Raw genomic sequence first — 144179 nt, forward strand, 5'->3', positions numbered from 1 at the left:
TATTCTGCAGCAGATCTGTAAGAATGTAATGGAGATTCCTGTAAATCAAATCCTTGACCAAGATGACTCAAGAAATCCCACGAAGGCTGGAAGACCTCATATTCATGAAAATGATTGTTTTACTCTAGCATTGATTTCGGTAAAATTTAATTTCCATTGGGAAGTTCAGCATATAATTATCACAGATCAAAGATAGGCTGTTTTAGTTTTTTTCAAGGCATTGCAAGCTGCTCTTCTTCAATAAAGTAGCAGATGATGGATCACACATTACCTTTGATTTTACTTGCTATCCAACAGAAGCAACTTTACTTTCAAGATTGCAATAATCTCTTGTAATCTTCTCCATGTGGTTCATGATAATCTAATCATATCATATTTCCTTCTAGTAGTTATTACATGCTCTTTGATAGTGTGACCTAGTGTTCCAAAGATTGCATCATAACCCTGAAACCTATCTTCAAGTTGTCAAAGCCTTTCACTTATCAGAATCAAAATTACCTAACACATTTGAAAACAGATTCCAACCATCTTCCAATCAAATTAGTTTCAGGTTGGATATAGATAATGTTGAAACAAGACCCAGCCGAATAAATTTGCATTCTTATTCCCAATGCCAAACAGGAGTCTAGCTTAACCTAGATCAATAAGAAGAACAAGAATTGATTGTCATGCCTTCTCCAAAAAAGAGGGAAAAAATATCATCTTCCTTACTATAGCAGGCAGCAACCGTAGACATAATCCCAGACTAAGAACAATAGCAATTATCTTTCTGCCTGTCCAATTTGCCCTAGGATAAACCACTACAGTTGTCTACTTCTTTCCATGCTCACAATGTAGTTTGCAACGTGAGAAGATGGCTCTCTTTCTAAGGACCAAGACCTATAATTCCTCTGTGGCTCCAGCATACCAATAGATCCTGAGCTCATTTACCCAACGATCTCCAACTATCACAAAACCCCTCAAAACGCCAACAAATTATCGTTACAATAAAAAAGGTCTATCTAAGAATAAAATTAATGAACACAAGTAGAGTTATAAAAATTGGTTGCATTAATTATTCAGCTCCTTATTTTAAATTATGTTCTCCATACATTACTTTTGCAGATAATTGAAGAGAAATATCAAGAACACCACTAGAAACCAACATGTTATAACCGATCTACAGTAGAAAATATTTTAAACACTTTCATCCACAAATCCTAAGTCTTCATATTTCTGAATAGGTTCAACTTATCTTAGAATTTTCATCTTACAACTTTATATATAGCATATTTTTATTTTCAGATAAGTTGTTAAGTGTTCATCTCTACATGGACCTAAGTGGAAATGAGAGTGATACCTATCCATTGGATGATCACTGACTTTATCATGGCAGAATCTGCATGTGAATAACTTATTACAACACGCAGCAAGGAGCTTGCAATTTCTTTTGTAGTGCTCACAGCCAAACATTTGCTTTTCTGAATCTCGAAATGACGGAGAGCATCCAGGTACATCTTCCCCCTCTGTTGTTTCCTCTGTTTTTGCTTGCAGTAACTTCTGCTGTGCAGCTATCCAGCGACTGCAAAAACCATTTTCAGCTTATTACAGAACTTGTGAACAAAAACTTATGACGCATATAAACAGTAGTTAGTACAACAAACCTTGTCATGAGGTTTTGAATAAGATATGCCTTTCTTCGTGGATCAAGCGTTGGATCTCGAGAAACCTTCCGTATCTCTGACTCAAGTTCATTCTGGTTCATCCGAAATATATCTTTCCAGCCAGGTTTGAACATCTGGTCACTTTGGTCGACACTTTCTTGGTATCCAGTTCCTAAGACAACAAAAGAAGAGTAAACATAATAATTTGCATACAAAATAGAATGTCAACATGCTGCCTCTATATTTGGATAGACAAACTTCACAAATTTCAGAATAACAAAAGCAAAGAAAAAACCTTTTGAAATAACAAAAAACTCCGTTGCATCCTGTGATGATACAGGAGCACCCTTCCACCATTCATTTAGCCACTCATTAAACATTGTGTTTTTGGTTGCCTGCCTCCATGTATCCATCATCCTGTTCTGCTCTTCTTGAGTAAGTGCAGAAGTAACCCACGGTAACATTGATTGGAGAACCTCTGCTCCTGTTGTTCCAATTATGCGACCAACAATCTTATCCTGCTCCTCCACAGAAAAATGTTGGTCAAACAATGGCCACAACTCAAGTTCTTCCCTAAAAACGTGATGATCCAGAGTCACCCGAATAGATTTGCACATGCCTTGAAGCTTCGTAGCAAGCTCATTTTGTTTCCTTCTCCAATCAATACCCTCGCCAGAAGAATTGAAGTCACTTCCAGCTGCATCAGCTTTAGCATTTGTCTTTCCCAAGCTATCATGCAATTGTGAAAGCTCTGAAAGAACTTCAGATATATCTTTAAATAACTTTTCCTCCTGCTTATGGTCTAGAGTGTATGAATGGCTCACATTATGAAGAGTCTCCCTTGATTCCAAAGCTGGAAATACAACATCATCCTCAGCATTACTATGAGCTCTATATAGACCCCACAAAAGACGAAATCTCCCACTGAACTGCCGAAGAAAAGCCTCATCACAATCTATAAGCTTTCCTGATTCAACATCCAGATATTCCAAATCTTTGCGGATTGCTTTATGAAATTTGAAGATGTTGTCAATTGGCCTCACAGTTTTTTCTGTATTAGATGACATAAAGTCTGTCTCCCAATTAAAGAGACTAGAATTTAGAGAAGGAGCAGCAGAATTGTAAGACAATGAACGCAGACACTTTGCAGCACCCAGTGAACTTATCCCTAAGTTGCTGTTATCAACTCCTAACCCAGGTACGCAGCAAGGCTTTTGGCTACATGATGATTTTTCATTTTCAACTGTCTCTGAATGACCATTTTCATTAGCATGTCCACATGTCTCTGAGAAGTTGCATCGTTTAACTGGCCTAGCATCTTTCTCACATTGCAGAAGTGATGATTTGTCCTTATTGCTAAGCGGACAAGCACATGCACAGACCATTTGATTGCAACCTTCTTCTAACTCATTTTGCTCATTTAAAAGACAGCAACCAATTGCCTTGGAAGTCAAACATATGAACTTGCCAGGACTGGAAATATCCTGGGATCGACCCTTGCATGCCCATCCAGAGAAAAGAGTAACAAGTGAAGTTTCAGATAATGGAGCTGCACCACACATACAGCAATGTCTCATATGACTTTAATAGCTGAATGAAAAAAGCCTTTTAAAAAAATCATGCAGAATACATAAAGACATGAAAATATGATGCATGAATTGACAACCTGCCAGATGCATATTCTGGAGAAAGGACCTTGCCTCCTCGTCGCTTAGCTTTGAGATGAACCATGGTAAAACACGCTCTAACAGTTTCAGTGGCATCACACATATACTCTTGTACAGAAGTTGCCGCTGCTTCTCAGGAGAAAAATGTATCCTGGCAAGAGGAAGAACCTAGAGGAAGAAGGGGGGAAGCAGAAATGTCAGCCCAAATTTCACAAGTATCATGAAGTCTATGTTGTCAATAATAAGTTTACCTCTGCTTCCTCACTACAGAAGTGCCTCTGAATGGTGTCCATTATTCCATCAGCATGTGCACATAAGTCAGAGCAGAATTCTGCAGAAGTTACATTTGCTCCTGCACTTTGAATCTGTTCAATTAAACACCTGAACTTGTTAAATTGACTTTGTTCTTCTGCATGCTCCTGCACAAAAGAGACTTCCCCATCTACCGCCGGAAATATGACTTGATCCTCAGCAATACTGTCCAAGTGTAAAAGAAACCTGGTTATTGAAAAGAAAAAAAGAAAAAGAGAACATGCTTCGAGGGCTGTCATTCAAGTTCAACTTCCGATATTTTATTCTATTTTATATCATGCATTGGAAGTAGCAGCATGTGTGGGTGGTGACCAAGACTAGCACATCCCACGATAAAACGCATGTCTTATTCCAACATTTTTTTTTAAATTCACATATTGCTCTGTTTATACATGGTTTGGGAGTCTAACATGGACCATATTCCACATGCAACAAGGGTCATTGAAGGAGTCCTAAACTTCAGGAACAACAAATGATAGAAGCTTTGTTTGGCTAGAATTTCTTTTTCTAAGAAAAAAATTGACATGATAGCCCTTTTCTTTTATGATGCAAAAGCCCAAATCTGAAACCCACATCCATATTCATGCAATAGTAGTGGCCAAGGCAATCAGAATGGCAAAAGCAAAATACTTGGCAAATAAACGAATTTGAAAAAAAAAAATACAAATATGAAAGCAGCAGTTACATAAGCAGTACTAGCATCCTGCCTTTTAACCAGCCAATACTGGGTGCTCATTATCTAAGATAAATTACTGCCTGTTAAAATTTCCAATGAAATTTTCTTGCTAAAAAAAGTGATCAAGAAGCCTTATACCTATGGAAGATGCATATGTCAGCGACAAATTGTAGTCTTGCATTGAAGGCAGACAAATCAGAAAAATCACTGGAAAGTTGAATCTTTCTTGCTTCTTCTGCTATATCACTTAATTCTTTTCTGATAGCATTGTGCCAATGCAATATCTCGTCTATTGGGTGCAACCCCCGAACATCAACAGCACTGCATTCTGATGCTGTATGTTTCCTCTTTCCAATATTGGAATGTCCACTTGCACATGTGTAGTTCTCAGTGTAATCAACCAACTTGCCAGGCCCACATCTGAGATTGCTCTGTAGTTGAGAATCATCACAGTAACTCTGCCCCATGTTTGTAGTGCCTTTTCCTTCCATCCAGCTGAATATAACCTTCATTATTTTGCAATTAATGTCAAATGCAGCCTGTTTGAAGGATTACAAGTAGATTTTTTTTTCTTTAAAAAAAAGCCATTCTTACCTTTTGAAGAAGCTTTTCTCCTGGTACTATCTTGCACATGCATTTTAACATATCTTGATGTTCATCAGGTGAAATACAAGCTGAAAGCCAGGGAAGAAATTCTGCCATCATATTCACAGGGATACTACATAAAAACTGCCAGACCAAATCAGCCTGCTCTTCAAATGAAAACTTCTCAATAAGCAAGGGGTATACCTGTAACACTAGCAAACATTTAGTAAACACTCGTAATTGGCTACAAATGTTTCATCGGCAGAGAATAACATATGATATTATGAATGGAATTTATAGGTAAGTCCAACATATTGAACTGTGAGGCAGAAGAAACAAAAGTAATAACCTAGAAGTGAATAAGGAATTCATAGCTAACAAAATCACTTGTTCACTAACTCTTACTCATTGCTCTCTTGCAGTACAGAGAGAACATAGGACCGGTTTTCCATAGATTTGTGGAAACAACTAATCTATCAATGCTCGTCGAACCTGATAACCAAAACACTTAAATTTAACATTCACATGTCAATCTCCTGAACCTGATGTATGAACTTTGAAACTGATTATTGATGTTCAATATCAGACACTTGGTCTATGTCATTGACTGATGAAGGACTTCTCGTCCACAAGAACTAAGCAAAAATTTTCCAACGTGGAATCAAGGATAGGTAATGGTGCAAAATATTGGAACATATAACCAGAATGCAGATGTGGATTGTCAATGACCAAGTATAGGATTCAAATGCTGACCATGTTGTGCTATGCCGGCAAAGTGCTGGGCACTGTGTACACATGTATGAAGCAATACCTTGCAGGGTGTCAACCTCCGTCAAGCCAGCACAGATCAAAATGGCTCAATATCGTTTGGTGCTCAGCCAATTTTTAAGCTTTTATTTGTTTTGGCGCTGCAACACTAGCCCACATGCCCATCAGCACTGACACTTGAATCTTGCTACAAATCAACTTTGCATGTACCACTCTTTTGTGCAGTTGGTGTTGTACTTACCACCTTGATTTTGTATATTTAGTCTGTTTGCCCTTGGTTTTCCCATATTACCATGAAAGGAGTGTCAAATCTAGTTATCTCTTGTCCTTGTTTATCACAAGCAATAATTGGAGCTCCAGTTCATCAATCTGGCCGTTTAGTCATCAATTAGCTACCATCAAACTTATCCATTGATGTCACCTTTGAAGCAGCAAATTGAGCCAACAGTAGAAGTTTGCCAGAAGTTGAAATGGTAGGGATTCTATGATTGGAAGCAAGAAGATTCATAGCAGAAAATTTATATCACCCAACAAAGCATTGCAGGAAACTTTTGGAATCCATCTTCTTGCTGCTCATTTCTATTGCTCCAATAACTGCAGAGCTTATTCAAGCTATATTTCCTTCATCTGGATTTTTAACATTATCCAACTTGGATTTAAGATTATCAGCAAACCCCTAACATCATCTAAAGTTTTACTACTCTTATACTCTTCTTTTAGAGATCTATCAAGGCATCTATGCATGGTGAAAAATTAGAATCCAGTGGGTTGATGATGCAGCGGAAAAAAAGGAAGAAGAGGTGATTTGATCGACGAGGTTATGCTTTGAAGATCAACACGTGAATAGAAGAAAACTGGATTGAAGAATCCTTCACTTGGTGAAAGAAATTCTCTCAAAAAGAATTTCATTAATATCTCAAATGCTACCCCTTACAATGTATCATGCACATATTTATTGGACAAAATACCTTGACCCTAATTCAAGCATTAAACCCAATATAGAATCACGCTCAAAATAGGATTCAACTATAAGAAAACATACTAGAATTATTCTATTATAAATATGGAAACTGGCTGAAATTTGATACTGTCCCTAATAGAAAATTTATAAGAAAATCTGCCAAAAGCATTTTCTTGCTAAAATCTTCGCCCGTGAATCTGTTGGTTCCTTCGATGCTTGGTATAACCTAATTGGTCATAGTACTTATTGATTGCATATTGTGCTGCATTAGTTGTTCTCTTACAAATTGTTCAGACCACCATGAAATAAAACAATAGGGTCATCATAAACCCTTTTACGCATTTACCAAGCTATTTTGAGGTATTGTTCTTTTATGCCATTTTTGTTGTCTTGGTGCCAGCTTTACTGCAAATGCCTTGCTTTGGCACCATTTTTGACTTGTACAAGTGCAAAACTCTTTAATGATTTTTCATGTCCTCGAAGCAATATTTTGTTGTTATTTCATTTCTTCGGTGTGATCTGTTTGACACACGTTGGAACCCAGCAAGAAAGCCACATATTCCAATCAACTAAAAAAGCATAAATTAGCACCTTTAACTGCCCATCAAATTAACGATCTGGCACGCCTTTCAAATTACATAGTCAACAAGAGACTTCGATTTGTACAGTGAAATTGGATATAACGGGACTTAGCAACACATAGGCGAACAACAATCAATCCTTGCAACATATTGTCTTTAATTCTTTATCCTTTGATACAACCATTTCAGTAAGTTCATAAGGTATGAGCCATAAAATACTAATTTCTTTTTCTTGAATTGTGATCCTTGATTAAATCACCCTTGCAAGAATAATACTCAACTTAATTACCATTACAAAACCTCTCACCAACTAGATGAGGAAAGTGGAGGATATCTTGACAATTGAACAGTCCATTAACCCACTTGAATTTATCAGAGGATTGACTTCAGATGGGAAGGATGACATACAAGGCCCTTTTTAGTGATCTTCATTTCAAATTTAATACTCTGACTTGATCAGCATTGCAAGATCTTATATAGATTGGATTAGGAAAGTGGATGTTATCTTAAAAATTCAACATTCTACTAATCCACTTGAGTTTATGCGAGAATTATTTTTAGATGAGAAAGATTTCATATAGGGTCATCTTTAGTGACTGGCATATTAATTTGAGGATGCTGGTTTCAGTCTTGCCGGCAATATGCCAGTGCTCTATGCCAGCACAAATCCTAGCAAGACAAAGTTCCTATCACAGCAGGATGTAAACACGTGAGGCTATAAAAGTAAAATGATCTTATAGTCTTTAAAGTGAATGACATAAGTCATAGCAATCAGGTCAGTTAGAAACTTTACATCTAAGAAGCAAGGATACTTCAAACCCTTATCAGATAATGATAGTCATTGGATACTCCTCAGATACCCTTCCGATATTTGCATCAAGTATCCTGTTTTACAAAAAATTTTTTAGAAAAATGAGGGAGGAAGTCCATTTTGTAGCCTATTGATATTAGTATGAAAATATAAAGTATGAATTGTGGTCTACGAAATAATGATGGTAATGAGCTTGTAAAAGTTATGCTACAATACCAAGCATGAATTATGTTATTTTGATATCCTACCAACTTTTCTTATATACATACATATGCATGTGTGTCTATGTGAGTAGATGTGTATTTTATACACATGCATACACATATATTTATACATGTACATGTATAAATATTACTTGACATATCCTAGTCGTATCATATCCTACTCTTTCAAAATTTGTCATATTAGCATATCCATCTCATGTTGTATCCTTATTCTACATCCATGTCCATGCTTCATAGATTTACATTGATTATTGCAAGTGTCATAATGACCCCGTGTAAGTAAGCTATAAATTCTCTAGCACCTTTTCTCATTTTGTACAGCAGGAAGTAAATTCAGTAAAATGATTTATATCCTAACATTCAATATGAGAATTAGAAAGATAGTACCTGCTCCTCTTCCTTAGACATGTGCTGACTAAGAGATGTTTGAATGGCTCCAGTGCAGGAAGCAAGTTCTCTTCGAAAACTGTCAGTTTGCACATCCGAGCTTAACAAATCAAACAACTGATCAAAAAGATCACTCTCCCCTTTATGCTCGAGAGAGTATGTCCGTGCTACATTCTTGACACGGATGTCAAGAGCTGGAAAGATAACCTGTCATAGAAGGGAAAAATTGATCATTAAAACCAAATTATTTTTTTTGGATGCAATTGTAGCAAGCATTCTAACTACCATAGGTTGTTTCAAGATTCGCCATTTCGGTACCAGACCACGTACCAGTGCTATCTTATTGTAGTGTTGGTACACAATTCAATATGGTATGAGACGGTGTACCGAGTGTCGGTATAGTACAAGATCAGTACGGTATGGTATACCCCGTATCAGATAGTACGGATCGGTACAGCAAACCATAGGTTGTTTATTTTAACCCCAAAGTAGCGGTATTAGAAAGATTTAAGTATACATTGTAGGATCTACAATTATGCACAGATTCTCCCTTCCTCCCCCCCCCCCCCAAAAAAAAAAAAAAGCAACTTGGTGTTCAGTATAAACCTTAGCAATTTATTTTACTTTATTTCATATTCACATAAAAAGATTTCAACTGTAAATAAATTAAAAGGAAGAACCTATATATTTGTCCTTCAAGAGAAACTTTTCAAAGAAAAAAAAAAAAAAAAGAAGATAAGAATTGATTAAGTATTTAGAACAATTTAGCCAGTAAGGTTTTGGTATGCCATTATACGGAGTGCACAAGAGCCAACTAGGGTCAACTTCATCCAACCATATTATCATGTTGTAGATGAAGGCAAAGAAGGTTGTCCAACTAGGTTACCACAAGATCAAATATGCTTGGCTCATCCAGAAGGAAAAATAAACATAATTATCTAATTTTGAGTCCACCCCACATACCTACTTTATAGGCATCCTTTATCAATGGCCTGAATCCATAGTATGAATTAACTTAAAAACCTTTTTCTTATTATACATATCCAAAACTCATTAGTCTCTTCTTTTATATTCCAAATCCAAACAAATAATCTCTTCTTGAGATGCTCCCTCACAATAATTAACCCCCATGTCCACAAAAATAAACAAATTAAAACACTCATAAGAACCATTGCGGCCTACCAAATAAGTCCAAAATATCACAGGTTTTTTCCTCACTTTATCCTCTACCACTGACATATGTATTAATTCTCTATACCTTTTAATTACTTTTCCCCACTTTACCATGCATGCACCCAAGCATCACCATCTTAGCATAACTAATCTTATGCTTATGATTGACCAATTGTCCATTACACCATTTTTGATCTATATAACACAGTTAGGCTTTTCATTGGCATTTGTCAACAACAGATGCTTGGATATCTGCTGCAACCTCATGAAGAACAAAAAAAGAAACACTAAATGTCATTTCTTTTATTGAGATGACAAGAACTGTGCCCGCTAAGTATAATATTGCATGTGATATTTGATTCTGAGGATTTTGACTCCAAATAATCAAAACTGACATTTCAAAGTTACATTAGAAAAAGAATTAAAACAAAGAACAATGTCTTGCCAATCCTCCTAGGGAGATCCACTTGTAAACTATGCAGGATCATTATTTTGCCAGAGATTTTTTTTCTTACATTTTTTTTTATTGTAATTTCTGGGTTTTTATGGATGTTGGATAGTGATAGATATGGAACAATATAAGAGGCTCCGGCAACATGAAGAAGCAATCATGCAAGAAGAAGCCAATGTCGAATTATTAGATCATAGTATATCAACAACATACAAGTATACAATAAATGCAAGATCAACAAAAGAAACCCAATACTCATCTTAATCACCTCAAGAATCAGATGCAAGAAATCCTTGCATTTTTAGAGGCAGATAAGCCATACTGGAAAGAGTAACCCTTAAAGTAAATCCTGTTGAACTTCAACTTATTTGTGAAGGAAGAAGTTTGGAGGAATTCAAAAAATTACAAACTAGAAAACATTGTAAGCCAAGAGAAAACAACTGTTAAAAACTGAGTGTGGAAGCAAATGTGCAGCAATCTGCTATATTTAGCCATGGACTTCAAGGGCAAAGTAAGGGGCAGAGCAGAAAGTAAGAGAATTTGGAAGAAGAGGACAACTAGCTTGTATAACTATAAAAAAGATAACAAGGCATTATCTTATGATATCACAATTATGGAGAGCAGTTTTAGGACCAAAGAAGCTGTTTGGTGGTTCCTCAAGATACTTATAGCATGCCAGTGATGGAAAAGCACTTTTAAGCTTAAGGTGTTGGATTTCTATATGAAGGATTTCAAGGAATCAAGTCCTTTTTTGCTTAGCACCAGCTGTCCAAAGGGAGAAAAGGCTGCTACGAGACTGAAGGGTGCAGTGAACATGTGATCGGATGATGCGGAATGTCTGCAACACTGCATCATCGGACCACAGATGAAATCCATTAGGTGGACATGAAGAAAAAGGTGGCTATCTGGAAAAAGATGGAAAACTTTTCCCCATAATTTCCGGCAGTTCTTGTTTATCAAATTCTATAGACGTAGGCAAGAACCATGTATTTGTGTGTAAGCTGTTCCCACATGCTAGAGTATATGAGTCAGAAAGTGAAAGGTCGCAGCGGCAGCAAGGTTTTATGCCAGACTCCATTTTCACATTCTGCTCGGTTTTGCTCCACATCTTTTTTGGGGATATTTTTTCCTTTTAGGGCGTACTAGAGGTTAACAAAGACGTTCAATTTGCCACATCTACAAACTTTCAAGGTACAATTCCACAAAAATAAGTTTTAGAACGGCGGCCAGCTGGCTGAAACCGCACAATCACTAGCAGCACAAAATGATGATATTTCGATTCCAAGAAAGGGAGGTTTCAGCATATTCTACGGTTGGTGGATTAAATCTTGGAACCCAGAACATAAATAAACAGCAGCAAAATCAAGATGCGAACCGAACCTTCATTTGAGCCCAAAACTGATAAAAGAACGAAAAAGGGGGAAAAAAACGCTACGTAGGCTCAGAAATTTCATAAAAGAACCTTTCTAGTACCTCTTAATCCAAATGATTTCGTACTTTGCACTAATTTACACCATTTTTTTTGCAAGCTGACCCCACTCATCCTGGTCAAAATTTTCAGATCCAAATTTCGAGCAATCAAAGGCTTCAAGATCCACTAAAAACAATTATTTATAGTAATGAAAACCTAACCGATTCACCAAGACTCCTACCACAACTTTTTTCACCTATCAAGCCCTAAAAATTTGCCACTTATCCCAAAGAAGAGAAAGATAAGGAACCCGTACCTCGTCCTCCGCATTGCAGTGGTGCTTGTAGATGGCGAAGAGGAAGCGGCAGCGCTCCGCGAGCGACTGCACGTCCCCGCTGCGGTCGGTGGCGAATTTGACCGCCGCCCTGTTGAGCCGTTCGAGCTCCGAACGCATTGCCTTCTGGAAATACAAGAATACCAGGATCGGATATTTCTGGGCCGAGTTCTTGATGCATCCGTTCGAGGAAGAGGGCGCCGAGGACGAGGACGAGGCCGAGGCCGAGGCCGGATCGATGGAATTCATCGGCTTCTGGGGCATCAAAGCCAGAACTCCATCCCCTGCCAATGGCGTCGCCATCCCCACCCACCCACCAAATCTCTCTCCCCCAGCTAGGGTTTAAAAATCCCGAACCCTAATCGACCGACTTCCAATAGCTCCAGGGCTCAGATGTCTAATTCTCTCTCCACTCTGTCTCTTTTTTTCTGAAATTTATGGAACCATATCCCTTTTCTTCTCGACGAGGAGAAAGAGGGAGCAGGCGGCGAAGGCAGGAGAGAGACTTACCGCAATTCGTTGATAAGGGGGGGACTAAATTGGTTTTTGGCTTCTTAACGTATTTTTATAGTCGGTGACACGTGGAGGCGAGTAGACGGCCCTGCCGCGTCAGCGGACGAGACTGCGGGCACGTGTGGGTCGAACGTGCGAGAGGGGCGGAATGGGTGGTGGGGGATGCCGTCCCGTTCTGCTCCCCGGCCCCCACTGACCGGTCTCTACCCCGACCATCCCCGTAAGCGACCACTTCGCCCGATCGTGGCCGTGGGCGGTACCGGAAGGGGTATAATGGTCATTTGAATCATCCTTCGGCGGTCTCGGACGCTTGGCTTCTCCTGATTCCCGGAAAGTAAATGAAACAACGATTGTTAAATTACATATATAACCCTATTCCGTTTTGCATATCCGTTGGCGCCTTGGGTATAAGTCATATCCTAGCCGTTGAAACGATGCGCTTGGTGGACGACAAGGGGACAGCTATTAGAAATCCACTTTTCTAAGAACGCTAATCAGATATCCACTTTTCTAAGGGCCGCAAAATTTCTTAACATGGAAAATCGAGGTGGACCACACACCGGTTGTCTGACCATAGCGGTTTGATTTATCCATGCACTCGTGAGACCAAGTTAGATCTTTCTTTTATATTCGTTGGTATCAAGCACATCATCCTATACCATGCCCGTGGCCAATAATTCTAAAATGCACAAATATTTCTATGCTAGATTCAAATTGCTGTGTAACAAATATTTGCTCCGTAGATTTTTTTAATTTGGAACGGACATGTATTTGATGAACCGACCAGTTATTATATTATCTTATTTATTTACAACTGAATGACAACAGGATCACTTTTTTTTTTTTTTTTTTGGTAACACAACATGATCGCATTTTGGTAAAATAAGGTGGTGGTGGTTACAGCGCGGGGCGCGGCGCGGGCACGCGCGGCGGGGGAGGAGTGCGTGCTGCGGGCGGGCCGAAACGTGGCCCTCCCATGCCGCCACTCGCCCCGCGCGGACGGGGCCGCGTCGAGATCGCGCCGCACGTCACTCTGCTTCTGGAACCGCCAGGTTGAGGCGCCGTCGCTATTCACTACTCCAAATGGCACCGTCCGACGGCGACCGCAGAGTTTTATTTTCCACCCGGACGGTTTTACCCCTGGAATAAACTTTGGGCTCCTCCTTGTTGGGTTCTCCTTAATACCGTCTGCTAGACTTTTTTGGTTTTCGGGATGTTTGGGCCTTTGGGGGGCATTCTTACCCTTACGGGGAAGATTGAGGAGGGGGTAGATTTGGAAAGAAAATAATCATCTGAAGCGTCCCTTGCCACGTTTCAGGAGAAAAAAAACTCAAAAAAAAGCGATAACGGGGGTGGTTTTGGTACAGGGCTGGGCTCCGTAGCATTTCTTGTTGGTGAAGATCTGGATAAGGGAGAGGGGTAGGTACTTAGGAACGGTACACGGTGGTCCAGGGGATGCGGTGGTCCCTAACGGTGGTGGCCGGAGAACTCCTAATAATGAGACGACCGCGACGGATCTCGTGATGCATCAATGCGGTTAGGATGGTAATCGTGGTAAGAAAATGACAAATTGTGGTGAGTAATGTCAGGTCCCTTTACTCTCCGATGCCTCCGTATTGCATGCATCAGGTGCAATTGCACCGCGTCAAATCCCATGATAGATAACACGCCACTTGCTCCTCTTGTTTCACCTATTCTTAATTGCCCACTATCCATCATGCGTATCCTTCGAGATTTGCCCTCATTCACTTGCATCCGATGAATGCAATAATTCCTCCTACTCGATTGACGTTTAAGTTGGGCATATACATTTTGAAAAGAAAAATATTAAAGGTGACAGCCGGTTCACACCCGAGATAGGGATCAAATTGGGTAAAACGTGTATCAAAAATTTATCAATTTGAATTTTTTTATTTATTAAGTAGATTAAAAATTTAGATCCACATCCAACCATTTTATGGAATAGATGATTTGGAACCTATAATATTTGAACAAAGTTAAATAGGTTATATGCTTAAGGGTTGCCATCCCAAAAAAAAAAAAAAATCAAACATAATTTAACAAAAAAGCAAGTGAATGAATCCAACTTTATCAAAAGAAAATGAATTGTCACTCCATCAATCGAAATTATGATACTTATCTCCAAATACATATAATAGCATCTATTAAAGTATTTGGCATAACCATCGAGGGAGTGACCTGATAGAACGGATCTTCGATTAAATGGCATGACACGAATGATCGGAAGGGAGCTAGATCCTGGATATTGGAAGTGGTAGCCACGCTGGGACACCCCCTCCAACTCTTTTTATTTACCTAAAAAAAAAAGCATTTGACATAAAAACAGAATTAATAAGATAAAATTATTTTTTCACTATTTTAGGCCTTTTTAGTATTGCTTTTGTCTTTTATATTCATTTTTTAAAATATGGAAACATATCAAAACTAGATTGAATAAATACATGTCATGAAAGCTTTTGTTTTTAAAAATTATTTGCAATACCTAAAATACTTTTGACAGCAAAGATTTTTTTTCTTTTAAAAAAAGTGAAAATAAAAAACAGGGAATAGAAGAAATCCCAAGCAACTATGCTATCTCCAACACTAATCTTAGTGTTATGGTTCGCTAACCTGCAGGGGAACAAAAATTCTAAAACAACAACAGCATCAAAGAGATCCTAAATGTCTTCTAAAATAGGAAATCACTTACTTTGTATGCCTTGACTTTAAATTTATTTGCTAGTGACTTATGATTCCACTTGCATGCAACATGCAATGACTACCACTAGAAACTTTGTGGTGGTAGATGCAATTGTAAAAGCTACTTTTACTTGAATGTTCGTGATGCAATTACACATACATTTGCCATTGATTGGTTGTTTGATATCAAAAGAAATTTACTCATGCAAATGATGTAGAATTGTTACCCCTAGAGTCAATGAAATGCTTGTTTACACTTCTTTTATACATTCTACCGAGCAAGTGGCTAACCATCAAACCTTTCTAATATAATGCAATACATAATAATACTATATGTTATTTAAAAATCAGATTGACATTTATAATTATTATGTATCATATTATAACTATTATTTAGTATATTAATTATCAAAATATTATATAATAATTCTAATTATCATAATGTAACTACAATAATTTATATTGTATAATGATTATATTGTTATATATTATAATGTAATTTCATATAAGAAGTCGACGAATGGCTTAAGGGGACCAGTTAACTAGTGCATATAAATAAGACCAACTTCTGCTCCCATAAGGTGGCATACCTACGCCAGTTAAGAATACTCTGAATCATATCGTCGTAACCAAAGCTAATTTAAATTTTGGTTTTATCTAACTAGAGGAATTTATGTGGAAGGTTGTGTAAGATTGCGAGGCAGTAGAACCATCTAGCAGTTCACCAAGAAGACTTGAACTTATTCCTGATGAAAGTTTAATTCACCAACGAACAGACACGTAGCCATACCTTAATTTTAACCATTTCAAGGGTTGACAACGATGGCCAACTAACCGACCATGTCAAGAGGCAAGTTTTCACTTGTTTTCATTATAGCGAGGTGGAATGCGCCACAAAAGGGCTGCATGTCTGATATGGTGGAGTAATGGGACGCCTACATTTATCTACGTCCATTTGTCTGCCTCCAAAGCCACAGAGACACTGACCAAACATAGGCACCCATATCTTGTCTGAGGTTGCCATCTATGGAAAATGTTGCTGGAATGCACCTAAGCTTTTAGAGGTTTGGGACTGCAATCTATTATATGCTGACCCAAGGAATCACCTAAATAGAATTTCCCGTGAGGATGTCCAAAGTTTGATTCCATGGCTTGCTCATTCCGACGAATATATAGTGATAGGCTCAAAGTAGTTTTTTTTTTTTTTATTGAACCGTGCGCCAATATAGAAGACGTCGAAGAGAACAAAAGGATGGGGGTACTATATATTACTATTAAATTCGTAGTCTTGGGATGTAGATTTGAGCTGGTGGATTAGGTAGTCCTTTACTCCGTGTGCTTTCTATATATTGCAGTGTGCTTTGGAAAGGACACTCAAGCCGTCCGAGACAATTTTTAAGGGCACTTGTTTTGCAGGCAAAATGCTTGGTCAACTACTAGTGATAGAGTTCCACGTCATCTCTTGGTTTTATTTAAGTACATAATAACTCCTCTGTTTGCTTGATTTTACAAAAGGATACCACGTTGTCTAAAAACTGTATCAAAATCCTGGGACGGTAAAAAAAATTCAGTATTTTGAGGTGTGTGATTGATTCCTAGGACACCATGCATCCAAGGAATTCATCAACTTTAAGGTCAGATGAATTGATTTGAGAAAATAAGGATGGCTTCATATATAAAATTTCTTCCATGTAAAGTGCATCAAAGGGCATCCGCCAGACGACAAAATAAGATTTACAATGGTTTCTTTAACTTCAGTTACAAGGAAGGTTTTCGATGTTCCATAAGTACTATATTGTTGCATAGTCTTCTTGTTTTGCGACATTGTTATATCTAAGAATTCTGCTGAATAACCGTCGAGCACAGATGTTCTAAAGGTTGCCGTATTTGTCGATTATAGTTGGAGCTATCATGTTCTCATATTCTCCTCAACTTCTAATGCAGCCCCCATTTGATATTTAAAAAACTCAAACTGGTTATCTCCAATGAAAAAATTTTTATGCACCGCACGTGGTGATTGACTCATGCATGAGATCAGATAATAATAAAAAAAAAATTATCTGACTCTATGTGTGAGTCAATCACTACGCGCAATGCGTGTATTCGTACACCGTGCGCGATGCACAAAAAATTTTGCATCTCCAATTTACCTTCTGACGTAACCATTAAAATTTCATTTCCGATAAGCATAACGAAATAAAATTTCAGTTATCTCCCTCTTTGACCTTAAGACTGGCAAAATATAATCTTATTCGTCAAGTCAAATCATATCCGATCTGCAATAAGCAGATTTCGATTTGGACTAAATAGATTTGAGTCGTAAACAGATTAGTCCATTTATGCTATTTAATAATCAAATTAGGTTTAGATTCTCCTGATTTGTTTAATCAATTTAATAATTAGATCAGATTAGATTAATCAAATTACTTATTTATTAAACAAATTAACAGAATATATAGGTTATATATGTTAATAAGGTTAATATGTTAATAAGGTTAATATATTAAACAGATTATCTAATTGATAAAAAAATTAAATAGGTTGGATCAAACTAATTGTTTATTAAATATGATAAATTTAATTTTAAATCCTCACTCATTTAATAAATAGATCAAATTTATATTTAAGATTTTTTTGATGCAACCCATTTATGATCCAATACAACTCAATTGCCACCCTACTTGATCTTCAGTACATTACGAACAATTTATATACAGATGGCAGAATTTGTCAGGCCAAACATACTCAGGGAACATTCTCTTTTCATTTAAATCAATCACCCTGGGTACATTAGATGAGGCCAGTGGACCGATACTATTTGGATTCTGTAGGCCAAGATTTTCACATACCTAGGTCGTCGTCCCAAGATTATCCAATGAGCAAAGCTTTTCACCCAGCTTGTAATAGATCATGTTGTTTGTCTGAGTTCCATTGGACACATTGTAAAAATATTTGGTTCTTTATGCCGGATCTCAATAAAAATTGAAGAATCCAACTAATATCCGTATCTATATCTATCGTAAAAAAATAAAAATTAATATATATATATATATATATAATCAACTATCTGACCTATATCTGAAAATCCAAATCTATCTATAATCCTATATAATTTTATATAGTACTTATTAATTTTTAAAAAAAATATACAACCATATAAATATATGATTAACTCGATTTATCATTTATTTAATAATATTTTTGATTCTATAATTATAAAATTTAATTATCTAACTCATACCTATAATTATATCCATACTTTCAGTATCTAAATTATATTTATATCTGTTTAAAATAAATATGAATATAAATTTTTACATTCAAATAATATTTATATTCATATTTGCATTAGTCAGATAAAATAAATATCAATATGAATATATTATTATCCAATCAGATTTCAACCCTACCCATTATATTCCTTCTCTACAAACTAAAGCTCTTGTGATATAATTCTCTGTAAAACATCAAAAAATAATAAATATTATAACAAGATAAAGGATTGGACGAATATCTTTTCATCATGAATTATTGTTACATGAGGCACTTGGTTCAGTCTGATATCCTGACATCCGTTACCTCATCCTAGTCATATAAAGATAGCATGGCTTTTTTTGTTTTTTTAAATGCTGTGTCAATGATTCCCTCAAACATTTCACGCACTAATTGCACAGTTTTGTGAATATAATAATTTTAAATAATTTTATTTTCTAAATTCCTTTGTAACCTCTTGTCAGTGGCCTTTTAAGAGTGTTAGGTTGAGACATAGCAGCACTAACACCTCTGATCTCATAAAAAATTTGACATAAAACATATCACTTTATATGATTAGTCCATTTAATTATCCTTTTCAATACATATTTAATACCTACAGTTTCACTTTTTCGTTTAAAATTTTTATATGACAAAAATATCTCTACTTTTTAAAAAAAATTATGACATTTTATGGTAAATTAAAATTTTCTATACGTAAGATGTCATAATATAACATAAAAAATTATGACATTTTACATCAAATTATGATTTTCTACATGCAAAATATTATAATATTATCTAAAATATCATAATATGATCTAAGATGTCATAATATAAAAGAAATATTTTTGTCCTATGACTTTTCAAAATACATTTAATGCTTACAGCTTTACTTTTTCATTTAAAAATTTTGAATGACGAAAATATTCTGTTCTTTGAAAAAAATTATGATATCATATGTATATTATGACATTCTGTGAATAAAAATTATGATTTTCTGAATGCAGGATGTCATAATTTTTTCAAAGAACGGAGACATTTCATCATTCAAAATTTTAAATAAAAAAGTAAAACTACAGACATTAAATATATATTAAAAAGTGGTGACTACGTAGACCCATCGATAAAACGGTACACTCCACATCGAATTTTCTACACTGCCCATAGTGCACAAAGAATTTCCCCCAATCATCTTAAAACTCCGCCATAGAGCGTGCTTGGACAAGAATAGTACTAGGCCCGGGATCTTCAACCAGCAGATATCAAAGATTAATGGTATATTAAATAGCCCGGATTAATATTTGTTGGTAAAGGTGCGGCTTGAAAGCAGCAGATACCATACAACATTATAAATTTCTATAATGATCTTTTGCAAATGCTACAAAACCTCTTGAAGTTAGATGAAATTTAGTCTGCATTAATCCACGTAGTGCCTATGTTAGAAAACTGGTTATCATGTTTAAGGGAAAAAGGTGTGACACCTAAGGTCCATCGAGCAATCACCTGACTGAAATGACCATGGATCTCACTCAGAAATCCATAAGGATCTCTCATGTGGGTTTTCTGAGTTGGCTATGAACCCAAACACCGCCCATTGACTCCACGTACAGACCATGGTGAACCCCATCCTTCCAAGTGGTCAAGAGTAGCATCATGTTATCATGGGATCGCATAATGCCAACTCATTGTTTATGTTGTTGTCATAAACAGCAAAGAGACACACAAACCAGAAAGATAACTAGATCTGCCTCTTTCTACATTCAAACATATTAATTTCAGAATCGCATTTTCGCTTCAGAGTTATGGAGCATCTGACCCAAACAAACAGCAGCAGGAAACTGAGCTGAATCTAGCATCATCTAAAGGGTACAACAAATATCCAACTTAACAGGTGTCAAATTTTTTGATCAAATAGTAAGAAAACTTGATTGTCAACTTTGTTGAATGGAACTACAAACATCTGACTGTTAATAAACTTTGAGTAGCCGAACAAATTACCATGCTCTTGGATGAATGTGATGTAGCTAATTACCAACCTTATTACTCGTTCAAGTATTGCTCAACTTCAAGTGACTGAGAATCAGTAACGTAATATACACAGATGGCATGATGTGGGACTTATTGTCCATCACATAGTTTGTCTAGGAGACTACGACCGAGTTGTGAGCCAGAAATGTAATTTTTCTTAAGAAAAACAGAGAGATCCAGATAGAAATAAAAAGCACTGATATGATTTTGTACCAGGGCTAGTAAGGTTTCTCATGCTTAGAAGATTTAACAAAAATGCAATATATTTTGTCAAAAAAATAAAATTACCATGATGTCTCGCAACAAATATAAACCTACATGGTGGAGTTGTTTCTGGTTTCATCACTTGCATTTGATGGCATTGACAAGCCTGTCAACAAGCAAAATCAGTTCCAACTTTCAAAAATTCTCCTGAAATGAATATATAATGCACATGACAAAATCACCAACTGATAAGAGCAAAATCATCATACTTAATTGAGACATAGCTTCAAGATCAATTATTTCTCTTAAAAATAATTCCAATTTGGATCCATTACAAAGGTTTAAAGTACAAACTTTTGGCTGATTTTTTTATAAAAAAAAGTTATTTACAGTATCAATTATGCTACTTGAGTTGGCATGTTAATTCTCAACAATCTACATGTTTGCTTTCCTTTCCCATCTTTCCTTTGTGTCAAGCCTGCAAATGACAAAGAAATGTGTGAGCATTTACCATCAAAATACAGATCCTGATTATATAAAACATGAGCCACAAAATTTTGGCACTCAAAGATGGAGCAGCCTAACTAATTTAAACACTAATACCAGCATTTCTGATAACAGCCTGAACCAGGCAGTAAGGTGTGTAATCTACTGACCAGGCGAGGAACTGGTACCCACACTGCGGCCGTTTACTTGGTTCCTGGTCAAAGTGTGCAGAACCAGTTAAATACCACTATTGTCAACTACCAATATTCTCTGCTCATTTTCCGATGCGTTCTTTGTTGGAAGGGTGATGGGCATAATCATAAACTCAAATACTACTGCTTTGATAAAATATGATGCCCATATAAAATACTTGGAGTGGAAGAAGGATTGGATAATACTCTTGTATTATAGAATCATAGATTACTCCACACTACTAGACTCATTACATAAGATCCTATATATAGATACATGAAGGTGACTCCTAGGCTACCCTCTTGAATACAAAGTAATCATTGATTTTTTAAATGATCCTTAGTTTTCCTAAGTTGACTCTTTGATTTAAGAGTTACATGACTCTTTGATTTTCATAACATACTAATGATTAGACTCTTGAACTTTCACTAACATTAATTACAAATTAACTTCCAATACTCCCTCTTAATTTGTAATTTTCATAACATCTCTAATCACGAATTTGGACCGCAATCAGGAAGAAAATCACATACAGCATAAGCTCTTCTTTTTATTCCACGAGAATGTGTCTCAGTATCTTCTTTAATTACTCTTTCTTCCATCTTCAGTTTTAACTCATTCAGCTCTTTCGTTGCATCTTCATAATCTTTTTTTAAATCTTCATAACTTTCATACAAATCTTTCATAATAGTCTTGACTTCATCCATCTCTAGAAAATGAACATTTTTTATGATAATATTATAAATACCTTTCAAATATTTGATTGCTTGTAACGCAACATCATTCTTAGCTTCTTTCTTTGTAGTACTTTCATGACCATCGATCACTAATCTTTCACTCGAATCTTCAAACTCAACTGTTACTATAAAATTTGGTAAATGATCTAGTCCAAATTTTTCACATGTATACATTACTGGTGATAAATTCAATTTTTCAAGTACCTCCTTGAGCATCAGTTTGAATGGTGCAACCACAGATATAGACATTTTACCCTCCATTGCACACTTGTTGTTGTTGATAAAGAGGTCTCTTTGCTTCAACCTCTTAATTTTACTGAAAAAACTGCACTTGTTTTTCTTTTTTTTTTTTTTACTTTCTCAAAAAACTCTCGAGCTCTTTGGCTCTGAAGCTTTGAGGCTTTCTGGCTCTGAAGCTTTGAGGCTCTCTTGCTCTGTGGCTCTATGGCTCTCAGGCTGTCTGAGTTGCTGTAGAATCAATCCTATACTTTGATAGTTGCTTTAGGATCAATCTTGCTCTGATACTACTTTGTTGAAAGGGTGATGGGCATAATCACAAACTCAAATACTACTGTTTTGATAGAATATGATGCTCATAGAAAATACTTGGAGTGGGAGGAGGATGCTCATAGAAAATACTTGGAGTAGGAAGAGAATTGGATAATACTCTTATATTATAAAATCATAGATTACTCCACACTACTTGACTCATTACATAAGGTCCTATATAGATACATGAAGGTAACTCTTAGGCTACCCTCATGAATACAAAGTAATCCTTGATTTTCTACATGATCCTTAGTTTTCCTAAATTGACTCTTTGATTTAAGAGTTACATGACTCTTTGATTTAAGGGTTACATGACATATTAATGACTAGATCCTGGAACTTTCACTAATATTAATTACAAATTAACTTCCAACACTCCTTAATTTGTAATTTTCATAACATCTCTAATCACGAATTTGGGCCGCAACCAGGAGGAAAATCACGTACAGCATAAGCTAAAAAAATCAATCAAGGAATTATTTTCTTCTTTGAGATACCTAATTCCTTGCTTCTTTGTGCCTTGTAAATACTTTAAAATTCTTTTTATTGCAACTAGATGTAACTTGCTTGGATTGCTCATGAATCTTGATACATAGCTCACCGAGTACATGATATCCTTGTATTGGTAAGATAGATCAAGGATCCAACTAAGCTTCGAAATTCTGTAGCATCGGCTTTCTTTGCTCCATCATCTTGTTGTAGCTTTTCATTTACAGTCATAGGTGTTGAAGCTGTTTTGCACTTATCCATTTGGAACTTCAAAATATCTTCTAGGTACTTTTCTTGAGACAAGAAAATTTTTCTTTTGGATTGCTTCACTTGAATTCCAAAAAAATACTTCATGAGTCCTAAATCAGTCATCTCAAATTCTTTCATCATATTATACTTGAATTCCTTCACCATCTTCAAGTTAGTGCCCATGTAGATAAGATCATCAACATATAAACAAACGATAAGAAAATTTTGAGTACCTTGCTTCTTCACATAGAGTGAGGGCTCACTTGAGCTTCTTTGAAAATCATTCTTTTAAAAGTAACCATCAATTTTGCTATTCCAAGCTCTCGGTGCTTGTTTCAGTCCATACAAAGCTTTTCTCAAGTGATACACTTTGCTTTCCATGCCTGACTTCATATCCTTTAGGTTGCTCTATATATATTTCTTCTTCAAGCTCTCCATTAAGAAATGCTAATTTTACATCAAGTTGATACACATTCAACACCATTAAGGCTGAGAGTGCAAGAACTGTGCAAATGTCTCATTGAAGTCGACTCCCGATAGTTGAGAATAACCCTTGGCCACTAATCTTGCTTTATGCTTTTATAAACCCATTTTAAGCTAATGACTTCTTTGTCTTTTGGTAACTCTACAAGCTCCCATATCATATTCTTCTCAATGGTTGCTATTTCGTCATCCATGGCTTTTCTCCAAGCATCAATTTTGGCGGCTTCTTCGTAAGCCTGAGGTTCACATCCAAAGAAGGCAACATCACATGAATCATAAATATCTCTTAAAGAACGCACCTTCCTTGGTGGAGAATTTGAGTCCATGGCTGCATCAACTTGAGAGCTTGCGCTTGTTCTTGGTGGATTTGAGCTTGAACAAGGTGATTGATTTTGAGAAGGGTGATGGATACAATCACAAACTCAAATACTACTGCTTTGATAGAATATGATGCTCATAGAAAATACTTGAAGTGAAAAGAGGATTGGATAATACTCTTGTATTATAGAATCATAGATTACTCCACACTACTAGACTCATTACATAAGGTCCTATATATAGATATATGAAGGTGACTCTCAAGCTACCCTCATGAATACAAAGTAACCCTCGATTTTATAAATGATCTTTAGTTTTCCTAAGTTGACTCTTTGATTTAAGAATTACATGACTCTTTGATTTCCAATAACATATTAATGATCAGACTCTTGAACTTTCACTAATATTAATTACAAATTAACTTCCAATACTCTCCCTTAATTTGTAATTTTCATAACATCTCTAATCACGAATTTGGACCGCAACCAGGAGGAAAATCACGTACAGCATAATCTCTTTTTTTGTTCCACAAAAATGTGTCCGAGTATCTTCTTCAATCACTCTTTCTTCCATCTTCAGCTTTAACTCATTCAGCTCTTTCATTACGTCTTCATAATTTTTTTCAAATCTTCATAACTTTCATACAAATCTTTCATAATAGTTTTGACTTTATCCATCTCTAAAAAATGAACATCTTTAAAGATAATATTATAAATACCTTTCAAATATTTGATTGCTTGTAGCGCGGCATCATTCTTAACTTCTTTCTTTGTAGTACTTTCATGACCATCAATCAGTAATCTTTCATTCGAATCTTCAAAACTCAACTGTTGCTACAAAAATTGGTAAATGATCTGATCCAGATTTTTCACATGTATACCTTGCTGGTGACAAATTCAATTTTTCAAATACCTCCTTGAGCATCAGTTTGAATTGTGCAACCACAGATATTTGTTGGAAGTTAATTTGTAATTAATATTAGTAAAAGTTCAAGAGTCTAGTCATTAATATGTTATGAAAATCAAAGAGTCATGTAACTCTTAAATCAAAGAGTCAACTTAAGAAAACTAAGGGTCATTTAGAAAATCAAGGGTTACTTTGTATTCATGAGGGTAACCTAAGAGTCATCTTCATGTATCTATATATAGGACCTTATGTAATGAATTAAGTAGTGTAGAGTAATCTATGATTCTATAATACAAGAGTATTATTCAATCCCTCCCACTCCAAGTATTTTCTATGAGCATTATATTCTACCAAAGCAATAGTATTTGAGTTTGTGATTATGCCCATCGCCCTTTCAACAAAGTGGTATCAGAGCAAGATCGATCCTAAAGCAACTATCAAAGCATAGGATTGATTCTACAGCAACTCAGAAAGCCTGAGAGCCATGAGCCACAGAGTCAGAGAGCCATGAGCCACAGAGTCAGAGAGCCTTCGAGCTTTAAAGCTTGAGAGTTTTTTGAGAAAATAAAAACAAAAAAAAAAAGAAAAACAAGTGTAGTTTTTCAGTAAAATTAAGAGATTGAAGCAAAGAGACCTCTTTATCAACAACAACAAGTGTGTGCAATAGAGGATAAAATATCTATATCCGTGGTTGCACGATTCAAACTGATGCTCAAAAAGATATTTGAAAAATTAAATTTGTCACCAGCAAGATATACATGTGAAAAATCTAGATTAGATCATTACCAATTTTTGTAGCAACAGTTGAGTTTGAAGATTCGAGTGAAAGATTAGTGATTGATGGTCATGAAAGTACTACAAAGAAAGAAACTGAGAATGATGTGCGCAACAAAAATCAAATATTTAAAAGATATTTATAATATTATCATAAAAGATGTTCATTTTCTATAGATGGATAAAGTCAAGACTATTATGAAAGATTTGTACGAAAGTTATGAAGATTTGAAGAAAGGTTATGAAGACACAATGAAAGAGCTGAATGAGTTAAAGCTAAAGATGGAAGAAAGAGTAATTGAAGAAGATACTGGGATACATTCTCGTGGAACAGAAAGAAGAACTTATGCTGTACGTGATTTTCCTCCTGGTTGCGGTCCAAATTCATGATTAGAGATGTTATGAAAATACTATTGCTTTATTGGAAGGATGATGGGCACAATCACAAACTCAAATACTACTACTTTGATATTCTCTGCTCATATTTGTAGTTGACAATAGTGGTATTTAACTGATATTCTTTGTTTTCTTGATCAACTGACATCAAAAAATGAGCAGAAAACCAAAAGGTCGCACAATTGAACCAAAATAAGACAACCTCCCACCCAAATAATCCACCAAATAGGCAAAAGAGCAAGCTTGGCCTCAATGGAATCCACCAAAAAGTTAAAGCTAAGATGCTTATCCTCAAAGAAATTCCATCAATAAGCTGAAGCTAGAAGAAAAAATCCACTTCTTAAGAACAAAACAGATTAATTTTTGGTATTCAATATTCTGCTTTCAAGTTCTGTAATTATATGAATTTATAGAAACTAAAACATCCCTCTAGCCTTAGATTCCCAAGAAAGAAATTAATAGGACATTAATCACACTTAAAAAATATAAGAAAATGATTAAAGACATTTAATTCCCAAGAAATACTCATAATAGCAGTCAAACTCGGATAGAAAGACTATGCTTTAGTAAAACACTCGTAACTCCTAGAAAGCCCCAAATTACGAGACTTGATGTGTTGGAAACTAGACTCATAAAGCTTTCCAACCATATATGGCCCACACTACACGGACTTCTAGAATGATTCAATTTTGAGATCAAAGTTGATCCAAAATAGAGGATGTTACTGTCTTTTGGACTGTAGACAGTAAACTTTGTTTTCCATTATCTTTTACCGAGGATACTCCGATGTCATTCGCTTCCGCTGCACCCAATTTTAATTCCAGATCTTCATCTTCATGCTCACTATGATAGGGAGAAAGATCAGCTACATTAAAAGTTGCAGAAACATCATAGTCGCCCGGTAGTTCAATTTTATAAGCATTCTCTCCAATTCGTTGAAGAACCTTAAAAGGTCCATCAGCTCGTGGCTTGAGCTTTCCATGACGTCCCCTAGGAAACCTCTCTTTTCATAGATGGATCCAAACTAAATCTCCTTCCTTAAAAGCTGCAAGCTTTCAAAACTTATTAGCTTGATTTTGGTACTTCTCATTTTGCTTAGCAATACGATCCCGAACAAATTCATGCAACTTCTTGATATTCTGGGCTTGAGTTTTAGCATCTCCACTGAAATTATGGAAAGTAGGAAGGAGAGCCAAGTCTAATGGATTAATGGGGTTACGTCCATAGAATATTTGAAAAGGACTCGTTCCCGTTGTTTGGCTGACTGAACGATTGTAGGCAAACTCAGATTGTGGTAACACCAAATCCCATTGGCGAATGTTTTTCCCAAGTAAGCTCCGTAGAAGGTTGCCCAAGCTTCTATTAACAGCTTCTGTTTGCCCATCAGTATGTAGGTGATGAGAAGCATTAAATTGCAAATTAGTTCCCAACTTTCTCCAAAGAGTACGTCAAAAGTGACTCATGAACTTGAGATCACGATCTGAAGTTATAGTCTTGAGAATTCCATGGAGCCTAACAATATCTCTAAAGTATAAATCAGCAACTTGAGAAGCATCCAGAGTGTTGTGACATGGAACAAAATGAGCCATTTTAGAGAACCGATCAACGACCACCATAATTGAATCCTTACCCCTTTGAGTTCTAGGCAATCCCATCACAAAATCTAAGCTCAATCCCATCACAAAATCTAAGCTCACATCTTCCTATGGTGCTGTTGGAACTGGCAGTGGGGTGTATAAACCTGTGCTTTGATTGTGAACTTTGGCAACATGACAAGTTCGACATCGCTCTATGTAAGATGTCACATCCCGTTCCATTCGAGACCAATAGAAGTTTTTTTGAGCAAAAGCAAGTGCCTTGTCTCTTCCAAAGTGTCCACCCAATCCTTCTCCATGAGCTTCTTTGATAATGGATATTCTCAAAGAACCTTGAGAAATGCATAACTGATTTTGCTTGAAAAGATAACCATCTTGAAGTAGGAAGTGCTTGAATAGTCCCTTAGAACACTCTTTCCATATCAGCCCAAAGTATGGATCATCTTCATATAATTCCTTCACCATTTCGAAGCCTAAGACTCTTACTTGCATAGTGGACAACAAGGAATGTCTATGGCTCAAAGCATCAGCCACTTGATTTTGTTTTTCCGATTTATGCTTGATGTGAAAAGTATAAGCTTGAAGAAACTCCACCCAATGTGCATGTCTCTTGTTGAGTTTATGTTGTCCATTGATAAATATTAATGCTTCATCATCTAAGAAGAGAATAAACACTTTTGGCAATAGATAATGACTCCAATGATCCAAGGCTCTAACAATAGCATAGAACTCCTTGTCATGAGTAGTTACGCCGGCTGTTGCTTAATTTCTCACTGAAATAAGCAGTTGGCCTTCCTTCTTAACTAAGGACAGCACCAATGCCTACACTAGAAGTATCAGAGTCCACTTCAAACACCTTGCTGAAATCTAGAAGTACTAGTGTAGGTGCCTCGGTCATTTTCTTTTTAATAAGCTCGAAGCTTTTTTAAGCATCTTCACTCCACTTGAATATGCTACTTTGGATGCATTCGGTGATTGGAAAGATGATAGTGCTGAATCCCTTGATGAAGCGATGATAAAATGAAGCAAGATCATGGAAACTTCGAACTTCATGGATAGATTTCGGTGTTGGCCAGCTGATGATGGCTTCCACCTTGCTGGGATCCACTTTCATTCCTTCACTTGATACAACATAGCCTAAGAAAATTAGGCTATCGGTGAAAAACTCACACTTCTTCAAATTAGCATACAACTTTTGCTCCCTTAGCATATTGAAGACTTGTTGCTAGGCTTGCAAATGGATCAGATTGGATCGGGTCCTGAATGATTTAGACCCGACTCGATTTTTTGATCGGATCTTGATATTGGACCTATACCCATCTCGATAAAAAATCGGATCGGATCCATGGCCAAATTTATTGACCCATTGGATCATTTAGATCGGATCGGATCCATATATAACCCGGCCCCAATCCATGAAATGTGAGTCCAGTTCGGATCTGGTTCAGGTCAGATTGGGTCACGGGTTTAATTTATTTGAAACCTACCATCAGTGAATACTAATGGTGGATGACAATTCAGAAAGGCCTCTTTTTTTTTTTCCTCCAATCCTCCAACTGTAGCTTCTAATAATTAATTGTATTGGATAACAGAGGGAAACAAACGATTTTTGAGAACAGTCAAGATTTCAAAAGCCCACATAAAAAAAGAAAAGTAAAAAAAAATATGAATTTTATAAAATGATATAATTGTCCCAATCTAAAACATCATATAGGGGGAATACTTGTACATGGTTAAAAATAAGACTGCATATATTGTGAATGACACAACGTCTGTGCACATTAAAGCATGCTCTGAAATTTCTTAAAGTCAACAAAACAAAATTAGAATTCAAAAATCCTCTTGCTTTTATACCTCATGGCATGGTAAACATAAACTAGAAAGTTTAGAAAACTAAGCCCAGCAAAAAGCTAGAAGAAGTAATCGAGATGTCCTTCATTTAAGTTATCAGGAATTCATCTAGTCTTTCCTCCTCGGATTGTTATAGATGTTACAACAATCAGAATAAAAAAATTGAAGAGTTTGAAAAATTTTTAGTTTTGGACATTTTTAGTTTGAAAATCGAATGGAGAAAATCGAAGGGTTTGAAAAATTTTGACCCAAGCCCAAATCCCTATTTGGGTGAGTCATGCTAACTAGGTTCGGATCCTATATTTGGATCCGGATCGGGTCGGGTCGGATCGGATCATGTATCTTAAGATCCAAATTAACCCAAAAGTCTCCACGGATTGGGTCGGGTCGGATCCAAATTCAAAAAATCCAGACCCGACCCGAAAAAGAAAACCGATCCAATTTTTGAACCCAACTCGGCTCCATGGGTCTTTTAAATGGGTTTGGGTCAGGTCTAACCGGATTGGATCGGATCAGGTCACGGATCAACTCGACCCATTTGCAGCCTTGCTGCAAGTGATCAAGATGCTGCCCAGTATTTTTACTATATACAAGAATATCATTAAAGTACACAACAAATTTTTCAATGAAAGGTTTAAAGACATGATTCATAAGACGCATGAAAGTACTAGGAGCATTAGAAAGACCAAAAGGCATTACCATCCACTCATAAAGTCCATCTCTTGTCTTGAAGGCGGTCTTCCATTCATCACCTGCCCTCATCCGGATTTGATGATACCCGCTGCGAAGATCAATCTTGGAGAATATGCAAGCACCATGTAGTTGATCAAGAAAACCATCAAGATGTAGTACAGGGAAGCGGTACCTGACAGTAATTTTGTTTACCGCCCTACTATCAATGCACATACACCACAATCCATCTTTCTTTAGGACAAGAAGGGCTGGAACAGCACATGGACTCATACTTTTCTTCACAAATTCCTTCACTATCAGTTCATCTACTTGCTTTTGAAGCTCCTCATGCTCCTTTGGGTTCATTCTATAGGCTGTCTCATTAGGAAGGGCAGCACCAGGAATGAAATCAATGCAATGTTGGATCTCTCTCATGGGTGGCAGTCCCATTGGCAATTCTTCCGGTACAACATCCTGAAATTCTCCAATGGCTGCATATCAGCAGGAATTTTCTTCTTTTCTTCATTCTCTTCTAAGACAATAATAGCATAGGTCTCTTCTTCATCATTATAAACTTTATAAAATTCAGATTTGGAGAGTAAATTACCTCCTTTCTCTTGTGGAGGCTTAGAAGAATCATTCAACTTTATAGGTCCTAATATGACCTTCACTCCATCTTTTACAAAAGAGTATGTATTTTTGAAGCCATCATGAATGACTTTTCTGTCATATTGCCAAGGACGTTCAAGGAGCAGATGGCAAGCATCTATAGGCACCACATCACACCATATCTCGTCCTTATACCTCTTTCCAATAGACAATTGAACAAGACATTTTTTATCAACCCTTACCTCATTTCCTTTGTATAGCCATGATAGCTTGTATGGTTAAGAATGAGCCACAGTTTTATGGTTCAGCTTGTCCACCATTTTTGTAGCCACCACATTCTCACAACTTCCACCATCAATAATAACATCACACACCTTGTCATGAGAGATGCAACAAGTATGAAAAATATTGTTGGGAAGCCAATTATCCTTTTCCATATGAACAGAATTCAAATTTCGTTGAATGACTAGCAACTCTTCTTGATCACCATATGGGACGTCTTCTTCCTCATCTTCAGCTTCATCAAAGATAGGAGGGTCTAGAGTTTTTCCTTCATCATCTCCTTCTCCAATAAGAGTTACTACCCTTCGGTTTGGAAAATCGAAAGCAATATGACCAATTCCTTGGCACTTGTAACATTTACGAACATTGGACTGAGAAGTACCTTGACGAGTTGGGGCTGCTGATTCATTCCTTGCAGGTAGCTGAGATGTATTGGACTTATTTGCTGAAATTGGTTTGGCGATTGAAGTGCTCCCTTGGTTTGGTGCTCCAACTTTCAACCATGGTCGAGATTGACTTCCTTTTGCTTCCTTGAGCTGCTTCTCCACCTTGAAGGCAAGCTTGGACATATCATTGTATGTCCAATAGGACTGTAACTGAACCATATTGCAGATTTCAGATCGAAATCCTCCAAGATAACAAGCAATCTTTTGCTCTTCTGGTTCATAAAGGTCATAAAGTATTGAAAGATTATCAAACTCAGCTGTGTAATCTTCTACAGAGAGCTCTTTTTGTTTGAGATTGTATAATTTGAGAAAGATATCTTGACAGTAATATTCAGGTAAGAACTTCTTCAACTCCTTCGTCTTCTCTCAAGTAACAATTCTGCTCTTACCATCACGAGCTCGCTGTTTCTTCAAATGTTCCCACCAAATGGATGCATGTTTTCTTAATTTAATAGCTACTAACTTCACCTTCTGATGTTCAGCAACATCCTTGTAATCAAAAACACATTCAACAGAATGAATCCAATCGATGAATTCTTCCGAATGAACTTTCCCTTCAAATTCTGGAATATCAATTCGGATGTTGAGTTCTTGCTGGGAATTTCGGTTCCTTACAGCTGGATGGCATCGGGAATCATCTCCACTTGAGGCTTGAACGTGGGCATCATGAAAAAGATTTTCATCCTCTTCATCGGGACCACCTACATCTAGAACATGATCAGCATGGTTTGTATTTTTAATGTGCTACAGGCAATTCTGAAGTTGCTGCACTTGTCTCCTTAATTCGTCCATCTCGATATCACGAAGATCTCTTTCAGCTGGTTCTCTGGCGTTCTGGTTGCGACGACGTGGAGCCATCAATCTAAAGCTCTGATACCAAACTGACATCGAAAAATGAGCAAAGAACCAGGAGATAGCACAAGTGAACCAAGATAGGACACCCCCCCGCCCAAGAAATCCACCAAATGGGCAATAAAGCAAGCTTGACCTCAATGGAATCCACCAAAGAGTTGAAGCTAAGATGCTTATCCTCAAAAGAATTCCACCAATGAGTTGAAGCTAGAAGAAATCCACTTCTTGAAAATAAAACAGATTAATTTTTGGTATTCAATATTCTACTTTCAAGTTCTGCAATTACATGGATTTATAGAAACCAGAACATCCCTCAGCCTTAGGTTCCCAAGAAAGAAATTAATAAGACATTAAACACACTTAGGAAATATAAGAAAATGATTAAAGACACTTAATTCCCAAGAAATACTCGTAATAGCAGTCAAAGTGGGATAGAAAGATTGTGCTTTAGTAAAACACTCGTAACTCCTAGAAAGCCCCAAATTACGAACGGTTTGATGCATTGAAAACTAGACTCATAAAGCTTTCCAACCATATATGGCCCACACTATACGGACTTCTAGAATGATTCAATTTTGAGGTCAAAGTTGACCCAAAACAGAGGATGTTACTATCTTTTGCTGAGGACACTCCGGTGTCAAGCAGTACTTACTGGCACTTGCTGGTTCAGCCTGGTACCTATTAAGCATGGGTCAGTAGCATTTTTCTTTAATTTTTTTTTTCTAAGTTTCCAATGGGAGAGAAGGATCGGCAAAAGGGAATCTTGTTGTCCTCCTACTCCACATTTGGCCATCATTAGCCCAAATCTGTGCAACAGAAGCTTGTAGGAAGGTAACTCGTTCCTCCTTCCCTTCTTTTTTCTTCTTTATCAAACAATGGGACTTTGATGCATTTAAATGGGACACCAAGTGGGTCAAAAGAATCAGTCATCTCCCAAATTCAACCACCACCATGTGGAGCAGTCCTTCACTAGAGAAAAAATCATTGCTGTCCAACTTGCAAGCTTAGAGATCATAGCCTTTAAAGTTTTGGATCCCATAAAATACAGGCTAGAAAATCAATTTGCATGAGTGCATAGCAGAAAGAAAACAAATCAGTAAAACACAAGTTAGTAAACAGCCTTACAAAAGTACACAACTAATCAAAGGCCTCATAAAAGTACACAAGTTCTGAACAAAATTTCATAGTTATGCCATCTTGAAAGCCTTTCTGAACATCTGGTAGTTGATCTGCATGAGAACCTAAGGTCCTAAATAAAGAATTCATCTTTGTAGGAGCAACTCTAACCACAAAAGTTTACAAACAGTATGTGCCATGGCAGATTACTTAATTTTGACACTGAATATAGTAAATCCAATTTCCAAGTGCCAATTTGTTTGAATACAAGCTTCATCCGATGTCAATAGGTGAGCAAACCCAATATACATTTGAGATAGGGAAGGATATGTATCATGACATTATGTCTTGATACGAAGGGATATGAATCATGACATATTTATGAGTTGTTTCGGGACATTGAGAGCTGATTAATAACATTCTACCATATGGAACACCTGTTTCTTAGTGAAACTGTTGCAGATGCTTTGAGTGGTAACCTGACCACCAATTCCATGCATCTCTCCTCTCCTCAACTCACATCTCTAAAGATACTCCCCACCTTAAATACATACTTATCATGGTTATTTTCTCGCAGTCAAAAGGTGATAAACAAGATAGGTGCCACCAGCCGAAAGCAGGAATGTATCTATCAAGTTACACAAATGATAGAAAATACCTTTAAAAGATAGATCACATCAATCCATGCTTTCTCTCACATACATCACATGAGCACAAGAGTGGTAGTAATTATTAAGTTAAAACATGAATGAGAAATCACCAAGTTATTCCCCTTTGTGGTTCTATTGATATTCTTTTAACTTTCACAACTTTCACCACAATCATGTTTAGGTTGATAGGAGTTTCCATGCATTGAATTCCAACAAATTAAATCTCTTGTGGAAGATCAGTAATCGATTCCTTCAATAGACCAGGCCATCGCAACCCTAAGAACGTACCTATTTTACCAAGATATATGGTGTAAAATTTTTCTTGTAATGTTGTTCAAACTGTTGATGCCTTCAACATCACCAAAATTTATTATGATGCTACCCGTTAATGTCGACACTACGAAACTAAGACTAGTTAATTAGAAGAATTTTGCAGTTAGGATGGCTAACAAGAACCAATGAAGACATATAAATACTAATTCCAACTACACTAACAAGGCCTAACTCTTGGCAGTAATTCAAGTCCACATTGAACTTTAATCTACAACTTTGATCATGCTTGCTTCAGCAACAATTCTTGTATGCTGTTTTCTCCTCTTAAACATTCATCAAGTAATGCTTTTCCATGTCCAACTAGTGCAGCAGCCAATGTAGATGCACAGCAATCATTCATATAGACATGAATTTTGATGCCTGCAAGAAAGTCTCGAAGTTACTCAATGCCACTGACCAAGCCCTTAGCAGCTAAACATACTACGTTTTGGACCATATGACAATGGTGTTCAACCACAAGGCGTAAAATACATGATATCTAATGAACAACTTCATACTAGATTAATCAGATATCTTTATAGTGGGAGCAGGAAAAATTAAATAAAGCCCCCACTTTCCCTTAGGGAACAAGAATGCATCTGACGTATTCACTTTCTCAGAATAGATCACTGTGGTCTAAGCCATAAACACATTTTTCATATAACTTAAGTAAATTAGAACCATCTACAGCATGCTTCATGAAGAACATGTAACTTCAACTTAAACATGAAAATATAATGATATTCTGACATGTTGATGCATAGTATTATTTTAAAAGTCAAAAATGTAAATGACAGTATGAAGCATGTGAAGTATTTAGTTTTTCTATGCTTGTCAAAGGATGCAACCATGGATTCATGACAAACATAAATGTAACAAAAAATGTTGAAAACAAGGTCACAAATATAAGGACAAGGTATGGGAAAGCAACAATACCCCCAATGTAACTTCCGTCTCTTCTTTGAGTCTGGATTAGCTTTTTCTACCTGATGAAATGAGAAAACACAGTTAGTTCCAATAAGTCAACTGGGATTTTTTTTTTTTTGAGGAACAAAAATAGACTTGAAGCCACCTGCCATTCAAATATAAAGATCTGAAGTATCAGTAAAACTAATTACCCAAAATCCTACAGCCTCGTCTCATTAATAAATAGCGGAAGAAACAATAATATTAATTTTTTTGGTAAGCTAACCCTGATTAATTTATATATCTGAATATACAGAAGAATGCCTTTTATCTTTTTTTTCTTTGTTTTCTTTTTTGCAATCTGAAAAAAAAAAAAGTTTGATTCATTCATGCACAGCCAAAAATTTATTCCAGAGCCAGCAGATGTGTCATAATTATCATGATTAAGCATAGACTGATCCTCTAAATTGCTACAAAGAAATTACACAAAGATGATCCCAAGAATTAAGAAGTGCCATGGATTTTAAATGTTTGTTATTAAGAAAAGGAAAGAGTAGTTTGTTGCACTTACCAAGCACGTATTTTCCTTTAAATTGGAAATATTTGAATCTTCAGTGACACCAGACGCAGATACATCTTTACCATCCTTAATGTCAACCTCCTCCAAGCACATCTTCACATTCCTACCAGCATTCCCTGAAGAAATCACAAAAAATATGAATGAACTGATTATGATAACAAAAGGTTAGAGATCAGAAGGTACCTTTAGATTTTGCTTTATCCTTTGTTTTTTCTTTTAACAACAATCGTTTATTGTGCAGTTCCTGAAGGATGCAAAAATAACAGCAAACAAGAATGAGAGCTGTAATAATATAATGAGAATGTGATAAACTACATGTATGGCAGATTCAAGAGCCCTGCCAGATAATTCGAATCCGACTATATAGGGAAACATATAGAGCACAGAAAGGAAACATTGGACAGAACATGGTTTCAAGTCTGTCCATAATGCTAAAAATAAAACTAAACTATGTTCACATCAACCAAAGGCAAATTGGAATTCGTGTTGGTTCTGTAATTTCAACCACAACTGACTTATAGGGCCAAATTTATTGTATACATGGTCCAAAATGTCTAAATTGAGGCAAGAATCTTAATTTGAGGCTAGTTATTTTTCATTCATTTTGAAATTGTTTGTGTTATATATTAAGCCTCTCAAACGCCCTTTTTGCAAGACTGAACTCAAAATTTACAATTTTTAAGTAGAATTCCATGCAATAGGTGTTGGTTTGCACTTTTTTTTCTAAGATATGCTATTATTCTGTAAATCTAGTCAAACTGTGCAATATCTTGTAAACCTTGCTCGCAACTTGTAAAGTATCACAAAAAACAGTAAAATTCACAAAGTATCACAAACTATGATATCTTGTTGGCGTAGAAGATTCTCACCCAAGTGCATATTATCACTTTAATATTTTGTCTGAGCTATTGGTGTAATTTGTGATATTTTTTTCTTATTTTCTTTCTAATTCCTAGGTTTTATTTTTATTCTTACAGTTTGTAAAAGGTGTCAAACAATTCAAACTACATACAAAAACAACTGAAGGTTCAAAATCATACAATATATTCTGAAATGATATCTGAATATTGTTCTCTCCTTGTTATGTTTTTCTATTTCTTTATTGCTTCTGGACCAAAACACTGAAATTTGAACCTGAACTCCCAAAACTGCCATAATTGCTGAAACAACTGACTTTGCCCAAACCAAATAGTTGAAATTTTAAGAACCTTTGCAAGGAAGACCAGATTAAGATAAAAATCAAGGATTAATAAGAGGGTTACAAGCAAGAGAAAAAATAGTTGAATGCATCACAAAAAGTTTATTTCTCATAATTTCCAACTTTGTAATCATGGCCTATTCTTGAAAGCTTACATGGATTCTCCACAAAACTAAGTTTAGAAGACTTTTAATAACGATTTTGATTCTAAAGTATAAAACTTTTATCATGATTAGAATACTATTTTTACCCAATGAATAGTTGGCTGATGGCTATAGAGCTTGATCCTAAATAAAATTTAAAAAAAAAAAAAAAAAAAAAAACTTAGAAACCTAAATTTGCCAAATTCCAAAGATCAAGTGAGAACGTTTGCTTTCTAGAACCTTTCCACTCTCTTACATATTCATGTTTTGTCCACACAATCTAATAAATTTCTAACTAAGCCACATCAAACTCCCCCTTTTGAGAACTTGTCCCTAGTTATAAAGGGATGCCCCATACGAGGCTCTTGCAATTGCGAGGTTTGGGGGAGGGTCAAATATAGGCAACATTACCCACACGTGCAGAGACGCTATTTCCATAGAACTTATCCACAATTCAAACGCTATTTCCATAGAACTTATCCACAATTCAAAAATAAAAATTACAACCTTTATGATAAAGAAGAGCTAAAGACAAGGTTAAATAAGAGAGCACAAGAGGAGGGTTAAAAGAGAAGACAAGAAGAGTCATGAAATCCACCACAAAGGAATACTCATCATCTCCAAAAATCAAATATTTTGATGACGGTGCTTCTCTTAAAAGTGTAAATAGATCTATAATAATACAAATCTGGGAACTTTTTTTGACAAGTCTGAACTAGAGAATTCCTATTATAACTAAAATACTGTTAACCCAAGGTTGCGAAAACAAATTCAGCAATTAGGGAAAAAATTCATGATTAAATTACAGTTTACTTTTGACCAAACCCTGACTTCTAAATCATTAGATTTTGGAGAGGAACTTTGAGATATCAGTCCTAAATCTCCCAAAGACCCTTGCAAGAAATAAAATATCACTAAAATCCAACATTGAATAAAAAAGTCCAGCCTTCATGAAGCTCAATAGCTACACTGCAGTAAATTTCAGCCATTCAATCTAATAAATCACCAAAATTATGCTACATGAGAACACAATGAGTAGAATATTCTTTACTATTATTTAGCTTTACTCTTAGCCAGCACACTCACATGCTATTTAGAGCTCGAGAAGACTTAAAAGAGCTATTCCTAAGTTAACCTAGTCTACCTACAGACTCCTAACAAAAATTTCCTGTATCTTCAAAGAGTGCAGCTATAATGGTGGCTAGGATGACAAATTTCAAGAAGAACATGCATAGGGAAGAAAGTTATCGAGCGATTCAGTTGAAATTGTTGATGATGATGCAGCTAATCATGCTCCTAACAAGGAATCTAACTCATATTCTGACTAGCTGAATGAATATCAATTTCAGCAATACAATATCGATGACTTCAAACAAAAAATAATTAAAAGTATCAGAAAACATAAAGAAAAAAATATCCAGAAAAGTTCAAAATAGGGAGGAAAAGACAATTTCACATATACTATTAGACATCGTTTAGAGAACCATTGCAATACATGGATCTTTGAGTGCACAATTTTGGCAGTAGTAAAATTATCAGCAGCATATAAAAAATACTAAAGAGTTGTTAAAAAAAAAAAAAAAAATCCTTCTTCACATCATTTTGCAGTGCTGGATATAATCTTACACTTGACAATCTAATTGTCTACAAAAGCATGACCTAATTTCATTACAAAATAGAAAGTTTTGTTCTAAAAAAAAAATCATGATATATCTAGAAGTTTTGCAAAGTTTCTACTGAAACACGACAAATCAACAGGACATCATGAAAGATTAAGAACATATCCCAGGAACTTCTGCGGTTCAAAGCCAGGACCACAAAGAAATATATATGATATCAGACTTTATAACTCCGACCTTAATGCTCTCTAGAAGGTTTTCTTTGCTTTAATTTTCACCTTGACCTTTATACAAAGAGAGGATCTAGGCCAAGAATCTTTATAATGAGGTATTGGATATACACTGCCCATTATAGATCACCTTATGAAAGTTATACCCAAACTGTTCCTTATGAGCATTCGAGGATGCCACAAGTAATCTAGGAAAAGTAGACAAATAACATCTTGATAGCAACCGAAAACGAAAAGAAACGAAAAGAAATAGAAACAAACAAACAAAGAAATAACGAAAGAAAAAAAGAAAGGAAGAGACTTCTTGGATGAATTTCCACTTTTCTCCAACAAAGCTGAAGCAGAAAAAGATATTGCCATGTTTCCCAATCAAGCTTCAATTATCAGGTATATCCTTTTCTTGGATACTTCTTAATATTAGTTTCCGCGCATCCAGAACCATGTAGCACATATCTTTGATGATATTGAATCAAATCTAAGCGGAAAATTTTCTCATGGAATCGGTATGAAAATAGGAATTGCCATCATTCAAATTAACAGCATCGAAAAGGAAAAAAATAAAGAGTAAAAAAAAAAAAATCGGAACTTATCCAGAGCAAGAAAGGGGAAATCTACCCGGAACTTGTCGAGGCGAGACTGGGTAACCTTCGAAGATCTGAAATTGGGTTGGAGGAGTGGCGTTGCAGCCAACGCGGCCTCCCTCCTCGCGGCCTCCTCCTCTCCCATGGCGCCCTTGAGAACATAAGCGGGGGGCAAGGGAGAAATATAAAGCGGTCTTAAATCCGGTGACCAATATCCCCGACAAAAAAACTGGAGGATCTCGGCCCGGCCTCCATGGGCTGAGCGATTCAGACATGGACCGAAACCTTGGTACATCTCGGCCCAGAAGTGTTAGGATTTGACGCCTCGAGATTCAGCCCACATTGAGCCCACAGCGAGGTTCGCGGCGAAAAATGGAGTCCAACGAGACCAAGATCACCTGAATCGGAGCTCGGATGGAGAAGATACGAGCTTTCGAAGATGGCACGAAAATCGAGGCGACGGAGGACCGCCGGCGACCGGCGGCGGACGGCAGCAGCGCGGCCGCAGGCGGCGGCGCGCGGGACGCGCGTCCCAGGCCCGCGTGGGACGCGGGACCCAGGCCCGCGCGGGACGCGCGACCCAGGCCTGCGCGGGACGCGCGTCCCAGGCCCAGGCCCGCGCGGGACGCGCGTCCCAGGCCCAGGCCCGCGCGGGACGCGCGACCCAGCGGCCTGCTGGCCCATCCCCGGTCCACCGTGGACCGGGTGGTCCACGGAGCGGTCTGTGGACCGCGTGGGCGTTTCTCACGCGTTTCTCGCGGTCCACGGCCCTATTTCGTGGACCAGAGCGCGATCTAAGGGTCGAGGACGCTCCCGGTCTTGATCCAACGGTCCGGAGAGATTTTTGGCTTTGTTTAGGATTCCTAATCCTTCTCTAATCAAGGTTTAAAGCCTGTTTAAACCTATAAAAAGCGTGTGAGGTAACAGAGAGGGTGGTTTTTCGGTTTCTCGCCGCCGTACGAACCGAGAGGAGAGAGAGAGGCGTGAGGCGCTGTGAGAGAAGGAGCAGGAGGCTCCTGGACAGCGGTCGCCAGGCTCTTCAGGGGTTCAGGGGGGTCTCCAAGAGAGAGAGAGCTTTTGTGAGGGGAACTTCATGTGAGAGAGAATTGGGTGTACAAGGGTTGAGGGTGAGGTCTCCTCTTGTAAAATTTTCTTTTCATAGTGAAGTTTGCATGCCCCGTGGAGGCGAGCCCTTTTGTGGCTGATCCACGTATTTTGATTGTTTTTCCTTTTGTTTTGTTTCTTCTTTCTTCCTGCTGCATCGCGTGGTACTGAAAGGATCTTGGGAGGTGGTGTCCTGGCCAGACATCCACTCAACAAGTGGTATCAGAGCAAGGCGGTACAAGGACGCAGATTGCAGTGGTGGTGAGCAAGACTGAAGATGGAGAAAACAGGAACAATCAGGATGGAGATCAACAAGTTTGATGGTAAGAGCAATTTCTCCTTGTGGCAGGCAAGGGTGAAGGACGTGCTCATCCAACAGGGGTTGATCGAAGCTCTCTTGTGCGATGAGAAACCGACCACCATGGAGGTGCGGGATTGGAAACGGCTACAGATGCAGGCGGTGAGTACCATCCGTATGTACCTGGCGGATGAGGTGGTGATCCATGTGCTGAGCGAGACTTCCCCGACGGTGCTGTGGTCGAAGCTCGAGGAGTTGTACATGGCGAAGTCTCTCACCAATACTCTTTTCCTCTGGAGGCAGTTTTACCAACTGCGGATGACTGAGGGACAGAGCGTGCAGGAGCATTTGAGCCACTTCCAGAAGATCCTCACCGACCTTCTCAGCGTTGGCGAGAACGTTGTGGAGAAGACCAGGGCGCTGGTTTTGCTGGCATCGCTTCCTTCTTCGTACGAGTCCTTGGTGACTGCTCTTCTAGTGGGGAAGAGCACTATCAAGATGGACGAGGTCACCGCGGCGATACTCCAGAACGAGGTTCTCAGGAGGGAGAACCCAGCTTCGAGCTCAGGTGGCGATAGCTCAGCTTTGGTGGCTTCTGGAGGAGCAGGAGGCGGTAGACGAAGCGACAGGAGATCGCAACTAGGGCGGTCTAAGTCCAGGAGGGACTTGAGCAAAACCAGGTGTTACCGGTGTGAGAAGTTGGGGCATCTAGCCAGAGATTGCCCTCAACTGAAAAATCGGACGGTGGCTGCTGTAGCGACGGCCGGCAGCGATTCAGATGAAGATGTCCTGGAGATATCTGACGAGGTATCTACTTCTTCCCAGCAGTGGATATTAGATTCTGCATGCCCCTATCATGTGTGTTGCAGAGAGGAGCAGTTTGACTCCCTGGAGAACAGTGAGAGCACTGTATATCTGCCGGATGGATCGAGCTGTGCGATCAGAGGCATTGGGACGGTCAGCTGGAGGACACATGACGGTGCAGTGAGGAGATTGGGGGAGGTCCGATACATACCCGATTTCAGGCGGAATCTTATCTCACTTAGTAGACTGGATTCGAGAGGCTACAGGACGGTAGCTGGTGGAGGAATCCTGAGGGTGCTACGCGGCGATAGGATTGTGCTGGAGGGGAAGAAGGGGAGCAGAGGACATTATTACCTGGCAGGGAGCCCAATGCGAGGTGGAGCATCGGGAGCCAGGTGGAGCCCAGAGCGAGGTGGAGCTCCAGGAGGCGGATTGGGCACGAGACAGAAGACTCGGGAGGACGAGAGGCGACGTCGCAAGGTAAGATTCCTATTGCCGCAGGATGATGCCCCGAGCAGGTCTCAGGTCAGGAGGAGCACAGCATACGACGGAGATGGGATCGAGCAGCCTGGCTCGACTCCCATGTTTGCCCATCCATGATCAGCAGGCGATTGCCCCAGGGCATGGGGGCGAGGAGATCCAGAAGCTCTCGGAGTTTGGAGGAGGCCGAATATCGAGTCGAGGTGGAGATTGTTAGGATTTGACGCCTCGAGATTCAGCCCACATTGAGCCCACAGCGAGGTTCGCGGCGAAAAATGGAGTCCAACGAGACCAAGATCACCTGAATCGGAGCTCGGATGGAGAAGATACGAGCTTTCGAAGATGGCACGAAAATCGAGGCGACGGAGGACCGGCGGCGGACGGCAGCAGCGCGGCCGCAGGCGGCGGCGCGCGGGACGCGCGTCCCAGGCCCGCGTGGGACGCGGGACCCAGGCCCGCGCGGGACGCGCGTCCCAGGCCCAGGCCCGCGCGGGACGCGCGACCCAGCGGCCTGCTGGCCCATCCCCGGTCCACCATGGACCGGGTGGTCCACGGAGCGGTCTGTGGACCGCGTGGGCGTTTCCCACGCGTTTCTCGCGGTCCACGGCCCTATTTCGTGGACCAGAGCGCGATCTAAGGGTCGAGGACGCTCCCGGTCTTGATCCAACGGTCCGGAGAGATTTTTGGCTTTGTTTAGGATTCCTAATCCTTCTCTAATCAAGGTTTAAAGCCTGTTTAAACCTATAAAAGGCCTGTGAGGTAACAGAGAGGGTGGTTTTTCGGTTTCTCGCCGCCGTACGAACCGAGAGGAGAGAGAGAGGCGTGAGGCGCTGTGAGAGAAGGAGCAGGAGGCTCCTGGACAGCGGTCGCCAGGCTCTTCAGGGGTTCAGGGGGGTCTCCAAGAGAGAGAGAGCTTTTGTGAGGGGAACTTCATGTGAGAGAGAATTGGGTGTACAAGGGTTGAGGGTGAGGTCTCCTCTTGTAAAATTTTCTTTTCATAGTGAAGTTTGCATGCCCCGTGGAGGCGAGCCCTTTTGTGGCTGATCCACGTATTTTGATTGTTTTTCCTTTTGTTTTGTTTCTTCTTTCTTCCTGCTGCATCGCGTGGTACTGAAAGGATCTTGGGAGGTGGTGTCCTGGCCAGACATCCACTCAACAAGAAGGAATATATATATATATATATATATATATAATATTTTTTAAATATTTTTAATTTTAACATAATTTTTTTTTAATTTTTGCAATCAAGTGTATGTACTATCTAATTTGTTGCAATGTTGGTCTACCATCAGTCAGTGACGAAGTTTGCTGTTAAGATGCAGACGTGAAAATGAGATGCCAACCTCCTAGGATGACGTATAATCTTATTAGGACGATATATCATCCACATTCTTAAACACCGGTTGATAATAGGAGATAGATTCAACATAAAAGGAGATAGAGAGATGGAGACAGAGAGAGATGGTTTGAGGATTAGGATTGAAGAGGGCGAGGGTAGATGCAAGCATTCCACTGATTCCTTTTTCCATCAGTGATTCCTTTCCCTTCTCCCAGCTGGATTATGGTGTGAAACTAAAAATTTGTAGGTTTGAGGGCTGTAGAAGCTTCAATATGATGGCATGATCAATCACCTCAGCAATAGAGCATTGATTCCCTTCTCCCCCAGTAGTCCCTCATCGAGCCCTCCATCTGTGGTCCCTTATTGAACCCCTCCATCGGTGGTCCTGAGAAGCTTTTTGTAACAAAAGATAAAGGTGAGTTTGCTCCAAATTTAGTTGACTATTCATGTCATTAATTAATTATAGTTTTATACCAAATTTAGGTGATAAACAACTAGAAATTATTAGGTTATCTTATTGAGCCTCTCCATCGTTGGTCCCTCATTGAACTCCTCCGTCAGTGGTCTCTTATCAACTTGTTTGAAAAAAAGCCTAAGAAACTTTTTGTAACAAAAAATAAAGGTGAGTTTATTATATTTAGTTGACTATTTATTTTATTAATTAATTATAATTTTGTATCAGATTTAGATAACAAACAACTAGAAATTATTAGATTATTATCCAATATTACATGCATTACACATCATATTAAAGAATCGAGTTAGCATATTAGATCAGTTCAGATCAGACACAGCAGAATTCAAAAATTTTTTTACTGACTCAATATGCCTTGCATAGATCTAAATCAAATTTATTAAGTATATTTTAAATCAGCATATTAAATAAAAATCAGCATGCAAAAAGAGAGGGGTGATCTCATCACCTTATGCGGATAGATAATATCGCAATTCGAAAAACATGGATCTGAAAAAGGTTTGCTAGTTGAGCCATGTAAGTGTCTGATCTCTACAGATATCCGTCGGGATCAACCTCGGATTATCCTTCTCGAGAGCCTTTCTGTATCAATTCTTGATCTCCTTTCCTCGATTTTAACCCTTGAGACTTTCTTGGCACAAGAGGGATTTGCCTAACAACTTTAGATATGTGGGAATGTAGTCACCCAACTCTTGAGCATTGGATAGAATGGAGAGAGAGAGAGTAGGCATGAAGACAAAAGGAGGGTGCATGAAAATCAGATTTTCATATAACTCTTGAATCTAAGAAGAAAGCTCTTAATAGAACCCATTCATAAGTTCAAATTCAAATCCAATCGACGTTTAAAAGGATGGATATTATCATATAATAATTCATTCTTTTATTCTGATTTTTTTTTCAAGGTAAATCAGCCCAAATAGAATGTAATCACCCAAAAAAAAAAAAGTGGGCACCAATACTTAGCAGCCACTTGTCCTTTTCTTAGCAAGAGAGAGAGGGGGCATGTGCTCTCTCTACCTCTTCCTCATGCTGAAATTAGAGAGGGGCGTGTGCCCCTCTCATTCCTCCATATAATTTCATGTGGCAAGCACATAAGGACATTCCAAAGGGGAAAGGAGGCGTGTGCTCCACTAATCCCTTTCCAAAAATTCTGCGCCAAGTATGGATAGATTTATGAAGAAAAAATAAGAAATGAGCCAACTAATTTGGCTTAACCCAATCTCATTGAGGTGCCCAATGTGGTACCCCCTAAACCCAAATGGATTAGGCTATTGACTTAACTTAAACCTTATCAAATAAGGAACAAAATCTAGAAAAGAATTTAGGTTTAACCATATACTAATATGGTGTACCTAAATCCAATAGGATTTCATCAAATCCTAATCCAATTGTGACTTCATAAGTCCAATTGGATCGATCCAATATTAAATTTCTTATTATGTGATCCCGTAGATTCAATTCTGTCGGGTAGTGAAATATACCATGATATCCATTATAATATTATTAAAACTTCTTTCAGTGAATTGGAACAATTCTAACTCACACCTATCAAAAATCATCGATCCATCGTGCTCTTAGTGAGCTCTCACAATCCACCAATGATATCTAACAATATGTGGTGGCAATCCAAAAAAATTAAAGAGATGGAACCTCTAAATACAGTTACCATGTGATCCGATTCTTCTATCATGAGTCCCAACAGAATCGAGGTCAAGATTAACTCGTCAAACCTCATCACTATCATATGATAGAATCATTCGATTCAAATCCAATGTAAAATCCATAGAAACACCTTTCTATCTTTCACAGTGTCATGGCCATAGGCTTATGGACTCAATCTCATGATCTACATAGGACTACTCCTCCTTTATCGAGATCGATAGATCCCATCTTGATGCAATCTAAATCCTACAATAGATATACTGCAGCCAACATACACCTCAAGGCTCCGTATGGCTAGGAGATCAAGTTATGGTATAGTCAAACTGCAGCACCCTCAAGGTAAATGGTCGATACACTTTAGGTTAGAGAACTAAATATGCAACTGCAGCTATAAACATGTCACTGATGAGAAGATAGATTTTTTTATGACTATTCATAAATGATCATGCTCAGTACTCTTGCTCTTAACAAGTACTTTCACTCCGATGTCCCTACACCATAAATTTAAGACTCATCTATCCGAAAGAAGCAATCATATACTAATCTTTCGGATCGATCACTGTCTCTGTGATAATCTTACGATCGAAAATAATTTACGAGTTAACTATAATAATACATGTCTCAAATTCTCAATTCTTGAGAATATGTGTTATTATACTTATTAATCTAATGGACGATTCACAGATACTATTAAACATAGTGTAAATAAAAATAATCTAATTTTATTAATATCAAAGTCAATTTATAAACTATGTTCTAAGAGTGTTTTGCAAGTGTTAGCCAATCTGGCACTTAGGACATACGTCCAACACATATATCACATATGCTATTTGGAATACTTGATTATTTCAATGATGGACATATTCTTTTAATGAATGTTATAATATTATATTTACTAATAATAGGTAACATTATGATTTTATTTTGTAGAATGGGAGATAGATTCAATATAGAGATGCATCATAGGGGTACTTTGTAAAGGTATCTGGAAGTGACGTATATAAAGGAAGGTGGATACCTGAGATAATTGTGATCCAAATTTTATTTCATACTTTGAGTTGGCAGACATGATCATAGAGCTAGGATATGAAAAGATATCAAGTATGTGGTACATAGTTCTAAACATGAATGTAAGTGAGGGTATTAGAGAAATTAAGAGGGACAGTGAAGTGATATAAATGGTACTCATTACACTTCAAAATGAGACCATTATGATCTATGTAGAAGCCGTTGCTATTCAAGATTTAAAAGATAAAAATACAATTGAAGTTATGGAGTCTGATACTAAGGCTACGGTTATTGATATATTAGATGTAGCTGATGGAAGTAATCAAATTGCAGCACTTGCAGGTAATGAGAAGCATACCGATGAAGATGATGATCCTGAGTACATGCTAATGGAGTCAAGTGAATCTAACGAGATTTTAAATGATGATAAGCTCATAACAGATGATGAAGAGTATGTATAAGCTAGGAATAGAGAGAATGATGTGAGGCAAAAGTGCAGTACTGATAATGTTGGTTCAGATTCAAGTGTGCCAAATAAAAAAAGACCAGCTGAATAAGAATAAAATACATTGCAGTCAGATTTTGGAATAGCCGAGGGTAATAAAGCTTTCCAATCTGCACAGATCATGAGTATCATAGTGAGTATGAAGCTTCAGATGTTGAAGACTTAACTCTAGATAGTAGTGAAAATGAACAGTTTGAATTTAGGAGTGAGAGGAGGGTAAGGCACACTTATTACAATCCAAGATGTGACAGTATGGATGTGAAGTTTTAACTAGGAATGAAGTTTGTGGGTCCTAAAGAATTTAAGAAAGCTGTTCAAAGATATGCTATAGCAAATGGATACAATATTAGATGAAAAAGAAGTGGATAGAAAAAGATAGAGGTCAAATGTGTGGACAAGTGTCCTTGAAAGATATATGCAAGTTGGATGCAAGTCGAGAAGATATTTATTGTAAAAGCTCTGAATAATGAACATAAATATTGCAGGAGTTTGAGAAATAGATAAGCTAATACTGAATGGTTTACTAAGGAATATGTTAACAAATTTAGGGTTAATCCTAATTGGAGTGTGAAAGAATATCATACATAACTATTGAAATTGGTTTATTTTGGATAGTTGTTTTTCAAACAGAGAACGTTGTATGACTTGACTTGAAATAAAATTTATCTTACTTTATTTTATTTTATTTTATTCATTGCAAATTTGTTTAGGTTAACAATTTTGATATTCGTGATCTCATGTTGTTACAAACTTATGGACTACTTCTGCTATCATCAAAAGAAATTGAAGTGCCAGTATCAATCTATTCAAGAAAGTTGCTTCAGGTTGTTTTAGGTTGTTTCAGGATTTAAAGTGCTAGTGTCAATCTGTCATCAAGAGCAGCAGTTTGTTTTAGTTAATCTGGACATTTTGTAATCAATTTTTTTCTTAGAATATGTAAGTTTGTATTATTTTGGACATATGCTTTTCAAATTAAAATGATCTGAAACAGTTAAAACAATCTAGAATATATGACAACACAAATTGGTAAAACAATCTGAAATAACCTAAAACATGACACTGGGATATATAGATATTAAGTTAACATAATACAATTCATCCTTTTCCTCACACATGAAACATCAATACAGACAAAGATCAAAACTAAGACAACAACTATCTCACAACAAAAATCACAAACTGAGACAACAACCAGTACAACAGTAGCATTATTATCCATGAGAATACAAGGGCCCTAATGTACATTTTTTCCTTTCTTTCTGCCTTGAAATATCAAGCCTTAAGTATTTGTTCTCCTCCTGCAGCTTTGCATACTCAACTTTCATTTTTTCAAGCTCATCCTCCATTTTTGCCTCCATAATCTTCAGTTTGACAGTCTTCTCTTCCAGCATTTTCATCTTTTTTCCAGCAATTTCTTTCATCTCCTCTTGAACTAGTCAAAGCTTGTCTTTAAGCTCCTTCCTCTAATTACTCAATATGGCAGCCACCTCCTTACCATGATCACAGATTTCAGAGTCAACCCATTGAAAAAAATCACAATCATTATTTTGCAAAAAAAATAGTTCAATCAATAAATATTACCTTGAATTTTAGCTAATCATTTGAAAATAGGAATACCTTCTAAGATTGGTACCACAGGAACCTCCTTCGTGAATTTTTTTTACTCCACAAAGTGTACAATGCAGCTTTTAGTTGATGATCGTATTGCACTTCATCTCCAGACACTATTGAGCTAGCTAAGATAGCTGCTCCCTCGACCATATCCAAGCTTATAAAATCATCCATTGAAAGTCTTCTAAGGATCCTAAGCTCGGTCTCTTACTAATCATCAAAGAAATGACACCCTAAATCTAGTGCTCTTCCATCGTATCGAAGCTTTTACAGCCCTCGAACCTATAAATTTTTAGTTTCATACTATAATCCAGTCAGGAGAAGGAAAGGGAATCACTGATGGAGAAGAAAATCAATGAAACGCTTGCATCTATCCTCATCCTCTTCAACCCTAATCCTCAAACCATCTCTCTTTGTCTCTGTCTCTCTTTCTCCTTTTATGTTGAATCTATCTCCCATAGTTAGCCGGTGTTTAGAAATATGGATGACATGTCATCCTAACAAGATTATACATCATCCTAGTAGGTTGACATCTTATTTTCACATATGCATCTTAATGGCAAACTTTGATACTGGCTGACGACAGATTAATATTGCAACAAATTAAATAGTACACATACTTGATTGCAAAAATTAAAAGATTATGCAAAAATTAAAAATTTTCAAAAAGTATAAGATTTTTTTTATAATTAACCCTAAAAAAAAGGATATACTGGTCGAGGAATTAAATATTAGTGATTATTATAAGCATTGCTTTGAATATTGAATAACTAAAGATTAAGTCGAGGAATTAAATATCAGTGATTATTATAAGCATTGCTTTGAATATTGAATAACTAAAGATTAATTTAGGATGGTACCGACAAAAGATAATTTAGGACCTTGAAAGATTGATTGGAAAATCATAATTTAGGACTTTGAAAGATTGAATTAAAAATCTAAGACAGCATTTTGATATAGTTCTGCATTGTATGAGAAGGATGTAATCACATCAGAGAAAAGATTAGATTGATGGTTGTGGTATTTTATGGTAAATATATTTTTGCTTTTAGCTAGTGTACTCATTGTTTGAATTTGGACGGAGGCTTAAAGATGGTAAACTGTTTAACACTCATCTATGTGATAAGTTTTGAGATTTTACATATTTTATATCAACAAAATCTTGATAACCTAAACTCGATTTTAATCATAGAAAAACTTATTTATATGGTTTCACTCATGTAAAATTTTAGTTATACATATATTCTTCTTGGATGTGTTCGATTAATCGGAACAAGAAGTGTTGTTGCTGCTCTTATGTTGGCCGTGAAGTCGGTTTATCCAAGTTTGATTGAGATCATTTTTGTGTATAAAGATTGTTGGAGAAGAAAGTTGAACCTGCAAAATAAATCTTCTTATCGGAGTTATTTTCAGTAAGAACTCTCTGATACTCAAGTTAATCGAGAAGCAGAGAACAATGAAAAGGAGAGGGGGAGATTGAAGCTTACCTTGGGCCTTTGACCTCCTTAATTGATAGAAAAGGACTAGAGGTTGTTTCTTAGATGCTAGTGGCTGTATTCGTGAAGATCTCGCTCTACATGGTAGATGCAGGTAGAGAGAGCTATCAACTAGCTGCTTAAGATGGATTATCGGCATTATCAAGATTTAAGGTTGGTCTCGTGTGTAATCACCGTCAAAAATTATGGGCAGACAAGATCTCGATTTCACCTCGATCAGACCTGAGATGAACAAATTCGAGTTTCTGAAGAGGATTGTCCTTGGCATGTGCCAAGGTCAGCCACTTTTCCCCCATAGCAAGAAGCATGGGCGGTCATGATTTATTATTTATTTGAAAAATTTTTATATAACTAGTTATAGTGCATAAAAAGATTTTATGCAATTATGAAATATTGAGATATAAAAATGATCTAAATGAACTGCACATTTAATAAAGATTCAAAATCAATTAAGTATTTTTCTTTTACCCAAAAAATTTAATAAAATATATTTTAATAAAGAAATAGTTAATTTTATATTGCAATTTTATTAATAATCAAAGAGAAATTGTTATATTTTATCCTGATGCTGATCAGGCTTGTATACATCCGACAAAATACTATCATAAAAAAGACCTGTTGTTTCAAGGGGGGAAAACAATCTTTGCAAGTTTACTCTCGTTTTTTACCTTGATTGACTCATGTTGAATATTACCATTGAAAATTCTCTCTCTCGCACTCGCTGTGGACCAGGATTTCACCCAAACACGCGAGAGTGGGAGACTCACCAGCAGACGTCACGGTTTGGATCGGCTTTGGCGGGTATCCGAATTATCGGTTCCCAGATCTATACAGCCAGATAGGGAAGCAAATTCCCAGTCCCAGACATCAAATCGCATCGTCCGTAATACGAGAGATCGCCCATGGCGGGGGGCTCCTCCTCCTCCACTGCCCCCGCCCCATCCCTGGTGGACTCGCTGTTCCAGCGCTCTCTGGATGACCTGATCAAGTCCCTCCGATCCCAGCCTGCCGGCGCCGAGCCCACCCTCCTCTCCCGCGCCCTCGCCGAGATCCGCCGCGAGATCCGCTCGTCGGACCCCGACACGAAGGCCATCGCCCTCCAGAAGCTCACCTACCTCTCCTCCCTGCACGGCCTCGACGCCTCCTGGGCCGCCTTCCACGCCCTCGAGCTCCTACCCTCCCCCTCCCCCCTTCACAAGCGCCTCGCCTACCTCGCCGCCTCCCTCTCCTTCCACCCCTCCACCACCGACGTCCTCCCCCTCTCCACCCACCAGCTCCGCAAGGACCTCTCCCCTTCCTCCCCTCCCCCCTTCTCCTCCCTCGCCCTCCACCTCCTCTCCCTCTCCGCTTCTCCAGACCTCGCCCGCCACCTCGCCCCCGATCTCCTCCCCCTCCTCTCATCTCGCAGTTCTCCCCCCTCTCCTCTCCGCCCAAAGGCTGCCGCCGCTGCCCTCCGCGCCCTCTCCGTCTGCCCCGACGTCGTTCCCCACCTCTTCAAGCCCCTCGTCGACTGCCTCTCCTCCCCCGACCCCCGCGTTGTCTCCGCCGCCGTCGGCGCCTTCGCCGAGCTTGCCTCATCCGGTGACCCCTCCTCCTACCTTCCACTCGCCCCCGAGTTCTACCGCCTTCTCGCCGACTCCCGCAGCAACTGGATCCTCATCAAGCTCCTCAAGATCTTCGCCCGCCTCGCCCCTCTAGAGCCCCGCCTCGCCGCCCGCCTCGTCGACCCCCTCTGCGACCTCCTCCGCCGCTCGTCCGCCCAGTCCCTCGTCTTCGAGTGCGTCCGCACTGTTTTCTCCGGCCTACCCGACCACGACGGCGCCGTTCGCCTCGCCGTCGACAAGGTCAAGGATTTCCTCGCCAGCGCCGATGACCCCAACCTCCGCTACCTGGGTCTGCGCGCCCTCTCCATGCTTGGCCCGCGGCATTCCTGGGCCGTGGAAGAGAGCCGGGAGGCCGTGATCCGGTCCCTCGCCGACCCCGACCCCAACATACGCCGTGAGGCCTTGCGCCTCATCATGGGGATGGTGTTCGACAGTAACGTCTTTGAGATCTCCATTCTCCTGGTCAACTACGCGTTGAAGTCCGACCCCATTTTCGCCAACGAGATACTCGACGCAGTGCTCACCACCTGCGGGAGGAATGTGTACGAGCTGATCGTGGATTTCGATTGGTATGTTTCGCTCCTCGGGGAGATGGCCAGGAACCCGCATTGCACCAGGGGGGAGGAGATCGAGCGGCAGCTCGTGGATATCGGGCTGAGGGTCAGGGATGCGAGGCCGGAGCTTGTCCGCGTGGCTCGAGATCTCTTGATCGATCCTGCTCTGCTCGGGAACCCATTTCTCTGCCGGATACTGTCTGCGGCTGCTTGGGTTTCGGGGGAGTACGTCGAGTTCTCGAGGAATCCATTGGAGCTTGTGGAGGCACTGCTGCAGCCGAGGACCAGTCTTCTCCCTCCTTTGGTGAGAGCTGTTTATATTCAAGCAGTGTTTAAAGTTCTCGTCTTTTGTTTCAATACATATATCGATCGACTGGAAATCAGTCGACTTTCATCTCTTGGCAATTCAACCACTGGAGGTGCGTCCTCCATTATAGAATCTAAGAGTACCGCTGCTGCTAGTTGCATTGCTGATGGAACTACGGGGATTGAGAGCAATGATGGCATTGCTATTGGTGACAAGCCAGCCTCTTTATTCAGTTCGATAGAGAATAAAGATCCCTTTACATGCGAATCTCTTACAAACATGTTAATTTTGATCGAAACGGCAGTTGATCCACTAGCAGAGAATGATGAAGTGGAGGTTCAGGAGCGGACAAGGAATGTGCTTGGTTTGATTCACATGTTACGAGAGATTCCAACTTGGAAGACTGAGGAGCAGGGCTTTATAAAAGATAACAGGATTGGTGAAATTGTGAACCTTCTGCAATCAATGTTTTCTGAAGAGCTAGGTCCCGTTTCTGTGAATGCTCAGAAGAGAGTTCCTGTACCTGAGGGTCTTGTTCTTGAGGAAAATCTTGCTAATCTTGCCTGGACATTAGCTGAGGATGATACTGCTCCATTCATGTCAATTTCATTTTCCCTTCGAAGTCATCAACATGGGGAAACAAAGGATAATGCTGCATCATCAGTTCAGTCAACATCTCTGCTTGCCGAACACCGTAAACGGCATGGATTGTATTACCTTCCTGCAGAGAAAGATGGGACTGAATCGAATGATTACCCACGTGCCAATGATCCTCTGTTGCCAGCCAGTCAAGGTGATGTATCTGAGGACCTTGTAAAGCTCACTGACCAATCACTGATTCCCAGAAAGGTAAAGCACACAAAACCACGGCCTGTAGTGATAAAACTGGATGAAGGTGATGGTGTCTCAACTTCTCCTTCGACAACAGTGAAGGAATCAAAAGATGATTTGCTATCTGGTGCAATACATGATGTTCTTTTGGGCAAAGAACGCAAACCATCATCATCGCAAAAAAAATATTCAGACAAATCTTCCCGAAGAAGAGTCAAAGATGTATCGGATAATGGTGAATCTGTTTCTCTGTCAAAAGAGAAGCTAGATTTGGGTGATAGAGAACATCGGAGCTCAGGTTCTAGGAGGAGCAAACATCGTAGTCATGGTAAAGAAAGACATACAAGCCCTCAGAAGAATGACGAGAAGGAAGAGAAAAATCATAGGAACTCAACAAGGAGCAGTCATCATCATGAAAGACATAAGCATAGGCAAAGAGGGGAGGCTCTTCTAGATGTGGCTCCACAGGCACCAGTTATCCAAGATTTCCTTTTGTGATTGATTTTAATTTGTTTGGTGCATTGTTTATCTGGTTACAATTTTGGAGGAATTTAGATGATGCAATGTAGTATTGTTTGTTGCCTTTCTTGCAGAGGTCAGGCCCAGAGCTTCTTTCTCCTTTTTCTTCTGTGGTGCATATCTTCGTATGTCTCCTAGTATCATATGAATTTGTTTCAGGGTTTGAACCCTGTATACTATCGTATAGAATAAATATCATTAAGATACTCTGCGACATGCTACCTTGTATTCACTTGTTTTAACTGTCATAAATTCAGACCAGGATTTTCTTAATCCAGATGAAGAATATTAAACTTGTTCAAATTTAGGAAGGATGTCTTGATAATGCCTTAAATTTCCCAAGAACTGGGAGAGAAATGTTGGAGGAAAAACAACAATGGTAGAATAGGTTTAGGCATTTAGCAAAAGGCTAAAAGAAATTCAGAGAGTAGTATGCCATGTTTGCATTGTAGATATTTTACCAAATATAAATAACCAGTCAGTCTGTACTCCTGTTTTGAAAATCAAGGCTTGCTTTGATTACTTCAATTTGTGAGGGTACTCTTAAAAACATAAAAGCCCATTATGTCAATACAAATAGTAAATTTTGAGATTTAGAAACAAGAGTAATTTAACCATAACCCTCATGATTTTTATCCATATTGTACAAATGGATGCAATAATCTCACCATACTTCTCCAGGAATAAACTTTTGATGAAGAAAGGGACACAATATTGGAACTCAATGGCATCTTTGTCTAGATCAAGATTTTAAGTATTGGTTTTTCGGTTCTGATTACCAATATGCAGCTAGTAAAATGTCGAATATTGTACATTTCTTCATACCAAAACTTCAGTATGAGGGGTGTACTGGGTATTATGCCCCTTCCAGTATGGTATGGTATCCCTAATACTGATTGGTGTGTTGGTACTTAAAACAATGGTCCAGATTCATATACAGGAGGTATGGCTTTTGATTCTTATGATGGTGAGTTTACCTTCTTGATAACGTCAAGGGAAAAAATATTGATTGTACTCAGACCCTCAATGACCAAAATATGATGCATCCTGAATATGATAATGTGAACGCCCCCTTTTCACCTCCAATTTTTATTGCGTACATACTACACTTTTGATCTGATCTGAAATGTCCTCATTTATTTATGTTTTCTTTTTTTCGCATATGGAACCACTTATTAAATTCATTCACATCCATCATTGTTTGATATACATGAAAAATGCTAGCCAAGTGTCTACTTCATTAAAATGAAGGACTAAAGTTTCAACTAAAACCTCAAACAGATCTATCCTAATCTAATCAAACTTTTTGGTTGTGGTCAATTTTAGCCAAAACTTCTAGTTTTAGCAGTTTTGGCCAGTCTTGACTAATATTGATTATTATGTGTTATTTCTATTCATAATATATTGATAATTTTATGATTTTAAGGCCATTTTTGTTTTTATTTTAGTTTGATGTCATTGTGAGTTCATTTCTACATTTCTTTAAGTAAATTCGACTAACTCGTGTCAATTTTGGGCCATCTTTTCATTCGAGTTGAAAGAAAAAATACTTATGGATGATAAATCTAACCTACGAATAAACCAAATGTACTTATTAATAACAATTATATACTTTGTTGAGTCTGTAAAAAGTTAAATGCATTTGGCTCTTTCAGTATAAGAAATTTAAGCAAAAATAGATTTTTATAGATACGTGAGATTTTCACTGTTTAAGATAATTTCTAAGGGAAAACTTGAGAAACAAGGTCTATGAGCAGGATTTAAGCCTGCATTTGCTAGATCTAGTTTAAGTCCCCAAGGCATTTTCATGAGGTATATCTAATCATTGTCTTTTTCATACTTGGTAGATTATAAACTATATTCCAGTAAATTGTACTATGTAGGATGGTATTTATTATATCAAGCTTCATACCTGTGCAAATCTGTTCCGTATTTTCACTATTATATTTACAGTGCTAGGCATTCAAGAATCAGGTTATTGATGTATTATCAGAAAAGAATTCCTTAACATTTCATCCATTTTCACATATTTTTATACTTATTTCTACTTTCTGGCTTTCATCTTTCTGAAACACACAATCCCCAAATTTGATGACTGAAAATGATAGGTAGTGCTCCAAAACTATGTGGCATATGTTTCCTGGGCTTAATTTTTCTCAGTTTTTGAATCATCATCTGTTTTTCCCAGTTTTGGCTGAAAGTTTGAAACTCGAGCAAAAATAGGGAAACGGCCAAAACTGCGGAAGACAAAACTGGAAAAGCCTGATTGAAACTGAAACTGACTTTTCAAACCTTGATCAAAACTATGCAGCTGTTATTGACCACAACTGTATGCTGCTGTGTTGCTGATTTAGTCCTCGTTAAGGTCAAAGGATAGCACTCTTCTACTCTCCAGATCCAAAAAAACATCTTTGTCATCTTAAAATGGACTTTCTAGATAAGCTATGAACTTTGTTGTCACCACTTCTTTATCCTTGTAGACACCCATCAAAGCATAACATGCTTGTGCTGTCGCTTTCCAGCTGGAACCTCTTACTTATGGTGCCACACATTGGAAATTCTTTAGGATACTGCTCTTTTTCCTGTTTCTCAAGTTTTTACTGAATGTAAGATATTAATAAGAATTGGTCTTCCTTGCTCCTGCATTATTTGCCCCGATACTTGCTCCTGATTCTGGTAACTAAGATTTGTCAACGCTGTGATCTCCTTGATGAGAATAGTTGAGGCTGGTGAATAACTTTTGCTGGTAGCACTAGGAAAATGCTTAAATTTCAATTTTGTTTCTTGTGAACAACTGTCTCAACAGGTTTTGTGAACAAACTAGTTACTCTTCATAGTCATTCAGGGAAGAATATGGACTGAATATTCTTCTGCAACTTGGAAGTGAAACTTCATCCCTTCTTCAGTTGTAGATGATGAATTATACACATTTAGTGGTCAATATGCTTCAGGTGCTTCTCTTGAGTTGTAATGGCTACATTGTAGATTAGTTTTGTTGAAATGCAAATGTGGTACTCTATGAAAATCGGTATCTTGCTGTTCTTGATAGTCAATATGAGATCTTTTTCCTTTGCGATATTTAAACTTGATCATTAATTGTTAGCTTTTTTCTGAATTCATGCCTTGCTGTAAAAGAAGGGGAAGTAGAAAATTTTCCATCTTTGCTTTAGGTTGATCTCTCAGTTAGAATGTGTGGGCTTCTTCAATAATTTGCAATGCTACGCTGCCAAGCATTTGTCATTTTTCAGTGTGCATTGTTTTTCTTGCTGCATGCATCAAAAATCTGTTAATTTATGAGGGAGTAAAAGTCTTCATGACTTAAAGAGGAATTGGTCTATTGATGCATGGATGGATCACAAACACGAGCTCTTAAAAGAAAAGCTGGCTGGCCTCTCAGTCTGTACTTCTTTGAAGGATGTTGAATTGTTGCTATCAATTGATAGGGTAGGTGGAAACTTATTGAAAGGATTAGAAAGGATGAGAGGTTATCGAATTTCAAAGTTTAAGATGCAGTGGCTTGGATATTTACAGTAGAATATTTGAAAACCTGAAAAGCATATTTTCTCGACGAGAAATGAAGGTTGCACATGTGACTTAGAAAAAGGACTAAGAAGTGCCTATGATAGGATCATGATAATATCAGTGTAATCTTTAACTAGTAACAAAGTAGCTAAAGGATAATAGGACCGTTTAAAGGAGGTATCTACATCTCTCTCAGGGAATGATGATAAGCTATACCCAAAAGAAAACAAAGAATGATGATAGTGTAATTTTCTACTCCCCAAAAGACCTTTTGAAATTATGTTGATATGTGTTTTCTTTGTAATTGAGAAACACAACATTGCCAGAAATATGATCCTCCATGTTTCGTGCCTTGTGCACATGGAACTAACGGAAATGAAAAGAACTTGTCACAACCTCATGCTCCAAAACTTGTTTCCTTCTCAACTTATCATATATCATGCATCTCCTAGTTCAGCTGATGACATGCTAAAATAGCTTTCTAAGCCTTTACACACTTTTTTTTCAAGAAATCCCTTTCAAGTTTCAATTAGTTCAAAATTATAGCTCATTTACTTAAAGACATTTATCAAGAACAGCATGTACCGATGAGGATTGAGGGCTATGATTTTGGATGTTTCTCTCAGGAAGTCCACAGAGAAAAGACTAAAGTTTTTTTTAATAAATTTTAACTGTTAGAAAATTAAGCAGTTATAATTATATTAATACTGAAAGTAAATAATCATCTGGGTCAACGAACTCTGATGGTATAATATACACCTTGCAATAGAGAATATCATTAATAGCAAGGCTGAAAAAGTATATTAGGAGACGGTGCAATGTGAAATGTCAAGTAAATGAAGAGGCTAACATAAACGGGCTTTGGATTAGCATTAAGTGATTACTGTCAAAAATAATCAACTCCGTGGTAGGATCAGTGGCAGAACTTGCAGGAACATTGAGATTTGTGGCTGGGCTATAGTGAGGGGAGTGACTGCTGGATGAGAAAGGACCATGTGATTAGGAACAGATTTTCGCTACAGCTTTGGTCATGCTAAGGATGGTAAACTTGATCATGGTTTCATTTTTGCCTCTAGTGCTATTTTTAAATTTATCATTATTGACTAAGGGAGGATGGATGTACATTAGGTAACAGAAGAGGTCTAGGAGGATTATTACTACTAATGCTTTGATACTAAAGTTACATACGAGAAATACTTGGATACATTGATCCCCATATTATGTATTTGTATGCATATATTAACAATATAAGTAGTGCTTCTTGACCAGATGAGATTTTAATGCAATAATCTCATCTGAGTGGGATCATTTGTTTAATTGTAAAATATTTTGATTGGGTAACTTGAAGTGCTTGTTCTTTTTTTTAATTTCCAAAAATATCTTAACAGTCCTTTTATTATCAGTCACTTCTATCACAATTTGGTTTAGAAATTTCTATGGTTTTGTATATGCACGCCTTTGAATTCATGGCAGAGGTACATACACACATACATACATGATAGATAGGTAGAACTCATGCCTCATTTGGTTTTGATTTTTGCACGGCGGAGTTCTTGCTTCTTCTTCATGGTTGGCAGATTTTTTTTTTCCAGATATTTGTGCAAGATGGTTGACTTCAGTATTCTCTTGGAAAATCTTCCAAAAAAAAAAAAGGTATTATCTTGGAAAATAAGTTGAAATGGTTTATGTTACTTCATATGCAGCCCAACACTGTATTCTGGAGAAAATTTTGGACCAGGCATGAACATTCATTTGAACAAGGCATTTCTTAAGCAGTAATTTGGCTTAAAGTTCATAATGGATGCATCATTTACTGATATATTTGGGTCTAGTCAATTTTTTTATTTGTATAGACTACATATTGAAGGAGGAACCCATGCTATTTGATGGATGTCACCATGGCACAGCATCTTAACAAGATGCCCTACATGAAATATCATGTACACCAGCATGATAGGTTGGATTCCATACATATATTTTTAAAATTTGTATGTCTGTGTGTCTGTCTAATCTGTCATTTATATGATCTTGTTTTAAACACGATCTATTTGCGACATGAATACCAGAAAATTGCCTTTCTTAAAAAAAGTTGGGGTTCTAGAGATGAAATTATGGCACAGAATTGCTGATGTACAAGTGCAGAGCACTTGGGCCGTTATAGTCAAAATTTTTCCCTTTTTCATTATCCTTGATCAAACTGGGAGTGAAGTTTGTTGGCTGGCTGATCTTATTTTCTTTCTTCCACAACAGGGAAGTCATTTGGAATCTAATCAACTTTGCAAGTATGTGTTCATCATTTGGAATCTAATCAACTTCGCCAGTATGCGTTCATGTCCACCCGTCAAAAGAAAAACCTTTTCTAGATTGGTGATGGAGATGTTTTTCAATTATGGTTTCATGTGCACCTGTCAGAAAGATAGTCTCTCTCTTTCTGCACAAACAGGAGAAAGTCTTGTTCAGAACTCGTGATGGAGCATTGCTTGTCGCCTCTGCTGTGAAAGTTATCCTTAACACGGCATGTAGTAGTCTGAGAGCATATAGCTAGCATGATTCCACTTGAAGACATTTAGCAGTGATTTTGGTTCGTGCAATACACTGGTATCTTCTATGCAGTTACCTGTTCCAACTTCCAAGTTCTCACCTTTCATTATTTTATTTTATTTTTTTGATGATGCGCAGGCGCATCATATCACTTTAGTGTAAATATATCCTGAACACTTCGAGCATATGATATCCTGAAACTGAAGAGGGGTCGAAGACAAGTTCTCCCCGATCATAAGGTTTTTATGGATTTTTAAGCAGCATCTTTCACTTGGGTTTTATACTTTCACGGTTTTAAAAGGGCAGAAAGGGATGTATTTTGCCTGTATTTTTTTTTTTTTGGTTTGGTTTAAATGCACAAGGTCTCCATGACAAACACCAGTTCTTAAGATGAAGTTTCACTTATAAGATCGGGGTTGGACAAATGTGGTTGTATGTTGTGAGTGCCAACTGCAGAGTTGGTAGTCTTTTGATGATACAAGAGACTTGGGTTCAATTTCTCACCTGGGTATTTGGCTATTTGCCAGGCTTCCGGTCATCTTAATTCACATACATGTGTTTATATATCCCAACACATCAAGATGGAGATCGCATATTCATTATGGAAGAGGTATAAAGAAAAGGCCCGTTGGAACAAGCGCCAAATACCTGGCTTCGCAATGTGATAGCTTCAAGGGTCCAAGGACACTGGTCTGGACGGGGAGTTTCCTGATATTCACCATCTATAATGTTAATGTCTAATGTGATTTCTAAGGGCGAGATGATACCATGAGAAGGATATTTTGAAGCTTGAAGTCTTTCATGTAACTTGCAAATGCCTCTTATCGGAGATATTATATATCCTATACAATGTGCATCATGCAGCCATGCATGCCACTAATCACATCTGTTTATTCCTATTACAATGCATTTGGATGGGTGTTTGATGAATGAAGCTCGTAGAAACGAGAGGTGGTGATCGAGGGCATGAACTGTCATGTGGTGCACGATATAACCCAACACCCTGTGGTGCCCAGTTGTCTTTTTTTTCTTCAAAAAAGTATTAAAAAATAAGAGTTAATGCACTTACCATGAATGTTTGTCCTGTCAAAGAAAGGAGACTAGAACGTCACTTACGACATATTAGGCTTTCAAATCTATTAGTAGATCCTAGGCCTGTCCCCTAAGTTTTGAAGGTTTGGTTCCTCCGTACCCACGCGTTAGCTTCCGGGAAGCAAGCCATAGTTGAACAACTCATCTCATAGTGTTCTCCTCCACCTCCAACTTTCGTAGCAATTCTACCGTCGCTACCACCATGATGGGTCCAACTTGATGAATTCAAATGCCCGAATACGGATAAAATTTTTATAACTAAATCATCTATGAAAAAAATTATGATCGGCATGTTTTGGAAACATCGATTAAAAAATGAGTGATTATATATGTTTATACACATGCGTCAAAATACTAAGAAAAAAATAATGAATAAATTTTAAGAGTATTTGAACAGTTTACATAAACATCACGTAACCGTTCTTTTTTTGATGGATATCTCAATATATGCAACGATGATCGTCCGACCATAACTTCTTTCATGACCGATCCGATTATAAAATTTTTTTCCCCCAAATACAGTTTGTCTGGTGGGCCAGGTTGACTACTGAGCCATGCAATTAGTCTAACCCGGCAAGAAGTCCCTTTCAGCTCCAATCCTACCAACCTCAAAAGTTCTATCAATTAAGGAGAATTAGATTGAGTTTAATCAGGCCAGATTATGTCAAAGCTGTGCTGGTTGGTTTCGAAAAGATTTAAGCTACGCTAGTTTGGGGGCCTGGTTAAAGTTACACGGGTTACTTTACATTTGGCAAGGATCGGAACTCTAGAAAGAGTATAGATTAGGCTTGAGGTAAGATGGGTTAGGTTGATGCTTTGCCCTAAACCCGTTATTGGCGCAGTTTGAAAAAGAATTGAAGTTTTCAATCTAAATCCAAATTCAATTATGCAAAAATTGGTTCAACCAACTCCAAGAGATCAATTAGGTCATGAAATATATTCTACAAGTTTATCCCGCTTTATCTTCTTTCTTGTTGAATCAAAACAATTTTTTTCACCCTTAGAGAGAAAATGCCGATCAGAATTGAATCCCCACACTCTTGTCCAAGTGGCAAGGAATGACACCTTCTCAACAAGCATTTGATAGTAAGAGCGGCCCGATTACGCAAGAGAAAAAAAAAAAATAAAAAAATCTTTTGTTCATTGTTCTCTATAACACACTCCATGTGTATATTTAAACAAAGCTGAATGCATACATTTAACGTATAGTAGATACATATATTTTCATATTGAAGCACACTTTTGTTGAGTGTCAGATGTATATATTTATATTTTAAGTTATTAGGTATATTTTGATAGAGCCAAGAACAAAGACTTTATCCATAAATTAAAAATAAAGCAGTTCACGAAGGGAAAGTGGACATAATCTACAAAAACAAAAACAATAACGAATTAACTTGTTTATGCTCTTCTTCTTTTTTTTTTTTTTGGATAATTATGCTTCTCTAGTTAGCTATTTTTTCTTTCATGATAGAGAGCAAAACTTATCCAATGTGTAATATTTAAAAAATGTATACTCAAGACTTGAACCTGGAACCTTCTAAATCTAGGACGGAAAGTGCGACTGTCTCAATGTTTATACAAAATTCTCTATTGAAATAACAATTTGTGCATACTATATATGATCCCACTATTCTTTGCTCAGCTTCTTGGTCCTTTGCAGCAGTTGAGGTTGGTGCAACATACTATGGGTATATGGATATTTTGTCCGTCTGCTCTACCATTTATATGATCTTGTTTTAAACATGACCTATTTGCGACATGAATGTTGAAAAATGCTATTTTAAAATAAAGTCGGGGTTTTAGACAGAACAGTTGATATATTTATGGCACAATATTGCTGGTGTATAGATATGCAAAAAAATCGAATTATTTGTGAGCTATTCAAACTCAACTCAACTTAATTATTATCGAGCTCGAGTAGTTTGAATAATTTTTCAGATTGAACTCAAAAATTAAGATATATACTCGATTTGAAAGTTCACGAGTCTATTAAAATTTATATATATTTTTAATAATATTATTTTTATTTATAATATATATTGATATATGTATTATCAGTGAGTTAAGGCTCGATTTTGAGCTCGAGTATGGCTCGATTTATATTCGAGTCGAATTAAATTAATCTCAAATTTTATCTTTTTTTTATCAAGATGAACTCGAGTTTAAGATATTAAGACTCGATCAATCTCGAGTTCAATTTTGAATTGGAGTATTTTGAATTGAATTGAGATCAAGTTTCTAACTATTCGATTCAGCATGGCTCTATTGCATTTCTACTGATGTATTTTGTTGGTTGGCTGGTTATATTTTCTTTGTTCCACAGCAAGGAAGTAATTTGGAATCTTATCAACTTTGCGAGTATCTGTTCATGTCCGCTTGTCAAAAGACAAATCTTTCCTAGAATTCGTGCTGGAGATGGATTTCAAGGATGGTTTCATGTGCACCCGTCAAAAAGAAAGTCTTTTTCTGAACTCGTGATAGAGATGTATAGCATTGCTTGCCAGCTCTGCTGCGAAAGTTGTCCTTAGCACGGCATGTAGTGATAGAATATGTAATGGTGGTGGAACATACAACAATAGTATGAGAAACTATATAAAACAATGGAGAATACAACTTTTTCTCACAAACCCTTCTCCTTTTTTTTCTATTCTGGATACCACTTCACCACTCCGTCAATTCTACAACAACCACCTATTTATAGGTATAAGAAATGACCTTTTGACTCCCCTAATAAATTTATCATTTAGACTTCCCATGTGACTCTTGGATTTTCCATGTGACTCTTGGCTTTTCCATGTGACTTTTGGTTTTTCCATGTGACTCTTGGTTTTTCCCACTTCAATTAAGTTTACAAAATGACCTTTGGATTTCTTCAAATATATTTAATATTTGCTTTTTCCAACACCCCCCCTTAAACTTAATTGTTCTTTCTTCATCATGCCAAGAGAACTTTTAAACTTGGTGAAGAGCTCTGCTCCTAATGGTTTAATGAATATGTCGGCAACTTGATCTTGTGTCTTCACATACAGTAGCTCTACTTCTTTGTTCTTCACATGTTCCCGGATTGAATGAAAACGCACATCAATATGCTTGCTTCTTTGATGATACACCGGGTTCTTTCCTAGTGCAATAGCCGACTTGCTGTCAATGCTTATCTTGGTAGGTTCCTTTTGCTCAAAATGAACTTCCTTCAGCAAGCTTCTTAGCCATATAGCATGTGATACACATGCGGATGCAGCAACATATTCGGCTTCACATGTAGAAAGAGTAACAATAGGTTGCTTCTTTGACATCCATGAAAAAGCTGCATCTCCCATAGAAAATACAAATCCGGAAGTACTCTTCCGATCATCCATGTCTCCAGCCCAATCACTATCCGAATAGCCCACAAGTTCAAAGTTACTATGATGAGAATAAAATAGTCCATCAGTAATAGTACCTTGGATATAACGAAGAATTCTCTTTGCTGCCTTCCAGTGCATTAATTTGGGCTCCTCCATGAATCTGCTGACTAGGCCGACTGCATATAGAATATCCGGCCTAGTACATGTCATGTACCTCAGACATCCTACCAAGCTTCTAAAGAGAGTAGGGTCCACAATCTCTCCTTCATCTTCTTTTGACAGCTTTGCTCCACAATCAACGGGGGTGCTTATAGGGTTACAATCTTTCATCTTGAATTTCTTCAAGATTTCTTTGGCATAACCTTCTTGAGATAAGAAAATTCCTTTTTGATATTGTTTGACCTCCAAACCCAGAAAATATGTCATTAACCCCATGTCTGTCATCTCAAACTCCTTCATCATGGCATGCTTGAACTCCTCAAACATTTGTAGATTATTACTTGTAAAAATAAGATCATCCACATACAAACACACAAGTAGAATGTTAGAATTTTTCTCCTTTACATACACAGCATGCTCATAGGGACATTGCTTGAAGCCATTTGCTTTGAAGTAGCCATCAATTCTTGAGTTCCATGCTCTTGGAGCTTGTTTTAAACCATAAAGTGCCTTCCTTAGCTTTAAAACCTTCTCTTCATGTCCCTTCTTCACATGCCCTTTGGGTTGTTCAACATATACTTCTTCTTCTAGAAAGCCATTTAGAAATGCCGACTTCACATCTAACTGGTAGATGTTCCAATTACTCTGTGCAGCCAAAGAAATCACCAGACGAATGGTCTCCATGCGTGCTACGGGAGCAAATACCTCCTCGTAGTCAATTCCGGCTTGCTGCTTGTAGCCTTTAGCTACTAATCGAGCCTTATATTTCTCCACCTTTCCTTCTGCATTCTTCTTTACCTTATATACCCATTTCACTCCAATGGGTTCATGACCTTCTGGAAGAGTAATAAGTTTCCATGTGTTATTCTTCTGGATTGCCTTCATCTCTTCATTCATGGCCATCCTCCAGTTTTCATTCTTCACTGCTTCTTCAAAAGAGATTACATCCTCATTAGCATATAAACAAATGAGATTAAGGGGACTCGTCACCTCATAGAGATCTTGAATGCTTCTTGTCTTTCTGGATTCTTCATTTGAAGATGGAGATCTCGTGCTAGGTGATGAAGGTGATATGGGATCTTCAACTTGAGCCTTCACTTGTTCTTCTTCTTCTTGCACCTCTATCATGTTGGTGCCCCAATTCCAGATTCCTTCTTCATTGAATTTCACATCACGGCTTATGAGGATCTTCTTCGCCTTTGGATCATAAAGTTTGTATGCCTTGGATCTCTGATCATATCCTATAAAGATGCAAGGATAACTCTTGTCATCAAGCTTGCTTCTCCTTTGATCTGGGATGTGTGCATAGGCAATGCAACCAAATACTCTCAGATGAGATACATCTGGCCTATATCTATTCCATGCTTCTTGAGGGGTCCTTCCTTCAAGATTCTTTGTTGGGCAGCGGTTGAGAATGTATACCGCACAATTCACAGCTTCCGCCCAAAACTCTTTTGGCATTTCTTTCGTCTTCAACATGCTTCTCACCATGTCAAGAATGGTCCGATTCTTCCTTTCTGCTATGCCGTTTTGCTGGGGTGAGTATGGTGCAATCAAAGTCCTCCAAATACCTTGAGATTTGCAGAACTCCTCAAATGCCTTCGAGGTGAACTCTCCTCCTCGATCTGATCTCAAAGCTTTGATTTTGCACCCGGTTTGGTTCTCCACAAGAGCTTTGAACCTTTTGAATGTCTCCAGGGCCTCACGTTTCTCCTTCAAGAGATACACCCAAGTTTTTCTGCTAAAATCATCAATAAATGTTAGAAAATAATGACGACCTCCAAATGAGGCCGGTGTGATGGGACCACAAATATCCGTATGGATGAGTTGCAAAGGCCTTCGGGCTTGATGAAATGACTCTTTTGGAAAGCTAGCTCTTGAGTGTTTTCCAATAATACATCCTTCACATATTCCTTCAGGGGTATCCTCAATGAGAGGTAATCCTTTCACCATTGCCTTCGAAGATAAGAGTTTCAAGGAACCAAAGTTCACATGCCCGAACCTCAAGTGCCATAGCCATGTGTCATCCTTCATGCATGCACTCAAGCACTTTGTCATAACATACTTGATGTTCAATATAAACATTCGGTTCTTGGTCATAGGTACTTTTGCAATCAGCTGATCATGTTTTCTTAAGTAAAGATATCTACCTTCCATAACAACATCAAATTCTTTTTCTAATAATTGACCAAGACTTAAGATATTTGTTTTCATATTAGGCACATAGTAAACATTAGAAATGAACTGTTGAGAACCATTCTTGAGTTGAATTAGGATTTTACCTATCCCCTTCACTTGAACTTTTGAGGTATCACCGAAAGAAACATTGCCTTCCACTGTCTCATCTAACTCTTTGAACATGTGTTTGTACCCGCACATATGATTGCTTGCACCGGTATCCAAGTACCAAATATTTTCATTGGAACCTTCTTCTCCCTTCTCTGCTAGTAGCAAGATACCATCTTCTCCTTCCTCCTTCTTTGCATAGTTGACCTTCTCATGCACTTGGTTATTCTCATTATGGTAACATTCTGAGGAGTAATGACCATATTTACCACAAGTATAACATTTAATTTTACTTTTGTCATACCTTCGTCCTCCTCTTGAGAAACCTCGTTGCCTTCTTCCGCCAGAGGGACCTTGTGTGCTTTCTTCATTAGGTAAGACTCCTGTGCCTCCTCTTCCTCTGCCATGTCCAAAGGAACCTCGTCCTCGTCCACGGCCTCGTCCATGACCGTATCCGCGGGTATAACTATGACCGCGATTTATTTGACTGCTTTCACTAGTTGGGCCATCCTTCTTCTCATTGATGGTGAGCTTGCACTTCAAGGCTTGCTCCAAGGATTCTTCTTTCCGCATCAAGATCCTTTGCTCATGGACTTGTAGAGAACCCATGAGTTCATCAACTGTCATAGTGTCCACATCTTTGGACTCTTCAATTGCAGCTACAACATAGTCAAACTTCTGATCCAAGGATCTTAGGATCTTCTCCACCACACGCTTGTCCTCTACATTCTCACCATTTCTTTTCATTTGGTTTACATTAGAAAGAACCTTTGTGAAGTAATCCGAGATGGATTCTCCTTCCTTCATCTTCAAAGTCTCGAACTCGCCTCTCAACATTTGGAGGCGCACCTTCTTCACTTTCTCAACGCCCTTATGAGCGTTCTCAAGGATCTCCCAAGCTTGTTTTGAGTTGGTGGCACAAGCAACCTTCTCGAATCCGGCTTCATCTAGCCCTTGATAGATGAAATAAAGGGCCTTCTTGTCTTTTTTTCTTTGATCGACAAGCGCCGTTCTTTGTGCCGCCGTTTGTGCGCGGTCATCTTGGGGTTCTTCATATCCCTTTTCAACAACCTCCCAAATATCTTGAGAGCCTAGCAATGCCTTCATTTGGATGCTCCAATTCTCATAATTGGTGGTGGTGAGTCGTGGAATGGGGAATTGCATGCTGTTGGACATATTTCCAACCTCCGAGCTCTGATACCACTTTGATAGAATATGTAATGGTGGTGGAACATACAACAATAGTATGAGAAACTATATAAAACAATGGAGAATACAACTTTTTCTCACAAACCCTTCTCCTTTTTTTTCTATTCTGGATACCACTTCACCACTCCGTCAATTCTACAACAACCACCTATTTATAGGTATAAGAAATGACCTTTTGACTCCCCTAATAAATTTATCATTTAGACTTCCCATGTGACTCTTGGATTTTCCATGTGACTCTTGGCTTTTCCATGTGACTTTTGGTTTTTCCATGTGACTCTTGGTTTTTTCCACTTCAATTAAGTTTACAAAATGACCTTTGAATTTTTTCAAATATATTTAATATTTATTTTTTCCAACATGTAGTAGGCTGAGAGCATCTAGCTAGCATGATTCCATTTGAAGACATTTAACAGTAATTTTGGGTTTGTCCAATACACTGTTATCTTCAATACAATCGTCCCTTTCAACTTCTAAGTTCTGTACTTTCTTTATATATATATATATATATATATATATATAAATATTTTTTTTTTTTTTTTTTTCGGGGGACGATGCTGGTGTCTCGTAGCTCCTCATTCTTGCAGCGGTGTAGAGATAAGCGGTTGATGAATAAAGACCTCATAACAGCTATGATTAGCTATATATACGATCATATGGTGCATAAAGATATAATTTCTCTTTTTATAGATCGTTGCGAAGAATAGTCCTCTATTTTTTTTCGAAAAAGTCTTTGAAAAATAATAATTAATGCACTTAACATAAAAGCTTGTACTGTGGAAGCGAGGAGACATTCTATGCCACTCATGACACGTCAGGCTTTCAAATCTATTAGTGGATCCTAGACTTGTCTACTAACTTTGAAGGCTTGGTTCCTACGAACGCGGGTGATAGCTTCCGGGAAGCAAGCAATAATTGAGCTCCCAGTACCTTCGTAGCAATTCTACCGTCGCTACCACCATCATGGGTCCAATATATTTGAATTCGAGTGCCCAAGTACAGGTTGGCCGCCATGCCATGCAAGTGCAACCCAACAAAAAGTCTCTTCTTGATCCCATCCCATCTAACCCCAAAAGTTCTTTCTCAAGGAGAATTGGATTGAGTTTAATTAGGCCAGATTATATCAAAGTTTGGGGGCTAGTTAAGTAACACGGGTTTACTTAAGGAGAAGTGGATTGAGTATAACTTCAAAAGTTCCTACTTAACAAAGATTTAAGCTACACCATCTAGCTTGACGTAAGTTGGGTTAGGTTAATGCTTTGTCACATAAAGTTAGAGCAGTTTGAAAATGAGTTGATGTTTTTCAATCCAAATCGAAATTTGATGGGGCAAAAATTGGCTTAATCAACCCCAGAAGATCAACTAGGTAATGAAATAAAAATTCTATTAAATCACCTCGCTCGTTTTTCTTTCTTAATAGAAAGAGTGATCCGATTAAAAAAAAAAAACCTTTTATTCATTGTTCTCTGCAGGACAATCCATGCACACATTTAAACAAAGCTGGATGCATGTCTTTTATTTATAGTAGATGCATACATTGTTATATGGAATGCATGCTTTTGTTGAGTATTAGATACATGTATTTATATTTTAAGTCATTAGATTGTATTTTGTATAGTCAAAAATTATTCATAAATTTAAAACAAAATAGTACAAAAAGCAGAAGCAATCTACGGGATAAAAACAAAAATTAATTAACTTATTCATGCTTATTTATTTATTTTTTTTGATAATTATATTTTTTTAGTTAACTATATTTTCTTTCATGATATAAGAGGAAGCTATCCGATGTGTAATATTTGAAAATATAATACTCAAATCTTAAACCTAGAACATTCAGGAGGAAAGGTGCAACTATCCCAATTTTGTACAAAATTCTCTATTGAAATAATAATTTATGGGTGCCGTAACAACTAGGGATTGGTCCAGTATACAGCAGGTACATGGGCATCTGCATTAGTCGTGCACTTGTGCTGAATGCCGACCGCCTACTTTAGACCAAATATATTGAACGGAAAGGAAAGCATCTTTTTGCAACCCATGGATGAGAGGTGGACACCTCACCGGCCAGGGGGAAGTTGGTCAACGCGGGGATATGACGTCAACTGCATTGTGTCATGCAAGCGGCGGTCTGCTTGCCGAATACTCCATCGGCAAACCATCCTTCCACCCTCCTTCTACGAACCTGCTGAGAAAGCTTCCGATGAGATTAAAAAAAACACTTCCCTTCCGCTATTTCACATATTTAAAGCCCTTACCAACCTTCTCTCTTCCTCGCAACCTTCTTCCTCCCAAGAGACTCTAAAACTCTCAGCTGCCTCCTACTCTCTTGCTGCCTACTGAACCACTTAGTTTCTCTCACATTTTGCAAGAAAGATTGAATTAAATATGGCAGTTAGAAGGCTCCGTGAAGAAGCTGAGAGTGATCCAGACCCACCCGTAACCAGACGGCTGAGAACTGCGCCTTCCTTAGCGTCGTAAGGAATCCTGACAAATTTATTTTTGATGAAAATTCCTCTTTTCGTTTGATCTTAGTTCTTATGTTTTCTCCTCGGCACAAGCATAATACTCATATTTAATTAGCTATCTTTTAATTTTTTTTTATTGCTCAATATCATGAACAACTCCTTCATAAATTGTCTTATGTATCTTAGTAAGATATACGAACTACTCCGTCATCATGGTCCAAATCAGGTGGAATACTTGCGGTGATTTTAGTTTTAAACCAGTACAGTGTTCAATTGGTTTTTTTTTTTGGGTAAAAGAAGTATGGTGTTCATTAATTGTTGCTATGGTCAGATTGTTAAATTTGCTTAACGTTTACTACTGATATGTTCTAAGAAAATTCCACCTGACTTCTTGTTCTTTGCTCTTTTTTAATTGTTTACAGTGTTATCAGAGAAGCGGTGATGGCAAAATCCATACAGAATGTCTGTTTTGCATTGGAGCCACTGCTCCGGAGGGTGGTAAGATGAAATATTCTTTTTTTTTTTTTTGGTAGATGAAATCTTTTACAAGCGATGCTTAATTCATGATTGCGTTCTTCTTTTTCCCTCCTCTAATTCCTCCCTTTTGTTAATTTGTGGTAAATGCATAAATTTTTCCTTGCTTTCTCACGTTGACTTGCAAGCAAGAATTCTTCACTGGTCAACGACATTTTCTTTCTTTGAAACACTAATTGGAAGGCAAGGCTAGCTTTAAGATTGGGCAGCGGGGACACTCTTAATTATTATAGTTTAATCATCATAACGTTATTTGTAAGCATAAAATTTAATGTAATTTCAAGTTATTCGCATCCAAACAAACGTCTCCTAGTGCTCCTAATCAAGTGAGACATCTTTCTAAACTTATCATTACCTGCACTATAATATGCTATTTATGGTGATCTATTTAGATGTTTGTAGTTTCAACTTTATTGCTAGTGTACGTTAAACAAGCATGACGTATTTATGCAGGTGCATGAGGAGGTGGAGCGTGGACTGGTTCATCTTGTGCACCCACCATTGAGGTAGGAAATATGCAGCTTCTTTTAGTACTTGATGTTCATAGCATGCATGTCCATTATAAGTTGATAATATCAGGTAGAACTATTGTTGACCTGGTCTTGTAAAGGCCAAAGATCTATGACACTCAAGGAGTCATTAGTACAGACACAGTTAGATTTTCTCCAATTTAGTAATCCCATTTTTCAATTTGACAATACATGAAATAGTAACATGCAATCATTTTTAGATCTCCGCAAATATGCATCGAAGAGGTGGAGCCATCATCATGCTTGCAACTCGCATTCGCTCAACCACTCGCACGCCCAATATTTACCGGTAGCAGGATAGAAGACACGGAGAGCAATGCACTTCAAATCCTGCTTACAGACACTCGAACCGGCGAACGATCACCGAGGATGCTCAAAATCGAAATAGTGGTCCTTGATGGAGATTTTCCCTCCAGGGACCAAGAGCATTGGACCAGCAATGAGTTCGATAGTGGAATTGTCAAAGAAAGGGAAGGGAAGAGACCATTACTCATTGGAGAACGCACTGTCACATTACGAGATGGAATGGCTCCCATTGGGGAACTTGTGTTTACAGACAATTCAAGTTGGATAAGGAGCAGGAAATTCAGACTAGGTGCAAGAGTTTTTCCTGGAAGCTATGAAGGACCAAGGATTAAAGAAGCACTCACAGAAAGTTTCACAGTTAAAGATCACCGGGGAGAATGTAAGCCTATCATGAATCCGGCTTCTTAATTAACTTGAAGTCACATAGTGATACATTCTTTCTTTTCTCATATTATATAACAATTATTCATCTTGAACGCTTGGAATCCATGAAAGCAGATTCTATCAACAGTAGGAAGAATCAAAATTATTAAATATGGAAGCAAGATAGGCGATTTCTGTAACAATATGTACTGAAATAGTATTTGCAAAATTGTTACAGCGTATAAGAAGCATTATCCACCATCCCTTGGTGACGAGGTCTGGAGGCTAGAGAAGATAGGAAAGAATGGAGCTTTTGACAGGAGGCTGGCTGATGCAGGAATTAGAACTGTCCAAGAGTTCTTGAAGCAATTGGTCATCAATCCCAGTCGCCTCCGCACTGTAAGCTAGCAACATTCTGATTGAAACCTGCAAACATCCTCATTTCTTCATTTCTATATGACACCTACCTTCTGTTATAATCAGATACTGGGGCCAGGGATGTCAGAAAGGCAGTGGGAAAGATCTGTAAAGCATGCAAAAACCTGCACCATTGGAGAGGAGAGATATTTGTATTGCAGGCAACCTTATGCTGTCATCATGAACCCTATCTGCGAGGTTGTGGGAATAATGATTGATGATGATATAATGACTCTGCAGCAGCTTAGCCAACATCAGATGGTAAAAAATTCAATTCAGAAATCACTGCTTTTGGCCATCAGAGTCATGTATGCATGGCATTTTAATTTACATTGGCATTCAATTCTTATTTGCAGGAAGATTTTAAGCAGCTGATCCTGGAGGCATACGAGCATTGCAATCAACTGCAGAAAGCTGATGGGATATCATTCAGTGCCACAGTTTCTCTACAACCAAGTAGATACCTGGGTCTTCCCTTTCTCCCTTTTTTTTTTTTCAGTTGCTATGGACTGTTCTAATTTATATTGCTTTATTCACAGACGATCCTATGAATACAGGTCTGATAGGTTCCTCCACTTGGTATTCCAATCATCAGGAGAGCTTGAGCTCGGAGTATCAAAATGGGGGCATTTTTGAGTTGGAATCTACTAATTGGATCCAAACCGCGATGCTTGACACCCCTGATCAGCTTCATGAAGGATACTGAGGGAACGATCAGAGATCCTAACAAGTTTTGATCTACTTTCAGTTTGTAAATGCTAGTGTGGTAAAGTAGTCACTTTTTCACGGCATTAATTGTCTTGCACATGTAAATTATTGTTGGTATTATATATCCTTTTGCAGCCCTGACTGCTTAATTGAGAGGATGAAAATCAAGCAAAAAGGGGCTTCTCTGAAAGAAAGAGGAACAAAATGAAAATAAGAGGAGGACAATTTTTTCATCAAAAAAAAAAAAAAAAAAATAATGCGAGGATCCATTCAGACATATACTTAATCTCATATCAGTTATTCATTGGATCAATTTAGAATATTTATATAAAATAAAAGAAACTAAATAATATCTTCCGACTAATTTTTTTGGATGAAATTTTAGATTATTGCGAATAGTATTAAAGCAAATCTGGCTCATGATCTACGTAGACTAGATACCGCAGCTTGAGTCTATTTAGAATTCTAAATTTACTATGAGTTGATCGTAGTGTTTGTAATTGGATTTGAATGGAGTTGGATCTTAAGAAATCTAGATAATATCTTCCAGCTCTTTTAATTATTTCAAAAAGAAAGAAAAAAATTACAAAGAAAACGAGAAAAGTAGATCACAGACACAACGGAAGCTCAATCTTTGCTGGTGGTTGTCGAGGCCCGCTCCTTGAATTATTTAATGATCGGCGATCAAGGAAGACTTGATGCTATTGTTCTCCAATCGGATAAACCAACACATGATGGCAACAAGAATGTCCCAACCAAGAAGGAAGGATTAGCGATACGTCTACTTAGTCTATTTCTTATTCAAGAGAGACACCTATGTGGTATGCTGCCCACAGCTTTCATTTCAGCCACAAATTTGGATACGTCTACTTAAGTCTTTTTTTTTACTTGAGAAAGACATCTATTTGGAATTCCTTGTACACAGTTTTCATTTCAGCGGCAAATTTCATAGAAAACAATCTAATTTTCGAGTTGAAAGCAATCATAGGTCAAGTTTCAACTGATTTCATTTCCTTTCTTCTTAATGTTTGCATGGGGGATTCTGTAGCTTTTTCAACATGATCAACACTACTTGGTCGATAGCCCATTCTTTTTTTTTTTTTTTTTTTTAAGACGGTAAATGATATGTAATGTTCCTACCGTGAAACAAGATGAGAATATTTAAACTGATTGTAGTATACACTAGAAAGAAATAAAATATAAATCTAATGTCACTCCACAATGGATTGTTTAAGTCTCTCGTACTTTTAGATAAAATGATATTTGGTGCCCTCTGCTTTGCCCCCAAAAATTTAGACTATAATAGTGATTATAAATCAAGACTATGATAATAATTAGATAGTTGGTGCATTAAGTTACCGATTAACTCCACTTGTGCTTCAACTCTAGTTCTATAAAACCACCAGAGTTGTTTTCTACAAGGCGTATAAGATTAGTTGGTAGCTTAAGCGAAATTCGTTGTGTACTGCAGATGATGCGGAATCGCACATATCATCTGTGATGATTGATTCGGTATCGATATTTTTTTTTTTTTATTTTTGCGCATCACATTTTAACCTCATGGTGAACCAATCACCACGAGCAGTGCATGCAGTTTTGCACCACCCGTGGTGCATAAAAAAATTCTCATAGAGCTAAAAGTCTAACCATGCCCGATCAGAGAAAGTTTCAAAGGGTATCAGCTGTAGTCGGGCCGGCCCAAGTTGGGCACTTATGCATTCTTTTATTCCGGTTGAGATCAGTTCGGGTCTGGCTCGGAATAACTCTTGCCATCAGATTAAAAGAGAAATTTTTTATGCATTGCGGACGGTGGAGAACCGCACGCATTGCCCGTGATTGATTCACGTACAAGATTGGAATATGATGTATGAAAAAAAAAATTTTTTTCACCAACTTCATATGAGAATCAATCATCACTGGTGGTGTGCACAGTCCTGCACCGCCTGTGGTGCACAAAAAATTTCTCCAGGCTAAAATATGATCGCAAGTGCCGTTTTCTTGGCGTGGGCACTAGCATGCCAAATCTGGTTATCCCCCGTTGTGTCCAGTGTCTACTACTTGCCTACGACTAGGGCTAATAAACAAGCGAGCCGTTTGGGAAAAGCTCATGTTTGGTTCAGATTTGGCATGCTCATTTAGCAATCACTTGAGTCAGACTAGTTGCCTCGCTCGAGCTCTGATCACTTGAGAGGAAGTTGTTATCTATAATTTATTAGTCTGATAATTATTTAAATGAAAATACATAACTTAGATTTATCAAAGATGCGTATGATTTACACATGATTTAGATAAAAAAACGTTGATTTCAACATCACATGATGAAAATTATTATCTTAACATTCATGAGCATTTCAAGCTCCATATAAATTAAATGAACTGGTTCAAGTCTAGCATAATTGCACAACTAGCTGTCCTTGAGTTAGGCCTGGTTAATGAGAGTTCAAATCATTCGCACCCAGGTCTATAGGCCTTTGCTGAAATGCAGAGCTCACATATATATGTGCTAGGTGGTTTGGGTTTATTTAGATTAAGTGATCTGGTTAACTTTTATTTTGGTGGATATAATTAGTTAGAAAATTAACTGGTTGGGCTAGCTTTGGATGGGTCCATCGTCCAATCGGACTCATTAAACTAAATTCTGTGACACAGAAGACAAGGCTCAGCAAACCAAACCCGTACTTCCGGTTCTTCTGGTCCAAGCGCGGACAAGCGACCGACCGATAGGGTCATTATCATGAACTCGTTCCATTAATTTCTCGAGCAGTGTTAGAACAATTGCGATTACTACGACGTATCTAACCCCCTTTTTTTTGGTTTTTTTTGACTATTCTACGCGTAAAATTAAGCATCATCCAGAGTCTAGTCCACATATGCGTCAACCGCGGTCGGTTAGTCATCAGTCAACGGTCAACACGAAAACATGAGGTCCCACGTGTCTAGTAACATGCTTCATCATCAGAAAAAGCCAAAATATTGAACTCTCGCACAATCGAAAATAAAAAGGGGTTAACGCAGGTTCAAAAACCTACGTACAGGAATGGAAGCAATTAATGTCACACCAAGCTCTGTTGTGAGATTTTAATATTGGACAGCGCTAACTATATCTCAAGTATTTCACTTGGATTTTTTTCCCCTCTTTTAATTAAAAAAGGAAGGCCAACAGTTCAAACTAGTATTGCAAATTATCATATTAATAACTTGATGAATATAATCAACCAAGTTGAATAAAATCTGGTTATATATTAGGTAGCTTTTCACCCAAAAAAATTTAAGGTTGATATTTTTGTCCTGAAGGACTGCCATGTCTTTTTTTTTTTTTTAAATGCTCCAGATATTTGACGTAAATGTCATGTTGGTGTTATATAGAAAAGATTGGGTGTTAAAATAACACCATAATGACAATTAAGAGCTCGGAAGTTCTAGATTTTTTTTTTCCTGTTCCCTTGTTATTTTTTATTGAATATGGGTAATAGTCACGGCCTTCTTCATTCCCAACTGAGGTCCCCATTCTACACGGTAGGGGATGGGTGAGTGTCACATGGGATTTTAACCATTCACCAGACAACCCGTCAGAGAGGGAATGTAGCCGGAAATATTGTGGTGCGTGGGCCTAAAAATTTTGATTTTTTTTGCTTTTTCCTGACAGAACTGTTCCACAGGAAAAGATGTTAAATGTTAATGGTCCCTGGTGGAAATCGATCCTAACCAATACAAATATACAGCACGTGGATCTAACCTCAGTGGTGGTAGTTGGCAGTAGTTGAAGGTTAAAGTTTAAACAGGATGACGTCCGCATTTTTTTCTACGTCAGCCTTCTCCTGGGCCACCCTTCCTCTCATTTTCCAAACACGCGCTCTGCACCTTCTGCTCATAGTTATTATATTACACGTAACGGCCCCACTGCAACAGCTCAGTTCTGCATATAAATACAATGCCTGCCCTTCCCATGGCTTCTCATGTGATCCTTTCTTGCTGCTCTGCCATCTTCTCCTCATCCAAATTTGCTCACTGAAATCTTCTATCAAACAAGCCATTCTACTCGAGTGCCAAAATGGCAGGTAAAAGGCTTCGCGATGCATCCGGTCACGAGCTCGACACAAAGGAGGACAAACGGATGCGATCCCTGCCTTCTCTCTCAACGTTCGTAGCTAGCTTGCTCCCATACTAGTTAATATGGATTCACACACATGCACAGTGAATCATGGTTTGCAGTTTAAAGAGGCGTAATAACCTCGGATTTTCAGATGGAGTTTTAAGTGATCGAATAGAACATTTAAATAGCCAAAAGAAGGTCCCTTCTTCTTCTTCTCTCTCTCCCCTTCTTCTCACCGTTTGAGAAGATTGCCACGACCTTCATTTTGCGAGGAAATTATATATATAGATTTTGAGGAAAATGGTAGATTAGGACCACCACACATTTCATTAGAGATGGAATGGCTATAAGTGACCTGAAACCATAGAGGAAAACAAACATGGCAACTTACCTGGACGGGTGATCAGGAAATTAAGTTGCGCATCCGGTGGTTTTTAGATCATTGATATTATTTATATCTTTTAGATCATTGATATCATATTTTGTATTCTTATTCTTTTGCTGAGCTTCTATCTGCGATTATCTCTTGCCTATATGTGTCTGAAATATAGGTTATATGGGTCATGTATATTATTTTACAGGCCTAAATTAATCAAATTATAACTCAAGATAAATTTCATTAAAATTATTTTAGAACATTGATTTTATGAATTGTGATAGTACTCTGTGATGTTTCAGCTGTGTATAAGTTTCAGTCATTGTCATATCACTCGTTAGTATCGGTTTTTGTTTTAGGAGTAGCTTGTTCATATCTGTTGATATTGTTTGCATGACATTTTATATTTTTCTTTGTTCCCTCCTGCCCTTAACAGTATAATTAGGGAAGCTGTGAAGGCACAATCGGTGCAGAATTTCTGTATGGCTTTAGAACCCTTGCTTCGAAGAGTGGTATGACAAACTTCTCATATTTGATTCTGTTTTCTTTATTATCTTCGATTCCCATAATTAGTTGGCGAGTTGGGTTTAGTCCTCCGGTCAAGAAATCATCTAAATTTTTATACCGAGTCAAATGGCCTTATTCTGGTCATTTCACAGTTTGTTGGAGATTTAGATTCCTAACCTTTTATCAATAGCTAGACACAAAATATTAGCAACCACTTGTGTTGCATTTGCTTTAGGTGAGCATGCAAGAAGTATTGATAAATATTCCTCAAGTTGGCCCTTTGCTGTTCATAGATAATTAGCCATAAAATTTCTTGAATTTGTGGTGATATATTTCTTTTATTTTCTTTTGCGAATAGTGTTAGATTTCTTTTATGTGGAACAAGTTAATCCCTGCAAATTCATTGTAGCATTAAAATTAACCTAAAAAATATATGCTGGAGAATAAATAATTGTCGCAGAATGAACTTTCGTTGTCCAATTGTCCTTTTTATAAAAATCTTCTATTTATTTAGGTCAAAGAGGAGGTGGAGCATGCACTATTTCAAGGGGCACGAGCACTTCAGAGGTACAATTAATGACACTCTCCTTAGCACTATTATTTTGATTGCACTTTTTTTTTTTTTTTTGGTACACTTCTTTTAGGAACATTCTTTCAGTCGCCATTCAGTGACCGAATTTATTAATCATAGTAATCTCTCTCTAATTTCACAATCCATATTTGGAGTGTAAGGGAGAGGAGTAACCATATATATTTCGAGAATATAGCTAAAATAAACAATAAAGATGACACTGTGGTCACCTTATCTTTCCAGATCTCCCCCAATGCAAATCCAAGTAGCAGAATCATCATCAAGCTTCAAGCTTATTTTCAGTAAACCACTTTCACTCCCAATCTTCACAGGGAGCAAGATAGAAGATGAAGATAATAATCCACTCCAAATCCTCCTCATAGACACAAAAAATGGGAAAAGGCCCCTCAACCCCCTACCATCATCCATGAAAGTAGAAATAGTGGTCCTCGATGGTGATTTTCCTTCAGAGAATCATCACGAGGATTGGACTAGTGAAGAGTTCAAGAACAGCATCATTAGAGAACGAACAGGGAAAAGGCCATTGCTCATCGGGGATGTTCTCGTCAACTTATTAAGAGATGGGATCGCTTCCATTGGAGAACTTGCATTCACAGATAACTCAAGTTGGATAAGGAGCAGAAACTTTAGACTTGGTGCCAGAATTGTGATGGCGAGTAAGGAAGAACCAAGCATGATTAGAGAAGCAATGACAGAACCTTTTGTTGTCAAAGATCACCGAGGAGAACGTAAGTATAGTTTTAACTTTTTCGTGATTCATGTCATAGTGATCTCTCTATAGGGACTCATCCATGCATAAGATGTTATAATCCTATTATCCTAGTATTTTGCACATAAAATTAATGCAAACTGCATTTTCTTTTTTTTTTATTCATATGGGTGATGAATAATTCTTTTGCATTTCATAAAATAGTTAGGGTCATGTGTGATAGCATGGGACAAGTTGTTGTTTTTTTTATGTTTTTTGCCAGCAGAGCTGGCATTTTTAAATCAACATTGTAATTGCACGACTTAATTTAAAAACGATGGTTAGACAAATTAATAAGAACAGATTTTCAGAAACATTAACGAACTAATTTAGAAATTAACGACCCAAATCATAGTGAGTTATTTAACTTTAGCATCAAGAAGACAGATAATGCACGTAATTAGCTTATAAAAAATAAATGAGTTTTAGTACATATGGCACTGATTATAACCACCTAAAATATCATTGCACTAGTTCAAGTTTTAGGTGGACTTCGAATTCTTGGAAGACTCATGGTCTATTCTTTGAAGTCTATGATCAAAAGCTGCAGGGCCCCAGTCGACGTAAAGAAACCAATATATGCTACTTTTTTTGAAAGTAACATGTGGTCTTTTACCAAATTCATCCAATATTTTCTTGCAATGTTCGCATTCCATGTGGCATTAGGGGATTGGAGCTTTGTATGGCCAACTTTTGTGAAGCAGCATACTATGGTACACCTGACCAGTAGACCCGAGGTTTGGTTCATCCATGTCATTCTCTATCAGACTCTCATCCGGTGGTTCTCAAAGGAAGGAATCTTGTTGAGTAACTACGAGCAAAATACAGCGGTTGGTGGTGGATCTCTCCCTCAATGCACCGTATCATCTTTCTGTGAATTGAATCGGTTCCCATGCATCACACCAATACCTTTGTGCCATGACTTTTGAGCACTAGGATTGGGCCATTTCCCACTTTGTCATTGCAAGTTTTCTATTTATTTATTTATTCTTTTTCTACTGTATAACTGTTATTACTGTAGAAGTAGTCAATTGCTTTCTTTTTTTTCCCCTTTTTTCCCCCAGTTTTAAAAGCCCTTATGATTTAACCAATTTCAAATCTCTCTAGTGTACAGAAAACACCACCCACCAACTCTTGGAGATGAGGTTTGGCGACTAGAGAAGATAGGGAAGGATGGGGCCTTTCATAAGAGGCTAGCTGCCAAGGGCATCAAGACTGTCCAAGACTTGTTGAAGTTATGGGTTTTGGATCCTCATCACCTCAGGGAGGCAAGCACTATCATAAAACTGCCATTTTTCATGCTTCCAAGTTCCCAAACTTCATTCTTAGTCATAACAAATACATACATTGTGTTCTATAAGGCTATGCAATATTTAACTTCTTGAATTCAACCAGATGCTCGGAGCAGGGATGTCAGACCGAATGTGGGAAGTAACCATCAGTCATGCGAGGACTTGCAACATTGATGACAAGATCTACTTGCATCGTGCGTCGAATTGCACTGTTCTGTTGAACCCCATATGCCAAGTCATGGGGGCTGTTTTTGATGGATTAACATACTGGCCAACCCAGTTTAATCCTATGCAGAAAGTGAGTTTCTGATTCAGTGCCTATGCCAATATAAGACTGCAGGCCATTTGTTAGTTCTAACAGTGTCCCTCAAAACTGATGCAGAGTTATGTAGAACAGCTGGTCTTAGAAGCATACAGACACTGGGATAGACTGGAAGAGGTTGATGGACCCTACAATACATATAGTGCTTTACTGCAAAGTACCAAGATCCCTTCCTCATTCCCAAGTAACATTTAACTATCTTTTTATTGTTCATTTTCTAATGTCTTGAAGTTCTGCAGATGAGCCAGCCCAGCAAGTTGTTATGGGGTCCTCCAGGTATTTGGGTCACGAAGAGAGCATGAGAAGAGAGTGCAAAAACTGGGAATTCAATCAAGTAGGTGGTCTTGTGAGCAATCCTCAAGTGGAAATAAGTTGCTGGATGCAAACAACCACAAAAATTCAACAGCCAACAGTTCAACAAGGCGATGCATACGATATGTCAGACTTGTCATCAGACACGACTCTGTCTTAGATTTAGTTCAAGCCATATCCATTTGAATCTCAGCTAGAGACTTATGCAGTGTGCTAATAGGAGAATCCTTGTTACTTGTGTAGTGAAGGATGTATTATAAATCCCTCCCCAAAACACAGAAAAAAATGTGTTAAGAACCCCTTTGCACTACACTGGTTGCTGATTCTCAGATATTAAGTAAATAAAATATGTCATAGCTATGTTGATGTGTCCATGTTTTCACCCATTATTTGTGGTACAATCCCTCAGCTCTAATATTATGAAGATGGAATCAGTGTTCTTATTTGACCCCTCGGATCCACCTAAGATACCAGGAAAAACTGTCTTCTTATGGTCTTTTGGCATGAAACTTGCTCATCAAAGTTGGGAGGGGGTGTGGTGTCGTGGGGGGATGCCTTTCCCTACATATGATTACTTTCCATACAACACTAGAGAAAAGACAACCTAGGCTGCTACTCAATGTACTAAGAACTACAACCAGAGTATCCAGGACTTTTCACTCTTCATTTACTAAAGATTACATTTGGATTTACCTTAGAATCATGCTACTTTATAATTTGAGAAATTACAACATATTATTATAGAATATGTCTATCTGACTATTTGTAGAAATTCACTTTTTTTTTTTTTTGAAGTCATAGAACTGAAAATTTCTAATATCAGTAGAGTTGCTCAAGTTTCTAGCTTTCTACTTCTATTATGTTATAACTTTGGTGAACTGCAATAGTAGTCAAACGTCTCTAGTTTAGCAACTGTGGTTCGGAGTTCGATTACTGGATGATGCATCTCTAAATGGACTTGACAATTATAGTGTGGGTTGGTCTCCTTCCTTTCCTCTTAAAATAAAAAACACTTAGACATCTTTGAAAATTCTAATTTTTTTAAAAAACCAAACATTTTGAACCAACTAAAAGCAAAAATCATGACTTTAAATTCAAAATTTTCAAATGCTGTCTTAATGACTTCATGTGAATTTATTTTCATGACTGATACTTGTTCATAGAAGCAGGTGACTTTTCATTCCCAAGCGACCTAGTTTACTGCATACTGATTGTAACTTTGAAGAACTCCTGGCTTGGCTTGAATCTCCTAACTTGCCTACTTCCATATTTTTGAAGCCTAAAGCTCAAGATAATGGAAGGAACATCTTCTTTGGGTTATAGAGTTAAAAAAAATGTTCAGGGCTAAAAAGGCTAAGCTGCTTGGACTTGATGGTTAGGCCTTTGGATCTGAAAAGTTGATTCTCCCCAATTTTGGCATCAGACATGGACTGCTTTTGGTGCAAGAATGCCTTCTGAATGCAGCTGGAAGCTGAAAAAAAAAATGGAAGCGGAAGTGTAACAAGTTTTCTTCTCTTGTGCTTTTCGGTAGCACCTAATGTTGGTTAAAAATTTTGGTCGAGAATAACTAAAGCGAGGCATATGCAATGGATATTGTTCATGAAACTTATCATGGATCTTCTCTAATCCCTGCAGGTCGAGAGTGGGCTATAAACAAGCCAAAGCTGAGGCCTGGTTCAAGCTCGGCTTCTATAATAATTGAACCGAACTTGAGATAGCCCGTACAGAGGGATTGCATCGTGGACGGTGTAAAAAATTCAATGTGGAGTGTATCCTTTATGTAATTGGTTCACATAATCATCATTTTTCAATGTACATTTAATGCTTGCAATTTCACTTTTTCATTTGAAGATTTTGAATGACGAAAATATCCCTATCCTTTGAAAAAAATTATGATATGCTATGTCCATATTATGACATCCTGTATGTAGAAAGTCATAATTTTGATGTAGGATGTTATAATTTTAATGCAGAATGTCATAATTTTTTTTCAAAAAGCAAGAATATTTTTATCATTCAAAATTTTCAAACGAAAAAACTGAACTGCAGGCATTAAATGCGTGTTAGAAAGTAGTTGGATAAAAATACCTCTTCTATATTATGACATTCTGGATTATATTATGACATCTTGAACTATGTTATGACATGCTGTATGCAGCAAATCATAATTTGACACAGGATGTTATAATTTTTTGAACCATATTATGACATCCCGAGTGTAGGAAGTCATAATATGCCATAGCATATCATAATTTTTTTTAAATAGTAGAGGTATTTTCATCACATAATTTTTAAATAAAAAAATAAAATTGCAAGCATTAAATGTGCATTGGAAAGCGGTGGCTACGTGAACTAATCACATAAAGTGGTGCGCTTCACATCGGATTTTCTACACCGCTCGCGATGGATAAAGAATTTTCTAGCTCATCTAATCTGCAGCCGATCTTGAGCTATTCGAGAACAACCAAAAGTTTAAAATTATTTGAGATTTCTTTTTATATATTTGAAAGAATGATAACAAGCAATTCATTTGTAGATCAAGCTTCTCTCTTTAATCTTTTTTAGAGAGAGAAACTCTGAGAAAACCTTTCTCCCTCCTCTCTTTGAGCACCGAGGCTCCTCCAGCGATCTCTTCCTCTGGTGGCCGACCGACCTTCAGTGATCTCTTCCTCTGATAGCCGGCCAACGTCGGCCGATTGTCGAGCTCTCTCTATTTTCCTTCTCTCTCTCACTCTCCCTTTCTTCCTCTCTTTCTTCTCTCTTCTCCTTCTCTATCTCTCTCTCCCTCACCCCAATATTCCCTCGATCCTCTCTTTCTCTCTCCTCCAATTGTTCCCTTGAGTTGGCAAGGACATCTTCGGCCAGGAGCCGGCTATTCTTAAAACCGCCCCCCCCAGATGCGATGAGCCCCTCCCCCTCTATTTGTTCCTATTGGACTGCAGCTGCTGGCCCCCTTTTCTCTTCCCTTTCTATTCCACTCTCCCTCTCCCTCTCCCTCTCCCTCCCTCTATTCCCCTCTCCCCTCGTCTTCTCTTTGAGTCCCATCTCCCTCCACCTCCCTCTCTTCTTTTTGAGTTCCAATCCCCTTCGATGGATCTCTTCCTCTGGTGGGCGTTGGACAGTGGAAGGCCGAGCCCCCTCACTTTCGCCTCCTCCCTCCCTCTCTCTCTCTCTCCCTCTTTTCCTACTGTGGCTGAATGGTGGCCATGCCCCTCACTTTCACCTTCCTCCCTCTCTCTTGTTCTCTCTCTCCTTCCTCCCCCAACCCTATGTTTCTCCCTCTTTGTCGGTCCTTTTCGACGATGGATCATTTTCTGATGGAGTGTTGATCTACTCCCCCATCTTCTCTTTCTTTCTCTTCACTAGCTATTCTTGGCGGCAGGCCAAGCTAAGCGTACTTCTTTCCCTCTCCTCGATAGGGTCAGTTGCTGGTCTTATCTTTCTTTTCTCCACAAACTATTTTGGAAACCCACTGAGAGCTGGCTAATCTCGCACCCCCCCGGCATGTTGAGCCTCTCTCTTTGTTGCCTGGCTTTCGCGAGGCATCGCTGATCTTTTCTTGTCGGAATCCATGACTGACTTCTCCATCGCAGGGCATCTCCCTTCTCACCTCTGGTTGGGCCCCCATTCCTCCCCCCTCCTCCCTTCTCCCTTCCTCTGGCCTTGAGGACCTCTTTATCCTCAAGTGGGATCTTCCTCGGTGCGGCCCCTGTTCTCTGCTTTCTTCGAGCCTTTGCTGGTTGAAAAAATCTTGGTTTCGGACTGCTTCTCCTTTCTTTCGATGTTGAGATCGAAGCACTCATTCTCCAACTATTTTTGAGTGATGGCTTTCCTCTCTATTTTGCAACCCTCCTGATATCAGATTGTTCTCTTCTCTCCCGACATTGGAATCGAGGCACTCATTGGATCTAGTTATTATTTGTGAGCCTGCTCCTTCTCATCACCAGCATCTGCTCTTCTCCAATGGCCCACTTCCTCCCTAACTGCCGAATTTCCTCTTTGAGCTGCTGGTGTCGTCGTTGATGAAGCCGGAATGACCATCCATGGCAATGTTGAACGGAGGTGTCGCCGAATTGTTGTGAAGCCATTAGTCCCCCTTCTTCTACTGGGACAAATTCATTCGACGATCTCCTTTAGTGGTCAGCATTGCTTCTTTCCCATCGGCGACGGAAATTTTTTTTTTAATTTAAATTTTAAATTTGAATTTCGGTGTCGATGGTTTGTTGGGATTTCTAATGGGGTTCTTTTTCTCTTTTTTATCCTTTTCTTTTTTTTGCACTCTCTTTTTCTTAATAAATTTGATAAGTTTTTTTTCCTTTTATATATATATATATATATATATAAAAGCAAGATATTGATTATATTTTAATTTCATAATTAAAATATATTTTTATTCTATAAAAAATATTAATTTATAATATATAATTATAAAATAATTAATAATAATTAAAATAATATATACTATATTCAAATTATTTATACGTTAGTATTTTAAGTGAATTCTGCAATTAAACAAAATTTAGCGTGGGGTTGGGGAAATGCGATGCGCCGAAAGTGGATGTAGAGTGGGAAAACACGTGAAAACAGATATAATGACAGGCCTCATGGCCAGAGTTATCATTATAATATTAAAATAGATGATAAAAATTAATAACCAGCATGTATGATGCATAATTTGAACCATAATGAAACGCTTCGGTTCTATATCCACCAGGCTAATCAGGACGTTCTAATCACGCCATAAAGATTATTGGGTGGATGTCTAGCCAGGACACCACCTCTCAAGATTCTTTCAGTACCACGCGATACAGCAGGAAGAAAGAAGAAACAAAATAAAAAGAAAAACAATCAAAATACGTGGATCAGCCACAAAAGGACTCGCCTCCACGGGGCATGCAAACTTCACTATGAAAAAAAAATTTTACAAGAGGAGACCTCACCCTCAACCCTTGTACACCCAATTCTCTCTCACCTGAAGTTCCTCCTGCAAAAGCTCTCTCTCTTGGAGATCCCCCTGAACCCCTGAAGAGCCTGGCGACCGCTGTCCAGGAGCCTCCTGCTTCTTCTCTCACAGCGCTCTCGCCTCTCTCTCTCTCCTCGGATTCGTACGGTGCGAGAAAACCAACCCACTCTCTCTGTTCATCACAGTACCCTTTAAAGGGTTAAACAGGGTTTAAAACCTAATTAGATTAGGTTTAAGAGTCCTAAACAAGCCAAATCAACGTCCCAGACCGTCGGATCAAGACCGGGAGCCCCCTGGGCCCTTAGATCGTGCTCCGGTTCATGGAATAGTGTCGTGGACTGCGAGAAACGCGTGAAAAATGCCCACGCGGTCCACAGGCTCCGCCGTGGACCGCTCGATCCACGGTGGATCGGGGCAAAGGGGCCGCGGGCCTGGGTCGCGCGTCCCGCGTGGGCCTAGGTCGCGGTCCCGCGCAGGCCTGGGTCGCGCGTCCCACGCGCCGCCGCCTGCAGCCGTGCCACTACCGCCCGCCGCTGATCGCCGGCGGTCCTCCGCCGCCTTGATTCTCGTACCGACTTCAAAAGCTCGTATCTCCTCCATCCGAGCTCCGTTTCAGATGATCTTGATCTCGTTGGACTCCATTTTTCGCCGCGAACCTCGCTATGGGCTCAATGTGGGCTGAATCTCGAGACATCAAATCCTAACAATCTCCATCTCGACTCGATATTCGGCCTCCTCCAAACTCCGAGAGCTTCTGGATCTCCTCGCCTCCATGCCCTGGGGCAATCGCCTGCTGATCATGGATGGGCAAACATGGGAGTCAAGCCAGGCTGCTCGATCCCATCTCCATCGTATGCTGTGCTCCTCCTGACCTGAGACCTGCTCGGGGCATCATCCTGCGGCAATAGAAATCTCACCTTGTGACGTCGCCTCTCGTCCTCCCGAGTCTCCTGTCTCGTGCCCGATCCATCTCCTGGAGCTCCACCTCGCTCTGAGCTCCACCTAGCTCCCGAAGCTCCACCTCGCACTGGGCTCCCTGCCAGGTAATAATATCCTCTGCTCTCCTTCTTCTCCTCCAGCACAATCCTATCGCCGCATAGCACCCTCAGGATTCCTCCACCAGCTACCGTCCTGTAGCCTCTCGAATCCAGTCTGCTAAGTGAGATAAGATTCTGCTTGAAATCAGGTATGTATCGGACCTCCCCCAATCTCCTCACTGCACCGTCATGTGTCCTCCAGCTGACCGTCCCAATGCCTCTGATCGCACAGCTCGATCCATCCGGCAGATATACAGTGCCCTCACTGTTCTCCAGGGAGTCAAACTGCTCCTCTCTGCAACACACATGATAGGGGCATGCAGAATCTAATATCCACTGCTGGGAAGAAGTAGATACCTCGTCAGATATCTCCAGGACATCTCCATCTGAATCACTGCTGGCCGTCGCTACAGCAGCCACCGTCCGATTTTTCAGTTGAGGGCAATCTCTGACTAGATGCCCCAACTCCTCACACCGGTAACATCTGGTTTTGCTCAAGTCCCTCCTGGACTTAGACCGCCCTCGTTGCGATCTCCTGTCGCTCCGTCTACCACCTCCTGCTCCTCCAGAAGTCACCAAAGCTGAGCTACCGCCACCAGAGCTCGAAGCTGGGTTCTCCCTCCCGAGAACCTCGTTCTGGAGTATCGCCGCGGTGACCTCGTCCATCTTGATAGTGCTCTTCCCCACTAGAAGAGCAGTCACCAAGGACTCATACGAAGGGGGAAGCGACGCCAGCAAAACCAGCGCCCTGGTCTTCTCCTCAACATTCTCACCAACGCTGAGGAGGTCGGTGAGGATCTTCTGGAAGTGGCTCAAATGCTCCTGCACGCTCTGTCCCTCAGTCATCTACAGTTGGTAAAACTGCCTCCAGAGAAAAAGAGTGTTGGTGAGAGACTTCGCCATGTACAACTCCTCGAGCTTCGACCACAGCACCGTCGGGGAAGTCTCGCTCAGCATATGGATCACCACCTCATCCATCAGGTACATGCGGATGGTACTCACCGCTTGCATCTGTAGCCGTTTCCAATCCCGCACCTCCATGGTGGTCGATTTCTCATCGCACAAGAGAGCATCGATCAACCCTTGTTGGATGAGCACGTCCTTCACCCTTGCCTGCCACAAGGAGAAATTGCTCTTACCATCGAACTTGTTGATCTCCATCTTGATTGTTCCTGTTTTCTCCATCTTCAGTCTTGCTCACCACCGCTGCAATCTGCGTCCTTGTACCGCCTTGCTCTGATACCACTTATTGGGTGGATATCTGGCCAGGACACCACCTCCCAAGATCCTTTCAGTACCACGCGATGCAGCAGGAAGAAAGAAGAAACAAAATAAAAGGAAAAACAATCAAAATACGTGGATCAGCCACAAAAGGGCTCGCCTCCACGGGGCATGCAAACTTCACTATGAAAAAAAAATTTTACAAGAGGAGACCTCACCCTCAACCCTTGTACACCAAATTCTCTCTCACCTAAAGTTCCTCCTGCAAAAGCTCTCTCTCTCTTGGAGACCCCGCTGAACCCCTGAAGAGCCTGGCGACCGCTGTCCAGGAGCCTCCTGCTTCTTCTCTCACAGTGCTCTCGCCTCTCTCTCTCTCCTCGGATTCGTACGGCGCGAGAAAACCAACCCACTCTCTCTGTTCGTCACAGTACCCTTTTAAAGGGTTAAACAGGGTTTAAAACCTAATTAGATTAGGTTTAAAAGTCCTAAACAAGTCAAATCAACGTCCCAGACCGTCGGATCAAGATCGGGAGCCCCCTGGGCCCTTAGATCGCGCTCCGGTCCACAGAATAGTGCCGTGGACCGCAAGAAACGTGTGGGAAACGCCTACGCGATCCACAGGCCCCGTCGTGGACCGCCCGGTCCACGGTGGACCGGGGCAAAGGGGCCGCGGGCCTGGGTCGCGCGTCCCGCACGCCGCCGCCTGCGGCCGCGCCGCTGCCGCCCGCCGCCGGTCGCCGGCGGTCCTTCGCCGCCTCGATTCTCGTACCAACTTCAAAAGCTCGTATCTCCTCCATCCGAGCTCCGTTTCAGATGATCTTGATCTCGTTGGACTCCGTTTTTCGCCGCGAACCTCGCTGTGGCCTCAATATGGACTGAATCTCGAGACGTCAAATCCTAACAAAGATATTGTAAATTTTATAGTTACCATTTTAATTTTATGTATCAGCTCTTTGGTGCACCTAGGAGCAAAATTATCCAATAATATGTATCATTTAGAATCTATTTGAAAAATCCAATGGAGTTGGACTGGATTTTATGTTAGTCTGCCCAATCCCTTTTTTCCAAAAGTCCGTTCTAATTTTGGCATGAATATCATCCATAGATATATTGGGTCGCAGGATGAAAAGAAGAATCTATGCAGATTTTTTTTTCCCACCCACAAAATTTGAACCGGAATGGGATTGGGTTGATTTAGACCTTATTTAAATAGATTGTGTAATCCATGATCCCAGAAAAAATCCAGCAGAATTTGACTGTTCTTTCTAGAAAATCCAAGAGGATTGGATTGGATTGGATTTTTTCACAGAAAACGAGTCTGTTAATCTTTCCGGTTCACATTCTCCTAAGCGTCTGTCCTTAGCCTCAGTCCCCGGTGCAAGTTTGTTGGACTATAGGAAGAAAAAAGTTTATAGAATTTTTTTTTGTTTTTCTCTCACTGGATTTAAGTTAGGAAAGATGGTTTTATATATGCAAATGGATGTCCCACTCCATGAATCCAATTATTTTCATAAAATTAATAATTAATTTTATATTTTATATAAAAAATTAAAAATAAATTTTAAAATTTATTTTTATATTTAAAATAATTTTTTATTTAAATTTTATATAAAATTAATTTTTTATTTCAAACATAAATTAAAAAAAATATTTTTAACTAAAATAATTCTTGAATCTTTATACAGTAAGACGATATTTCTTTATAATAAAATAATATTATTTTATAATAAATTAATATTATTTTACAATATATTTATATTATGATAAGATGATACTATTTTATAATAAAATAATATTATTTTATAATAAAATAATATTATTTTATAATATTTTAATATTATAATAAAATGATATTTTTTTATAATATAGTAATATTGTACTATAATAAAATAATATTATCTTATAATATCGTAATATTGTATTAGTGGTATTTTATAGCTATAGAAAAATTTTGATCATCTTAGGAGTTATTTTTAAGTTATATTTTAAATAATTTTAAATAAAAATATTTTTTATTTAAAATTTAAATATTTTTTTAAATTTAAATTTAAATAAATATTTTTTATTAATATATATATATATTTATTTATTTATACAAAATTGATTATTATAGATCGAACGTAGGATATAATATCCTGATTTTTGACGCATGAGCTATTTTCTTTATTTCCTGTGTCCCCCTGGAGGCCGGAGGTGGTCGGTTTTCGCCAATGAGATATTTAGGTGAGGCGCTGGATAGCCGAGAGCAAGCACCAATAGGGCCGCGTTCATTTTACTCTTCGAATGCCTCCTTCGGCTCTCTTCTTTTCCTATCTCTCCTCTTCCAAACCTTGCCCTCCTCACCGTCTAGACAATCTCCAACCCATCTCCCCGAGCACTTCTTTTTCCTCCTCCTCCAAGCCTCTCAACCCTCCTCCTCCCCCTTTCAAGCTCATCCCCCAAGATCAAACCCAGAGCCCTCTCTCCTCGGAGAAGCAACCATGGCCCCTCGCCGGCGCCGTCAAGATGCCCACCGCCCCCTGGATGAGAGGTCCCCTCCTCCTCCCCGCCGACCAACTCCTCGACCTCTCCAATCCCCGCAAGAAGAAGCCCCCCGGCGACGGCGACGACGATGACGACCACCCCGCCCGGGACCGCTCCCTCACCGACAAGGTCCGTGGCGGTAGAAACCGGCAAGCCATGCGTGGCATCATCAGAAGCATCACCAAACTCCGAGAAATCCATCCCATGGAGGAAGAAGAGAATGCAATAGGCGAAGCAGAGTCACCTGAGTTCAGCGTTCCTCTTAATATTGGCGACGACGAAGGACGGCGACAGGCCGGGAGGTCGCCGTGGATGGGGGTGGAGAAGAAGCTGGTCTTTAGGAGGGAGAAGAAAACGAGGCAGCCCACGGCTGCAGAGCTGACCCTTCCGGGGGACGTGCTGGTCAGGCTGCGCGGCGAGGCCAGGAGGATGAAGAAATGGGTGAAGGCGAAGAAGGCCGGGGTGACGCAGGAGGTGGTGGATGAGATTCGGAGGACTTGGAGGAAGGGGGAGCTTGCGATGGTTAAATTTGTTGAGCCGTTGCGGCGGAACATGGACAGAGCTCATGAGATTCTTGAGGTCAGTTTCTTGCCAATTTTCTGCTTTTATGATTGTTTTCTCAGCATCACTTTAAACTAGGTTTTGGTAATTGGATTCATTATTTTATGCGATCTCCATGTCCTATAACTGTTTGTGCCTAGTGGTTTTTGGAACCGACCTGTATGATCTGGTATCTGATATCCCACAAAATTCTGTAAACTGATTTAGAACTAAGATTCTGTGTCTTGATCCTTTTTTTTTCCTGATCACTTTGCTGAAAATGAGCAAGTAGGAAATGACAATGCACCTCAGAGGCAATTCCACAACACTAGAATTTGAAGACAATCAATCAAATGTGTAAAGATGGAACCCACCATGTGACTATTGTTCTTGTTTTATGCTCTACTTCAATGTGGCGCATTCAATGTGTTAATTACCTTCTTTATCTTTTACTATAAATTTTGGCCTTGTTAGTGTCGTTAAATAGTCTTCATGATCTCACAGAATTTGACATCAAGCTGGACATGGCGTTCCAGTTAAACAAATTAGTTATCATGACATACATTAGTTATTCTTATAACACGTCCCCAATTTGTTATGTATAATATTTTTTTGATGATGTCCTGTGGATATCATATTCCTGGCTGCAGTCTCCTTTATTTAACAGGTACTATGATGTTATGAATGTTATCTCAGTTTTGAAGGTTGTGAGCTTTAATTGAACTGAGCTTCCAACTGCTTGTAATCTTTATATTCTGCTATTTCATATAGTTTATTTTCTGTTCATATATTGAGCAGACAAAGACCGGTGGCTTGGTTGTTTGGCGCAAAAGATATACCCTTGTTGTTTACAGAGGAAGTAACTATTCATTGATTCCAGAAGCATCTCATAATTCAGCCATTACCATTGGAGGGAAAGCATCTTCATCAAAACTTAACCTTGGCATATCTGAAGATGGTGGTGCAATTCTGCCAACAAAATCTGATGAAATCACAAACATATCTGTCATCCAGCAGGATGGAGATGTAGAGAATTCTCATACATCCAGTATGGCTTGGGAAATACGAAATGCTGCTGAAGCAATTGAAGGAACACTTTATGAGAGGGAAGTTGACAGATTGTTGGATGGATTAGGTCCTCGTTTTATTGACTGGTGGTGGCGAAAGCCATTACCGGTAGATGCAGACCTACTTCCAGAGTTTGTTCCCAACTTCAGGCCACCAATTAGGCTGTGCCCTCCCTCGATGAAACCTAAGCTGATGGATGAGGAATTGACATACCTACGGAAGCTTGCACGCCCTTTACCTACTCATTTTGCCCTTGGTAATTTTAGTTACAGAAAATTAGCTTCTAGTTTCATGGGATTTGAATTTATGTATGCCATAAAGATGCTACAAGCTTTTGGACATTGATTCTTCAGCAGAATGTCTGTTTTCTATGTCTATTCATTCAGTGATCTATCAATCTATCTGATTATATGCATAATCACAAACAAAAGAAAGCGAAGATCAGATGTTTTAGAATCTTAGGGTCCTAACTATTTTGCCTGTTCTTAATTTATGAAGGTAAAAGTAGAAAACTTCAAGGCTTGGCTGCCGCTATCATAAAGCTTTGGGAGAAAAGTCTTATAGCTAAGATTGCAGTAAAAGTGGGAATTCCAAACATCAACAACCAGCAGATGTCTTGTGAGCTTAAGGCAAGTCTTTTTGCTTATTTTTAATGTGATAGATAGAAATAACATGTCAAGTGAATACTTGAGAATGCTTGGTTGAAAATGGAATATTAATTTGCATTTGTTGTTGCAAACATATGCTTTGTGCCTGATGGTGTATGATGTTACATTAGGATTGGTTTTGCAATGAATTCTCACAAGATAACTCAGATCAAATTTTAATGTATTTTATGATATCATTATACACATACAATATTCAAACAAGATATGGTGCTGTTATGCAAGAGCCAGTACATCTTCTAGAATTAGGGTTTTCCTCTTTCATCTCTATAATAATCACTTAAAGTACATTCTGAGTCCTTTCACACCTTTTTGATTTTTTTCATAGAACCTTTTACTTTGATTTTTTAATCAGCAATCTTCCTATCTGCTATACTCACAATACTGTAGAACACGTGTATTTGTTATGACTAACCTTCATGTTGGGAAGAGAAATCATATGAATTGAGATTATTTTGATTTATACTTTGACTGTTGATTAGTAATGTTCTCAAATTGGCAAAGATTAATAAGATTCATCTTCCCTAAACTATATATATATATATATATATATATATATATATATACACACATACATATAGATACATATATACACATACATATAGATACATATATATACATACATATAGATACATATATATACATACATATAGATACATATACGTGCATGCGCATGACACACACAGAATCACAGATGCACCATGTGCATGCACCTATGTTTATGTCCATGCATATGGAAGCATGCTATTGCACATGCATATGTATGCATATGCGGGCATGCACACATGTATGCATATGCATGCACAAGCATCCAAGCACATGCATGTTCATGTGTGGACACATGCGAAGCTGATTTGACCCCCTAGTGTGAGAGATGCAAGTAGATAGATATAACTGAAATAACTTCCAGATCTAGATAAATCTAAATATTCTCTTTACAAACAACAAAAACAATGAGAAAAAGAGTAAAAGGAGGGGAGACGGATGAAAGAGGGTGGAACAGATGAGGAGAAAATTGAAAAGAGAAAATAGACAATATGACGGGAAAGAAAGAAGTCCACAGAGGATTTACATTCAGTATAATATAAATATTTAAAATTTGTCATTGTTGATGGATTCATATCTATATAGAGTTAGATATTATACAATCTAAAGAAATATTCTTGAGTCATAAATGGATTCCCAACTTAAATAGTTGATCTGGACTCTAATTTGCACAGCTAACTTGAAATATGTCTTAATTAACCTAAAAGTCCATCATCATCAAGACTGCTCATTTTCCGAACAAATGGATAATCAAAAACCTTGCTAAAGTAGGGATTTTCATTCTGTCAAACATTGCACACGAAGTTATAGAGATCATTTCAAAACACAAAAATAATGACTTAAAACCTTCTCGAACCCAACCTAGATCTGGAGTCAGAATTGCCGACAAAAATTCTACATAATATAATATCCTAAAACCATCTATCAAACATAACCCCCTAAATTAGTTTCAGGAGTTGCTAGAATACATTAAGATAAAGTTATGCGAACAGAAAGTATAATATAAATTTTTGTGATTCAAGTCTTCATATCCAAATTGCATCGCAGTATGCATGGACAAGTGCACAAATAGATAGACAGACAAACAGACACAAGACAAAACAAAGAAGCCCCACTTAAACATAACTATACATGTTGCCTTTAGGATAAATCTACTTCTACATGATCAGGTTAGAGCATTAAAGTATCATGTTTTACAAACTAAGTTGGAGGATGTTTCCTCCAAATGGACTTGGAGAAACCCTCTGTTAAAATGTGAGAGATGTTATTCTGAACACTTATTATTTGCAAACATCTAAGTTCTACTTCTTACCTTCAGAATCACTAGAGGTTGTTTGATAAACTTCAAAAGAATGTCAATATTTTTCTTGTCAATATTTTTCTTTAATAATTTTTTAAGTGTATATTGCAAATGCTGTTGAGTTTATTAAAAGAGCTGTCCTAATGAAGAAATCTTCTTCTCTGAAGCTTCTTCATTACTTGACAGTGAAAACTCATGAATGCAGCGTCTAACAGGAGGAGTTCTGATACTAAGAAACAAAGACTTTATCATCCTGTATAGAGGCAAAGATTTTCTATCTGGTAGAGTTGCAAGTTCAATTGCTGACAGAGAAACTGAGATCTGTGGCCAACAACTAAAGGAAGAAGTAGCTCGAACAAATGCAATCAAACTGTCTTCTGGCAAATTCCTGTACAGCACAAGCACTGTTGGAACTTATACAGAATTTCAAGACATTCAATCTAAATATACTGCTGTAAACAGTGGAATTCCTGAGGAGAAGATTCAATTTGAAGCTGAGAGAGCAAAACTGGAGAAGGAAATTGGGAAGCAAGAGCACGAACTTTTTATCGTATGATTTATCATCATTATAAGCATCCTTGAAAGCTATTTACAGATGGAACTACTGATGCAAATTTGATTTTTTTTTTTTTTTCCTGATCCACAGCTTAAGCAGAAGATTGAGAAGTCTGAGAAGGAGTTGGCTAAGCTTAATTCTTCATGGAGTCCCTTAGATCAGGCTGCAGACCAGGAACTCTTAACAGAAGAGGAAAGGCGAACTTTCCGAAACATAGGTCTAAAAATGGATGAATCACTGTTGTTGGGTATGGAGCAAACCTAGAAACTACTTGCCTTATTAATCTGTGGAATTGTTATTCTTTCATCCAGTTGCTGCAATTTATTCCGGCTGATGGATGCAGCGTATATGTTTTCTTTCATCTTTCCCCTATAAATAATTTAGGGTTATCTTGGTAAACTATGCTTTTCCTGAACTTATCTGGAAATTCTGGATGTAAATATAGTCATTTCTAGATTCCCCTTCCAGGCAGGCGTGGTATTTATGATGGTGTAATTGGAAACATTCACCAGCACTGGAAGCATAAAGAAGTTGTAAAAGTAATTACAAAGCAACAAGATTTTCAACAAATAACGTATACAGCACAGCTGCTTGAAATCGAAAGTGGTGGGATATTAGTTGCAATAGAGAAGCTAAGAAGTACTCATGCTATAATTCTTTACCGTGGGAAGAACTATTGTCGTCCTCTAAAGCTCCTACCTGACAATCTCCTGACAAAAAGAGAAGCTTTACAGAGATCTACTGAAATTCAACGACGAGGGGTAATAACTGACTCTATTGACTCTATTGTTATCTCTTTCATTGTTTATCATTTTATTATTTACTCTAATGATTTTCTTCCCCTTCTTTTTGTTCAAGTCACTCAAATATTTTGCCCATCAGAGACAAAAATCAATCTGCACATTGAAACAGAGAGTGGTGCGTCATTTCCATCACCTTTCTACATCTAACTGGTTCAAGGCTATAGATTGATTATAGCATTGGTTTGGTTAACATTCTTAGAGGACTTTTTTCATTTTGCGATTAGAACTCTGCTCTCTTCTGGAAGTCTGGAAATACAGAAGACTAATTTAAGCGAATTGATTTTGCAGAGAGATTTAAAGAAAAGAACCAAGAAAATGATTTCTAGAAAACTCCAGGGCCCAAATTAGGAGTTTGATCGAACCAGGACAACCTGCTATTGTGTCGGAAGTTCAGGTGGTGGTATAATTATTTGTGGAGGCAGAATGGCATATATTGTAGTAGGTTTCCATTTTTTTCCTGATAACATAATTACAAACTTGATGGATTTGTCATTCTTTCACTCTGCAGGACAACTCTCATATGGGCCAGTCGAAGACCCAACTGCAACAGAGGAAGGCTGATCAAGTAATGCGTTTCCTATGTTTCTAGGCTATGGAGTAAGTGTTTCTAGGCTATGGAGAAGATATATACAAAGAAAAATTTGCACCAATTTGTCCTTTCTGTTGAAGATTCATTCTTTCCATTCTGTTGCTTGTTTCTGTTCTCTCCAGATTACAAATTTTGCTTTGCAACCGCAAATTGTGTAATCTTCCGACTGATGTTTTAACAGAAAATTTCTTTACTGGGATTTTTCCTGTCTGTTTGCATTTTCAAAGACTATGGTTAATTGGCTAGGGACATTGAGGTTTCACATGCATAGATGTAGTATGTGTGATCATGTATACGAGTCAACCGTCTGCTAAGACGTTAGTTGTAGAATGAACCCTCGAAAGAAGCATTAGTATTTATTTTTTGGAAAATTTTGCATTCCTTGTGTTTAAGAATGAATAATCTCTTGACATTTGGTATCCACTTACCACACTCGACAGCTTATTTTTATTTTTATTTTATTTTTCATTATGATGATGAAAACAGCTTCTGTTTCTACGAGGCAACTTGGGCAACAAGCAGGGCTGCCCATGGGTTGTCTTAACCTGTGTCCTGACTTGCTTCAGTCTAATCCGACCTGATCTTTTTAACCCCTTAGTCCTATGTCTGTATTATGAAACTTCTATAAAAAAAAAAAAATCCTGTCACTTTTGAATCATGTTCGTTCCCATCTTTCTTCTCAAAGTGGAGGTCAAATAATTGATGGCTCAATTAAGTCCATCCTTGATTTATTCAAACCAACGCCAAATCCTGTGCCTTCGGCATTTTTCTCTAACGCTCATCTGGGTCGATGGGTTGGGTGTAAAGACTATGAATGTGTAGGTGGAACGCTCAATTGAGATTACACTACTTAAAATGATTATAAAATATTTCCCAAGAACCCAATCTAACTTAAAATGATTATAAAATGCAAGTGATTGCGATGCTACTTGCATAAAAAACGGTCCAGTGGATGGGTGAGTTGGGTATACCATTCAACTCTAGGCCTATGGTTCAACATGTTAACACGAGCATGGCCATAAAGCGTGTTCATCCATTTTTCACTACAGTTGCTACTTACGTTTACAAGCAAATTTGCTGTGCCAAAATACCAAAATTTGGCAAACTCACTCTCTCTCTCTCCGGAATTATTTTTATAATATACGAGAAGCCAAATTTAAACAGAACGCAAGAACAATAATTTACACAAATGGAAATGATGTGACAAATCTGTTGTCCCAAATATACTTTCTTGGCGTCTTCAGCTTCATCGCAGCATCCCACAAAATGTTGGAGGTGTGACAACAAGAGTACGGCCTTTAAAGCACAGAAAACTATTTTTTATTTTTCTTTTATTTTTTATTTTTTTTTATTTTTTTTTTAATTATTATTTTTTTAACTTATTTTTCAATCTACCTTTGGTCTCAACTTATTTCCCATTCCACCCTAGCTGAATAGGATGCCACGTGTTAAAATCGCATATTGGACATGCGGATTACTTTTGAAGTCGTATGTTGGACATGCGATTTCATACTGACTTGCCCCCCACGTCAGCTTAGAGCCGTTTGAATTTTAAATCAAAATCGCATGTCTAACATGCAATTTCAAAAACGAAATCGCATATCCCACATATGATTTCGGTCCTCAATTCTCCCACCCTTTCCACATGTGCCCCATGATCTGCGTCGCCCCACCTGACAAACGCCTTCTGTGGTCTCTCACCCCTGTGATCGGTCTCCTCCCACCCGATAACTTTCGGTCCTACCTTACAGCGACCGGCGTCCGCCCCCTCAACTGACCTCCTCCCCTTTCCGCGATCGGCATCCGCCCCTTTTTTGCTCTCCCTCCCCGACCAGCTTGCTCCAGTGACTAGCCCGAGCTCCGCCCCTCCTCGATTGGGCTGCTCCCCCTTTCCGACCGACCCCATTCCTCCCCGGCCGGCTTGTTCCCCCTCCCCGATCGGCCCCATTCCTCTCCCTCTTGCCCCATTCCTCCCCGACCGGTCTGCTCCCCCTCACCGACCAGCCCCATCTCCCCCCCCCACAAAAGCCAGCGGCCGTGGCCCCCTCCCCTAGAATGATGGTCTCCACCTCCGATCGGCCCTCATCTTTCGGTTCTCTCCTCAATCTCAGGCCCATCTCCTCTACCTGATAATTTTATTAAATATTTTATTTATTCCCTAATACTTAATGTATTAAAATAAATTTTTAAAATTGCTTGCTTTTTTTTTCTTTGGTATCATGTTAAATTAGAAGCATGCTTAATATATTTTTTTAATTTTCTGCATGAATCAATACAATGCTCATAATCATATTTAGATTATCATCGGATAAATCTCAGCTATATTCATATGTATGTATGTATATATACATGTAAGTTGATGCAAGTTTATTTGTAATTTTTTTTTTTTTAATAGTATTGCTAAATTTATCCTTTTTATTGTATATATAATGAAACATGGCGAAAACTATTACAGCCTTGTGTTACATTAATGGCTCAATAGTTAATAGATCATATGGCATTGAGTACGCTGAGTGATCACAGAAAGCCATTAGAATTAAATTTGGAATGAAATATGAGGAGTTGGAGGATAAATTTTACAAGATCTTTCGTATTGATAGAAGATAAAATAAAATATTAATAATATATAGATATCCACAAATTGTACAACCATCACTGGTCAAGTATAAAGTTGTTCTGATTAAAGACAACAATGATCACAGAAAGCCATTAGAATTAAATTTGGAATGAAATATGAGGAGTTGGAGGATAAATTTTACAAGATCTTTCGTATTGATAGAAGATAAAATAAAATATTAATAATATATAGATATCCACAAATTGTACAACCATCACTGGTCAAGTATAAAGTTGTTCTGATTAAAGACAACGATGATATGGAGATAATCTTTTCAACAGTAAGTTTCCATCCATGTTTATCCAATGTAGAGTTGTACATAGGCATGCAACCAATAGAAGACGGTGGAGATATTCATGATCGGAACAGTTTTTGAGTAGGTGATCAGAATTTCGGAATAATAATGCAAATCAGAGAGCAGATTGTTTGCTCTAGTCCTTACATTATAGATAATGCCCAATAAGTTCTAGACATACCAAGGAGCCGCTTGGTACAATAGACGGTGATGTGACACAGAATATCATTAGACAAACATCACTATATACAATTGCTGATGATATGGTTTATGCAGATAATCAACTTTTTTAGGAAGATGATATGTAGCGAAGTTGAAATGGAAGAAGATGAGCAAGCTGGCACATCCCATGATGCAAAAAATCTACATGATATTGGAAGATCACGTGAAATAAGAGTCTCAAATTTTTCTATATTTGAACCTCCTTCCAAAATATTTAGCCAGTTTGATTGGGCAGCTGTTAATGTGTCGATGTGTTCTGCTTTGCAACCACAATGTAATACATGGGAAAAAGGTGAAGAGTTATATAAGGGGCTCCATTTTGCAGATAAGATGGAATTATAAATTGTGGTAAAACAATAACAATTGATACACATCGTGAGTTCATGGTTGTTAAGTCGAAGCTAGAACTGTGGATTGTTAAATGTAAGAATAGGGGGTAGGGATGTCAATGGATGCTTCGAGCAATTAAGTGGCATGATAATTTTAAAATCACACGATATGCTGGTTTGCATTTATATTTATCTGCTATACTTTCTCAAGATCAACTGTGGGCTAGACTTTAATTTTATTGCCAATAAAATAAGAGATCTGGTGAAAGAAGTACCTACAATTTCTATTGCTGGCATTGGTGCAGTATGTAAGAATAGATTCAACCATATGCCTAGCTATAGAAAGTTATGGCAGGCCAAGCAAAAAGCAATGGCCATGGTATTTGGTAATTGGGATAAGTCATATGAATTGTTGTCGAAGTGGTTGTATGCTGTAGAAGAATTTAATCCCAGCACTTGGATTAAATTCATTAGCACTCCTATAGATCATCCAGCATGTGCTACATTCGATCATATTTTTTAGGCATTTGGATATTCTATTGAAGGGTTCAAATATTGTCAACCAATGATTAGTATCGATGCTACATTCTTATATGGAAAGTACCGAGAAAAGATAATGATTGCAACAGCTGCGGATGGAAATAATTAAATTTTTTCACTTGCATTTGCTACAGTTGATAAGGAGTCTACAGATACATGGGGTTAGTTTTTAGCTTGCATGAGAACTTTTGTTACTACACGATAGAATATTTGTCTGATTTTAGATAGGCATGCTGGTATTTTATTTGCAGTAGAGAATCAATTTCTTGGTTAGCAACCACTACATGCATTCCACGTATATTGCTTGAGACATCTAGCAAGTAATTTTAATACACAATTTTGGGATTCAAAGCTAAGGGATATGGTTAAGAAAGCTAGCATTTAGACACAGAGTAGAAAATTTGAGAAATATATGAGAAAGATTGAAAAACTTAAATCGGAAGCAGTTTAGTGGTTAAATAAAATATCTTTAGATAAATAGACTCAAGCATATGATGGTGGCCGACGATATAGAACAATAACTACTAATTTGTCCGAGTGTTTCAATAGAGTGCTTAAAAAAATGCTTGTTTTCTGTCAATAACTGCATTGGCATAATTGACATTCTTCCATCTTGTATCATATTTTAATTGTTGTCGTGCTCAGGCAGTTGATGCATTAGAAAGGGGTGAAAGATTAACTCCATTGTTACGAGTTGTGTCATCGCCATTCAATCCAAAGCTACGTCACACAGTGTTACAAGATTTGATAGGGCTAACGATATATTCCAAGTCCAAATGGTATTGCGTGGCCTTATATGAACAAAGGCAACAATATGCAGGTGACCAGTATTACTCATATTTATTAAATTCTTATTTGATTATATTTAACAAATACATACTTAATATTATTACAATATACGTTGCAGATAGTAAAACTTTCAGAGAATACGTGTACATGTCAGAAATGACAGTGCTACCATTTGTTTTGTTCACATATCATGTCTGTTTGTGCTCATGTTGTAATTGATTTTGACGATATGTTGATCGATGCTACACCCTAAGCGATAACCATCAGAATTATGCTCATCAATTTCATCCCATTCCACATTAAGAATATTGGTCACAAATAAACAATGAGTGCATCTTTGTACCAGTGCAAGAACGATTATGACAGAAGGGTAGACCATGCTCCTCAAGACTATGAAATGAAATAGATTGGAGAGAATCTAGCAACAGACCTTTGTGTCGAGTCTGTAGCGAGACAGGTTATGACAGATGGAAATGTCCAAGAACAAGAAATGAACAATGAAACTTGCAATTGTAATATTGTATTAAGTAGAATTGTACTAAAACTATTACTTTATGATAGACACTTAGATACCAGACATAGATATGTCATAATAAATAGAGCCATAATGAAAGTATTTCTTCTAAGTGTAGCACTATATTGCAATGCATCTAATTAACAATATTAGACTAAATTTACTTACCAAAAAATTATAATAATTATTGTTCTATCTATGCTTGCAGTGTATCGTATGTATGGATCCAAGGCAGTAGTTATTTTTTATTAAAAGAGCAACGTCTCATCAATTATCGACGTGTCGGTTGTTTTCCTTTTTCTACACGAGCTTTCTCTGTTTTTGACATACCACCTTTTTTTGGAAGCCACTGAATTGATTTTAGAATAGAAAAGAATTGGAATTTAGGACCAGAGTGGTAAAAGATCATATGGAAGAGGGAAACAAGGCTACGCGAAGGGGGAAGAGGGGTGCAAGAGGGAGAGAATATGGAGGGAGGAGCGGGCTACTGTAAGAGGGAAGAAAGCTGCCTTAGGGGTGGGGGAAGTTAAGGGCCAGAGCAAGAAAACAAAAGAAAGCAAGGGTATTTAGTTCAAAGAGAGAGGAAGCACATGTTTAACATGCGTTTGCAATGAAAACGCATGTTTAACATAGAGTTCAATAAACCCACATGTTCAACAATAAACTTTCCCGATGCAGACCCATAAAAATTGCATGTTGGATATGTGTTTTTGTTACTTATAAAAATGCATCTCCAACATGCGAGTTAAGATGGACTCGCATCTTCAACATACGAATTTCATTTAAAAATTCAAATAGCTCTGAGTTCTGTTGGGATGTACCGACCGATCCCTCTCACGCCGACTCACCGTCGGGCTTGCCTGACCGGAGCCCGACTCTGCCGACTGATGACTGCCGACGCTGCCCGACCGAATATATATCGGTCGAGCAGACCCTCTCCCCTCCCGACTAGCCAAACTGTGGAGCCCGATATCAGACTCTCGCAACACCCCCGACTATTCATCGGAGGGTCCTTGGGTTTTCGCCCGATATTCCTCAACCAAGCACCGACATACAGTCGGTCGACTTCTTCAAACACCGTACGACTGCTGGAGACTGTCCGTCCTGACAGCGGCGCGCGGCATAGCCGTCCTGGGGCATTATCCCACCTAAGGCATGGGTCAGTCCTAGTGATTTGACAGCCCCACGACGATTCTGACAGTCTTCGACGATTTGACAATTCCCCCATTGTCTGCGTCATTAATGACGGCGCCATGCCGCGCCCTACTATAAAACGGAGAAGGCAACAGTGCTGAGGGAGGTTCTTTTCGCAACCCCCGATCTCCTCCTTTCTAGCTCTCTCTCTCTCTCGCTGAGCTCTTTGATTCTTTTCTACTGTTGCCTAGTCTCCTCCCTGACTTGACCGTCGGAGGATCCCGTCGAAGTCACCTCCGATCAGTGCGGACTTCTTTTGCAGACGCTCGCTCCCAACGATCAAACGACGACGAAGGAATTGGCCACAACAAGTTTCATTTAAAAATTTAAATAGCTCTAAGCCGACGTGGGTGGCCAGGTCAGTATGAAATTGTATATCCAACATGCGATTTCAAAAGTAATCCGTATGTTTAACATGCAATTTCAACAAATGACATCCTAATCATCTGAACTAGGGTAGAATGGAAAATAAATTGAAACCGAAGATAGATTGAAAAATAAATTTAAAAAAATATATATTTAAAAAAAATCCCCATTTTTCTTCTTCACCTAATCTTGGTGAAAAGGCCAAAACCTAAGCCGTCCCATTAAATTTTTTTGGACGTAGACCACAATTGTTAACCTCAAGTCCGTTATAGTCAACTTCCCAAGAACTGCTGAACTAAAAGTGCCCGTTTGGAGAGTCATCTTCAACGTACTTTGAGAAGATCCCAAGGAGGTAACGAAAGAGTCCTATTGATGGAGTTCCACAAAGAAAACAAGATTTAAACTTTTTTGAACAAGGAAGAAAAAGGGTTGCACAGAACAGAACAATGATGAGCCACGTAGAAACACCTCGACAATCATCTTATCAATCCTCTCTATCAATAATTTAACTTGGCCATTTGATGGATAATACAGCAGCAATGATATATCCTGATACTGCAAAACAAATTGTACATGCCGTAAAGGTGATTGATTGCAATTATCATAAAACTGATTTGGAGAGCCTGCAAAGGAACTTTCATCATATTTTATTCAGTCATGGCTCCGAAGTTCCCTTTCTTGGTCTCGGTGGCATGGTTTTGGGATTGGTAAACCAGGTGGTATAAAGGAATTGCTTGTGAGGTCCGTCATGATTACAGATTAACCGCAGCTTCTGCCTCTCCCTCATCCATCTCAATAGTATCTTCATGTGCCTTTTGCTATTCAACCCTCTCAAACCAACTCCCTGAAACAAGTTTACACACAGACCAGTTAAATGTTGCATCATTGGCTAGCCAAATTTGGTATTATAAGAAAAATCAATTGAACTGTTAGAAAGAAAAAAAAGATCACACATGATAGGCATCATATTAACAGCACTGAAGTCAAAATCCCATTACAGTATCAACAGAACACCCCTTTCCTTTTCCACTTGCTGCAAAACATGGAAGGATTTCCTGATACTTCCTGAAAATGCACCATTGATTTGTCAATGCACTCATTTAAAACTCTTTTCACCTACCTTATTCATCAAATCCTGATTCTGCAAGTGGTGCCACTCTAATTACTAAGCTTGAGATATGAAAGCCACCATATGAGGACAAATATCGAGTTTATTTTTATTCAGAAATGCAACAAGAACAGAGGGGAAAGACATACACACATGCGCACACAAGCAGCAACAGGTAAAAAAGGGAAAGGAGACTAAAGCAAACAGAATTGGTGGGAAAAAAATTATATACAAAGATACATTTGTAAATGCATGCATGCACGCACATGCACACATGCGTGCGCGCACACACAGAGAGAGAGAGAGAGAGAGAGACTATGCTATTGGTGTTTCAAAAAGAATATTCTTCTAATGCATCAAACACTTGCAAAGAAAGTACTCTTCTGAAATGCTTAAGGACCAGAAAACTGAAAGGGAAAACATATTCCAAGGGAGAAACCAAACTGTCAGTCATAATCTACATTGCTTAAAATGCCTAAAAGCAAAAAGATAAAACATTTAGAAGGTTTATTACAAAGAGTGGTCACAAAATGGATGGTTACATTTAATTAGGTTTTACGAAAAATTATAATGATCCATATAAATCATTAATCCAAACCATCATCCAATTGATAACCTCACAACTTCCTCATCTTTAATGACCTTATCCTCTGCCACCATTTTGCTTTTAACTTCAGTCTTGCCTTTCTCTTTCTTCACCCCTCAAGACAACTCAAAGCGAATTCCTACTACAGCCTCTTCAAATCTATTTGTGCATGCCCATCCCAACTCATAGGTCTCAAACAATCTATCTCAAACTAATAAACTGATATACTTCCAATATGTCATTATTTCTTACCTTAATTTGTTTCAACACTTAACCTGCTTTAGCATTCTTCTAACTGTACCCACATGCTTGGACCTACTTTTTTTTTTTTTCCCAACATTTTGATCAATCCAACATCACAAGCCTATTTATTTCTGATAAATTACTTTTGTTGAAGTATCAAAGCAATATATTGACACCAGGATGCACATCTCCACTTCATGCATCCTAGTAACAAATTATGTGTCTTTGTTAAGTTTTCAATCCTTCACATAAAATACACAAAATACAACACAATCATATTTTTCAACTCACTTTTTTCACATCTTTTCCATTACAAATCTACAGTTCCTCATCATAATTCTAATTTTATGTTCAGCTTATATTCCATCCCATTACCTAACCATAGAGGTATGCAAGTAATATGCACCATGGCCTCAAGAAAAAAATTATATCCATGGAGTAGTTTAATATTCAGAAGTTCCATTATATTCATGAAATAGTTTAATAACCTACTTGAACAAATTAAACCAGTTTCTCTTTCAATTCACCAACCACAAATCCTATATCAACTAGTTTCCACATTATTTGACAAGGTATCAAGAGTTAAATGAGGGTAGACAACCATGCAGCATCCCTAAGTATGCTTCCCCTGATAAATTTATCTAAGCAAGGTCCTATCCAGCAACTCTTACCATCTTTCACCTAGATTATATCAAACACGGTATTGTTATGATTTGATCTATTTCTCCAATTATCTATCCTTTACTCACAGTTGATCCAAACCTAAAATACTGATCATTCAGAGCAGTACAATTAGCACTTCTAGAATGCATTGCTGCTTTGTGTTATATTTCAAAATCTTGTATATCATATGCTCATCTGTTTTCTGTGCAAAAAATTGCCACCACCAAGTTCTTTGGTACATATGCATAGATTTCTCAGAACTTCTCCAGTAACCTTAAAAGAACTTTGGTATATTATCCCACACGACATTTGGTGATCAGAATCCAAATTCCATATTTCAAAATTTTCTGTTACAAATTCTTATACAGTCCCTGTGAATTCACTACTGAAACTGAAGGAATCCTATAATTTGTCCCTCTTCTTTCTGCATCAAGCGTTCACAAATGTTCAACTTCACTAACATGTCTAGGAGGGCTGCATGTTTTCCTTACATGACCCTACCATCTATGTCTATCAATCTCTCTCTCTATCTTTCTCCATCACAGGAAAAAAAACAAGCAATATTCAATCCATTCAATCCATTGTAGTAAGTCAGTGAGACTCTTCCCAATATATGTAGTTGAGAAAGCTAAATTATGTCCCATTACATACTAAAACATTTAACCTCTCATGTCCTTGTCCACCATATGTATTCACATGTTAGAATATTCTTATCATGAGTACTGCTAAAATCTACCCCGATTAAGTGTCTCTTACCATCTTTTTGTGCTCATCGGTGGTTTTTCACTAGGGCTTCAATTGCCATTATCATTAAAAGATAATAGATCAGAAAGCTTCAAGTCATTGTTTGGTACAGATTTCTCAATAAGCATGTAGATCTTTAGAATCTGTTTGGATGTTGGGTAAGTTATCCACTGATATCTTGGTCCAGGTGAGGTCATGAAGCAGAAAGAAGATCAAGTTTGTGCAATAGCAAAAGGTTTTGGAGTTTAGGAGCACACCATCCCTGATCTTTTCACATACTCTATTCCAATAGAAAGGTGGCTTACATTATCTCTAAAATTTAGGGATAATGAATTATTTAGCTCCCAAGGATGCATTATTCATCCTAAATGGGACTCCTTACAATACTTTGCCTCACCGGACACATAGCTCATCAGAGAATAACTTATGCAAACACCAAAATAATGCCTTGGTCTCTGATTATTTCAGAATTTTAGCAGATCTGCTTCTTTTTCCTTTTTTTTTTTTTTAAAGGTAGTAATTTACAAGATGATAAAAAGCTCACCACATCACTTAGCATCAGAAGTACTGTTAATAAACATGTAACAAGAGCACTTACCCAAGTAAGAGGCAGCAAACTAGCAACGTGACTAGCAAACTCTAAAATTCTAGACATGAATTGCTCAAGTAGCTTTATCTACTTACTAAATGTGAAACCTATCAACAATCTCATTCTATTGATGCTCCTTGAATGATAACAGCTCTCGCTACATCCAGAGGCATTCGTTGCTTATTTGATTTTGACAGAGAATACTTTTGAGACTTCTATTTTGTTTCTTACTCCTTAAACTTGTAGGTTGCAAGATACAAATATATTTTCCCAAATACATATCATACATCACTCACATGGAGTATGCGGTGACAACAACTCAATTATCAAACCCCCTCCATGAGACTCACAGAATCTTACACCCTTAATCAGAAACAAGCATGATTCTTTATTAGTAATCTCAATTAACACAATCTCCATCTCCATTGAATGCATCGACATTATCAGAAAAGATTACCCAACAATATCCAAAGTTATGGCCACCTCAAACTTGCCTTATTGGAAAAAAAAAAAATTCACATTTTGAAGGGATGTACCACAGAGGTTCATGTTGAAACGAAATCAGGGATTCGAAAAGAAAAGAAATGGAAGGGAGGAGCAGGAAAAGGAGAGAGAAACCTTGAGGTGTTCCCAGGTTTCGGCTATGGTGAGAGGGCCGTGCTCCTTGACGATGTCGAAGATGGTGCGGCTAACGGTCTGAATCTGTTCAGGCGGCATCCGTGGCTCGATCGGCTTCATCTTCGGTTTCGGCTTCTTCGCCATCCACCGGGCTAGAGTTGCGAACATATCCTCCCCTAGTTTTCTTCCTTCCACCCTATGACCACCAGCGGGGGACGTTGTTCTGCGAGAGGTGAACCAGGGCTTGACCACGATCACGCTGAAGAACAAAAGATTCTAAGTTGGTGTCTGGAATGCATCTCCAAGGGCCAGGGAATATCTATCCATACGTCGACCTATGCGGCAGTCACCGACGGGGAGCACATCGGGTGGTCGGCGGTGGAGAAAGAAGATCATGACCATTTGGACGAGCGAGGCGCCGATGCCCTTGACCATGGTGAGCATGGTGAAGACGGAACGGTCGTCAATGGCAACGATGGAGGCATCGCAGAGGATGCCGTTGGGGGTTCTGAACTCTCCCTATACAGTTTTTACAAAAAAATTGTACAGTGGCCCCCCAATCACCTCTACCATGCCTCCACCGAAATGAGGCCCGCCGGCGATCCCCGTCAGGTAGCCCCTCACATCGCTATCATGAGAACAGAGTCCCATAAATTGAAAACTTTGTAGCCAAAGTTGAATCCTTTCGATCAAAAATCCCCAAACCCTACAAAATAGCATGTTTCTACCAAGATTAAGCTCTCAAAACCTCAAGGGACCAACTCACACCGCCACAACTCGCACAAATCCCATATACTTGAGGAAAAATCCAATCGGAACCTAAGAAACTCCTCTCATCTCTCTCAAGTTCTCTCCTTTCCCACATATCTCTGAAAAAGATAATGAAATGAAAAGAAAAAGAAGCGAAAAGGAAAAAAAATGATATCTACGTGGGGAAAGAACTTACCCTCAAATTTTTTTCCGTCTTTCCTTTGTTTTCGTTGATTTTTCCTATGTTTTCCCCCCTTTTTCCTCGATTTTTTTCCGTCCTCACGAGTCCCAACCGGGTGGAAGGCTTAGAGCGGCCGAAGAAGGAAGCTGAGACGGTGACTGGGGTGTTGTGCTGGGTTTTCCCTTTCTTTTTCCCGTTCCGGCGAGTGTCGACTCGGAGCGGCCGAATAGTATCCAAAGATTTAGGAGTCAAATCGTCCCATGCGCCTAATACTCAGGTTCGGATGGTGGATTTCTGAGAAATAAATCCTATATTCGAATGATTTTTTTTAAAAAAAAATTAAATCAATTTCAAATTTTATAGAATACTGCTGATCTTATTAAAATTTGAAATAGATAGAATATTAGAAAGAAAAATCATCTGACTGCTGTTATCGGGCCCATTATAGTATATTGCTGATCTTATTAAAATTCGAAATAGATGGCATATTAGAAAGAAAAATCATCTGACTGCTGTTATTGGGCCCATTGTAGTGTCAGATACAAGATTGGCCCATTGCATTTTTCGATCCATTTTATATTTTAATATAATTTTTTTGAATAAATTTTAAAAATTTATATATAAATATATAAAATATTTTGATTTATTATATATAGATAAAAAACTATTTAAAAATTAAAAAAATAAAATTGATTTCATTATATATGGTCCTAAAAACATCAACATAATAAAGTTTGTCATTTCGGTTGCATGAAATTAAAAAAACATATATACATGTTTGATAAAAAATTGATAATTAAAAAATAAATTTAAAATTATAGATTATTTTTACTGATTAATTTTAAGATTTAATAATAAATAATCTATTTTTGGATTTGAATCTGGTTAAGATATATTGGACTGGATCAGTTTAGTGTTATTCTATAGATTGGGTTCAAAAAAATCAATGATCAAGGTTGGATTAAAATATAGAATTCGTTTATTTTTTTTTGGATATATTATTAGTTTAACTATAGGTTGGTTTAACTTTAGACTGATATTGAAAAAATTAAAGTAGAATAATTTTGTATATCATGTTCATATGAAAAAAAGATTATTACAAATACTTCATTTTCTTTTTATCCTCATTAAATATTTTTTTAATGGTGTTAATGCATTTATGTTGTTCATATATTTATATTCTATAATAAAGACTTATATATTTTATGCTTGGGATTTTTATTCTAGCTTTGATTCAAAAAAAATGTTATTAGATTTTATTTGTAACATGAATTCAAAATGATGGAATAAAGATAAAAATATTATGGTAGAGGTAATTTAATTTTAAATATTATCACTTATTTTTTCAATTATTTTGATTCTTGTTTTATTAGAGAACCTTCTCAATTCAATAATATTTTATAATTTTTTTTTATGTTGATAGTTTTAATTTAAATAAAATGATTATCGAAGATAAAAATTAATATGAATACAAATTCATTAGTTAATAAAAATATCATACATTACATTGTACAAAAAAAAATCAACATATTGATAAAATATTTTAATTTTTTTAATTTCAAGTAAACCTCGCTGCGGAGCACATGCTGCATACTAGTGGGTAAATTATAATGGGGTCGAGCCCCCTCCATTTCAAAAGAGGGTTTGGATAATTATGATTGATTCAATAAGATTTGAAAGCGGTGGTTTCTATTAGTATAGATTAATTTTTTGTCCGTTGATTTAGGGATTCAATGGTCCGATCGAAAAGAAAATAACCATTGCATCATAAACTTGGGCTTTTATCCTTCCTTTTCATTGCACATAAAGTCATTTGCCACTCACTAATTCATTGGCAGAAAGCTCTAAAATATGTTTCTAGAACAGAAGACAGAATTTTCTTTATAAAAAAAAAAAAAAACCCTGTAACATACGTCGAGTCTGCCAAGAATGTTGAGTGTAATCACGTGTTGTGGATGCGCACAGGTATAGCTGTTGATCAAATCCAATAATCAAATCGGAGTTTGAGAGCGGGTCTGCGCATTATTACAGCGACCAGATCAAATCTACCCTTCAAAGAACTCTAAAAGAGTTAAGAGCAATCTGATCTTCCAGCTTCTTGCAATTTTCATTTTTTTCACAGAAAAAGCAGTGGGAAAGGACCATGAAGCCCACAGACTCATCAAAACTAAAAGAATCACCTCTAACATCATAGTGGTTTCTGCTATCGTAAGCCTCTTCTTTTAAAGTGGCCAACTTAATTCACCCACTGCAATTGAGAACCAGGTTGAGACGCATTTCATTTGACACAAAGTTACCCGGCGGGACAGATTAAGCATGGAGCAGGAAATACAATGTTATCAACATCACTTTAACAACAAAATTTTTCTGAATCACAAATAACAATAGTTTATTCCTTGCTATGAAGGACGCGAACAACAAATCATGATAAACTAATATAAAAACAAATATAATACATCTAATGAAGAAAAATTTGCACCGGCCCTGCCGATAAAATACGGGTAAACATACCCATTGCCAATATAAGTAACTTGCCAGCTAGTATAGCAATTTGTTAGAAGGGAAAATCAACTTCAAATAACATAAATCATCACTCGAATCACGTTCCTTTTACAGATATTACATACATGGGTGCCTACTTCATCCCCAATGTCAAACAATCACGCAGCCCACAAAAATTGGCAGCAAATTGAATTCAAAGAACAAAATAATTGAATGGGGACAATGCGAGGGGAAGGAAGAGAAGTTACAGCACTTTCACTCCACTTGGGCGTTTTCCTTCCATTGCATCCTTTTTGTTGCGGCAATCAGCACATAGGAAGGGGCCTTCCCATGGCTTTGAGCTGGTGGAAAAGAGCGAACCAGCATGCACGGATATGCCCTCGCTAGGAGCAAGGTCAGCCTGGCAGATAGCGCATGTGAACAGGCCTGACGTTGTTTGCCCTCCTGATGAGTCATTCCCTAGCCTGAAATTTGAGAAGAATACCTTCAGCATTGAAAAATACTGAGATGCAATGAATACATGATCGTGCAATAAAATCAGCTTAAAATCTGTAACCTTAAAAAAAAAAAAATTGCAGACGCTGACTGAAGAGAAAAACCAGCTACAAAATATCCTGAGGCAACCAATTAGGGGCTGCCCTGTATTCATATTACTGCTGCTGGATATTACTGGTTCAATTACACTTCAACGGGCAGTCATAGCAAGAAAGTACAAACAGAAACACATCGAATGTACCAAGAATCAAAATACTGACAAATGAAGAAGGCCTTAGACCATGTGATGATGTGAAACAACTATAACAAGAAGCAACATGTTTGCTATGGATCATGTTGTAAACAGAAACATGATTGGAAGCTTCAGCTGAAAAATCCAAATCCAAAACCGAAACCGAAACCGAAACTTTCGGTTTCAGCTGCAAGTAATCTGAAAGTAACCATGGTTTTCCAGAGATTTGTTTGGTCAGAGACTTATTCATGGCCCAAGCTTATTGTACATACGGGCAATTGATGCTAATCCTTGTCATTTCTTTATCTATACCAACTTTGAGAAGCAGTTCCTAATAACTAGGTTCAAAATCCATAAGTTCTATGAAAATTTGGAACCATCAGGCTATTAGATTCCGAAGAAACTCAATAATTTGACAGACTTGGCAAGCCCAGAGCTCGATTTATCAATTCTCATGCATTATTTTGTCACTAAATAATCAAATGATTTATTGCACTCTTAAATCCTAATTGCTTGGTACTTGATAAATTACTTTTTTACATCCAAAAACCTCAAGTAGATGCATATCTATTTGGATCTCATGTTCAAAAATAAAATGCAAACAAGTCGAACAGATTGCAAGCTACTCAAGCTCGACTTGAGCTGAAGCACGATTTAACTCAATTCCTATCGAACTTGAATAGCTCGAATAGTTTTTCAAGTCAAGCTCGAGTAGCAACATACTTGGCTCGAAAGCTCACGAGCCTACTCGAATTTATATATATTTTTAATAATATTATTTTTATTTATAACATATATATTATTAGTAGAAGGCTCAATTTCAAGCTCGAACTCAAGCTCGAGTATGGCTCGATTGATATTCAAGTCGAGTCGAGTTGAGTTGAGTTGCGTCAATCTCGAATTTTGCCTATTTTTCATTGAGCCAAGTTTGAGCTTGGAATATTAAGGCTCAGTCAATCTTGAGTTGAGTTTCGAGTTTGAGTATTTTGAGTTGAATCGAGTTTGAGCTTCCTACTACTCGACTCGGCTCAGTTCGATTGCACCCTATTCAAAAATACATATATTGTTTCAGTAGAAAACCACCAAAAAGACTTACTCAAGAGTCCTAGACAATACAATATACCTTAAATTGACATCTTTTTACCCCAAATTTTCTCTTAAGTTTTACCTTTTAAAAAAATGTTGTTTTTTGGTCGAAATTGCCAAATGTAGAGATATTACATAGATTGCCAACCACATTAATATCATTTGAAAACCAAAACCAAACCCAAAGATTGGATACAAAATAATGTAAACCTTCTAATTTCAGTGAAAGAATCACTCTAGATAGTTGATACTCTACCCTTAGCCATTTATGAGCTTTCTAATGCTTGTCTGTCTTTTTAAAGCATCTATCTATCCAAATAATTCCGAATTCAACTAAATCAACTTACATTTTTGCCTTGACCACATTGAAGTGCAACTTACAATGAACTTCTAGACAGACCATTAATTATCTTTTAGTATGAGCTGTCAAGTTTCATACAATACTAATCAGCATCGGCGCATCCACTCAAGTACATTTTCTAGAATATTTGATTCTTTGCCATCAAAAAAACAAGTCTTGGTGATTTTATCATGGACTGGTACAAATATCAAGAACGAAAGGTGATCGTATCACAAAGAACTGGTGTAAATGATAAGAATGATGTGCACATACTTTTGTTAACCTAGTTTTTATGATAGTGCCATATGAGGTGACTTTATATTTGTCGAGAACAAAAAGCATTAAAATAATATTCTGATGAGTATATAGACCAATAGAAAGGCAGTAAGAACTGAATAACCATAGAAAAGAGAATTCCAAAAAATTAAATCTTTTCTATAAATGCACCAAAGGCTGCCTTGAGGTTCTTGCCCCTGCAAATTAGTTATAATCAAGGTTTGAAGTTTTGGCCAACATGGATCTGTTTCAGTCAAGACTCAGACAAAATCATCAGTTAATTTATGGTTTTGGCCAATTTCAGTCACTTACAGCCAAAACCAACTGGTTTCAGTCAGTTTTAATTGGTTTCAACCAAAAAATGACGGAAAGCATCTGAAATATGTTTTTGTATTTAAAATCCTTCTCTTTTTTTTCAGCATTGTACACCACTTTTTAGACTTGATTCGATCTTGGATTGTTCTAAAACCTTCACTTCCTCAGTATCCTTAAACTCCATAATTAATAAGAGTTAAATGTGATTATGAATCCTTTGTTCTGATTAATGGTTGACTAATTGTGGGGACTGCTACAGGCTGTTTATCAGATCTCTGAAAAGGTTTTAGCGAACACTTACCCTTTTCCTACAAGAGATCCCCAGGGAAAAGTGTTGCTAAATTTATCTTATGCTATTGCAATTGTTAAGTTAGTGGAACTTATTTAAGCTGAGCGGACTTTTTATGTGGAATACTCAAAATCTACTGTGTAGGACAAAGTAAAACCTAGATAAATTAATATAAAAGGTGCATAGGCATATCTCCAGCTTTAAAACCAATGGTGTAACAGACAGCAATAAATTGGTGATTTCGGCAAAACTTAGTCAATTGTCATTGGTCTTTAGCAACTTTGGCCCCTTAATGAGATAAAGCCTCCATAAAGACCACTGCTATTAGTAACTTAAAAATTCCACATAAAATAATTCTCAGACTAGCATTAACAATTACATATAAGACACCAATAGAACAATAAAAAAGAAGATTTTTTGTGTAAATATAAGATTTTATAACTATACACATCAAATTACATGGTATAAGCACCTCCAACTATGTGGAGGACATTCTCAAATTCAACATGTTTGCAAGTTCTCCTCAAAAAGAGGCAGAAGAGAAAAGGAACTAAGAATAACACAATTATCAAATAAAATGAATATGAAACAACTTGAGTTTTAAAATGAGCAAATAATATATGTTTCATGATATAATTCATTATCAAACAGAAATTTTCTTAAGATCACCAAAAATGCAAAGGCGTATAATGACTACAGAGATATAATAGAGCATAGATCTTAACATCAAATCTCAACTAATTTTTACGTCCTATTTTCAAAACACTTAATTGAATTTCTAAGAAGTCACTTAAAGTTAGATTCACCTTCTAATATTAAACATAAATGTGTAAGAATTGAATTTTTGACAGAAATTTTTCCAACAGATGAAGGTTATATGGGATCAAAGTTGACCATACAAATCTATGTAATGCATTTTGATAATTATGTGTATCAATCTGTGACTAAGGGAACCTGTTATGCTCCAGAAGCCAGAAACAACGCTAAGGATGTCAATAGCCAGTCAAAAATCAAAGCAAAGAGGATGAGAAACAGGAAAATCTAGAAACTTCAATTCAGGGTCATCATAATGTTCATAATCTAAAAATGTTCGATTCAAGGTCATCGTAATCTACAAACGTTCATACAACCTTATTCCTCCTTTTTAAGCTCCAAAGAATAAAATATCAAAATAATCCTACAGATAGTTGGACCCCATGACTAATCCTAAGGTGGAGAAAAGGAAGAAAATATATTGCCTTTGACAGTCAAACACGAAAGAGTTGACAGATGGTCTGTCTGACCTGCTTCTGCCATAGTTCCTTCTTTTTTTGCTTTTTTCACCTTTACTTCTTTCTTTTGTTCTCTTTTCTTCATGGCAAAGATCCAGTTTTAGTCCACAACTCCACTCTCCTCATTCCCCTTGGTTAACACTTAGGGCATGTTTGGTTGGAAGGAATTGGGCTCTAGAATGAAAATGGGAATGAGTGACTCCCATTCCAGCTATTTGATTGAGGGGAGTCGCATTACCATTCCAATTTCAGAGTGGGGATGGGAATGTCCCATTCCGATTTTGATTCCATTTCCAATCATGAACCAAACACATCGGAGAATATGACCAATTTGATTCCCATTCTAATTCATTCTGATTTTGATTCTGATCACGAACCAAACATACCCTTACTACCTTGTGTGTTCACACCCATAACCAATTTCTAACTTGCCTAATTTTGCATGACCATTGGATGAAAAGACAAGTGGAAGGGTGAGCGGTGGAACAAAAGTTTCAGTCTCGATTTATATAATGATTGTTTTCTTCTTTCCTCTTCTTTCCTTCTTTCTTTTCTTCCTTTCCTGCTTTTTAGGCACCAAAGAGGAGTTAAATGCTTCTTAGCCAAAACAGCCAACTTCCTCTCCTTTTGTTCCTTATGGTGTGGTAAGTGACCGGCCACCAACACTTGTCCATTCGGACCCCCAACGACTGGAAAATGATAGAAAAGGCCATTCCAAGATCTAATCTCCTCCATTTAACCAGAATTTAACTTCAAACTTGCAAACCCCCTGCCCCCCTCCCAACTCAAAGGAGAAAGAGAAAAGCTTCAAAAGTTATATAAAGTACTTCACAAAAGATTATTATATCTTTCTTTATTTAAAATAGAAGTTTTCATTTTGTGGAATACTATTTGCCATTTTTTTAGCGAAAATACTGTCAAGCACTCGCCACTTATCCTTATCTTCCACCCAGGCAGTCTTTCTACAGCCCACCTAATCCATCCATTTTTCAGGTCATCGACCAACTTGCCAATTTCTCTCTCACGCATACTAATCTCTCGCTCTCTATAGCATCCAACCCTTGTAGATTGTGGGCGTATCTCCTCCTCCTCTCTCCCTCCCCACCTCTCTCCCCCCTTATTGCTTTTGGCCTTCCTCAATATTTCTATTTTACTGCCCTATTAAATTTCAGGGGAAAAAAGCAATGATAATAGCAAAGTGAAGATTTGAATGCAGATACTTTCTACCAAGTTTAACCTCCAATACTATTTGGAATTCAATACTTGATTCCCTTCCCATTGTGTGGCCCAACTAACTTAGCTCCTCTACCATTTCATGGCCCACTTCCACCTCTATTCTGAGTTGTCAGGGAGGGGCGAAGATTTATAATTTTTTAAAAATATAGTTGCAATTGGTATGATAAGTAGGATTCCATCTTAACCTCAGATAAAAAGGCAGAGTGGCAACGGATAAAGTAACTACCCTGATTGCTAGGGAGGGGCGAAGATTTATAATTTTTTAAAAATATAGTTGCAATTAGTATGATAAGTAGGATTCCATCTTCACCTCAGATAAAAAGGCAGAGTGGCAATGGATAAACTAACTACCCTGCAAGCAATCACTATCATAACCCTTTAACCATATATATCTTCATTTATTTTTATTGTGCATCATGATACTTGGATTATAATTAGAATGATTTATAGTGACACCCCACCAACTCAACCCTCCATCCAAACCACATCAAAATCCTAAGCTTTAACCTAAAAGGTCTGCAAAGTTACATTTAGATAAGCATTGGAAAACACAAACTGCCCACAAAAGTGACAAGATCTAACCTACCAATTACTTCAAATTCAGGATATATTTCATATAATTCAAACTTATCCAAACATAACAGGGGCAGACCCACTTTCGAACCAAGACAACAAGTCGAGTTTGAAGCCAGGTTCTAAACTAAAATCAAAATCAGGTCATGCTAAGGTCATATGAAACAAAATCTGATCAGATCGACTGGAACATATAAACATGTGACAAAAAGGAACATGCGTTTATCACAATTTATCAGCAACACCTGCGACATGATGAAGGATTTCTTCCAAATCACTTCGATAGAAGTGCTTCAAATTTTTTCCATTTTTTTATCTTTCACTTTTTCTGATAAAATGTGGACAAAAGGACCATACAAGACATCCCAGCCAACTGGACAAGAGATCAGCAATCAGGATTTCCTAAAGCCATATAAAGTGGCCAATAAAGCATACATAGATAGACTAGTACTTTGCTAAAAGGCATTTAAAGAAGTTGATACAATGCCAAAATGCCATTTTGTGATTCAAACCACCCTTTTTTTCAAGATGTCATCATGACATTGGATCCTCATGTTGCAAGCCAGCTCATCTATCATTACAAAATAAAGCACAGACAGACAAGATTAGATAGAAGTGATTCATCAATTAAAGCACAGAATCAGGTGGCAACAAGCATGAAAAGATGAGTAATATACGACTTAGAAACCCTTAGTAAAAGCCTATCAAATTATTCAGAATACCTTAACCAGAAGTCCTCTAAAAATCATGGCAATGAATGTTTGTACATATTAACAAAATGCGAAACATAGCTTTAGAAATGAAACAACAAAGCTACCATATCTGGTTATGGATACCAAGAAAATGGGAAAAAAAAAGGGGAGGCAAACCACTCATGCCCATACATGTTATCAGAATCAGGTATATACATCGCAAGCTCTAAGCAAGGAAGAATATGAATTTTACAGTCCTAGCATTGAACTTGTATTTCCAACTAACAAGTCGCATCAGAATAAAAAGGGGGAAGATTATACCAGTACCAAATATACAATAACAAACCAAAAATGATTTTGTTATCTAAGAACAGAAAAAATTTATGATAACATTGACCTTTCTGCAAGCATTGCTGAACCTTCTTCAAACAGTTCTTCTACAATACCCACAGCGGACAATTTCTTTGCCAGTTTACTAGCGGAATCCTTTGACCTTTTCCTGAAAATGAGAGACTTAAATTTGTTCATCTTTTTTGGTGGGGATGGAGGTGGGACTGAATGATCAGGAGGAATTATGTCAACAACGATGCAGGTTGTGTCGTCTTTCAGCCCCCTTGTCCTCAGAGCTTCCTGAATATTCGCCAGTCAAATGTGATGAGGATGCTTTACCATACAATTAGCTGGATTATCTACATCTATGTCATCAACAGCAATCAAATCCAACACTAATGCATCAATAGAACTATATAAAATGCATTGCCTAAAAACTGAACCAGGACAGTGACACAACTTGCAAATGACAACAAAAAAAACTGAAAAGGCCACTGTAACTAATTATTCACCTTCACAACTTGTCTGGCAGCAAGCTCAGCAGGCAAACCACGGCAAGAATTTGCAGCCATTTCAGAGGGTAGGGCATCCCAAATGCCATCTGAAGCAATTATAAGTCTTCCCCCAGCATTCGATAGCTGGTGTACCCATAAAGAACATTAAGTCAAAAATGAAGAATATTAGAACTGATGGAAGTAAATTATCAAGGTTGTCCAAGAATAACCCTTAGAAAAAATTGGTACCATACCTTGACCTGTTTGACATAAGGTACTGGAACAATAAATTCTCCAACATCCATATCTCCAATAGACCTCGATAGGCATAGACCCCCTGGCCAACATCGGAGGGGACCTATCTGAAAGGAAGGAAAGAAATCGATGAACTTTGCTTCATCTAATGTTGTAGAAAATTACCTAAAACGTTTTCATCATCCATGTCAGTTCATTTAAATTAATGAAAAGCAGCACAGGATGTAATCCCACCTCAGCACCACCCACGATGCTGAGCCTTCCTACTTCACCTCCACTTGCAGTCACACGCTCCCTCCTGCACATCATTGTTAATTTAAGCAGAAAAGGCAAAGATTTTAGCAGAATAATATAAAAGATAGAAGACTAGGTACCCACTCTTCCACATTCTCTTCAAGCCTGTGATCCACGGTCAACAGAGAAACCACGCCGCTCTGGGCATCTAAAATACAACGAGAGTCTCCAACAGAAGCAACAGTGATGGTCCACCCATCAATTATCACAAATGTGGCAGTGGTACCAGAAGTTTGTCCTGGTAGATATCATGTATCAATTGCACCTATATTAGTTCATCCAGACATAGGCCAAATCTTCAACAGAATAATATCCTGAAGAAGCAAGAGAAAAAATTAGCGGGCATGCCTCTGCTCTGAAATTCTTTGTCGGCCTTGACAAACCCAGCAACTAGCGCGCGAGGCAAAGCTTGAAGCCACTCTTCCCGGCTAAGCCCACGAGGTATCGCACTCAATACATGATTCAGCAGGTTATCCCTTGTATATATTGCTGCAGCATTCCCATTGTGGCCATCAAAGACCTAAAAAAAAGAAAATCATCTCAGTTCCCCAAATCATTCTTCTTATGAAAAACTGCATGGTATTGATGGCAACAAAAATAAATAGAGTTTGCTTGAAGGATTCTAAAGATCATCATAACTTTTAGAAGCAAAGAGGATACAATAAATCATTTTTTCCCAAAAAAAAGCTCTATGCGACTCCCAGATCAGGCTGCTCACTACTGTAATCCAAGAAAATCTTTCTTCCAGAGGTCTATTAAATCTTTACCAAGCAATGCATTCATTTCCCCTTTCTATAATTAGATAAACGAACATTAAATTTCACCAAAATCGGCACCCTTTTCCCAAGTATCATTGAATAACTTAATAGAAGATCAAGATAGAAGTCAAAGTTCGCAAAGCAAGCAACTGAAAAGATCAAAACCACGCGAATTCACTTATCAAGCAACCATGTAGACAACCATCAGAATTGTGCGAAAACGCTGGAAAAGAGCAGATCAATGTGTTAAAGCCAAGCAATGAGAGAGAGGGTGAGGGGAAAAAGAACAAAAGAAAGCTCACAGCGAAGACGCAGAAGGTGGAGGAGGGGTTTCCGGGTAGGCGTTGGCAGTCGGTCTTCATGAGGAAGTAGTCCTCCCCTTTCTTGGACTGCGCGGCGCAGCCATACCGGATGCACGGCCTCTCCATCTTCTCGCTCTTCAGTTCCCGCTTCATCAGCGCTGCCAGCGGCACCAGATCGTGCTGCTGCTGGTGTCGCCGCCTCCCCTCCGCCGCCGCCGCCATCTCTCCCTTCCTCCTCGAGATTCACGCCCTCCGATCTCTCATCCCCAGGGACCCAGGCCTCAGATCTGGTACAAGAAAGCGATACTGCCGACGCCAAGAAGCAGAGATGGGTGACGGATGGGAATTGGGATCAACGCGGAAACGCGGTGAGCGGCTGACCGGGACGTGAACTGTACTCTGCCCTCCCTTTGAGATTCCACGAACCCTGGCACCCATCCGCCATTAAAGAAATGGAGCAGCCCTCCGGTGGAAAAAAATAAATAAATAAAGTGAAAACAAACCCTTTTTTCAATTAAAACCCTGGCTGGAGACTACAAGAAAAGAAATATATATATATATTTTTTACTGTACGTGTACTGATTAAGTATTGTTTAAGGATGATGAGAATATAATTATAACAATAATAATGAGATTAGTGGAATACTGAGGGAGGAGTAGTTGAAAAGTAGCCTGTGACGAGAAAAGAAACGCCTTTCTTTCGGCCCTTCTTTCTCTCCACTGCTTTCTTGGCCCTTTGGACGTCTCTTTCACCGGAGGGACGAAGAAAGTGGTAAAAGGTCGTGGTACGTGGGAGGCGATGGGTGTCTCCGTGGCGGGGGAATTTTCCGCCTTAATTTGCTTTTATGTACATATATGATGTCGTTATTTGAAATTAGAATAAGGATATTTATTTGGTGTTCAAAATGTAATAATACAAGTCTAAAATTGAAAACCCGAGCACTGCAATAACGAAACATATAGATAAAAATAATATATATAATGATTAAATTTTATGAGGAACAATTTACTGTGCATACCTTCAAGCTTGAAATCTATATAGTGTTGGGATGACAGATCAGACGTGGATTGAATTGGTTCATATCTATACTCGTTTTACAAATAAAAATTTCTTATCTGTCTTGGATCAGATGCATAAAAATAATATAAAATTATTTAAAATTTTAAAAAATATATATTAAGATTGTAAAGATAAGATTTAAATTAAGATATATCATTATTTATATTCAATCCTAGTCTATTTCAAATATTTTTTTAGAATCTATAATTTTTTTTGGATATCAATTAGACCAGATAAAATCCATCTCATTTAGATTAAATTGGGTTCGACAAATTAACTAAAATTGATATCTCTATACGATGCACACATATATTTTATTTGATTATTTTATTTTTTAAAACTGAATATATTAAAGAGCTCTAATATAGCATGCCATCCAATCATCCCCTCCATGTTACCTCAAAAAAAAAAAAAAAATCATCCCCTACTGGATTGTGTCTCCAACTGGGCAACACAAACTTCAGCAATATTTTATGAGTAGCATCGTGACTAATTAAAATTATTTATATTTTTTTAAAAATAAAATAAAGATATTAAAAAATTAATTAACGAGAACTATAAGATTAATTTATTAAAAATTTTCATTGAACCTCAAAGTTTATTCCATGAAAATTCTTGTAGGAAAAAAATTGTTAATTTAGCCAACTGGTTTTATAGCTCTGATGGGACATGATATAATCAATTGGTCTAACACATAAATAAAATATTAAATATATTAAATTTATTGTTATAGTTAAAAATTGATTTATAGTCTTTATCATGGTTAAAAGTTAGATCACTCTATTCCATAAAATTTAGCATGGCAATAGAAATAAGAAATGGCTTCCTGGTCTGTTTTCAATAAAAAAATTTTAATATAAAATTTTATAAATCAAAATTATTATAAAATTATATATGTATATATATATATATATGAAAGTTGAAATTAAAAAAAAATATATTAACAAGTTAAACTGTTGATGTAAGCATCAACTTATCATCTACGAATGTCACGTGAATCAAAAAAATCTATAAAATATTATTAAATTAAATAAAAATTATAATATTAAATGATTGAATTGGAGCACATGTATACGAATAAAATGATGTGATAAAATATGATATTATTTTATTTTAATAATTAAAATTTATTTATGTATGTAATCAAAAATATGAATTGATATTAAAAATTTAAATAGATATTATTTTATCATATTAATTTATTAATCTAAAAAATAATTAATTTTAAAAAATAATCGATGATATGATCTAGAATCTGTACACAACGTGCGGGCTTAAAATTAATTTTCTACTTATCCACGTTATTAGATTACAAAAAAGCTGTTTTAGCAAGATAGAAAAAGTATGGAGTGGCTTCATGTATGATTTTTTAGAAAATTTTGATGAATTTTAAGATTTTTCACAAAGATACGGTCTAGGAGATACGACAAGGTCTCTAGGGTCCTCAAAGTTGTGTTAACGGAACTTTTAATGGTACGTTATCTTTGCTCGGAAGGGAGACAGAGCAATGCGTCGGTGTCAAGATTGGAAAATACTGGTCTGATATCATATCGGCAAAGTTGTGGTTTTCAATTAATGATAATCCGCGGGCCAGTGGGACATAAATTCCCTTGTTTGACGTTTCGAGCAGTGCCAGCTGTTAACATTATCGGGAAAAATGAAAGCAACTCCCGCCAAGGAAATAAGGTCGAGACTTGTATAAATGTAGCCGCACTACATGTCTCCCTGTCAATCTCCACAAGGTCAATCAAAAACAAAGATTTCATATGCGACATCTTAGGAACTTACGCAACACTTATTCAATTGATTTCTACGTAAAAATGGATTTTATATGTTCTACCTATAACAACTACATTGAAGGCGCTTCCCCATATTATATCTTATGTATTTGCCCTATCAAAATAAAGTTTGATGCATATTTATTTAAATAAACAAAATATATTTTTTTTCCTATCGAGACTTAGATGATTTTTTTTTTTTTTTAATGGGAAGAAAACCTTGACATGCGAAAAGAATACCAAAACTGCCGGCCTTTGTTGCCGTCCGTCATGGTCTTATGCATTATGACCGTCCATATCGGACCTAAAGGTTTTAGATCATACACAAAAGATCTGAGAGAACAAAGAGACAATAATCCGAGCTTGAAAAGATATTGGTTGTACCAAATCCATTAGCTCAGCAATGAACCAGTCAAATCAGAGAAAATAGAGTAATATACATGGTGTTTGTGTGTATTTCTTTGCAATTGAACTGTCAACCGCTAAGCTGGTAGATCTTATCCAACCAATGATTTCACCCTGCCATCAGATGCAATGATGTGGAAGAGGTGGAATGTTCTCGGTTAGGGTTCAGATGGCCTAAGCCACCACCGTGCTTAGGACCTTAGGAAAGGGAAATTTGAAAAGAAAGGACTAGGAGCCCCAAGACAACCCAAAAGCACTGCCCGGAAACTACCATACAGCTTGCGTCAGTTCCAAGTCCCAATTCGGCCTCGCCAAAAAACTGGACCCGCATGGACTGCATGACTTGTGGACCTGACGTACAACTCTTCAGTGCCATGCGGTCTTCGACCCTGCAAGAATACTTCCAAATATCGGGAAAAAAAATTTCTGGAATCTTCCCGAGTGTTCACTTAGGCGAATGACTCTTCCAATTATTGTTGTACGAATAGATTAGTTGAGAAAAATATTTGATGATCCACGGATTTTATGATGTATTCATGAGGTAAGCTTTTATGGATTACATAACTATGTCCCTGTTTCTCCTTTTGTGTTCTTATTATTTTTGTGTCGTTTTTCTAAATTTCTTTATTTATTTTATATTTTGCTGAAATATTCATATTTATCTAAATTCCAAATCTTTGTACCTGCTCAAATTGCCAGTCTCGAAATCAAGCTGGTCGAGAAACTGGCCAAGTCTAGCCACGGTTTTATGGTATTGTTAAATTCTCCATACAGATTCCGCAGTCACTGCACAGCAATGCCCCCACAATCCTGCAGCTTATTATGTTATCAACCGATCCCCATCGCATTTCAAGAAGCTTATCTGTGACCACCACCAACTCATTCTGTAGCACCAAAAACCACCTCATTCCTCACATCAAATCAAAAGCCAAAAAAAAAAAAAAAAAGAAGAAGAAAAAACTTGATCTCAAGTCTGCAGGAAGATTTTCTCAGATAGGTGAGCAACTAATAGCACACATGAAGAGGAACCATATAGGAACAGCTTTTCATGGGATCTCATGGATCTTAGCAATTAAGGCCAACATATTGTGGAAGGTTGATGTCAAAATGAAGGTCAAGACACGCTTCATCAAATTAGATCATTGTCTCTTTATACAGCATGAAGCACAAAAATCCACAACCAAAAAGCTTACATCTATGCAGGCAGCAATGTTATCTTCATTCAACACACTAGAAGGAAACCTCCACTTAGGAATCAAGGGGAAGAAATTACTTTGAAAAGCTATGAAGATATTCTTTACAACACCGCCACTCCCCCACCACAAAAAAAAAAAAAAAAGGGAAAAAAGAAAAAAAAGCTATGAAGATATTCACCACCATCCCATAAGGACATAAGAAGTTCATTTTTTTGGTAAATCTTTAATCTCGAGTTGTAATGACCGGTACAGGCACATTTATGTTACTGTCAAAATATAAGGTTACAGCATCACCTTTCCGACAAAAGACCTCAGAGAACAACAAATTAATTATATGATTTTTATTGATGTTAAAAAAATAGATTCTGAAAGCTGCAGCACACTTGACTGGCTCTATGCATATCCTAAATGTTAGAAAGAATAAAATAGTCAGCTACATTTTTTGTGAAGAACCACAATATTCTCATGCTGTCTTCTGTATACCAGCATATTCCGGCCAGGTTGGAGAGAATTATTAACAGTCAATCCCCCGGATGACATGGTTTGGCAAGTAAGCATTTCATCAATTGGGTTTGAGATGACCAATGATCTGTGTCCAATTCTCTTCTCCTGGATTAGTGCTCTGTCTCTCTCAGAATCAATGTGACCTTTAGGTTTCAGGTAGATATTTGAGTGGTTCAGCTCAGGTTGGAAACATTTGATGTAAAAATCTTTTAATCATCTCATAACTCGTGAAGGTAATGACTGCAGTTGGGGTAGTTCTAAGCAAATTGGTGCCACAGCCATGATAGAATCCAGGGATGCCTTCCTTTTGAAATACTTTCTTAATACAGTCCACCACACCTGTGTACCTGTTAGCGGCATCACGTGCCTGGCCTTGTTCTTGCAGCCTGGACCGTATTACCTGATGAAGAGAAAATAGTAAATTTCATGAAAATAATTTAAAACACATTTTTATCATAATTCGTGATTGTTTCTCTCCAACAGGGTTTTCTACTTGACAAAAAAACCTTTATAGGAGAATATCAGTTCTCAATCTTTTAGTCTGAGAAGAGGCTACTTAAACCATCCATTTCATAGGCACAAACTGACCTTATGGAGATCAAGTATCAAAATTTCCCTTTTCCACAAGTTACCAAGCTAGAAACTGTTAAAACTCAAGTCACTCAGCCATGTTCCAAGCTTGGAACAATTCAGGGGCTGAGGAGACTAAATAGGTGCATTCTAGTAGCAAGTTATGCATGTAATCTACCAGAAGAAGTCTGGCATACCTCATGAGGATATGTCATTGTGGAGGCAACTACTTTAGACAGTGCAGAAGCAATGACAACACTTCCAGGACCAAGCTCATCCACGGTGGTATTATCTGGGAAATTATAACAGGTCAACAACCATTTTTTTTTTTAAAAAAAGAAAGAAAGATAAAAGGTGGACTGCCCAAGTAAAGGCGGTCTAAAATTTTGTAATCCCAAAGATCACATTACCCTTTCTGGCCAAGTAATACTTGATCTTTTCATATGATGGAAATTGGATGGCAACATGACTAACCCCCGCTAAAGAAGGAAGGAGGCCACTGCGCAGCACACAAGAAAAAAGCATGTGAAGTAAAGAACAGAACCAAATGGTCAAAAATTGAACGAAATAATTTGTATCATCAATATTCATGGATTACATGAAGTACAAAAAATCAGGACCTGTATAATCCCTGGAAACCTTCTTCATGCACAATTCTTCTTAAAGCAGACAACATGCTTCTGTAGGGTACCACTCCAGGCCTCAGTGCTTGTGTCTGTCAGAAAAAACAATGTAGATCATTAAATAAGGCAAAAAATTGTTCTACACTTCCAAAACTATTATTTCAATTTATTTGCATTACATGTGAATGAGAAGGTATTTGTAAAAATGAAGATCATTGAAATGGGTCACTAAATAAGGCAAAAAATTGTTCTACACTTCCAAACAATTATTTCAATTTATTTGCATCCCATGTGAATGATAAGGTATTTGTAAAAATGAAGATCATTGATAAATGGGTCAATAAGCATGACAGATGTAGTTATACAGTAAAACTAGTCCAACAATAGACCAACAAGATGCACAAAAAATAATCAACAAGTCATGGTGCGTAAAAAGCAACCAAATGATCTACTCCATTAAGTCCAATTGCAGGTCCAAACAAGTACCTTGCAATTTCCTTTTATAACTTAATCCAACTCTTCTTTGCTCTCTGTCCCTTTCCTTCAACTCCTCTTAATAGATCAATTCAAGATTTCCACCTTTAATGGAGAAAGGGAATGTGGACTCTCCACAGATGATAAGATATCTTTTTAATTCCTTGAGAATCATATGTCACTGTAATAAAAATCATTGACCAAAATACACATATTTAAATCCTAAAAGATGACTTAGAGCAACTCTAAATTATTCTAAGTCCAAAATGTAATGTTATACTGTCAAAGCAGATCATCACAGACAAGATAGGACTCTTCATTAAACTTCCAAGAAAACTATGTAAGGACTTCTGGACAAAATCAATTCAGTATCAATTCTTAAGACCTATAAAAATCGACAAACACAACTGGTAAGTGGTTATATTAGGTACACATGCCTTCCAATATGACTACTCCAATTAACACAGTCGGGAACCTCAACTGGGTCCTATATCGGTCAGCGTCTGTCACATGTGAATCCTTGACCATATTTTTTATGCAAAGTTGCCCTGATCGGGATTTTAGAGATCACCGAAAGATAGTTCTGTTTCCAGTTTTGGCCTTTAAAATGCTGTCTTAGAGCCTATTTACTTGTACAGTTGACATTAGATGATCAGGTCTCATAATGTGAAAGATTTAGATTGTCACATGATATGGAAATAAGGTGCCACATCACCAAACTTTTAAGTTGCCGAGCACTTTTAAGGGCCCATTTGATAAAAAACTGGAAAAGAAGAAGTAGAAAGGCCAGAAAGACACAGAGATACTCCACCCTCTTAGGTGTCTTTATGTATGGCCTAACCCCTCTTCTCTCCACAGATCTCATATCACTGGACAAAGAATAAATGACCAAATTCAAGGATTTTTTTTCTTTTGTTTGCTAAGGATTTTATGGTTCCACAGGAAGTGAAAGAAAAGAGATTGAGTTAGAGAGGAACGTTCTTTATTATTGTCTAGTATAGAAAAGAATATTCAAGGGGGAACTATGAGGAGATGTAGGGTCAAAATTATCTCCAAGAGACCTAAAATTTTTCTTCTCCAAAGGCTAGCAATTTTGAAGGAAAATAACAAATAGGCAAGTGGTTCAAGATAACCGTATCTAAATCAGTTCCTCTACAATCTAGTTCAACCAAACATGAGAAAACCCTCAGAGTTCTTTTATCGTGTCACTGATTTACTTATTTTATTTTTTCTTTCTCAACTCCTAATAGAGCCTCTGGCTTTCGTTACAGTTATAACTACAAGTCCAGTGGTTGAATTAAGATTTGAAAGATTGAGTAAGATCAGAAAATTTGCTATTATTTTGTTAAGCCATTATTGCTCTCTTTCCTTTGCTTTCCTCTTAAAGGCTATTTTTTTGGAAAAATAGGACTCGGAGTAGGACCTAAATGTTAGCCACATAATATCGGCATAACTGAAATTAGGCCTATAATGAACTATCCCAATCAAACCTCCCTATTCTTGGAATAGCTATTTAATGTAGGACCAAGAATAGGGTTACTCTAGGACTGTTTCTTTTCTATTTTTCATTTACCTCTTGATTGTTTTTCTCACCCTTTTCATTCTTCTCTCACCTAATCATGGTACACAATCCATCCCACCTTACTGGTTGAAGGAAGCTCCTCCCTTATACATCCACATCCACCCATCATCAGCCTATGCACCAAGCGACAGAACCCCTTAGGGCCTGTTCTTTTCAGGCTAGAAAATTTATCCAGAAATTTGTATTTTTCTAGGTAAGTATTTCCTAGATAACATTTAGACAAAAAAATAATTTATCCATATTCTTTTATGTATTGAAAAATGGCTCGGAAATCTGTTATCTATGTTCTTTTGCATTATGAGTTTTCTGGATAAGTTGCTAAGATCTATCCATATTTTTCATAATACCCTTTATTATATAAATATTATTATATATAATAATATAATATATTATTATATATTATATTATAATATATTATTATAAGGTTAAAGGAATGAATTAAAAAGATTATTTTTCTGGTTGATTGGAAAATGATTTAACCACCCCTTAGGTGGGTAAGATTTTTTTCCATTTCATGGGTAAATGCCATCCATGAGCAAGTAATTTATCCATCTTGAAAAGCGTGAGAATACGGATAAGTTAGTCAATGAAAAAGTTGACCAATTTTTCCATCATATTTAGCCACAAAAGAACAGGCCCTCAAAGTGACATGACTCCGATATCACCAAGCTTTTGGGAGCCAAAAAGGCACTCCCCTAAAAAAAGCAAGGTGCTACTTAAATAAAAAAAAAAGGTCTCAATAATGTTCTACAAGTAAATACTATAAGTATCTGAAAACTATACAAGCATTATAATGTTATTTATTCATGTTTCAACTTCAAAAGTCACAATTATCTTACACAATAGATATCATGTTTGACATCTTTCAGAACGCCGCATCAAAATACCACTTCCCATTTCAAGCTTTTAAACAAAATTCAGCAAAAATAAACCACTTGATATCCTTTAGTAGACTCAAAATTCAGATATGATAGCAAAAATACCACTTCTCAAACATGTTTGATGTTTCTAAACAAAATATAATACAAAAGTACAAATCATTAAACATCCTAGAGTAGCTCTTTATTTATAAGGACTCCAGTAACCAAAATAACCCTCAAAGTTAATAAAGATATAAAACAATGGGCAAAAAAGTTTAGGAAGAATAATGTTGGACAAGAGATGCACTGCCCCGAACATCTCTCTCTTTATCCTAGGCTCTCGTCTAAGCACATTGCCTTGGTAAACTCGCTCACCTGGGAACTACTGAGGCATTTAGGGGCTTCCTCATGTTGCCTGCTGGAGTGCCTTTGATGACACTTATTGGAAGGCAAAGATTTCTGAAATAAAGAGGGAAGGCGTGGATCAGCCTAATATAGGATTTCTAATATCCTAGAAATATGAGAGCCAGTGACTTTCCCCAACTTGCCTACAAGCCTTCCCTCTCCGGTCTTCCCAACTCTAAGAACTTCTCAGCAGTGCAAGCCATACCGCATAGACAACATAGCAGGTGTCTAAACAAGCACTTAAATAGAAGCTAGATTTTTAAGCTTATTCTAGAAGTGACATTCTGGCATCTATGAACAAAAAGCCCTCTAGTATGGCATTACCAGACACAAACTTATGCAAAAGGATGACATAAAGACCATGAAAAACTTATTTAAGCAACACCAAACACACACCTCATCAGCCTAGTCTTGCATGCATTGCATGCATGTCAGAGTGGGATGAGTTAGTGGCTCTGCGTGAGCATGTGTATATGTGATATGGCATGGCCATATCATATAATATACCTGAAGTCTGGTTTTAACAACCCACAATGGATTGGTCCCAATAGCTGTTGCAGCTCCAGCACCAGAGGCAGCTAAAATGTTTGCACCAATTGAGAGCTGATTGTTTCCATCTACTGCACAGGTAAAAAATGTGAAAAGTTGAGTTTAGACCATTTTTGAAATTACCAACAAAATATAAGCTTTTAAGACTATATTATCTGAAGTAGGAGCACATTGTATACATTTCCAAACCTATGGAAGAAAATAGACGATTTAATCCTTGAGAAAAATCTAAAACAAACCATGTGACTGAAGTAGGTATTTTAGCTGATTATAAACAGTGAAGTATACCTGGAAATGAAACAAAAATGTCAGTAAGGTTAACCAGATGTAATTACCGGAATCAAGATTCTTATATAGTTATATAGTTAACTTCAATTGAATATGCTGATCTGAATGAATATAATCCACAAAGTCTATGCAAGCTATTTAAGCATACTTCTCTCGATAAACTGACCGTGATTATAACCATGTCCACACATGTGAAAGTTTAATATCAGAGTACCACCAAAGCGTTAGCTCAAATCATATCAAAGAATTAATAAAACAAAAGAAAGAAAAGTAATTGCAGATTATTAAGTTTCATAAAAGGAAAAAGGGTAATTGAAGACTACTGTGTGATTATTAAGAAGCACAAAAGATATACTCACCGCCCAGGTTGGAAGTAGTGCAGCAATTGTTGGAGAGAGACCACGATACAATCCTTTGATGCCTTCATTTTTTATTATCTGTTCTAGGCTTGAAATAATGACACTACCTAATGCATTTGAAAAAAGGGGGAATATTTTAACATTTTAAACCAAAGACATAATCAGTGAATCAATATGCAATCATGAGTCCCCATATGGAACTAAAGACATAATCAGTGAATCAATGTGCAAACATGTGTCCCATTATTCCATATGCATCCATGTGAATACTAATAGCTGACAGTTTTTTTTTTTTTTTTTTTTTAAAAAAGCACATGATGTACAATATGATGATGTAGCTTGATTTCTTTTTATTCATTTAAATTCCTGCAAGCTAGTTTGTCATTATTGTATTGAATTCAGAAAGATGCATCAATTAATTCCACAGTCCTCCATACACATAATTCTCTAAGCCAATTATCTAACCTATAGATTGTGATCTACCTTGATTTTCTTGATGTTTGACGTAAACATAAGAAATTTATGAGTCCCCAGGGTGCACTAGGTAACATGATTGAGAAAACAAAATCTCCTACCAATCAAAACAACTGAGAATTCAAAAATCAGCCAATGCTCAGAAATAATGCTCTCACTTTTTGAAGATATGAGAAATTAAAAGGCCTAAGAGTTATAAAATATATTTTCTGTTTTTTATTCTGCAATTTGGGCAATTTCTCAAGCCCAAAAGGAGAATAAAAGCATTATACACAAATAAGAGATGGACAGAAGGAAAAATTACCAATATTTATTATTCTTAACCGTAACTGTAACCATTTTCTTCTTCTCTTTTTATAGCTAAGTACATAATAAAACCTAGGAAACAAGACTGCTTAATTAACTAGCACTAGCACACCCAGACATTTTACCTCAGAAAGAAATAATAAAAAAAGCAGCTAAAATAATTTCAAACATTCTAAAAATAGAAAAATTCTTATCACTATAGAAGCCAGCATAAAAACTCCTCCTTCAAAATACAATCTTAATAAAGTTTAAAATTTACCTCAATTGATTTGTTCCTACAGTGGGACCAATAAATGATTATATTTCCTAAAAAAGACCCCTTACCTATCTCTTTTTTGTTTTTTGTCTTCTTCGGCTTTTTCAATCATCATGCATATGCATGGACAAAAGATGTGAATTTTGTGCTGCATCAAGCAGATAGTTTACAAATTCTCTTAGTTTTAAGCAACTGAATAGCACAAAGTATACCACATCAAGTCAAGCATTAGTAGAAGAAGAGGACACGACAATACATGTAAGTATGATTATGACAAGGATAACTGCTATAGCTTCTTAATCTATAAAAATGATGGAGAATTTCTGATGAATCCCTCCCTATATATCCATCATCATCCTCCAGCTGTCGTCACCCAAACCACTTGCTTCCTTAACTACAATTCCTAAGTGCTTCCACTAAAAATCTAGTAACACCTCAAAGTTCTACACTTCCCAACAAAGGCAACTTTTTCCTAAACATATATAGCAGGATATAACCCATGCAATCGTCTTTTTCCCTCCTATGAAGACTAGGGGATCTGGCTTGTAAACCTGCCAAGATCTATTCCGAGGATTCTTCATCGATGTAAAATCAATAAGTTGAGAAACATTCTTCCCCAATCATATTAACATTGATTTAATTCCTTTCTTTTTACATGTGAAACCCTTTGCATATGGGAACCACTAAATGTCTTGATAACCACTAACCTAGAAAGAACAATATAAAGGGGTAAAGTTTGAATGACCTAATTATAGTAAAAAGATGGAGTTTGAGCCACTTTCTGTATTGTTCTCCTATTTAGTTTTTTTTCTTTTTTTTCAGTTGGTGCCAACTAAGCAAAGGGAGCAAGCAAACAACTTCGGTGTGTTTACTAGAAATGTATAACAATTTCAAGGAACATCAGATGATAATTAAAAATTAGACTGGATCATTGCACGTTGTTCTTGCAAGAAATAATTTGAAGGCAACTCCTGCTACTGCATTATCCATTTTACTGGCAGCAGCAAGTGAAATGACTCAGCTGCTCAGTATACCAAGAAATGCAAGGAATATATCGAGCAGAGTCACTAAATTACCAATAAGATGGCTAAGGGTATATCAGAATATTAATTAACAATAGACTTCTAATATCCATATAGGTGATTGATTTACAAGACAATTTTGTTGACTAATATCACCAAGATAAAATTTCAAACGACATTTAGTAAGCATGGATGCTTCAAATTGCAAGTGATATACATAATCAATGTCTTTTGGATACCGATACTTAAATCAGATACTGCTAGGATACGCGTCAGATACTTATTTGAACAATCCTGTTTATAAAAGTAGAAAAACAGGATACTTTTTAATTGCAACATGAGATTCTGGAGCATTTTGTTTGCGAGTTCTACATCTCAGTGAATTCACCTATTCCGTTGAAACTCGGAATATTTTTACACCCGCTACAAGCTATCTATGATATTTAGTTCGACAATACAACCAAATCAACATTCCAAAAACACAGATGCCTTCAAATTGCTAAAAATTAAAACTAGAGAAAGGAAAAAGAAAGAGAAAGAAAGAAAGGAGAAAAGAAAGAAGGAAGGAAGAAAGAAAGAAAGGAGAAAAGGAAGAAGGAAGAAAGAAAGAAAGAGAGAGAGAGAAGAAAAGGAAGAAGGAAGCATACGCTGAGCAGAAGGGGGCATTTCGGGCAAGCCATGGACCTGAAACCTCGTCTTGATCACATCCAACGGGCAGACAAAGGTGGCTGCTATCGCCCCTGTAGCAGCAAACCAATTCAAGCATCAGACAAGCCAAGTACATATACACGTATCATCAAACAAGAAAAGCAAGAATCTAAAGGGCACCGAAAGAAAAGAGTTGGAATCTGAGAACAGCCTGCAGAGGCGCCCGCCGCAGCATTGAAGATGAGATCTCGAGCGGCGGGCCTTCCATGGGATTCTCGCGACATCTTGAGATCTCACCGGGCCGTACCGGCGATCGCCATCGCACGGTCCAAGGGTTGAGTCTTGAATCAACACATAGAGAATAGGGTTTCTTCTTTTGGGGGAGAAGGGGGGTGGGGTGATGAAGGGCGCGACAGAGAGGGAGAGAGGTGAAAGAAAAGGAGTGCTGGAGAGTGGGGACCGAAAGATGAACAGGGGGTTCACCGCACCAAGAACGCTCCGGCCGAAATTCGCTTCTCTGGCGAGCGATGGGCATCCATCAGAGGAAAAATGACGCTAACCTCCACCGTCTTAGGGGCCCCGCGTATTACCACACCCGAAGTGAGAATCAATACGCTTCCAATAAAGTAGTATATAACTGGCGTACAATTTTTAAATATAATATAGCAATATAATAAAATATATAAAATTAAAAAAAATAATAGTTAAACTTTTGTTGTATGTCTTTTTTTTTTTTTCTCCTCCAAATAATGAGTTTTTTTTTCTTTTTTCCGGTAAAACAGATGGGTCAGTGGCAATGCATTGAAAAATAATCGAGTATACAGGAGTACATATAGAAAGACAGGACCCACAAAAGAACCATACGCAGTCTGCTTTGCTTGAAACAAAAGCAGGAGCAGAACATACGGCAAAGAGGAACACAAAATACAAGCTGTAATTACAAAGTTAAGCTGGAAAGAATATATAATACAAAATCGCATTTGGACGATGAAGGCTAGTCGGTAATGCGAAGAGAACTAGTTACCGCTGTCAATGATGCAATTTACAAAAACTTGAGAACCTGGAACTCAATAAAAAGTCTTTCCAACCGTAGGTAGAGAGATGAGTCAAGCAACGAAGCTGAGCAGCCTAAAGGGAGCTTGATTCAGTAAATTTCTAAAGCCGTCTTTGTGATACGTAGAATATGGCCAAGATCGGTCCTGATATTTTTTTAGACTCCAGATTAAATAAAAAAATAAAATATTTTTTATTAAAAATTAATATATTTTAAATATTAATTATTATCAAAAAAATAAATTATATATATTTTATGATGTAAAATTTTTTTATAAATTTTTATAATTAATATTTGATAATAATTCTTAGATAGCATAGCTAAATCATTTAACTTTTTTTATAATATTATTGGTCATAAATATAATTTTAATAATTTTAATTTAAAAAAAAAATTAATAGAGACAATAATGATAAATATGATCAATAATATTCTATATGTAATTGATATATTTAGATAATAATTTATTTATAAAAATTTTATAAAAAAAGAGTTGAAAAGAAAATTGAAAGAAATAAACGGTAAAGAAAACAAATGAAAAGCGCTTGGGGATTAGAATCTTCTTTTGACCCACCCATAGAAGATCTCATAAACCCCCAAAGAATCCTAAATATTATAAATTAATCCTTAATTACACCTCCCCTTTTCCATCCTCTTTAAACCAACCCATCTCTACGGACTCCCTCCCCCCACCCCCACAGTGGTCGATGGATCCAATGCCACCTGCCTCCCTGTCGGCCAACTCCCGACTCGGTCGGCTTAACTCGATCGTGACCAAGTTTTTGTTTGGAAAGTGGCTCAAACTCGTCAAGTGGGGCTCCACCTTCACGATGGAAATCCGTACTGGCACCACCACCTTTCTAACCATAGCCTATATCCTCGCCGACTCCGACACCACGTGCTCCATCTTCGACTGTGACAAACTCACATCGACGTACAAGTTTCTGTCGGTCGACCCCGACTATGCTGCCTACCTCGAATGCATCTATCGTGACCTCATTGTCGCCACGACTGCCTCTTCCATCATCAGCTCCATCATTATAGGTGCGTTCACCAACCTCCCCTTCATTCTCGCCTCCGGCATGGGTGCCAATGCCTACTTCACCTACACCATCATCGGCTTTCACGGCTCCGGCAATCTCTCCTATGACAACGCCCTCGCCACCGTCTTCCTCGAAGATCTCTTTTTTCTTCTCAGGAAAATTGAGGCCTGGGGACCTGGGGCGGAATGCCCAGTTCACGCCGCCCCAGGGCCGGCCCTGAATGTGGCAGCAGCAGCCCACAAAATGAATACACGACCAGAAAACTGTAGAGCACATGAGGATAATACCAACTTGTGTGGAGATTGAAAACTAGTGAAATAGACCTCTTGTCGCAACCATATCTGTAGAAGTGTAGCATCAACAGTGAAAAGCAAGTGCATCCAAACGGTCGTTAGAAAGCTGCCAGCCAAACTGAAGACATAACATAAACAAACGGTAATCATCAACATCCTGAACTGACAAAGATGTAGCTGATGATACATAGAAGCAAGAGACCAATGACCGTGGAACTGCTGTACATATCCAAAACTGTATATGGGAAACAGTGAAATAATAAAGTCCAACAGTAGTTTTTTTTTTTTTTCTGGGCAAGGAAAACCGATATAATAAGATTTATAAGATGAGTCCGGAAGAAAAGCTTGATGAAGTAGAGGACTGCAACCAGTCGAAGCCCACAAACTGAATTGTAATACGAAAATTTGCTGAACTGTAGCGTGAATATTGCAGCATGGATCTACATTGTTGAAGATTAAAACTCTTGTCATTATGTTTGAGAGTTACCTCATTAAATATACAATCAAGAGCTTGTATAAGATAAATACCAACTCATCCTACGGTAATATCCAACCAATATATCCCAAATAGGGACATCCAAACATGAAGGCATATCTCACAGCTAGTCCAACCAATACACATTATAAAAAATACCATTTTTTATGATAAATTTATTTACGACAAAAATATATTTCATCGTAAATAAGGATATTTATGACAAAAATCAAAATTCATCGCTAATAATTATTTATTTATTACGAAATTTTTTTTCGTTACAAATAGATGCATATTTACGATGAAAAAAGAATTTCATCGTAATTACACATTATTTACGATAAAATTAATTATCGTAAATAATCAAATATTTATTTTAATTTTAAGTTTTCAAATATTAGCAACGAAAATAGTTTCGTCGTAAATAATGGAAGTATTTGTAATAAAAATTAATTTTTCATCATAAATACTCTTTATTTATGATAAAAATTTTTCGTCACTAATATTAAAAAAAATAAAAAATTTTAAAAATTCAACAATTAAAGATTACTTGCGATGAAATATTTACGTCGTAAATAATTAAGTATTGACGATGAAAACTTAATTTTCATTGCGTAAATAATTAAGTATTGACGATAAAAACTTAATTTTCATCGTAAATATTCAATTATTTATGACAAAAATTTTTCATCTCTAATATATTAAAAAAATAAAAAAATTAAAAAAATTAAAAATTAAAAATTATTTACGATAAAAATTATGCATCATAAATTATGAAGTATTAGCGATAAAAACTAAATTATTTACGACAAAAATTTTTCATCTCTAGTACATGAGAAAAAATAAAAAATTTTAAAAATTTAAAAATTACTGATTAGTTATGATGAAAATATTACGTCATAAATAATGAGTATTTACGATAATTGTATATTATTTATGATGAAAAATTTTTTATCGATAATAATAAAAATTTTTTGCGACGAACAAGAATTTTTTATCGTAAATAAATTTTATTTATGATTAAATTTTTTCATCAGTAATAAGATAAAAAAATTTAAAAATTTCATATTTTTAGATATTTACGACGTAAATTTGTGTCACAAATAATTCAACTATTTACGATGAAATTTGATTTTATGTCACAAATAAAAGTTATTACTGTTGAAAATTTTATCGTTAATACATTAAAAGTTAGATAAATTAAAAATTTAAAACATAAAAATTATTTATGATGAAAATATTAACATCGTAGATCATCAGAATATTTGTGATGGAATATTAATTTTTCATCAAAAAATATTGAGAAATTAAGATAAATTTTTACATCGCTAATAATTGAAAAATTAAAAAAATATAAAATTTTAAAAAGTTAGGTATTTGCGACTTAAGAACAAGTTTCGTCGCTAATAATCGACTTTTAACGATAAAATTTTTTAGTTGTAAATAATTAAAAGATGAAAACTAAAATAAATTATCAAATATTTACAATAAAAATACTTCCGTCACTAATAGTTTCAGTATTAGCGACACAAAACTATATTTCTGATGCCAATAGTTGATTTTTTAAAAAATAAAAAATAAAAAAAAATTGTGACAAAAACTATTCATCATGAATAATAAATTATTTGTGATGATAAATTGTAATATCATCGCAAATCGTTGGTTATTTACGATAAAAATTTTTCATCGCTAATAGTTAAAAAATATAAAATTTTAAATTTGAAAAAACTAAAGTATTAACGACTTAGAAGGAGTTTTCATCATTAGAAGTGGTTTTAGCGATGTAAAATTTCATCGCTAATATTTAAAAAAATTTTAAATCTTTATTAAATTTTTATATTGAAGGATATATATTATACTAATTTTTTTTATATTTATAAATAATTATAAGATAATTTTAAAAAATAATATGTTCAAAATAAAGAAATCTTGGTGCAAATGGTGGGGCACATGAAAAGTCATATATAATGTAAGTTCAATAGAAAAATATTCATGCATCTAGTTATGTAAATATCTTACCATTAGACTCTTGAAATTTATATAGAAATCTTTGCTTGATTTTCTTCGTATGTGAGCTCTGCAAGCTGGGAAATGTAGTGCCCTAGTAAATTATATGATTTGATTTCAATGATTATCAGTATTTACATGATTTGATTTCGATACCACATGACTGATCAAATGGGTAGGATTAATTTGGATTCCCAACTAAAAGAATAATCGCAAAATCGGATCAAATTTAGAACAACCCCAAACCATAATAAGATTAAATTAGAAGTGTATTAGACTTCTGAGCAGATCTAAGATGTATGTAATCAAAGAACAACTCACCGATCCCCAAGCAATGCTCTCATCTGTGGATACCTGTGGATTTTCGAAGGAAAACAGAGAAAACGACCGCATCACCGATGACAGTGGACTCGACGACTTAAGCTATCACGAAGCTCCGAATTTCACTAACTTGACGGTCATCGGTTCCATCTCCACCAAACCCAACAGTCGGAGCTTGGGGAGAAGGGAGGCAGGGGCGGAAGCGGCGACGGAGTGGCAGACAAACCCCAGGGAGTGGACATGGTTTGGTCTTGTTCTAGGAGTAGGCATTGAGTGTGAGATTGGGATTGTTGCTTCGTACCAAAAATATATACAAACATATATACACACACACATATACATACATACATATCTATATATATATATACACACACATACATATATACATATTATTATTGCATTATCTAAATTAAGAGATGAATGAAAAATGAATGGAAGAAAATAATATGGAGAACAAGACATATTTTAAATTTCTCATTTACAAAAATTTTTCTTTGAGTGAGAATTTTTTTTTTGTTGATTATTAGTGACAGATAATAATTTTCATCGCTAATTATGTAATTCATGATGAAATAATGTTTTTCGTCATAAATAATAATTTTTTGGGGTGTTAATTTTTTAGTGAAATTTTTTTTTATGGCGGAAACTATTAGCGACGAAAATCTTTTAATTTTCATCACTAATAAGCTAAATAGCGATGAAAATTTTATTTTCGTCGAAAATAATAATTTTCGAGGCGTGAATTTTTTCAGCAAAAATTTTTTTATGATGAGAACTATTAGCGATGGAACTTAGTTTTTGTTGTAAATAATTATTCATTCAAATTATTGATGACGAAAAGAATTATTAGTGATAAAATTTTTTATCGTTAATACCCTGCATCCCGTCAAGTCCCATCGAAAATCCATTTTCTTCCTCTTCCCCCTGGGCATTTTCTTTTCGCGCGCGTGTCCTGAGCTCCTTCCCCTTGGGTGACCTGAGCTCCTTCCCCTCCGGCTCCCCTGTCCCCGTCTCGACCTCCTTCACCGCTATCGCTGGTAAGTATCTTTTTTTTTTTTTATTTGGGGTGTGCCGCGATCGGAGGTCGACGGCCGCATGGGGCCTGCGGGCCGCTGCGTGTCGTGGTCGGCGTGTCGGGATGATCGCTTGGTCAGGATGGCAGCCCAGATCGCATGGGACCAACGGGCCCATCGGCCATCGCATGCTGCGGTCGGCCGCCTGTGCCGGGATGGCAGCCCACATGGGGCCTACGGGCCGCCACGTGCCACGACCGGCTTGCCGGGATGGCGGTCCGCGGCTGCGTGGGGCCTACGGGCCACTGTGTGCCGCGGCCGACATGTTGGGACGGCCGCCTAGTCGGGATGGCGGCCCGTGGTCACGTGGGGCCTGCAGGCCGCTGCGTGCCGCTGCCGGCGTGCTGGGACGGCCCCCTGGCCAGGACAGCGGCCCACGACCGCGTGGGGCTTGCGGGCCGTCGCGTGCCACGACCAACTTGCCGGGACGACCGCCTGGCCAGGATGGCAACCCGCGGTCGCATGGGGCCTGCGGGCTGCATGTCGGGGATGGTAAATTTGAAGCGGCCGCATGGGGACTGCGGGCCTGCTTGTCAGGCCTGGATAGAGCCGGTCGGGTCAGGCTGGGGCGAGTCGGGTAAAGCCAGGTTGGGTTGGGTCGGGGTGGGTCAGGCTAGGGCCGATGACGGTGGAGCTGGGGCGGGGCGGGTTAGGCTGGGTCGGGTCGGGCTGGGGCTGGTCAGGTAGAGTCGGGTTAGGTTGGGGTTGGTCGGGTGGAGTCGGGTCAGGTCGGGCTGGGATGGGGCGGGTCGGGCCAGGTTCGAAAGGCTGGGGCAAGTCGGGTGGAGTCAGGTTGGGTCGAGTTGGGGCTGGTCAGGTGGAGTCGGGTCGGGTCGGGCTGGATTGGGGCAGGCTGGGATGGGGCGGGTCGGGCCGAGTCTGAAAGGTTGGGGTAAGTTGGGTGGAGCCGAGTTAGGTTGGGCTGGGGCGGGTCAGGTGGAGCCGTGGCGGGTCGGGTTTGGTCGGGTCGGGTCGGGTTGGGTCGGGTCCGTGCTGGGTCGGGCTAGGGCATCCGAATTATTATGATTGTTGTATATTATTTTTTAGTGTTACTACTGAAGTTAGTTAATTATTTGACTGATTAGTTTTTCACTAATACAATGCATATTGCTGTTACTTGTCATAATTAAATTATTTTATGTGCTTTTTTGTATGCTGCTGAAATGATAAATAAAAAAAAATTATTTTAGAAAAAACTCTATTAAAATTTTTGATCAAAAAATTTCAATACGAAGTTATTTCTTTTTGATAAATTAGAAATCTATCTTCAAATGCACGTTCAGAGATGGTATTTAAATTACATTGAGCCATAAATTCTCATTCAAGTTTCGATCTTCATCGAGATCGAAATTTGGATGTTCCATATTCGAGCTTTTTAGAAAAATAATAATATTATTATTGTTAATAGTTGATATTTTATTTCATTATGTGGTATTCAATAGTTATCTGTCCATTGTTCTCCTTGTATATGGTGGATAGGGTGTGTGGTTATCATATCAACATCATATACTTGGAGAACTATAGGGAGATGCTGCTGAAATTTTTACAAAAATAAGATAAAATATTTAATAATAATAATAATAAGATTATTACTTTTCTGAAAGGGATAGGACCACACATGTTAGTAATGATTTGAAAAGGATAAAATCATGCATTTTTACTTCATAAAGGGATAGGGCACACATCTTCTGTGTTAATGTTCAGTTTGCTTGTCTTTTTTAATATGTGTTATTTTGTATGAAGTGATCTAGATCTAGATTCGAGTCCAAATTTTAGCTGAAATTCAGAATGTGATTCAGTTCGAAATTCAGATTGGGATCCTGAATACCACAGAATTTTTTTTGATTGTTAATGATTTTGTGTTTATTGTTAGATGAATATCAACAAAAGTTGGATGAATGCTAGAAAAATTTTTTTGTCTGAATACCGAAAAAGAGTTCAAGATTTCATGGATTTTGCATGGCATAAGGCTGACAGTGCTAGTCGAATAAAGTGTACATATAAGAGATGTATCAATATGATATATCATCACATAACACTTGTTGAGGAGCATTTACTACAATATGGTATGGATAAGAAGTATACTTATTGGACATGGCATGGGGAGGATGATCCGAATGAGGTGGTGCGCGACGATGACGATACTGAAGATGATAGTGATGCTGATGGACCTGTCGAATATATGGGTATAGTAGAATTGTTACATGATTTACATCAAGGTGCTTGTTCGAATGTACAGGTGAATATTGCTGCATCTGAAAGTAATTCTGATCATGAACATAATATCTAGCTTGAGGTAGAAGGGATCTCTGAACAGTTTGCAAAGTTTGTAAGGGATGCACGAGAGCCACTTTATCCAAACTGTACAAAATTTTTAAAGTTAGAGTTTTTGATAAAATTGCTTCATATCAAAATCGTGAACCGATGAA

At 37.6% G+C, this 144179-nt stretch overlaps 9 protein-coding genes across 25 annotated transcripts in view; 4 read left to right on the forward strand and 5 right to left on the reverse strand.

Moving 5' to 3' along the window:
- LOC105045423 (zinc finger protein BRUTUS) overlaps positions 1–12519 on the reverse strand; it is a 21928-nt gene extending 9409 nt beyond the window's left edge. For 2 of the 4 annotated variants that reach the window (XR_003801755.2, XR_012138982.1), the window contains exons 1-9: positions 11967–12519; positions 8616–8822; positions 4893–5087; positions 4437–4804; positions 3562–3787; positions 3310–3478; positions 1939–3192; positions 1644–1815; positions 1340–1561 (exon numbers count right to left, since the gene is read on the reverse strand). Coding sequence is in view for 2 of the 4 variants with exons in the window: in XM_010923701.4 (XP_010922003.1) it covers positions 1340–1561; positions 1644–1815; positions 1939–3192; positions 3310–3478; positions 3562–3787; positions 4437–4804; positions 4893–5087; positions 8616–8822; positions 11967–12287 (3134 nt within the window). In the remaining 2 variants the exon portion in view is untranslated. Of the gene's footprint in view, positions 1–1339; positions 1562–1643; positions 1816–1938; positions 3193–3309; positions 3479–3561; positions 3788–4436; positions 4805–4892; positions 5088–7986; positions 8079–8615; positions 8823–11966 lie in introns of those variants that run through there. The other 2 variants (XM_010923701.4, XM_073252492.1) reach the window with 2 other exon arrangements.
- A 7954-nt stretch (positions 12520–20473) lies between these two features.
- On the reverse strand, positions 20474–40098 carry LOC105045435 (transposon Ty3-I Gag-Pol polyprotein). 7 transcript variants are annotated; one of them, XM_073252494.1, is made up of 6 exons: positions 39940–40098; positions 36318–36378; positions 36126–36250; positions 35585–35634; positions 21092–21162; positions 20474–20891 (listed from the first exon to the last, which is right to left on the reverse strand). In XM_073252494.1, exons 1-5 carry the CDS (start codon positions 40048–40050, stop codon positions 21120–21122), a joined length of 390 nt encoding a protein of 129 aa, XP_073108595.1. In that variant the 5' UTR covers positions 40051–40098; the 3' UTR covers positions 20474–20891; positions 21092–21119. The 7 variants fall into 7 exon arrangements, 5 of the variants coding, with proteins under 5 accessions (XP_073108595.1, XP_010922030.1, XP_010922024.1 ...); XR_012138984.1 differs by lacking the exon at positions 20474–20891 and adding an exon at positions 30409–32588 and having other exon boundaries at positions 20936–21162; XR_012138983.1 differs by lacking the exon at positions 20474–20891 and adding an exon at positions 34882–35029 and having other exon boundaries at positions 20936–21162.
- Positions 40099–51527: 11429 nt separating this feature from the next.
- On the forward strand, positions 51528–54575 carry LOC105045460 (AP-3 complex subunit delta-like). The gene has a single exon (XM_073252497.1). The coding sequence runs from the start codon at positions 51590–51592 to the stop codon at positions 54479–54481; it is 2892 nt and encodes a 963-aa protein (XP_073108598.1). The 5' UTR covers positions 51528–51589; the 3' UTR covers positions 54482–54575.
- A 16334-nt stretch (positions 54576–70909) lies between these two features.
- LOC105045465 (calmodulin-binding protein 60 D) lies at positions 70910–75002 on the forward strand. 2 transcript variants are annotated; one of them, XM_010923759.4, is made up of 8 exons: positions 70910–71135; positions 71549–71624; positions 72114–72166; positions 72391–72875; positions 73098–73258; positions 73343–73537; positions 73633–73732; positions 73816–75002. In XM_010923759.4, the coding sequence occupies exons 1-8, from the start codon at positions 71047–71049 to the stop codon at positions 73980–73982; spliced, it is 1326 nt and encodes a 441-aa protein (XP_010922061.1). In that variant the 5' UTR covers positions 70910–71046; the 3' UTR covers positions 73983–75002. The 2 variants fall into 2 exon arrangements, with proteins under 2 accessions (XP_010922061.1, XP_010922069.1); XM_010923767.4 differs by having other exon boundaries at positions 73834–75002.
- A 2965-nt stretch (positions 75003–77967) lies between these two features.
- Positions 77968–82723, forward strand: LOC105049175 (protein SAR DEFICIENT 1). Its single transcript, XM_010928746.4, has 8 exons — positions 77968–78124; positions 78890–78965; positions 79475–79527; positions 79775–80280; positions 81408–81568; positions 81696–81890; positions 81975–82071; positions 82154–82723. Exons 1-8 carry the CDS (start codon positions 78036–78038, stop codon positions 82384–82386), a joined length of 1410 nt encoding a protein of 469 aa, XP_010927048.1. The 5' UTR covers positions 77968–78035; the 3' UTR covers positions 82387–82723.
- Positions 82724–91639: 8916 nt separating this feature from the next.
- On the forward strand, positions 91640–98247 carry LOC105045477 (chloroplastic group IIA intron splicing facilitator CRS1, chloroplastic). 3 transcript variants are annotated; one of them, XM_029266384.2, is made up of 9 exons: positions 91640–92549; positions 93282–93834; positions 94077–94207; positions 96295–96639; positions 96736–96892; positions 97114–97406; positions 97504–97563; positions 97737–97845; positions 97957–98247. In XM_029266384.2, the coding sequence occupies exons 1-8, from the start codon at positions 91731–91733 to the stop codon at positions 97794–97796; spliced, it is 2418 nt and encodes an 805-aa protein (XP_029122217.1). In that variant the 5' UTR covers positions 91640–91730; the 3' UTR covers positions 97797–97845; positions 97957–98247. The 3 variants fall into 3 exon arrangements, with proteins under 3 accessions (XP_029122217.1, XP_029122214.1, XP_010922095.1); XM_029266381.2 differs by having other exon boundaries at positions 97737–97842; XM_010923793.3 differs by having other exon boundaries at positions 91643–92549; positions 93309–93834; positions 97737–97842.
- Positions 98248–105362: 7115 nt separating this feature from the next.
- Positions 105363–110616, reverse strand: LOC105045521 (uncharacterized). 2 transcript variants are annotated; one of them, XM_019855018.3, is made up of 3 exons: positions 110401–110616; positions 109455–110160; positions 105363–105747 (listed from the first exon to the last, which is right to left on the reverse strand). In XM_019855018.3, the coding sequence occupies exons 2-3, from the start codon at positions 109620–109622 to the stop codon at positions 105559–105561; spliced, it is 357 nt and encodes a 118-aa protein (XP_019710577.1). In that variant the 5' UTR covers positions 109623–110160; positions 110401–110616; the 3' UTR covers positions 105363–105558. The 2 variants fall into 2 exon arrangements, with proteins under 2 accessions (XP_019710577.1, XP_010922137.1); XM_010923835.3 differs by having other exon boundaries at positions 109455–109713; positions 110401–110614.
- A 2152-nt stretch (positions 110617–112768) lies between these two features.
- LOC105045534 (probable protein phosphatase 2C 15) lies at positions 112769–122640 on the reverse strand. The gene is made up of 8 exons (XM_010923849.4): positions 122126–122640; positions 121414–121585; positions 121150–121303; positions 121006–121069; positions 120771–120878; positions 120535–120660; positions 120090–120322; positions 112769–113351 (listed from the first exon to the last, which is right to left on the reverse strand). Exons 1-8 carry the CDS (start codon positions 122345–122347, stop codon positions 113132–113134), a joined length of 1299 nt encoding a protein of 432 aa, XP_010922151.1. The 5' UTR covers positions 122348–122640; the 3' UTR covers positions 112769–113131.
- A 4235-nt stretch (positions 122641–126875) lies between these two features.
- On the reverse strand, positions 126876–136071 carry LOC105045543 (nicotinamide adenine dinucleotide transporter 2, mitochondrial). Of its 4 annotated transcripts, none has more exons than XM_010923879.4 (9): positions 135665–136071; positions 135484–135576; positions 132779–132881; positions 132371–132419; positions 132090–132199; positions 128259–128353; positions 128049–128137; positions 127836–127930; positions 126876–127468 (listed from the first exon to the last, which is right to left on the reverse strand). In XM_010923879.4, exons 1-9 carry the CDS (start codon positions 135766–135768, stop codon positions 127247–127249), a joined length of 960 nt encoding a protein of 319 aa, XP_010922181.1. In that variant the 5' UTR covers positions 135769–136071; the 3' UTR covers positions 126876–127246. The 4 variants fall into 4 exon arrangements, with proteins under 4 accessions (XP_010922181.1, XP_010922172.1, XP_010922196.1 ...); XM_010923870.4 differs by having other exon boundaries at positions 132090–132202; positions 135665–136070; XM_010923894.4 differs by having other exon boundaries at positions 132779–132885; positions 135696–136068.
- Between the last annotated feature and the right edge of the window lie 8108 nt (positions 136072–144179).

Source organism: Elaeis guineensis, chromosome 2 (assembly GCF_000442705.2).
Source record: "Elaeis guineensis isolate ETL-2024a chromosome 2, EG11, whole genome shotgun sequence".
Lineage (NCBI taxonomy): Eukaryota > Viridiplantae > Streptophyta > Magnoliopsida > Arecales > Arecaceae > Elaeis > Elaeis guineensis.

Bases quoted from the DNA above. Each gene is read 5' to 3' on its own strand.
- LOC105045435 (XM_073252493.1), bottom strand. From the start codon at position 30,831: ATGGGACTGCCACCCATGAGAGAGATCCAACATTGCATTGATTTCATT.
- LOC105045460 (XM_073252497.1), top strand. From the start codon at position 51,590: ATGGCGGGGGGCTCCTCCTCCTCCACTGCCCCCGCCCCATCCCTGGTG.
- LOC105045465 (XM_010923759.4), top strand. From the start codon at position 71,047: ATGGCAGTTAGAAGGCTCCGTGAAGAAGCTGAGAGTGATCCAGACCCA. The intron at 72,167-72,390 runs GTAGGAAATATG...AATCATTTTTAG, and splicing joins CTTGTGCACCCACCATTGAG to ATCTCCGCAAATATGCATCG. The intron at 73,538-73,632 runs GTAAAAAATTCA...TCTTATTTGCAG, and splicing joins AGCTTAGCCAACATCAGATG to GAAGATTTTAAGCAGCTGAT.
- LOC105049175 (XM_010928746.4), top strand. From the start codon at position 78,036: ATGGCAGGTAAAAGGCTTCGCGATGCATCCGGTCACGAGCTCGACACA. The intron at 78,125-78,889 runs GTTCGTAGCTAG...TGCCCTTAACAG, and splicing joins TCCCTGCCTTCTCTCTCAAC to TATAATTAGGGAAGCTGTGA. The intron at 79,528-79,774 runs GTACAATTAATG...TTATCTTTCCAG, and splicing joins GGGGCACGAGCACTTCAGAG to ATCTCCCCCAATGCAAATCC.
- LOC105045477 (XM_029266384.2), top strand. From the start codon at position 91,731: ATGCCTCCTTCGGCTCTCTTCTTTTCCTATCTCTCCTCTTCCAAACCT. The intron at 92,550-93,281 runs GTCAGTTTCTTG...TATTTCATATAG, and splicing joins GAGCTCATGAGATTCTTGAG to TTTATTTTCTGTTCATATAT. The intron at 97,407-97,503 runs GTAATAACTGAC...TTTTTGTTCAAG, and splicing joins CTGAAATTCAACGACGAGGG to TCACTCAAATATTTTGCCCA.
- LOC105045521 (XM_019855018.3), bottom strand. From the start codon at position 109,622: ATGTTCGCAACTCTAGCCCGGTGGATGGCGAAGAAGCCGAAACCGAAG. The intron at 105,748-109,454 runs GTTTCTCTCTCC...AACTTGTTTCAG, and splicing joins AAACCTGGGAACACCTCAAG to GGAGTTGGTTTGAGAGGGTT.
- LOC105045534 (XM_010923849.4), bottom strand. From the start codon at position 122,347: ATGGCGGCGGCGGCGGAGGGGAGGCGGCGACACCAGCAGCAGCACGAT. The intron at 121,070-121,149 runs GTGGGTACCTAG...AATGATGTGCAG, and splicing joins CTTGAAGAGAATGTGGAAGA to GAGGGAGCGTGTGACTGCAA. The intron at 120,879-121,005 runs GTGGGATTACAT...CCTTCCTTTCAG, and splicing joins GCATCGTGGGTGGTGCTGAG to ATAGGTCCCCTCCGATGTTG.
- LOC105045543 (XM_010923870.4), bottom strand. From the start codon at position 135,768: ATGTCGCGAGAATCCCATGGAAGGCCCGCCGCTCGAGATCTCATCTTC. The intron at 128,138-128,258 runs GTCCTGATTTTT...TGTGCTGCGCAG, and splicing joins GGTTTCCAGGGATTATACAG to TGGCCTCCTTCCTTCTTTAG. The intron at 127,931-128,048 runs GTAATGTGATCT...ATAATTTCCCAG, and splicing joins GTATTACTTGGCCAGAAAGG to ATAATACCACCGTGGATGAG.